The sequence below is a fragment of the Ahaetulla prasina genome, chromosome 1 (assembly GCF_028640845.1).
Source record: "Ahaetulla prasina isolate Xishuangbanna chromosome 1, ASM2864084v1, whole genome shotgun sequence".
NCBI lineage: Eukaryota > Metazoa > Chordata > Lepidosauria > Squamata > Colubridae > Ahaetulla > Ahaetulla prasina.
Genome location: NC_080539.1, coordinates 208,142,409 through 208,286,587, shown reverse-complemented (window position 1 = coordinate 208,286,587; position 144,179 = coordinate 208,142,409). Strand labels below are relative to the sequence as shown.

At 39.1% G+C, this 144,179-nt stretch overlaps 1 long non-coding RNA gene across 3 annotated transcripts; it reads right to left on the bottom strand.

Annotated features, from left to right (window-relative positions):
- Positions 1 to 25,219: 25,219 nt before the first annotated feature.
- On the bottom strand, positions 25,220 to 104,949 carry LOC131201369 (uncharacterized). 3 transcript variants are annotated; one of them, XR_009155826.1, is made up of 4 exons: positions 104,713 to 104,949; positions 83,034 to 83,162; positions 30,626 to 30,689; positions 25,220 to 27,319 (listed from the first exon to the last, which is right to left on the bottom strand). It is a non-coding gene; the product is annotated as an uncharacterized LOC131201369 (long non-coding RNA). The 3 variants fall into 3 exon arrangements; XR_009155827.1 differs by lacking the exons at positions 25,220 to 27,319; positions 30,626 to 30,689 and adding exons at positions 44,476 to 48,424; positions 66,587 to 66,678; XR_009155825.1 differs by lacking the exons at positions 25,220 to 27,319; positions 30,626 to 30,689 and adding an exon at positions 44,476 to 48,424.
- Positions 104,950 to 144,179: the final 39,230 nt, after the last annotated feature.

Genomic DNA, 144,179 nt, shown 5'->3' with positions numbered 1-144,179 from the left:
CAGGTCAATTTAATTTAAAGGAAACACTTCTGTTTCCAGCAGCACTCATGAAATCCAGAGAGCTCCACCAATATTTACTCATCAGCTGGTTTGCGAGGATATTCTGTCATTCCTCTCAAGACTCAAAATTAGCACCAAGGCAAGATAAAACTATGGGAATAGGCAAAGACCACAAAAGTTCAGAAAGAAAGCTTGTCTGGCACTAGGAGTCTTGTATAAATTAGAAAAATATATGAAGTGGAAGAACAAAACACGTCTGGAACTAAGATTAATCAGTGACCGAAGCACCAAATATTTACCCTGAATCTTAGGACAGAGTCAGTTATTAAATTTATGAGAGCCTTACGTCTTCTTTAAAGGCTGCAATACCAGAGATTCCATATTATTCAACTCCATGTTTTCCTATATATATTTATTTATTTAAGAAAAGAGATTAGAGTACAACAAATTCAACTGTTTGGCCTTCTGTTCTTCCTATCCTATTAGCTGGGCCATGAAAAGGCTATTCTGAACTTACCAGTATAGGCAGGTTCCTGGTTGCTCTTTATGGGAGCAATAGGTATCAATAAATAATAATATTTGTAGCTCAGGGTTGAAATGAGAGGTCCTCAATGCCCTCTGAGCTTGGTTGTTTTCTTGCAGATATTTCATTACTGAAATTACCCAGTTTGAGTAATAAAACAAATCAGTGTTGAAATTCAATTTTTTTTACTACCAATTATATGGGCATGACTTGGTGGGCATGGCAGGGGAAGGAGATTGCAAAATCTCCATTCCCACCCCACTCTGGGGCCAGCCAGAGGCGGCGTTTGCTGGTTCTTCAAACTACTCAAAATTTCCACTACCAGTTTTCCAGAATCTTTCAGAACCTGCTAGATTTCACCCCTGAAACAAATGTAGTTTGGGTATGGGGGAAATTACACCATTACCTAAACAAACAATTTCATTACCCAAATGAGCACTGATAATGCTACCTAGTTTGGGTAATGAAACATCTGCAAGAACACAACCAAGCTCAGAGAGCACCAAGGACTCCTCAGCAGTAGGTATTTCTGACATCCCACTGAGATGTGAATGATTACCCCAAGTGAAACACGATAGACACTGCCACACTCGTAAGATCATAGAAATATGATTTAAAAGCCTGTCACTTAGGGAAGGAAAGCCTGTCACTTAGGGAGGGAATGGTGAGGGAAGAACTGCTGGAGCTATTGGCATTTGGAATAGTGGTGAATATCTGTAGCTCGGGTGTAAGATGAGGGTGAAGGTTCATTCTCTGAGCTTGGATTGGATTGGTTTCCAAACATTCCGTTATGAGGCTGGGTAACATCTTCAGTAGAATTTAGGGAATGTCACATCAGGTGAGAGTCTAATAATGGGGTCTTGTAACGGGTCAGGTGTGGGTCACATCAGTGAGGTCTTGTGGTGGATCTTGTGAGGGGTCAGGTGTGGGTCATGTGTGGTGTAAATTATAATAGGGAATGTCAGTGTCAGCATTCTTCTTGTTCTGTCCTCCTTCGCCTCCGTCCGAGTGATGGCTTAATTAGCCAGCACTATCAGCTCTGGCAGCAGAATAGCGAACTTCTGCCAAGTTCTCTGATATCTCCCTCGATGCTGGTGAGTCACTTCAGGTCTCAGTTAATCATTTGATTTGCCAGCTATGAAGAGACACAGCAGTGCTCACTGCCTTTATATCCTGTGGGGTGTGGCTCCATGACCCAGCACTTCCTAGGCCTGCCCCACCCCTGCTTCTGTTGTTCCCTCCTCTTCTGCCTACGAAACCTAGGATCCAACCAAGCCTGATTGCTATCAGCTGGGTCTGAAGGCGTGGCCCGGGGGGGGAAGAGTCAGGGGATGGAGGCCTCATTATCTCTTCCACCTGGCCTGCTTCTGGCTCCTGGAGCTGAGCCAGGGGAGCCAGTGCTCCTGAGGTAAGTCCTGATGGCCCTTCCCCCTCACTTTCCAAGCCACTTTCTGGCAGCAGGCCCGGCTCCAAGTCATTTTCTGGCAGGAGGCCCGGCTTGGGGGGCACAGACACAACACTTCTGTTTATAAGGGCTTCGTGTGGTCAGTAGGTCTTGGGATGGATCAGGTGTGGGTGTGTCAAGTGAGAGTAAGGTGGGAGTCATCAGGGGGAGACAACAGAGGGAGTCTTGTGATGGGTCTTGTAATGGGGTGGTTACATCAAGTGACAATCATTGGGAAGTGAAGTGCTGGTTGGGGGCGGCTTTTGTGGGTGGGTTGAGGATCAGTGCTGTCTCTGGTTAGCTGTGTGGTTGATTTGGATTCTGAGGGTTCATAGGCTGGTTGTAGGCCAATGTGTCTTTTGATGAAATTGTGCCAGGCTTTGATGAACTCACAAGCATGGTGGGTGGTAGCATGGCCGATGATTTTCGTGTTGCTCCAGTTGAACTGGTGCTGTTTAGTGTCAGTGTGGGTAGAGATTAAGGATTTGGGATCATGACATTTGAACTGCCACCCGGTCAGTGCTGTATTTCAAAAAACTTTACTATCGGTTCTGTGGGTGTGGTTGGTGGGCATGGCAGGGGAAGAATACTGCAAAATCCCCATTTCCTCCCGATCAGCTGGGACTTGGGAGGCAGAGAATAGATGGGGGTGGGGCCAGTCAGAATTTTTACTACCGGTTCTCCAAACTACTCAAAATTTCCACTATCGTTTCTCCAGAACTGGTCAGAACCTGCTGAAACCCACCTCTGCTCCCGGTGTTCGTGGATCTTGGTTTTTAATTGACCTGATACTTGTCCCACGTAGAATTGGTTGCAATTGTTACAGCTGATTTTGTAGATTACATTGTTTCTTTCACCCTGCTGAATCTTGTCTTTGGTTCTGGCAGAGTGTAGCAGTGGGTTTGTGGGCTATTGCTATTACTATATGTTGGAGAATTCTGACTGTCATTTCTAAATCTCCGCTGAAGAAATTACCTAGCTTGGTAACAAAACATTCAGAAACCAACCCACAAGCTCAGAGAACAAACCTTTACCCTCTACTGGCATTGGTTAGGATTGCCATGAAGTCCCAGGGTTAAAGTCACCCTTTCCTCATGTTGTGGTCTCAACATTCTTCTTTTCCTTCCTGTCAGAGATCGTGAAAATTCCTCCTTTGGGGTGACACTGACATTAATATTCATGGGCATTTGTACATCTGTCCTCCCCCGTGGTGAAATCTAAATTTCTTTCCTAACAGTTCTGTGGGCGTGGCTTGGGGAATCATGTGACTGGGTGGGCGTGGCTATGTGACTGGGGGATCAAAAGACAGAAACTCACTAACAATGGATTAGATGACCTCCAGGTCCCTTCCAGCCCTGGATTATCCTCTGAAGCTGCGTCTAGTGCCAGGTTTGTAGTCCTTCCTTCCTCTCCTTTTTCCTCCCTCCCTCTTTCTTTCTTTCTTTCTTTCTTTCTTTCTTTCTTTCTTTCTTTCTTTCTTTCTTTCTTCTTTCTTTCTTTCTTTCTGTCTTTCTTTCTTTCTCTCTCTCCCTCCCTGTCTCAAATGAACCCCCCCCACCCCCCATCCCCATTTTTTACCTAACAGGCTTCAGCTTTTTTACCTTTTAAAAATACTTTTAAAAGTAAGAAAAAAAATCCTCTGACGATCAGGCACCTCAGCTGCTTTTAAAAGTAAAAAAAAAAAAAAAGGCTCTAACAATCGTGTGGCTCAGCTGGGCATGGGGTGGGGCAGGGATTTTTGCTACTGGTTCTCTCAACCATCTGCCGCCATTGCTACTGGATCGGCAGATCTGGTCTGAACCGAGAGCATTTCACCCCTGGTCCTCCCTCTAATTCTTTAAGTGTAGAATACACCCACTGATGTCCACAAAAGGTGAACGCCAGCCTCCCCTTCATTGTGAAAATAACAATTGGTTTTTATTCTTAGTTCATTATTAGCAAAATTGTTATACGGTGTAGAGTGCAAGCAGCTCCGTGAAGTTGCACAAGCTGTCTTGCTCAGCAAGCCTTTAATATTCTGGAGTTTTAACATGGAGCATAAATTGGCAACAGAGAAAAATACTACTAAGATCTTCTGGATCTGTTAAATGTCACATATCAGTAGGTACATTATTGATTCTTTGATCATTGAAACTGACATTTTCATAATTTTTCTCACACTCAGTAGGTTTCAAATTGAATTCTAGGGCCACACAACAGTTAAATGGTATCTTCCACACAAACAAGTAGAACTATCATTTTTGGGGGAGGGGGGGCAGCCACAACTAGAACTACCCAATTGGTTTGACACACAACATGACTTTATGCGGCTCCATTCCTCCCAGCTGCATTTCTGCAGATTTTGACAAGTGTATGGCAGAGCACGCAGTTTGTAAAAAATGGCCTTGGCATTAGAATATATTTTAATACTAGCTTTGAGCCCTTTTCTAATAGCACAGCATTCTTTGAAAAAGAGAAGTAAGTTTATCAATAATATGTTCCAAAATAGCAGGAGCTTGCTTGAATGTAAATATCCCAGGCCAATTTCACTTGATTCAATGAAGGCAATATTTGGAGAGAGTGCATCTCACTCACAGAGCGATTCAAATCAGTGATATAGCTAGTCCTCAACTTACGACAGGTCACTTGTGACCATTTGAAGTTACAATGGCACTAAAAAAAAAAGTGAGTTATGACCATTTTTCACACTTATGACCATTGCAACTTCTGCATGGTTATGTGATTTACATTCAGATGCTTGATAACAGACTTACATTTATGACGGGTCGTGTGATCCCCTTTTGCAACTTACTGACAAGCAAAGTCAATGGGGATGCCAGATTCACTTAGCAACCGTGTTACTAATTTAACAACTGCAGTGATTCACTTAACAAACGTGGCAAGGAAAGTTGTAATATGGGGCAAAAATTACTTAACACATTTCTCACTTAGCAACATAAATTGTGGTCATATGCTGAGGACTAACTGTACACATTCAACTGCATCCAAAACACGTTTCCTGTATGCCCATCCATTTCCAGATTAATGCAGATACCATTATTTTCAGCATGGGTAATATTTACATATTTGACTCCCCACTCTCTGAAATAGCTTCATGTGGTATACTGCTGGACACATGCTGTATCCTCAGTGGTTGTGACTTACTCCAACTGATTCATATAATGTGGTTCTGTTTCCCACAACTATGGCAAGAAGTCTCCAATTTAAACCTACAGGGGACCCCAAGAGTAACATGGAATATAATGCTGTTGTATGATGACCCAGAGCATGACACAAAGGCAACACAGCCAGAGAACCGGTATGAGTCCCTTTATTATCACTGTGCCCCCAATGTCCCTTTCAACTCTCCGGCCTGGAGAGAGCTCTTCCACTAACCTGTAATAGTATTTGGCTGACAATACTTGAATGCCAAATGTTGGAAGCAGAAAACTTCCAACTATAAATCCAACAAGGTAAGATAAGGTAATTAGTCCAGGGTCCAGAAGGAGTTCCAGAAGTGAAGTAACACAGCAGTAAATCAAACCAGTTGGGAGGATGCCAGGAACTCAGATAAACAGTGAACACGATGAACTCAGCTTTTGTTCCCGACAACCTCCCCTCCCATTTGCCTCTCCTTTAAACTCCATCAGCAGGCATGTCTTGTGAAGGTAATTGGGGCCCTTTCTTCCCTCGTAGGCCACACAACCCACATTGCTCTCTTCTCAGTTCTTCCCTGCGCTGCCTAGGATGAGGAGGGGGTGGGCCTTGGTCTCCATCTGAATTCCCTCTCCTGTTCTGTCCTCCTTCGCCTCCATCCGAGTGATGGCTTAATTTGCCGGCACCATCAGCTCTGGCAGCAGAATAGCGAACTTCTGCCAAGTTCTCTGATATCTCCCTTGACGCTGGTGAGTCACTTCAGGTCTCAGTTAATCAGTTGATTTGCCAGCTACGAAGAGACACAGCAGTGCTCACTGCTTTTATATCCTGTGGGGTGTGGCTCCATGACTCAGCACTTCCTAGGCCTGCCCCACCCTTGCTTCTGTTGTTCCCTCCTCTCCTGCCTACGAAACCTAGGATCCAACCAAGCCTGATTGCTATCAGCTGGGTCTGCAGGCGTGGCCTGGGGGGGGAAGAGTCAGGGGATGAAGGCCTCATTATCTCTTCCACCTGGCCTGCTTCTGGCTCCTGGAACTGAACCAGGGGAGCCAGTGCTCCTGAGGTAAGTCCTGACGGCCCTTCCCCCTCACTTTCTAAGTCACTTTCTGGCAGCAGGCCTGGCTCCAAGTCAGTTTCTGGCAGGAGGCCCAGCTTGGGGGGCGCAGACACAACATCTCCCTTGTTCTATCCTGTTCCGCCAAGCCTGACTTTGCCCTTCCCCAGTTTCTCCCACAGCCAACAGAGCCACTCTCTCACTCTCTGTCAGCTGTTCGTCTTCCCTTTCAGATTCAGACTCGGACAGGGGCATGACATGTTGGGTGAGATTTCCTATCTATCTGTTGGGGCCAGTGAACACTCAGAATTCACTCTTTCCACACTGGGAAGGCACTGTTAACATATGTAGATCTGCCTGTTTATTACTGTTCTGAGTCATGGTGGCACAGTGGCTAGAATGCCGTATTGCAGGCTAACTCTACTCACTGCCAGCAATTTGATCCTGACTGGCTCAAGGTTGACTCAGCCTTCTATCCTTCCGAGGTCAGTAAAAAGAGGACCCAGATTGTTGGGGGCAACATACTGACTCTGTAAACAGCTTAGAGAGAGCTGTGAAGCGGTATATAAGTCTATGTGCTATTGCTATTCTGTTTTTGAATGTTTAAAAAAATCTCAGCTGTCACCTTCATAGCCACAATAATGTTACAAGCAAATTTAAAAGTTGGGTCTTTTGCATCCAATAACTTACGGAGCTAAAATTCTTCATGGAGATCACAAACATCTCTATCTGTTTCATTAAATTGTACATTTAATAAATGGAAGAGACTGGAGGAATGTTGCAGACCTCACTGATCCTTCTAAAATATTTCTAGTTTTGTTGTCTGTGATGATTTTATTTGTATACTCTATGAATATATACTAATCAGAAAAACATACTGTTGAATACTGAAACCTTTACAAGGATTACAGCTAAGAGATTGACATTGCAGGTCTGAAGTCTTTAATTTGCCTTTATCTCTGTGGTTAGCAGTAATAATAGTACTAGCTAGTCATATAAAAACATGGAGAAAAGACATTGGAGAATGGAGAGGTGAATCAATATTTTAATTAAAATACTATCAGTTAAAATGGATACTTATTGCTGAGTCTCAGCATGTTTACAGGTTGGGATTTGATTATGTTTATTTTTTCAGCTGATGAGATGTTAGTTCTAATATAAAACCGGTACTCTTAATTACTGCTATACAGTCTTTTCCTTCAGATGAAATACTTCCAATTCAAAATTCAAAAAGGTTCTAGTCCCACCAGGCCCAAGGTTGACTCAGCCTTCCATCCTTTATAAGGTAGGTAAAATGAGGACCCAGATTGTTGGGGGGGCAATAAGTTGACTTTGTATATAAATATACAAATAGGATGAGACTATTGCCTTACACAATGTAAGCCGCCCTGAGTCTTCGGAGAAGGGCGGGATATAAATGTAAAAAAAAAAATGCCTTTAAAGTCCTAAAACCTTGGGACCAAATTACCTAAAAGAGTGTCTCCTCCTATATGTACTTACCCAGACCTTACAATGATTAATGAAGGCTTCCTTCAGGTCCTCCACCAAAGTAGATGAGATAATGATCTACAATGGAAGGGCTTTTTTTCCATGGTGGCACTCCATTTATGGAATTCCCTCTTCAGACAAGCTCAAATGATGCCCACTATCAGGGTTCCAGGTAACACCCCCACCCAAGTAAGACAGGCAATTCCTCAAAGATCCATTTTATTAGAGATGTCATATTGGCACATCTGGGAAAGCCCGAGTCTGAAAGTTCCCGGGTTTTCCCCACCCAAAGGAAAGTCAAAGTCCCTTCTGCTGCACCCACATGTCCATCACATGGTCCAATCAATCCACTGTCCCAACTGGAGATGCCTCCCAGTCACGCTTCTCCAGGTGCAGGCTGAATGTCCTTGACTCTCAGAGAAAATAATGTTATGACTAAATAACTCTACCAACTCCATGCAACCCCTCTTCCACTTTCCCACAGCACTAAGTGTGGCAGCCCTGAAGATCCAAAGTAAAAGATGGCCTCCAGGGCTGACATCCACATCATTTTGATGCCAGCTGAAGACCTTTCTATTTTCCCAGGTTTTTTTAACTGTCTTTTAACTGTATTTTAATCCATGTCATTTCAGTCATTGAATGGCCACTTTGAAACTATCTCGTATGTCTGGTGTTTTGTTTTGATTTTACCCTTATATTTTGTGGGTTTTTTTTAATTTCAATTCTATTTTAGGCACCTTACATTATAAATAGAAAGCTTCAGCTATTGGATGGATTAAAATATTTTAAATAAATATAAAAACCATTTTCAATTTAATTTTTATTTAATGGAAAAGACAAGTTGATTCTATGTTATGTCTTTAGCAGCACACTCAAACATGCTACCAATATTTCTGAGTCCAATGAACAGGGGAAGTTAATGATATGACTATGACTATCATTAAGTGTTGTACCTTATGATCAGTGGTAGGTTTCAAAAATTTTACTACTGGTTCTGTGGGCATGGCTTGGTGGGTGTGGCTTGGTGGGCATGGCAGGGGAAGGTTACTGCAAAATCCCCATTTCCTCTTGATCAGCTGGGACTTGGGAGGCAGAGAATAGATGGGGCGGGGCCAGTCAGAGGTTGTTTTTATCAGTTCTCCGAACTACTCAAAATTTCCACTACCAGTTCTCCAGAACTGGTCAGAACATGCTGAAACCCACCTCTGCTTAGGATTCTTGATGAACTTATCTTTTCTTTTATGTACACTGAGAGCATATGCACCAAGACAAATTCCTTGTGTGTCCAATCACTCTTGACCAATAAAAAAATTCTATTCTATTCTATTCTAATGAACAGGGAAGGAAAAAGGGAAAGGGAGATTAAATTCTAATATTAAATGCAGACTCAATACTCATTGTGTAAGCTTACAAGCAAGCAAGAAGTTACAATGAAGAGGTAAAACACCCAACTCCTGCAGTACTGGCATTCCCTCATTCACCCGATAACTTATGAAGATAAAATTCTTCATGGAGACTGCAAACATCTCTATCTGCCAAAGCGTGACCCAAAAAGAGCCCAAATGCACCAGAAACAGAAAACCGTGTAAGGTTAATAACATAGTCTGTAAGACTTCCTCCAACTTTTGAAATTTCTGACACCACGTCTAAAGCGTTCAAGTGATAATGATAGGCTAGAGTTTGGAGAGCTCTGACAGAGCCACTCAATGTCTTGGAACGTGAGCTTCATGGGATCACAAGAGTAGTGAGGGTTTTCAGAAAGCTGTATGACATTGCTGGAAATGGTAACTAGGAATGTGCCTGCCCACTTTTCAGGGAGAATATCATTTGCCGCAAGCCATCATTCAGGTCTCCCTAAATAAGAATCAGACTCTTTAACTATGTCAGAAAATTCTGCCATAGTCAGCCGTAGCCATTGTGGTCATTACTCACTGCTGTGCTGAGAATATCCTTCTGAACAAATGTCCTGCAGCTTTCCACTCTTCTGCTGTGAACTGTACCAAGCTGATGGACAAAAATCCCTGCTTAGTCAATCTTGGAAAAAAGTTTTCGATTCCTGCTAGAAGTCACCCTGAGGTTGGTACTCTGTGTGAGGTGTGATGCTTCAAAATCACCAGTAAGACCGCTCGATGGGAACAACTTAATTGAAAATTGCAGTAACAACAGATTCTGCTAGAAGTCACATTGCTAAATCTGTGCCTGCATCTAAAATGATAGTCGGGAAACCTTGCAGATCTCATGACCTCTAGCAATAAATGAAGAGCTGCTCGTTATCAAACTGACTTCTCAAGCCAGAGTGCGCTATAATAGGTAGTTCTTATTTAATGACCACAGTTGAGACCCACAGTTCTGCCGTTAAGTGAAGCAATGTGGGAAATCATGTGATTGTGCTTTCCTTTTCCCCATTCCTCCCTGGATGGGTGCTGACATATCGTATTATTCAGAGTATATTTATTTATTTATTTATTTGTTTGTTTGTTTGTTTGTTTGTCACAACAGTATATATAAGCATAAGCATGAAATAACTATATGATTTATAAGCATATGTATAAGCATAAGTATGTAATAACTATGCACAAATTACCACACCAAGCAAGAAGAGAACCTTCTACGCACAAATTCCAATCGTGCCTTTTATAATTTTGTCAACAATAAACTTAAAGACTCAAGATCCATCCCACCACTAAAAGATTCTAACAACAAAGAATGCAATGACGAAACAGTCAAAGCAAACCTCTTCAACATTTTCTTTGGCTCAGTTTTTGTAAACTCCGATAACACATATCCGACATTCCACAAACGAACCAGCAATGACTATGATGATTTAACTCATATAGATTTCACAGAAGACAACGTTGGTAAAGCTCTTCACAACTTAAAACCATCACTTTCTATTGGACCCGATGGACTATGTGCATATTTCTTAAAAAAACTTTCCATTAATATAGCTGAACCCCTAAGTATTATCTTTGATAAAGCTTTCACTACCAGTTCTCTTCCCAAACTTTGGTCACTAGCCACAGTCATCCCTATCTTCAAAAAAGGAGACCCCAGCTTAGTCGAAAACTACAGACCGATCTCCCTTTGCTGCGTCACCTGCAAAGTCATGGAATCTATCATCAACCAATCCATTACCTCACACTTAGAAACTAACAACCTACTCTCCAACAAACAATTTGGTTTCAGGAAAAAATTATCATGTAACTTACAACTTCTCCACTGCAAAAACATATGGACTTCAAATCTCGATCAAGGCAAATCAATAGATGCAATCTACATAGACTTCTGCAAAGCTTTTGACTCAGTAGTACACGATAAACTTCTCCTAAAACTAACATCCTATGGCATCTCAGGACCCCTCCACAAATGGATATCTGCTTTTCTGTCTAACAGACAACAAGTGGTCAAAATTGGCAATGCTTTATCAAATCCTGTTCCTGTCAAGAGTGGCGTTCCTCAAGGCAGCGTCCTTGGACCAACACTCTTTATACTATACATTAATGATCTTTGTGACCACATCTCAAGTAATTGTGTTCTCTTTGCTGATGATGTCAAACTATTTAACACCACAGACAATACTTCTATCATTCAAAATGACCTTGATCATCTATCCGCTTGGTCTAAAAATTGGCAGCTCCAAATTTCAACCAGCAAATGCTCAGTCTTACATATAGGAAAAAAGAAACCAAAAACTAAGTACATACTAGATGGACATTACCTTACAGACGACCCCATCCGTTAAAGACCTTGGAGTTTTCATGTCAAATGATCTAAGTGCCAAAGCCCACTGCAACTACATAGCAAAAAGCTCTAAGAGTTGTAAACCTAATTTTATGTAGCTTCTTTTCCAAAACACCACACTACTAACCAGAGCATATAAAACATTTGCTAGACCAATTCTAGAATACAGCTCACCTGTTTGGAACCCTCACCACATCTCTGACATCAATACAATTGAACGTGTCCAGAAATATTTTACAAGAAGAGTTCTCCATTCCTCTGAAAACAACAAAATACCTTATCCCACCAGACTTGAAATCCTAGGCTTAGAAAACTTGGAACTCCGTCGCCTTCGACAAGACCTAAGTTTAACTCACAGAATCATCTATTGTAATGTCCTTCCTGTCAAAGACTACTTCAGCTTTAATTGCAATAATACAAGGGCAACCAATAGATTTAAACTTAATGTTAACCGCTTTAATCTAGATTGCAGAAAATATGACTTCTGTAACAGAATCATCAGTGCTTGGAATACTTTACCTGACTCTGTGGTCTCTTCCCATAATCCTAAAAGCTTTAACCAAAAACTTTCTACTATTGACCTCACCCCATTCCTAAGAGGACCATAAGGGGCGTGCATAAGCGCACAAACGTGCCTACCGTTCCTGTCCTATTGTTTTTCTTTTCTTCTTCCTATATATATATATGCTCATACCTCCTAATATTTACTCATATATATGTTTATATGCTATATAATCTTTTTGTATGATGTTGTGACAAAATAAATAAATAAAATAAAATAAATAAAATATAATGAAAGGGAACATTAGGACAGGAACAGTAGGCACGCTTGTGCTCTTATGCACGTTTTCCCCCAAAAAAAGAGGGTGAAAATCTGGGTGCATCTTATACTCCGAATGTAGCCCCACCCAGCTTCTCAAATGGAGGTTTCAGAAACAAAGCTTCAGAAAAGAAGCCCCCAAAAAGAGCTTCAGAGGCTTTATTTCTGAAGCTGTTTCAGAGGCTTTCAGAGGCATAAAGAAAAGTTTTTTCCTGAAACAGAGTTTCAGAAGTTTCAGACGCAGGAAAAAAGGGAAAAAAAAAAAGCAAGGCACAAAGCTCACACCTAAGGAACCTGTTGCTAAAATTCACCTCTGGGAACAGCTGGTTGGGGGTATTACGGGAGGCCGATCCACCCACCAATCAGCTTTTTTCTTATTTCCCTCCCCAAAAACTAAGGTGCGTCTTATACTCTGAAAAATACGGTAATTATCAAGAAAGGAATTAATGTCTGCTTTTACATTCATTGAAGAGAAAGGGTTCACAAGAGAGTAAGTAGATACACAATGGGCATTGGTTCTAAAGGAGGGTTTTTTTCCAGCACTGTTGTAGTTTTGAACTTCAGCATTGCTGAATGAGGCAGTTCATAAGTATACTCTATCTGTAGATTTTATAACCATAAGAGGAAATTGTTACAATAGTTACAAAAAAACTGGCCATAGTTCTTTTATTGATCACCAAATTCCCCACCTCAATTTCTCATTTAATCCAATTGATTTCATAACCATCCTTATTCAAATCTTTTAGTTCAAGACTGAAAGAGCTAAATGATATGTTCAAGGAACAGTAGCGTATAAAGGGACGAATTCAATGATTATGCAAACTTATCAATTTTAAAAATATTTTCATTACAACTGTACGTTTAGTAAATAGAAGAATGGAAAGTGCAGAAATAAAAATGACACCCCAGCAGGTCCTACAATCTCAGTTCTTTTTTTGTACATTGTTTTTTTATTATTATTTTAAGCACATACATTTGACTTTATTATTTTCAGATAAAATTCCAAGCACATTCGACAGAAATGAACAAAGCAAGGATTGTCATTCTCCATTAATTCTATTGAGATAATAAGAACCACATAATAATTTCTTAGAGTACCTGAAATACCTTGTCTTGTCATACCTTTTAGGACTCTTGTTTCAAAGTGTTGCCAGTGATTTAATCTCTATTGATTAAAAAAACTGAAGAAAGAAATGGTATGGTCTTCCTATAGACCTAATGTTACTTTTAATGAAGAATTTAATTCATATGACATAGCCCCTTCAATCAGGAGATACTAAATCCTTAAAAATCCTTTAAAAATGTCATACTATCTATAATAGATGTTTGGTGGACCTTAAATTACTTTTAATAGAGATTGTATCTAATGAGATCAAGGACCTCCACACAGATAATGGAGATGGGTGATCATTGACTTGAAAAACATGCCTCCATTTTATACTTAATGAAATGATTGAGTGGCACAATATTTTGGGATTGTTGACATGCATTCGGGGACTTGTTTTTGTTTGGTTTCATTTCTGCCTTGAGGTACAGTTTGCATAAGCAGTTGTGGTACTGCATTTGTCTAAGTTATAATAATGTATACTTATAACCACCAGGATACAACCAACAATTGCTCCTCATAGTCCTTACTTTTACTCTGAATATGGAAGCTGTTTTTAATCTCAAAATCTGTAAGTACCTTGTGAAAAAAATTTTGTTGCCTAATTGCGTTTTTAAATATATGCACCGAAATTCATGTTTTACTGTGTACATTTTTATCACAGGACAGGAAGCTATAATAAGTCACTGAAGAAGTAAATGAAATCTGTCTGGCTTGGCTGGGGTTGCTTTATGATTTCGATAGTAGTTCTGGCGTGCCATTCGCTGAATTCATTTATTGTGAATCAAAAGTTTACAGAGTTGGGATCATGTTCGTCTATAGGGGCTTAAAGAAACCCTTTTGAGAAAGACACAGGAGACAGCCCACATAAAATGTTTTATTGAATTTGTCTATTCTGTTTTTAATTAAGAGTTTAACCTTCCCACCTTTAAACAGTTGCAAAAACGTCATCTGTTTGCTAGGAATCTGGAGCATGCTTTTAATGGATAAGGTGGGAAATCGCAAATAGTTCTGTTTTGTTCCTTTTCAAAAATGAAGAACGCATAACAGACATTCCTCCATTTTTTTTCCTTTTCAAAAAGAAAGTATGACATAGGGCTTCTGTGTATATATGAGAGGGGGGTGTATGTACCATATTTTTGGGGGTATAAGATGCACCTTTCCCCCCCCAAAAGGGGGTGAAAATTTAGGTGCGTCTTATACACTGAATGTAGACCCGCCCACCCACTGGCCCCCATCCTTTGGCCTCTGCCTCCCAGCAATTTACCTCCTTGCAGCAAGCAGCAAGAAACAGCCCATTTCAGATTCAGCACAGCCTAATTAACACAAGTTGATTGTTGGATCAGCCTCCCGACTCTCAGCTGTTTTGCAGGGGGCCTCTGTTGCTTGCTTCAAGGAGGTAAATTGCTGGGAGCAGATTTTTTTTCCCTTGTGCTAATCAAGCTATGCTGAAAACAAAAATGAAAGTAAAGCAGGCTATTTGCTGTTTGCTGCAACAAGGCAAAATTGCTGGGAGGCAGAGGCAGATTTCTTTTTCTTGTTTTCCTCACCAAAAAAGGTAGATGCGTCTTATAGTCCGGAGCATCTTATACTCCAAAAAATATGTTATGTTTGAGTCAGTTTTTCCCTTCTTGTGACTTCCTGGAAAAGTCTCTATAGTTTGCATGGCAAGATTTTGGATGTAGTTTGCCATTGCCTACTTCCTAGGGCTGAAAGAGAGTGACTAGTTCAAGATCATCTGCTGATTTTGTGTCCAAGCCAAGGCAAGAATTCATGGTCTCCTAGTTTCTAACTTGGTGCATTAATCATTATACCACACTGATTTCCCTGATCTTTTGAGGGACTGCCTATTTTTTGTAACTGCTGCCTGTCCTGTATGAGCCAGCAGAGTTGGCATGTTCTGTGTCCAATCAATTGAGCAATATCCCCTTACGGACCCAGGAACTATACTGTCTCTATTCTGGCACGTGCCTCTCTGGAATGAGATTCTTCCAGAATCTGTACAGTTCCCACCCTGAGCTTATTCAGATAAACCTTAACATGTGGCTAGTTTCATCAGGATGTTGGGTGAAGCTAAATGGCAGGCCCCTTATGCAGTGGTGAAATTCAAATTATTTTACTACCTGTTCTGTGGGCGTGGCTTGGTAGGCATGATGTGGCTTGGTGGGCATGGCAGGGGAAGGATACAGCAAAATCCCCTTTCCCTCCCCACTCCTGGGGGAAGGATATTGCAAAATCTCCATTCCCATCCCACTCTGGGGCCAGTCAGAGATGGTATTTGCCAGTTCTCCGAACTACTCAAAATTTCTGCTACCGGTTCTCCAGAACTTGTCAGAACCTGCTGGATTTCACTCCTGCCCTTACGATGTGTGAAATTAAAAATAAATAAAATAAAAATAAAATAAAAATAAGACACTGAGCCAGGTAATGACAATTCCTCTTCTACAATTGTCCCTCATCTGTGTTCTCAAAATTTTGTTCCTGTACTTGAAAATTAGACAAAGCTAAACACAAGAAGAAAGAAAAGGAAATTACCTGTGATAAAGATTAATTTTCTGTGAAAACTTATTGTTGACTATTGTGTTGACTAAAAATAAAGGATTCCTCTGTAAATATATGCAAAAATGTATGTGGGGAGGTAAAAAGATGTGTGGCTGAGTGTGTTTCAGGTCAAAGGAAACCTGCATTGAAATACAAAACATGTTATGTATGTACTGGCATCCATAGTTGAGGCACAAGTTCAAAAGTCCATGTCAGGCTTTCAAGTAACACCCCCAACCAAGTAAAACTCCGAGGCAGGCATTTCCTCAAAGTTCCATTTTATTAGAGATGTCATTTTGGCACATTTGGGAACACGCAATTCGGAAGATGGGGATGGTTGGAGGTGTTACTTGGTTGGGGGTGTTACTTGGAACCCTGACATTAACCTGAATCCCAGTTCCCACAGCATGCCCATCCACCAAGTGTGTCAGCCTTGAAGATCCAAAGAAAAAGATGTCCAGTCCAGAGATGTCATTATGATATACATGGAATTTGTACTGGAGAACCATGAAAGCATATCAGTTGGTAATGTTTATTTAACTGAATACAAAATTCAAAATATTTTCAAATCCCCATTAACCGAATCAGCTTTTTTTAAAAAAAAATTGTGATACTGGCAACAATGATGGAATAACCATGGAAATAAAATAGAACTCCAGCAGTTACTCCAGAAGAAGGTTGACTTCGAATTCTCAAAGTCACCTTATTTTATATGAGAACATCAAGGTTGACTCCCTGAATTTAAGAATCCTTATTTTTCTCCTCAGTCATCCATAATTAGAAAATGCTGGAGGTCTAAGTTCAGCAGCATTGACTCTACAGCAGCTCATCACCTTCTGATCACAAGATGGCAGTAGGGTGGTCCAGCAAGGAGCATGTGTTTTTTGACTCTTCTCCTGATAGAAAGCAGCCAGTTAGGTATTAGATTTTGCCAATGCTTGTAATGGCTTTCCTTTAATAAATTTCTTTCTTTTTTTTCTTTTTCTTTTTAATTATAAAACCTACTTCACTGATTTTTGCCCACATTAGATCAATAAGACAATAGAGGTAGTCCTTGTTTAACAACTGCTCCGTTTAGTAACCATTTGAGGATATGATAAGGACAAAAAAAATAACTTTATGACCAATCCTCTCACGTATAACCTTCACAGGTCTTTAAAGCAAAGGAAAACTGAAGTAAAATCATAAAGCATAGTTTTAGTTTCTCTTAGTGACCTCCTCGCTTAATAACCGAGCTGCAGATCACAATTGTGCTCCCTAATGAGGGCTACTTCCTGTAAATGGCTGTGACAAATGTTGCAAGTTCTCTGAAGATGTTACGATGCTAATCTGTGAGGTACCGCAGGCATTAAGGCCAAGAAGGTAAGCGAGCTTTGCTGGCTGATGCTGTTTTACTGTAAGCGGCCATTGCCATTTGCAACCTTGGACATTTATTATTGGATTGTTTAATTGAACTTTGTCTGCCTCCCAAATATACTGCCATGGAAACAGGTGGCCGTATAAATTGTTTAAATAAAAAAAAAAACAGATGATGTGGTGTAAAACAAATTAAACCATTCTCAGAAGAGGAGGCACTTCCTTTAGGAAGCAGATCGATGAGGGCAGAGGTGCTATAGGAAAGACAATCAAGAGATCAATTGGCCTTCCTTCATGACAATCAAGAGAACTCAGGGGTTAGAGGCTCCAATTCTTCTTAATCACAAGGGCCAGCTCACTTTGCAAAAAGGGCATCATTATAACTTCCCTCCAATCTCATGAAGACCAAACTTTACCTCAGGCTAAAGACAGACTTGGGGAGGGGAGGGGAGGGGAGAGAGGAGGGGGAAGAGGAGAGGAGTTTGATCTTGTAGTTAAGGCACCAGACTAGAAAGCAGGAGACCTTTTCTAGTCCCTTCTTGGACATGAAAGCTGACTGGGTGACTTTGGGCCACTCTCTCTCTCTCACTCACTCTCTCAGCCCAACCCACCTCACAGGGGTGAGGAAAAGAGGAGGAGGAGGAGGAGGAGAATGTGTTGGATATGTTTACCACCTTGGGTTATTTATAAAATTAATAAAGGCAGGATATAAATAAAACAAAAATAAAATAAAATCAGTGCTGGGAGAAGTATCTACAGTTCATTTTCCTTCCAAGCCTTCGTGCTGTTGCATCTGCAGCAGTCCATCACCTGACCAGATAAGATGGGTAGCAGCCTGGCCAGGTGGATAGTAGTGGTGAATATGACTGTCATATTACCTTGGGGGTTCACCAGGATATCTGTGCTGGTTCATTCTGACTGCTTTAAAATGATCCTGAATGTTCAAAGCTCATGTAAGGCAAAAAGTTGATGCTTCCCTCAATCTAAATTGTGACAGAGGCCCATGGATTATTTTTAATGTTTTTGTTGTATTTAATGTGTTCTTTACAGTTTTAGACTTTAATGAAAATCGCAGGGATAAATATCATTAAACAAATATTGTAACATGCAGTACTTAAGTAAAAGAGTCATGATGGCGCAGTAGTTAGAATGCAGCATTGCAGGCTAATTCTGCCAACTGCCAGAAGTTCATTCCTGACCAGTTCAAGATGGATTCAGCTTTCCAATATTCCGAGGTCAGTAAAATGAGGACCCAGATTGTTGGGGATAATATGCTGACACCGTAAACCGCTTAGAGAGGGCTGTAAAACACTATAAAGCAGTATATAAGTCTAAGTGCTATTTCTATTAGGTGGCATAGAATCCTTGATATATACCTAAATTGCACTGGAAATGTGGACTGGGTCTTGATCCTGTCTTCAGAAGGGTCAGAAATCTCTAATAGCACTTCTGTGTATCAGCAACACAATTAATTGAGAATATCCAGTAGGAGAAATCTGCCACCAGAAGTTCTGGGCAAACCTTATTCAAATAGAGCAGTGATGGCTAACCTTTTCTGGACCGAGTGCCCAAAGCGCATGTGCAAACGTGCAAATGCACGTGCACGTGCCCAAACCCCCAAAATGCAATGCACGCATGGGCCATGCACATGGGCCCCACCCCCACACATTCACACATGAGCACCTGCATGCATTCTGCCCCACACACATGTACACATGGTCCCCCACATGCGCCCCACACACACACATTCATGCATGGGCCCCCACATGCACCCTGCCCCCACACATGCACGCACAACCTCCCACATACTCCCCGCTCCCCAGGGCAAGGGCCAACAACCAGCTGGCGAGTGAGAGATCTGACAATCAGCTGGCCAGTGGGAGGAGCGCATGCATGGCAGAGCTGAACTGTGGTGATGGCTCACGTGCCCACAGAGAGGGCGCTGTGTGCCACACGTGCTATAGGTTCACCATAACAGAAATAGAGTATTGAGAAGGAGACAAAATTGTTCTTTGGTTCCCCCTCCCCTTCCATTTGGTGCTCTTTCGAATTGCAGATTAAACCCCTTCAGACAGGGAGGATTTATTTGCAGGATGTGGCAACTTATTGTCTTTATTCATCAAATCTTAGGATATCAGCCTCCAAAAAGTTTGGAGATTTATATTTTCCCAGCAAAAGACACAGCCTGTATCAAAGTGGTGGGGGGGTGGAAACCCTTCCAAAAACTAATTTGTGGAATACACTTAGTAAGAGAAGTACTTGAAGATTGCTTGACTAGAAAGACTATCTTTCATGGTTCTTTTAATACAGAGTTTGAGCACACCTATTAGTTGAAGTTGAGATCCCAATAAAGGATTCATGCCTTATAAATTAGCAACAACAACAAGAAGAGCTAAATTCAACCATGCTGCTGTATTCTGCAAACAATAATAAGCTTTTGTGCCGCTGAAGGATAAAGAGAGGCTGCAGTTTTCAAAAAGCAAAATTGGCGCGAGATGGAGACGGCTAGATCAGAGTCAGCTGGCTCATTATTTTTGTACAACTTTTGTCCCTTGTTGTACAGGCTGACCAGGTTTCTGTAAAAAAAAAAAGAAAAACTCTACGCGGCTATAAGAGTGAGTTGGATACATACACATTAGGCAAAGTCACCGCATCCTATCACCTTGAACGTTAACATAAGTACCAGTCTATTTTGGGCTCTTATATAGCTGAGTGCTTTCAGATGCACTTGATTATTTTTAGTGTATCGTGTATTGACCTGAAAAATGAGGATTGCGTTACAGTCATCAAATGTCTCAAACTGGTAGACTTGCTTAATCATTTCAGAATCGTAATACTACAGAGAAAGCACTTGATTGCATCTGACTCAGGTTTCCAGCATTTTATTCCTTGGGCTTCTATAAAAACCTCATTATGATGTGCCCGATGTAAATTAGAAATGCTTTTAATCAGAGATCTGCTAAACTACCCAAACACATTTTCAGTATAAAGGACGGCTGCTGAATTATACTAATAAAATGGGTAGACGATTTGAGTTGTTTACGTGCCTAAGTAAGTGAAAAACCTACTTCAGCCCAATTGATATTTTCTTCGGTCCTTTTACTAAATGACATTTTCCGTCTGAAACTGGATTTAATAATTACAAAAAAAAAAAACTGCAAAAGGAAATGTATGCAAAAGACATCCTTTTTGACTGCAGGTAGCAAAAAATGAATGAAAATAAAGTAGGGCTGGGTATTGAATTAATGTGAGGAAAAATAATTCCTGCCATAATATAATGGCAAAACTCTTAAACAGAATCATGTACTTCTACACAATTAGGCTTCCTAAAGCTATCAGAGTAAAAATCTAAAATACTTTCTAAAATGAAATATACTATGCAGCTAAATTTAGGCACTTGGGATAAAGCTAGAAGAAGGAAATGATAAACATTTGTCCTTCTGAATTTGGCAAAGCTTCCAAGATTTAATCCTTTGGCAGAACTTGACAGTTTCAGCTAAGCCTTTTAAGGCCAACCTGTGTATTATAAAACTGCAGATTGACTTCATTTTCAAATGTACAGGAGCCCAAACATTCCACAAAAGCTTTATGTACAGGTCTGTTTGGATGTCTGCTCTTGACATCTTCTGGTTTTAAGGAATACTAAAAAAACTATTACAGATCATTCTAGCAGTGCTTTCTTTCATTTTCTGAGGGGCAAAAATTAAAGAATTGAAGGAATGAAGGAGTAGATGGCTCTGAAAATGTGGAGCAGCAGCTCACAGAAAAGGATAATGGAAATGGTTTTTGATGGACCTTTTTATTTAAGAGCGGAGATGGGCTCCAAAACTCTTCTGCCAAATTCTAGTTTTTAATATGACAAGGGAAGTGAAAAGCTATTAAGCATGTTCATAGTAATCTTCTTAATTGTGTTTATTTTTAATCTAAATGAAACACAATTTATTTTTCTTCCTGGTTCTGTCCAGTTTCTCAAATGCAGTATATAGTCATGTGCTTAAAAAGCCAGGTACAGCCCAGGGTGCGTTTCAAGTGTTTTTACTACCGGTTCTGTGGGAGTGGCTTGGTGGGTGTGGCTTGGTGGGCATGGCAGGGGAAGGATACTGTAAAATCTCCATTTCCACCCCACTCCAGGGGAAAGTTACTGGAAAAATCCCCATTTCCTCCTTATCAGCAGGGACTTGGAAGGCAGAGAATAGATGGGGGCGGGGTCAGTCAGAATTTTTACTACTGGCTCTCCAAACTACTCAAAATTTCCACTACCAGTTCTCCAGAACTGGTCAGAACCTGCTGAAACCCATCTCTGGTACAGCCCTTTGAGGACTGGGGCCTCAAAGTAATACAGCTTTATATTAGAAGACTATCTAGTGGAAGGAGTGGAAGGATAGTTGTTCCTTCATGCCAGAGAAGTACTTATTACTGTTGCTGTTAGTCCCATGCCCCGACACAAGACATTGAGATCCAATCAAGTCCAACCCTTTTTTCTTTTTTCTTTTTTTTTTTGCATTTACCTAATGGACAGAATCTTACCAAACTAAAGTTACAAACTTTCTAAGCTACTAGATATATCCGGAGAGATTCTAGTGTGTAGTTACTCTGAACTTCAGCATTCCTCCCCCATTCATCTCTGTGTAGTCTCTTGATCCAGATCATTTTCTGGGAAAGCTCTGAGTTGGCCAAATCTTCTCCCTCTGCACATTCCATCCCAGTTGCCATAATCTAAACAAGACAACCAATTTGTGTGACTGGAAACAGCATTTAGGAGTTTGGGCAAACATCATTATTACTTTGCCCCCTTTAGCTGCTTTTTATTATAACTCCCTTCTGTCTATTAATTCTTCTTCTTCTTGTGACATATCTATCATTGGACATTGGCGATCATGTTGGCAATCCTATTTTTGTCAACAGCCACATGAAAAAGTTTTGTCCAAACCAGTCCCTTAGGTTTTATGGAGCCATGATGTTCTTCTTCTGCCTGGACCTCATTTGCCTTCAATCTTTCCCTGGAGGATTAAGTGAAGGATGCCATATTTTTCTGGGTGTCGCATCACATGTCCAAAATATTATTTCGCTTTTTAATATCTTTGATGATTTCCCTTTGCTTTCCCAGGTGGCTTATCACCTCCTCATTTGTGATTTTGTTAACTCAGCTTATATGTAACAGTCGTCTGTAAATCCATATTTCAAATGCTTCTAGTTTCTTCAAGTAGTTTTCTGTCAGAGACCGACTCTCTACTCCATAGAGCAGGATAGAAAAGATGTAACATTTGACAAGCCTGATTTTCAGTCTTAGGCTTTTGTCATGACCTTTTTCATTTTGAAGAATGCTGTTCGAGCTTTCTCTGTCCTTGTCTTTACTTCACTGATCATGTTATTTATTAATTTACTAATTATTTTAGTCTATTAATTGGGAAATCTTATTTGTTGTATCTTTCAGACTTTCCCACAAGAAGTGCAGTATAATAAGTAGTAAGATTTCAGTATAATCCAGGTAATGATGAGCACTTCTAAAACTTTGCTGAGCTGAATGAAAGAGTTTTAAGCACATGCATAACTTTCTTATCAAAATCAAGGGGATTTGAGCCCTTTGAAGTCTGGTTCATTTGGCCAAGAAATTTTTCAATTGTGATGAATGGGACTTCAAAGTGCTTGTTGCTCAGTGTCTTTTGTTGTGAAGATAGGGAAATATAATAATAAATAAATGCGAACGTACAATAATGTGCTTACATTTGCTTCATTCCAGGCTAATTATTGCAGGTAGTTAATGAGAAGTGAATTTTAATTTATTTGAGAGTAGCATATTTTATGTAAACTTTGTAGGATATGTAGTTCAACCAAACTTACTTTTAAGTAGACTTTTACAATATTTGTGCAAGAATAACATGATTCTGGAGCAGCCAATCTTGGCAGGTCAATTTTAATCTTCACTTTGAGAAACATTCTAGCCTTGTTAAATGTCATTGATAGTTCCTTTCATTTACACTTGAAAGCAAAGGTTTTGGCAGGGGTTGGTGTTTTTTTTTTTTTAAACTTAGCTCACGATGATACCGATCATTAGAAAATGGCATAGGAAACAGCACCAACACCTCATCTAAAAACAGAAGGATAGTGAGTGACAGCTGTCATTCAGTGTGAGGAGACAGAAAAAACGAACGTGGTTAATAGAGTAAAACAATCAAAGGCAGGAGATTGGGCCAGATTATCTTCAGCATTTGTCACTTGTGCTGCTGCTTCCTCCTTTTGTTTGAGTCATAGTTCTTGGCTTTAGAACAGCACTGTGAACAGCAGCATCCGCTTCACATCCTTCCACTCTTCCAGCTAATAACACCCTCATTAAGAATGTCCATCTTGAATTTGTCCCAAATATATCACACTCCACTTTAGAAATTTAGCAACCAGAGAAGAAATCCTATGGAAGTGGAAACGAAGCATCATCGAGAGTGCTTTGGTGAACTTACAATTATGTGTTAGCAGTAGAAAAGAAGAAGCATAGAAATCAATCTATGTCTGCTGTGCATACAGTGCTCTCCATATCAATTCAAATACAAATACAAAAAAATTAGAAGGAAGTAATATGCATTACAACAGGATTGATCGATTAGGATTAGGGTTGATTAGTTGTTGGACATACAATATGTTAAGAGCTTCAGTGGGAAAAAAAAACACAGTTTACTTCTTGTACCTTTCCAGTTCATGCAAAATTAAATTCAGTGGAAGAAATATATTTAATATAAGAGCTGTGGTGGCATAGTGCAGTACTGCAGGCTACTTCTGCTGACTGCTGGCTACCTGCAATTTGGCAGTTCGATTCTCACCAGGCTCAAGGTTGACTCAGCTTTCCATCCTTCCGAGGTGGGTAAAATGAGGACCCAGGTTGTTGGGGTCAATATGCTCTGAAAACCTCTTAGAGCTGACTGTAAAGCACTATGAAGTCATATATAAATCTAAGTGCTATTGCTTTTGCTATAATGCATAAATACTTGTTACAAAAAAGGGGAGAAAGGAAATAAGATGAAGAGACTCAGATAATTTCAAATGTCCAGCAATAGACAAAATCTTTTCACTTATGAAGGATACTATTGTAGACATAGGTATATGTCATGTATTTTTAAGTTAATCTAAAATACCTGGATCGCTACTTGAACAGATCGCTACTTGAACAATGCATATTATATGTACTAAAGCAAATAGTATCAAATTGTAGACAATAACAAACATTCCCTTCCATGTTTGTTTTTTCCATTCTGTCTTGGGTGGTAAAAATTTTAAGAAGTGTTGTGTGAAAAAAAATACACAATTGAGATTGGGACAGTAACAAGAAGGGAAAGGAAAAATAAATTAAGAAGAGATAGGCAGTATTATGCAGATATAAACAAAAGTAAGACTTAGAGATGTAAGCAACAGTTAAAATGAGTAGATTTCTATACTATAAAGGTAAGGATGAAATTTAAAGAAATTGGCACTATATAACATAGAAAGCAATCCATTTTCTTTGTACTTTAATTTGTGTTACTATTCAGAATGCTGATATCAAAAGCATTGCCAAGATGCCCATGCTGTTAAGACTCTAGATTTCCAAGGAACCTGAAATAATAGGAAAATAAAATATTGAGGATCTACATCTCACAGTATGCAGCCTTCATCTTGACCAGCTGGTACTTCTTCCTACCACTCCACTTCACCATTTCTGAATACATTTCAAGCATTTAAGTGCATCCCAAAAGAGTTCCACATTGATCCATCGTATTTTTATCACGCTTTTCCTCCCAATGGATCAACTCAGTATATCTACTTTCTTTCTTATTCTCATAATAAGTTACTGAGCAAGAAGGCTTTGCTCCAACTTACCCATAAATCATTATGAGTAACTGGATTTTCATCCCAGTTCTTTTTGATCTATCTCTAATGATCTCTCTATGAACAGAAGATGAACAAAAGAAACAATTTTTACAAGAACAAAATTTGTTATTTTTAAGCTTGAAAATCAAAGTATAAATTATATGGCATCTATTTTTATTAGGTAACAACTCTTTGATGATATATTGTAAAAGATACATTGTACCTACATTATTCTTACATATTAACCTGTTTATTCAAGGTGAATACTACAATAGGTACATTAAAAGTGCAGTAGATTTTTCAAAGCAGGATTTTGAAGAAATGGTACAATAAAAGCTTGACATCAATACCTGTGAAAATTAAAAGATAATCAATTAGTGAATTTGCATGTTGTTAGAAAGTAGTGAGGTGCTTATGAGAACCCAGTATGGGTTATTTTAAAAAGGTCATGTCAAATAAATCTTATTAATTTTTTTAACAAATGATGAGATTAGTAGACCAAGAAATGTTATAGATATGGTCTATTTAGTCTTCAGTAGGGCATAACTATAACCTGCTTCTTGATAAAAGGGAATGAATGATGGATTTGCAATTGGTTGAACAACCATATCCACATGGGGAGAGGTATGCAGTGCTGGTTCCTCAGAGTTTGTCTTGGCCACTGTTCTTATAAACTGCTAAGATGAAGAGACAGAAGGGATGTTTACCAAATTTGATAACATTTCAGAAGACAATTTACAGATTTAAAAAGTCTTGAACATTGGACCTTTCCATCAGAATTCAGTAAAATGAGAAGCAATGTAGGGTTTGTCATGTACTGTAGATAAGAAAAAGCAGATAAATAGATATAAGAAACCTTCTGTGTGGCTCTTCAGTAGTACTGGTGAGAAGGATCTAGCTACCCAAGAGACCAGAGATGAAGGATGAAGCAATAGTATGTTGTAGCTGCCAAAAGAGCCAAGAACCATCTTCGGTAGCATCAACAGAAGTATATTGTTGAGATAATGGGAAGTGATTGTTCTACTCTACAATGCACTAGTCAGATTGCAACTGGAATACTGTGTTCAGCTTTGGTTTCCATAATATAAGAAGAATATTGAGGAATTGAAAAAAAAAATAGAGAAGAGCTACAAAAATGGTGAGGAGCTTGAAAGCTATATGCTTTGAAGCGTGATTACAAACCCAAACACCTTTACACCAAAGGAAAAAAGACAAAGGGGAGACATGAGAGCAGTCTTCTAACTTTTGAAGGGCAATCACAGGGAAGAGAATGTGAATTTATTCTCTGTAATGCCTGAGAGTGGGATAAGAACCAATGGATAGAAGCTATACAAAGACGTATTCAAAATTAAAATGGGGAATTTCCTGACCATGAGAGGAATGGTCTGGGCGATCTCCAAGATCCCTTCCAATGATTTTATAATAAAATTTGCGTAGTGAATATTGGAAAACACAGAAGAAATCCAATATGTTTAAAAAAACCAAAGTAGTAAAGCCCGTAGATTTAAGTATATCACTTACTTATTTAATGAGTTTTTTGTGTATGTGATTTTTGTCAAGAGAATAGTGAAAGAAGGAAAAATGAAATAATAGGCTGCATAAGTTTGAAAGCATGCAAATGCAAATAGATTAATATGTACCACTTCAGTGGGAAGGTAACAATCTTCTTCTTTTGGGGGGGGATTTTTATTTATTTTTAAACATAAAATAAAAAAAACTCATCAAATCAATTCCATTACAACGTGCTGTAAGGGTGTTAACATATCTTCCTGTGCATTCACAAAATTATCATCTCTTCCATACATATATCTTATACTCATTTTTCCTAACGTATCTTTCCATTTAACCAATTATAGAATAAATCCCATATTTTATAATATTGTTTATCTTCTTGTTCTCTAATTTCAAATGTTAATTTACTCATCTCTGCACATTCCAACATTTTTCTAATTATTTCACCTTGCAAAGGTAACTTTTCATTTTTCCAATTTTTTGCAAATACAATCCTAGCTGCTGTAGTAATATTCACAATCAAATATTTTGTATCTCTAGTATATATCTCCGGTATAATTCCCAACAGAAAGATTTCTGGCTTAAAGTCAATATGCTTTTTAATCATTTTTTCCAGCCACATGTGTATTTTAGTCCAATATCTTTTAGCTTCAATGCACGTCAGCTGCATGTGGTAATATGATCCAGGTATCTGATGACATTTCCAACATTTTTCAGATTTGTCCTTAGACATTCTAGCAATTCTTGTTGGGGGTAGATGCCACCTGTAAAACATATTATACAAATTATCTTTAAATGCTGTTGACATCGTCATTTTATAATTATACATCCGCAATTTCTGCCAGTCATCTAGATCTATCCCATGACCAAAATTCCTCCCCCAAGCAATCATTGTCTCTTTAACCTGTTCTTCCTCTAACTTAACCTCTAGTAAGTATCCATACAGTTTCTTTATCAGGTTATCATCTGAACCTGTTAAAATCTCATCAAAAGTTATCTAGGTTATTATAAAAGCCTTCTGTTTTAACACCATTATCATATCTGGATTGTATTTGCAAGTATGCAAACCAATTCATTGGGGAAGATAACAATCTTCTGTGTGCCTCAGCATATAGTCATGCATATAGACAACATTGACTCCCTCGGATAAGAAACAGAGATGAGCGCACACACACCCCAGAGTCGGACGTGACTAAACAGGGCAAACCTTTACCTTTGCCTTATATGTTGGAGGAGCCTACAAATACTTTAAATATTAACACTTGATCTTGATGCTTAATAGGTCCAACACTGCATTTTCTGCTTATATTAAAAATATTATATATGTTGGAGATTAACATGTTCTGAATGTATGTGTTAAGCATCCTGAAGGTGGGAATCTAATCTGAGCAAAGATTAATGCAGCAGACTTTATGCCTACAAAAGAATAGACAATTGTTTACAGAAAATGCATTAAAAGGATAGGTAAAGACTAACATCTATATGGTTATATCCCCTCAGGAGAGACAGCCAGTGAAGTAAACTTGTAGTTCTATTGCCACTTGAGTTCCATACTATATTTTATGAGGTGCTGAAATATCAGTACATATAGATTTACACTTCCACAGTTTCTTAAAAACCAAGATTTCAAACTGATTGGAATTGTCTCTATGCAGAAAAGGCTATATTTAGGTCTGGCTGTGTTCGATTTTAATTAGAATTTCAACAGACTGTCTAAATTTTGAGACACTTTTCAATCTGTATGGGTTCCGTCAATTTGCCTGCTACAAGAAAATAGGTTACTTTGACTGGGATCTGGATTTCAATCCATCAATTTAGCATCATTGACCCAGTGGGTCTACTCTAAGGGTGATTAAGATTGGATTCAGATTACTGCCTTGTATTAGCAAAGCCTCATGTTGCCATTGGTTGAAACATTTGCAAGAATCACATTTACCATTAAGGAAGGATTGATTTATGAAAGGATGCTTTCATTTGTAGATGGTGTCATTCCATATGCAGCAGTAACATTAAATTAAGGATAGGGTTAACTGAAAAAGGAAGGTAGAGACAAAACTTATTCTTTCCTCAGGGAAATAAACTATGTTCAAGATTGGAGTGATAGATGAATACCTGAACAATCTTTTTCTAAAGCTGCTCCACTGCTTCTCTTCCTGGCTCATCCAACACTACCTTTTCACCTTCCTTTCAGCATTTTTTTTCCAAGGCTTCTTTTTTCCATTCATTTTCTTGGTCTATCTATTCAATTCTCTCATTCGTCTCACCCTCCAAATTTCTATATAAAATCATATCCAGAGCAGTATCATCATTGCTAATTTTTCTTAATTCGCCGGGTGGTTAAGGATGAGGTGATAGAACAACCTGTCTCCCACCCTTTTTTTTTTTTTTGAATTTATATCCCGCCCTTCTCCGAAGACTCAGGACGGCTTACATTGTGTTAAGCAATAGTCTTCATCCATTTGTATATTATATACAAAGTCAACTTTTATTGCCCCCAACAATCTGGGTCCTCATTTTACCTACCTTGTAAAGGATGGAAGGCTGAGTCAACCTTGGGCCTGGTGGGACTTGAACTTGCAGTAATTGCAAGCACCTGTTTTAATAACAGACAGACTTAGTCCGTTGAGCCACCAGAGGCCCTTGTACACATGCCTAGCAAAATGCTGAAAGTATAGGTAATCCTTGACTTACGACTACTACTGAGCCCAATATTTCCATTGCTAAGCAAGACAGCTGTTACGTGAGTTTTGCCCCAGTTTACTTTTTTTTTTTTTGGCCACAGTTGCTCAGTATCATTGCAATTGTTAAAATAATCATCCAGGTCACTGAGCAAATCTGGCGTCCCCCACTGACTTTGCTTGCTTGAAGTTGGCTGTGAAGGTTACAAATGATCATCACATGATCCAAGGTCAGTGCAACTGTCATAAATACATGCACGTTTCCAAACACCCCAATTTTGATCACATGACTCTGGGATGCTGTAATGGCCATAAGTGGGAAAACTGGTCATAAGTCAATATTTTCAGTGACATTGTAACTTCAAATAGTCACTAATGTATGGCTGCAAGTTAAGGGCTACCTGTATTATTTTGGGCACAAGGAGTAGCAAAACTCCCACCTGGTAGGGGAAAAATTCCAGCAGAATAATGGCATTAGGCCCAAAACACCCTCCTAGGAGAGCTTTAATCTGAACTGCTTTTTGAACAAAAGTAGACCTAGTTAGATGCTCAAAAGGAGGCCATTCCAAAGAGTGGCCACTTCTGTCACTTGGCCACCATAACGAAAGTAACTTGTGGTGCCTCCTGAAAATGAGGCACCACAACAGTGGTGGGTTTCAAAAATTTTTACTACCGGTTCTGTGAGTGTGGCTTGGTGGGTGTGGCTTGGTGGGCATGGCAGGGGAAGGATACTGTAAAATCTCCATTCCCTCCCCTATCCAAGAGAAGGTTACTGCAAAATCCCCATATCCTCCCGATAAGCTGGGACTTGGGAGGCAGAGAATAGATGGGGGCGGGGCCAGTCAAAATTTTTACTACTGATTCTCCGAACTACTCAAAATTTCCACTACCGGTTCTCCAGAACTGGTCAGAACCTCTGTACCACAAGTTACTTTTCCTAGTCAATTTGATAAGTCGAGGTATTCAAGTAGGTAAACCCATTCCTGAAGGGAGCTTATTAACTCAGCATTTTCACTTGCACCCAGAGGCCCTTAGGAATATATTGAGTAAGCCAATCACATATCAAAAAACATAATTGAACACTAAAATAATGTAACATTTAAAAAGGTATAATAAACAATAACAGCTTAAGTACAGAATAAACTTTGCAATCTTACAAAACTCTACTAAATTCATTTCTAGTGACAACAGTACCATCTATTGGACAATCGCTAGTTGTTACTTCTGAAACATTCCTCTCCGTCAGGCAAAAGGAAGTCTGAATTTCAAATTTATTGAGTTCAGAATTGTATGCATTCATCGATTATTATATGAAAGATTCACACTAATGTAAGCCTTCACATTTTCTTTGCTTATCCTGGAAAAATGTAAAATAGCCTATGAAAATCTGACCTTTATTAAAACAGTATGACCTTCATAATAGAATACCCTTCGATGATTCCAGATTCAGGACAACCTACAATGAATAAAAACATTTAGGTTTCTGTTAGGATCATTCTTAACGTCTGTTTAATAATTTTGATATTGGAATGCCAGCAACAAAATAAATAGACTACTCCAGAAGATGTATCAGAAAGTGAAATGTTAGTCTCCTCCTCTTCCTCTTCCTCTTCCTCCTCCTCCTCCTCCTTCTCCATGAGAAGAAACCAAGAGACCAAGATTGCACTGAAACAATTTTTAGACAGTTTGGTTCACACCAGTGGTGAAATCCAAATTTTTTTAGTATGGATTCTGTGGGCGTGGCTTGGTGGGTGTGGTGTGGTTCGGTGGGTGTGGCAGGGGAAGGATACTGCAAAATCCCCATTCCTTCCCCACTCCTGGGGGAAGGATATTGCAAAATCTCTGTTCCCACCCCACTCTTGGGCCAGTCAGAGGTGGTATTTGCCAGTTTTCTGAAGTACTCAAAATTTCCGCTACCGGTTCTCCATAACCTGTCAGAAACTGCTAGATTTCACCCCTGGTTTGCACCTATATTGTGGTGGGGATTCATTATTTTTACTTATATCCCCACTTTTACATTTCCTCTCTCCACCCCCCCACCCCACCCCCCCAAAGTCTTTTGAACACAAGTATCAGATAGGACTGTAATCAATTTAAAAAGTTTACAACAGCCCAAAATCTAATTACTAATTTTAAAAAATTAGAAAGCTATAATCAGCCTTCAATTTTTCATATGGAAGAATTTGAAAACCAAGCCTTGTACACAAATCACAACTTAAACTCTTTTGTAACAGAGTATCCAGTCTCCTTCTTTGCAGCCGAGCCCATTTTATTTTGTTTTTTGCAGCTGTCAGATTTACTATCAAGTTTCTTTTACACAAGAACCAACTCTAAGAATTTAATAAAAGTAGAAAAATCAATTTTAAAAAGTGCCAAAGAATGTACATTAGTATAAATGTTTTTAAGCAAAATCAGTATAGAGGTAGTAAAAGTATATGGTGACATATTTCATAGGATAAAAAGATATTTGTGGCCTGTTTAAAAGCAGAAAGAATTGCAGGCTTCTCACATTTTTTGGCATTATATAATTTCAAACTAGAAAGGTCCTCCCCTTAGAAATTATGTGCAGATGCTGGGAGAGAAATGGAAGTAGAACCCATTCTTCTACCATCCTAGGAAAGCCAAGTATCCCTAGAGAATGTTTTAATTTAGCTACCTTTTATTGGGACCCATTCTAATTATTCACCCGCACCAAAGGTGGGTTTTAGCAGGTTCTGACCAGTTCTGGAGAACCGGTAGTGGAAATTTTGAGTAGTTTGGAGAACCGGTAGTAAAAATTCTGACTGGCCCCGCCCCCATCTATTCTCTGCCTCCCAAGTCCCAGCTGATTGGAAGGAAATGGGGATTTTGCAGTAACCTTCCCCTGCCACACCCACCAAGCCACACCCACCAAACCATGTCATGCCCACCAAGCCACACCCACAGAACTGGTAATAAAAATTTTTGAACCCACCACTGACCCGCATTATGCCATATGTGGCAGACTTATCTCAGGGTTATCAGCTTTGAACCTTTACAAAAAGAGGCCATTCTTCCAGAGCTGTAGACATTTTGGTATTGTAAGCAAAGTCATATTCTGCCACCCCTATGATTATATTTAAGCCTTGAGCAGGTATGCAGCTAGGAAAGATTATCAGATTTTACACTCATATTGTGGATTGTCAAACTCTTTTCAATTTTAGCCCTCCATAAAAGTTGGTGCCCTAGGCGACTGCATAGGTTGTTTAAGTCTAGACCTGGCCCTGAGTCATTACTAGCTAGTATTTTACAAAAAGAGAGCCAGTTTGGTATGTAATTAATGATAGAAACTAGGAAACTGTGAGTTCTAGTCTTGCCTTAGGCAAGAAGCTAACTGGGGAAATCTTGACCCAGTCCTTATTTCTCAGCCCTAAGGAAAAGGCAAGGGCAAAACATGCCAAGAAAACTTCAGGGACTTGTCACACAAACACACACACACACAAGCTTACCACATTTAGGGGTTCATGTAAACTTTGTTTATTATTTCTCTCTCCTCCCCCAACCACTCCCCACTTCCTTTATCCTAAAGAGAACTAAAAAAATTGCTCTGTAGGGAGACTCGGCAGGCAGTAACTGAGGCAAGACAGATTGCAAGTAACAACAACAACCTTTAATGCTAACAGAGTAAACAGCTAGCAGGCTAAACTTCCATGAAGGCAACAGCAACAAGCGCCATCTGACAGCTGCTTAAATACAGGGCTGTCAGACGGCTGAACCAATGACGGGGCTTCGGTTTTCCCGCTTTGCAGTCTGTAGGTGGCGTCGTAGCCCTGAGGACTTAACAAAAATGTTTTGAGAAGTTTTCTCAACATACATTCCTGCTTTGAATTTGGATTCCTCTCATCTGGCCTTGGTCTTGGCTGTGGATCCTTGTCCTGTTCTTTAAGGTTATTCTGATAGTCCATTACAGTTATTGGCAGACTAGGGCGGAACAGCCAGGAAGGCATCACCAGCTGTTGAAAGTTCAATAAACCATACAAACCATTCTAGTCATGTTCTGAAAGCACTTTTTCTCCTGGTGGTTTTTAAGAAGAGATTGGATAAATGTAGATCTCCACCATGAAGAACTTCCAAGCCACCTCTTTTCTGAACAGAATAGGTGCAGGGCAGTGGTGGGATTCAGCCAGTTCGCACCACTTCGGGAGAACCGGTTGTTAACTTTCTGAGCAGTTTGGCAAACTGGTTGTTGGAAGAAATCATTAGGGCAGAGAACCGGTTGTTAAATTACTTGAATCCCACCACTGGTGCAAGAGATAGGCCCATGTGGCCATTTGACCCTAGTAGCTCTTTCTTTCTACCTCCTGTTGCAGAGGTACATCACAGGCACAGTACTCTAAATTCTGCTTTGTATGTTTTCAAATATAGTGACAAGTGAGGATCATAAACTTTTTTTTTAGAAATAAATATAACTATCTTAGTTTTAGCATGGGTTATTCTCACCCTAGGGGTTTGATTGCTCTCCAGAGATATTTTAAAGCAGACATCTCAGTTTCTACCCAAAACAACATCTTAGAGAATTGGCACTCACTACTCTCGCTTTCCTTCTATTCTAAATTTCCAATGTATCTGGAAAATTGAAGCAATAACATGTTGAGGACCAGGGAGATTCTGAAAGTAGGAGGAGAGAATGAATGAATTGTATATAGATTCAAACATTAATATGTCTAAATGGAAAATATATACAACAGTCCTAGCTTCTATGAGATACCTTTGTTTTCCAATTATCAATCAGCTTTTGCCTTGATTTGCTTGGCTCAAGTTATACATTTATTTTGGAAGTACTGTATATATTAGATATGTTATGTTATAGAATTTACCGCATCTTATTAAACTTTTCTTACTGGTGGCATTGAAATATTATAATCCAGTAAGTGAATGGTGCCGTATCCATGTTCAACTAGATGCCATACGTATTTATTTTGTACTGTTTTAATTGTTTTACACGTGTTCTTGTGTTCTATGATGTATGCCCAGAGTCACTTGTTGATAATAAAGGAAAGGGTGCGCAACTTGGGAGTTCTCCTGGATGAACGGCTGTCGTTTGAAGATCATTTGACGGCCGTCTCCAGGAGGGCCTTTCACCAGGTTCACCTGGTTCGCCAGTTGCGCCCCTTCCTTGATCGGGATGCCTTGTGCACAGTCACTCACACTCTTGTTACCTCGCGCTTGGATTATTGTAATGCTCTCTACATGGGGCTCCCCTTGAGGTGCACCCGGAGGCTTCAGTTAGTCCAGAACGCAGCTGCGTGGGTGATAAAGGGAGCTCCAGGTAGTTCCCATGTAACACCACTCCTGTGCAGACTGCACTGGCTGCCTATGGTCTTTCGGGTGCACTTCAAGGTTCTGGTTACTACCTTTAAAGCGCTCCATGGCTTAGGGCCTGGGTACTTACGGGACCGCCTACTGTTACCTCATGCCTCCCACCGACCCGTATGCTCACACAGAGAGGGACTTCTCAGGGTGCCGTCCGCCAAACAATGTCGGCTGGCGGCCCCCAGGGGAAGATCCTTCTCTGTGGGGGCTCCTACCCTCTGGAACGAACTTCCCCCTGGTTTACGTCAAATACCTGACCTTTGGACCTTCCGCTGCGAATTAAAAAGACATTTATTTATTCGCGTGGGGCTGGCTTAAATTTTTGTGGGTTTTAACTTTATATTATGAATTTTAATGGGTTTTTAGAATTTTAAATGTTTTAAAGTCTTAGGCCAATTGTGTAATAAGTTTTTTAATTCTTGTTTTAATTGTATATTGTATTGTTTGTTTTTATTTTGGCTGTACACCTCTGAGTCCTTTGGGAGAAGGGCGGTATAGAAATCGAATTAATAATAATAATAATAATAATAATAATAATAATAATAATAATAATAATAATAATAATAATAATAATAGTAGTAGTAGTAGTAGTAGTAGTAGTAGTAGTAGTAGTTTAATTTTTATATCGCCCTTCTCCCGAAGGACTCAGGGCGGTGAACAGGCAAAATAAAAACAACAATCAAATACATACAGAATAAAATATAATTTAAAAACTTATTCAAATTAGCCCAATCTAAAAATACTTTTAAAATCCCAAAATCCTAATTTAAAAATTTAAAACCCTAAAACAACTAAAATTCTATGCCAGTCCCACACAGATAAATAAATAGGTCTTAAGCTCGCGGCGAAAGGTCCGAAGGTCCGGAAGTTGGCAAAGTCCAGGGGGAAGCTCGTTCCATAGGTTAGGAGCCCCCACAGAGAAGGCCCTTCCCCTGGGGGCCACCAGCCGACATTGCTTGGCTGACGGTACCCTAAGTAGTCCCTCTCTGTGAGAGCGCACGGGTCGGTGGGAGGTAAACAGTGGCAGTAGGCGGTCCCGTAAGTAACCCGGTCCTAAGCCATGGAGCGCTTTAAAGGTGGTAACCAACACCTTGAAGTGCACCCGGAAGACCACAGGCAGCCAGTGCAGTCTGCGCAGGATTGGTGTTATATGGGAGGTCCAACCAGCTCCCTCTATCACCCGCGCAGCTGCATTCTGAACCAGCTGGAGCCTCCGGGTACTCTTCAAGGGGAGCCCCATGTAGAGAGCATTGCAGTAATCCAATGTTGAGATGTAGCTATAGAAATTAAATATGTAAAGCAAATAAATAAGAGTATTTTTGTATAGCACTACGAGTTCCTCTGTGAGGAAGATGGGCAGTTTCTCAATTTGATAAATAACACATAAAATCCAAAAGAAAGCAAGGCGCCTTGCATCTTGCCTGCTATTGTCCCCCCAAAAAACAGCAAAATAAAACAAATAAAATGGCTGCAAGCTCTCCCAATGAAATAACAAGAGCTGCCACCCTCTGCTTCTTAGCAGGACCACAAACACAGAAAGGAGAACAAGGCTGATGGAAAAGAAAGCACTAAAACCAAACCAAAAACAGGCTATTTCATAGGCAAAAGTAGCAGGAATTAGTACAAGGAAAAGGAAAAGGATAACCATGGAAGAAGCAAGCAGAAACCAAAAGTCAAATCAAACAGAAGGAAAGAAGATACTGAAGGTCTCTGGAAAGGGATGGAAAAGTTCTTCACAGGAAAATGGAAGCTACAGCTCCATACAAAGCAGCTAGTGGAAAAGTTTGGGTTTTCTTTCAACCCTGCAAGCTTGATTGATTTAGGATCAGAGGAAAGGGCAGAAAATAATGTATGCCCTTCGCCATTTCCCATAATATGAGGAAGACCTATCAATTTCTGAAATAACTCCCTCATACACCACAAATAGGCTGGCTACTCATGTGAGGTTAGGAAACCCAGCATCCAGGGACATATGCTCTAGAAATATATATAATATATTAATGTATATCAATAGAATAGAATAGAATAGAATAGAATAGAATAGAATAGAATAGAATAGAATAGAATAGAATAGAATAGAATAGAATAGATTTTTTTATTGGCCAAGTATGATTGGACACACAAGGAATTTGTCTTGGTGCATATGCTCTCAGTGTACATAAAAAGACAAGATACATTCATCAAGAATCATAAGGTACAACACTTAATGATAGTCATAGGGTACAAATAAGCAATCAGGAAACAATCAATATCAATATAAATCATAAGGATACAAGCGACAAAGTTACAGTCATACAGCCATAAGTGGGAGGAGATGGGTGATGGGAACAATGAGAAGATTAACAGTAGTGCAGACTTAGTAACTAGTTTGACAGTGTTGAGGGAATTATTTGTTTAGCAGAGTGATGGCGTTCTGGAAAAAACCGTTCTTGTGTCTAGTTGTTCTAGTGTGCAGTGCTCGATAGCGTTTTGAGGGTAGGGGTTGATTATAGTATTATATAACTATATAATATAGGAGTATATTAACATTATATTAATATATTAATTAGGATGGAATAGAATAGAATAGAATAGAATAGAATAGAATAGAATAGAATAGAATAGAATAGAATAGAATAGAATAGAATAGAATTATGCCCTTTCAGTTTAGGGGACAGAAATAATTCTACGATGCTTGCCCTCGTCTTTTAAAAAACTATATCTTTATGCCAGTGCCACAAGACAGCTTAAATTCTAGTATATTAGGAAATATATGATATCAAAGCAGACTTTCAGAAAGGGTTCATAGATTTGTTTTAATAACTCTCTTTAACAGTTGTAATGTCTTAATAATTTTTCCCTATGGTCAGACACAGCGAGGGCTCTATTGAAAGTATCTATGTGAAGTTTACATACAATGTATTTTTATATATGTACGTTTAATGCTAATCAAAAATGGCATTTTGATTTTTGTAGTCTCTTGGAATATCAATGATAGGAGGGCATAGGAGGACTAGAGGCAAAATATTACACTTTCTATGATCTTTACCAAAACGTCTTTATTTTTTAAGTCCTTAATCTGGATCTTACAGTTGCTTTTCCTTCTAGGAGGGAATAAAATGAATAGATGCCTAGAACTTACTCTGTGTTTGTCAAATACAAAATGTACTATATTAATAGTCTATATCGGCATTTCATAAAAAATCCATTCACCAACATTTTGTCATGGAGGAAAAAAATATCCATGTGCATGAGGGTTCCTGAAAAGAAGAATCGAATCTGAACAATGATTAGTGAAAAACAATATAATTTTCTGTTATAAACCAAAAGGATTTTTATTCACAGGAAATACTTTATAAAGTTAGACAAACATCTACCCAGCTATATCCTACTAGGAGAGAAAAAATATTTCTCTCAAAGCCTTTTCTCAGAGCTGCCATCACATTGTGATCTTTGGTGTGACCCAAAATGGGGAAATATTAAATGTACTCAGCATTTTTAATTATATATTTCTCTGACATTTGTTTTTCTCAAGTCTGTTGGACACCCTAGCACATGCATAATAAACACTAAGCTGCAATATCTGTACGTTGGAAGTGTAATATGTCAGAAGGGATAATGACTCATACGTTTTGTGATTGTTCCATGTTGACACCATTTCAGCTTAATATTCATAAAGCTATAAATAGACCATTAGGAAAAAATAAAAAAATAAAAAGCCAAAGATGTGAATGTGATGTTAAAATATGTCCCTCTATACTTATATCAAGGCATGAAAGACTTCGAAATTATCATGTGTGGGCAGATATTAGGAAGATCATTTTATTCAAGTGAAAAAAAACTCTAATTTAAATCCTGGGTGTAAGATACTTTTTCTGCATATGTACTAGCCTGTACTCCCAACACTGTGGAAAATCAAAAGACTCCCATTTGAAAAGCATTAATTCCGTTGTGTATGTATTTGCTATAACAGATATTCTTTTTTTGTTCGTTTGTTTGTTTGTTTTTGGTGTCTTCTGGTTTTTGAATTATCCTTTAAGTTTGTATTCTGGTTATTGTTTTTCTTTTCGTTATAAATTAAAGGCAATGTAAAATAATAAAAAGAAGAGAAAGAAAATAAGATGGTAAACTAAGATGGTGATCATGTTTCCCATGGCAACAATACATTACTGGAAATGTTTTCTTTCAGTCTTTCACAGTCAAAATGTCCTTGAGACCCCAAGTAGGTTGCAGTTGCACAAAAAGATAGCACAGCCAATGGCCATGTTAAGTAACACATTCCTAACTTCTGATTTCTCTTTCTCAAGCACAAGTTACTGATTCTGTGATCAGCTAAGAAACCAGGTTTAACTCTTTAGATCCATAATAGTGAAAGAGTTGTCAGACATAAATAGATTGGGTAAGTGTTCAACATTATAACGGCTAGAAATCATGAGTGACATATGGTATGTTAATTTTTAAGCAGTTAGCAAATAATCAGAAATAACATGAGACTATTCAAATAATCACATTGTTATGATTCAGAAATAAATGAATATGCCCATATTAATTTTGCCCTGGAACATGAAAAAAGTTCACCTATTCTATGAAGTAGAGTATAATCAAATTACATATTAAATATTTTTACCAGTGATGCGACAGGTTTGAAATAACAAAGCAATTTGCTATAAAATATGATATTTATAGGACTAGAATTCATTTAAAATTTGAAGCATGTTCTCATGTTCAATATCATGGATAGATTAAGCAGTACGGAAAAACTGTTGTTCTCTGTTAAAATCCCAGAAAAAAAAAGAAAGATGCCCATTTATAGCTCTCTAATTGCTTGAGAATTGGAACTTCAGTAATTCTGATAGAGTCAAAGAAGAGCAACAGAAATAGGCCTAAGGAAAACTTTAAAAATATTTTTCATCAGCATTTGGGGAGCCAAATAACAAAACCATAAACGAACTCATCATTATGGCTTTTGACCTGATTCTAGAGACCTATAGATTGGTTTATGCAACCGTAACATTTGCACAAAATTGTGCTGTAAAACAGAAAAATGTATTAAGTACAAACAAAATCCAAACATTAATTATGTACATTGCAAATCATTGGAAACTTTCCATGTTGGCAAATGTACATTTGTTTCAGTTCATGCTACTAGTTAGCCTGATAAGTCATCCTCATACCCTTTACTGTTGGAGCAGGGGTGAAATGCTCCCGGTTCAAACCAGATCTCCCAATCTGGTAGCTATCGTGGCAGGTGGTTTGGAGAACTGGTAGCAAGTCTCCGCCCACCTGCCCGGCTGTCGTTACTTCCTGGTTTTAAACAGGAAGCAATATGTTTTGTACCCTCTGTGCATTTGCAGAAAGGTGCGAGGCACTTCTGAACCAGTAAGGAAGGTAAGTAAATTTCACCCCTGCCTTGGAGTGATTTTATTTATTTTTATTTATTTATTTATTTTGTCACAACAATATATGTAAGTATCATACAAAAAGATTATATAGTATATAAACATATATATGAGTAAATATTAGGAGGTATAAGCATGTATATATATATATATAGGAAGAAGAAAAGAAAAACAATAGGACAGGAACGGTAGGCATGTTTGTGCGCTTATGCACGCCCCTTATGGTCCTCTTAGGAATGGGTTGAGGTCAATAGTAGAAAGTTTAAAATTTTAAAGTAAGAAAATTTTAAATTAAAAAAAGTAAAGAAAGTAGAAAATTTTAGCAGCTACCCCACACAGTATGTGGGCTAACATCATTCTTCTTGCAAAGAAACCTCTTCCAGATTTAATGTCAGGCACCAATCACTGCTCGACCTGCTTAGCACTTTTCCTAACCTTAAATTCCTGCACTGTTTCTCACTTCTGATATGCAACCAGTTGTTTCAAGTCTGCTTATTGAATATCTCTTTAGTTAGATCTCTACTTGAAGCCTTTGGATGCTCAGCTGTGCTGCCTGCTTGAAGCAAGCTTTACTACTTTCTGCTTTCCTAACCCAACGGCTCAAGATCCTGGACTTCTGTCTACAGAGTTCTCTCATACTCGAAGATTTTCTTCCTCCTGGGCTGTGAGCCGTTCCCAACTAAAACTTTCTATTTTTATGTTGTCAGCTTAAAACTCCTTTCCTTAGTGACTGTAATTAAAGCAGGGATAAATTTGAACACTTGAGTTTGTCACTGGAAATTGGAAACAGAATAAGGTTTCTGGCAGAAAGTGGCCTGCCCACTGTCTTCATGTTTGTGTTTAAGGGTATATCTTTGAGTGGGTGAAGCACAAAAGTCAAAATGGCAGCCATGACCACACATTTGAAACCCCACCTCTTTTTATATGTCCACACATGCAATGCCACATAAGAAAAAGGCAGAGCTTCATATAAGTACACCTGCTGTGTGGACTGTTTTGACACTACCATCCATATCCGTGATTACTCTGGCTGTGTTGTTGAATGGGAGCCCCCAAAGTTTGCTAGTCTTTCAGACTCAGTGTTCAGTATCTTTATAGGAGCAGCTTACAAATATATGGCTTTATCCAAGAGATGTGAGTTCTAGTCCCGCAGATTTCTTTAATTTTATTTTGTGAAAACTGGGAAGGACAGAAAGCAAAACAGGCATGTCAAAACTAAACCCATATCTCTTAAGGGATCATCTTCTTCCATATGTTCTTGTTTCGTTATCTCATTTGGTATGTCTCACATTTACCAAATAAAGATCAACGCTGTCAAATGTTTTTCTACCACAGAAAAGTCATCTATTATTTAGAAGATATTATTTAATGGCTTTTGTTGAAACATCTATGGTAATACACTGGAAATCACATAAAGGAACCACACAAATAGAAACTGATCTATCTATGGAGAAAATCTAAATAAGTTATATTAAGAGTATTATTAAGTAACAATCACAGACCATATCAGTCCAGCCTGATTATACACCTCAGCATATCAGGCATAAAACCTTGAATGCATGTGGATTAAGGTTACTCAGATTGTGTTGTTCTTTAAAATGTGTAAAGATCAAATACTATTACAAACAGCTAAAAAAGGGTTTCACTGAGTTTAGCAAAAAGTTTAAATAGCATTTGAAGCCAATGAAGAAAAACCAAACTTCTGTTATGTTTCTGAGTTGTTCCTGACAGAAAAATTAAAAGGGACTTTTTCTACTTTTTTAAGAACAACTTCAGATGCTCTGGTGATGGATTAGACCCAAAAAAAACAGAAAACGATTATTTTAATTTTTTTGTATTTTAATTTTTTTTTTAATTTCCCTCTATTTTTTAATGATACATTTCTAGTTGTTTTATAAGTTTATTTGCTACAAAGTTGATAATACTATTATACTGAATATTGAGGTATTGGAAAGGTGTTATATTTTATTTCTTGAAAGTGTTTAATAGAAAACTTAAGAGGATGAGTGAAGCAGAGTTTTGGAAGGCCCAAAGTATTTTTTTCCTGATTTTATATGATTCCATTTTGCCAGCTGCCAAAAAAAAATAAAAATTCAACTATTATTTTTATTAGAACTGACTCTGTATTGGAGGGGAAATAAAAATATCTACACCATCACCTTTGCCACCTGCAGTAGTTAAAATCAGTTGTAGAAAAGCTAATGCAGAAAGAAAAAGTTATATCTTTATTTTTTTTATAAAAAAAAAGCCTCAGACATCATCATTCTTCCAGTCCCCATTTTCACTATTATGAAAGTTAAAATGAGATTATAATAACATTCTTTTCTTTTAATCTGTTCATCTTCAAGAACAATGTTTAGCAGCGTCTCCTCGTCCTTTCCCTTCCTGTTTCCCCTTGATCGTGATGATGTTCAATCTATCCAATAAATGCTTTTTCCACTAAAAGCCAATCAGGCACACCTGACAGCAGAAGGCCTCTTATTAGCATCCTGGCAGCCAGCTATGAAAGAGTGTCTTTAGGTTAATAATCACTTATAGAAGAGCATCAGGACTTCACAGAGAACACCTGGGAAGCTTCCTCTATCCAAAAGGAAGGCAGGGACAGAAATTAAGGGAGATCACTGACAGATCTTGTTCTTCAAGAAATGAAAATCCATATAAAAGCATCCTGAAATTAAAAAAAAAAAAGTCCTGGTGTTTATTGTTGCAAAGCCTTTGAAATAAAATTCAGGGAAAGCCTACTTAAAATTCATGGCCTGATGGTAAAGCAATTTTAAAGCATTTTTCATGGTTCAATAAAAGAGTCCTCCAGGTCTGTTTCCTAATTGTTGCCTCACCAGGAAAAGCAGATGAGTCTTCTCTGGTGGAATTCTGATAATTGGATAAGAACAAATGACAGCTGGTTGAACCTGTCTATCTCCATGCTACTGAAAAGATCAGGAGGCATAATAATTATTCCAACGGACTTCACTGGAGGTTTGCATGCATCATTTTACTGTGAATTTGACAACATTAAGGCCACCTTTGAAAAACCGAAGAACAACAGTGTTATTTTCACCATGAGCATATTGCAAGATCTCTTTGTAGTATATACAATTAGCAGAAGAGAAATCTCTGGCTTTATTTCCTCCCCTATGGAATAAGATGAGAGCTTCTGTCAAATTCATCTCATCACAAAATTTGGTATCTGACAATTTAGTTTTATGAACTGTAGGAGCTTGAATCAAACAAGTGAATGTTAAGAGATCTATGGCAGCCTTCTCAGAATTAAAGATGATGTCATCAGAAAGAAATGCTCCCCTCTTGAAGCTATTCTCCATCCCACCTTTTTTATGAACTTTTGAAATGAGGAAAAAAAGTCCAACAACTCTTGGTATAGAAACCATTTGGTTCCATGGATCTGTGGCTTGCAAATTCCCTGACTCAGGGTGATCTCCTGAACTCACAACTTCTGTTGGAACAACAAATAAGGTCATGAAAGACTTTGTGGTTTGTCTTTTTGTATCCTTTCCTGGACCAGGAAGCACTGAAAATTCATACCTTTGACACATTTCACGCAAACTATGTAATTCACTTTACACGGGGCTGCCCTTGAAGACTGAATTAATAGAATAACATATTTTTAATGACAGTTGTAGTAGTTGTTAGTCAGATTTCCTGACCTAATTTAAGGATAAGGTAAAGTTTCCCCTCGCACATATGTGCTAGATGTTCCCGACTCCAGGGGGTGTGCTCATCTCCGTTTAAAGCTGAAGAGCCAGTGCTGTCCGAAGACGTCTCCATGGTCATGTGGCCAGCATGCCTAATTGCCAAAGGCACACGGAACGCTGTTACCTTCCCACCAAAGGTGGTCCTTATTTTTCTACTTGCATTATTTACCTGCTTTCGAACTACTAGGTTGGCAGAAGCTGGGATAAGTAATGGGAGCTCACCCCATTATACGGAACTAGGGATTCGAACCGCTGAACTGCCAACCTTTCGATCAACAAGCTCAACATCTTACCCACTGAGCCAACACATCCCTCAATTCAAGGATAGCTACTTATTAAACCTATGTTTTGAGTCTCTATTTGTTCCAGCAAAGAAAGAGTATTATGGATGCTCTCCCTGCAAGAAACTGAAAGGCCAGGACCACGAAAATGACTAGAAAAGCATGTATACAAAGTCATTTGATGTCAGGTTTTAAGAAATTTAATTGTGTGTGCAAGGTAGTTAGTTTTGTGTGCAAGGTAATTGTGTATGCGAGGTGTGTGCATGTAGTTAAATAACAGTATAGAACAGGAATGTTAAACTTGGCTTTATTGAGGACCACATCAGGGCTTTATTTGACCTCATGGGGCCGGAGTGGGTGTAGCCAGGGTGTGGCTAGCTCAGCATAACTCGTGTTGAAGGTGCATGTAGTGTCCCAAGAGCTCTACCAGAGAAAACGGGCTCCCGAGCTCCATTTTCAGCTACGACAGCCTCCTGCAACCCTCTGCCAGTGAAAATGGTGCTCGGGAGGGCCACACATGGAGTTCCATTTTCACTGGCAGAGGCACCATGGACCGGTCCTTCATTGTTTCTAGGCCAGATCTAAGCACCCCATGGGCCTGATCCAGCCCCTAGGCCTTGAGTTTGACACCCATGGTATAGAAGAACAAAATTGAAATTATACTTTACAAAAACTCAGATCAGACATTCTTATTCTAGAACAACATATATGAATTCTGAGCTTCCAAGAATTATAAGAACCAAGACCATCTGTACACACAAGAGACAAATAAATAGATGAGGGTGAACCTGATATGTCAAGAACAAGAAAATTGCCAAACTAAGTATAAAATGAATTCTCAAATTTTACCAAACCATGACCACTTTTCTCCAAGTAATAATTTCATCAGGATAAGATTGGACAAGACATAAGTAAACCATTTACATTTAATAATGAATTGTTATGGGCATACTAAATAAATAGAATGACAGAATTGGTATACAATTTAAAACATTGAACTTCGCTAAGGTGTGTATTTCTACAGACAATCCAAAAAGTACAAATCTATTACTGTATTCCACATTGATGGAGAAACAAAAGTATTTACATAAGATGAACTCAAAAAATGGTGAACAATCTTAATGGTTGGCACTATCAGATAATAGTGTACCATGTGAACAAAGTTGTTTCTTGCTTCAAAAATGAATCTGTCACCCATACAGAACCAGTTTTATGCAATGGTTAAGTGGATGGTTAAAGTATGAGGCTAGAAAGCTGGAAACCATGAGTTCAAATTCTGCCTTAGTCATGAAAACCATCTGGCTAACCTTGGACCAATCATTCTCTCTCTCAGCCCAGCCCACCTCACAGGATTGTTGTTGTGGAAAAAATAAGAGGAAGAGATTCACCACTTGGAGCTATTTGTAAAAATAATAATGGTGGGATACAAATAAATACATTTCTGTATTGAAATCCCAACTCACCAAATACATTACACCGTCATCCAAGCAAATTACAAATACTTTTATCAATATTTTGAAATACCGGTAGATTTTGAACCATAATCATTCATCATTAAACCATAATAAAGAGATATGAAACACTTTTTAAAAGTTCATTTCAAAATAAGTTTCTGTAACATAAAAATAATTCAAAAGATGCAGAATGGTTGGTGGCTTATTAGAGGGGGAAAAAAGGCAAGAGGGAACCAGTTTATAAACTTACTAATATTCAAAAGTCTGAGCAAAATTATCATGCCTGGAGCAATTAAAAGAAATTCAACCTTCTTCATAGTTGCTAATGATGCTTGTGGAGGTGACAATCCACAGCTTAAAAATCTCTCCTATAAAGGATTGAACTCCCGTTGCCTTTGACAATTGCTTTTTAATACCGGTATCTCAAGATGTTCAATCTTTTTGCACTAGTTGCATTTCCATAATTTACTTGCCCTTGTGGTCAATTGGTGCTTTCTGACATATGCTAATAAAATACTTGCTATTTGTTGTACTTTGTGCTGATGAAGGGGTGTTCTAAAAATGGAACAAACAAACAAATAATGAATTCCTGTTTCATTAATTGACAAATGTAATACTTTGGGAAGTAGAAGTTATAGCTGGCCACTTCAGTCTGTAACATAATTGAAAAAGCAAATTTTCCACTTTGTCAACTGGAAAAACTATCTGACAGAAATATTACCATCAAGAATCATTACTCTTTTGATTGCATTTACAATTAAATGAATGGGATGGGAAGAAAGCTGTTTCCTAGGTATAATACTCAATGTAAAGTTTTTATTTTGTTTTGGCCAAAAAGATTGTGCACAGAATGGTCTCCCATCATAACATAGTCTGTATTTTTACAGAGCAGGAAGTCTGGTTATTTGATTCAGCAGGGGAAAATAAGCACACACCTCCACTGGTGATTGCAGAGGACCTGCAATTGGGTAACTAATCTGCAATTTATTGTTCCCCAGTGGCAAAGGCCCCAGAAAAAGTTCAGAGTGATGAAAGAAATTAACCAAATAGCTCTGTAAGAGGAAGGATATACTAGAAGGTTAATGCAAAAGTTTTGCAAAGTTCAGAAAAAGAGCAAATTGGCTTGAGAGAGAGGTTAGTGACTTAAAGGTTAAGGTCATAAAGCTGAGGAATTCTCTTGATTTATTATCAACTGAACATCACAAATGTAAATTCTCAGTAATTACGTGGGGTTATTCTACATTGTAGGACATTGATAAAATATTTTAAAATTCTATTGATTTGAACTGAAGTGGCATCAAATAAGCACATTTTCTAAGGATTTTTGGCACTCTTATATGCCGAAGTAAAGTCTGTATGGGATCCGTGTTCATAAACTTCTCAGTTCCTCACTCTCCAGTTGCTCTAGAAAAATGATCTCTATAGGATATTGAAGGCTGGAATTCACAGAGTACAAACATTTATCACCTACAGCATTGAGCTGTCAGTTGCAGGGGCTTAGTGGTGTCTCAGGATCTGCACTGTCTTCTAAACAAAGCTCAGTATTTTACTGCAATGATAATATAATGCTAGTGTCGTGTCCCACCCCCCACTCTGACGAACGAGTCAAGGAAGTCCGTGGCAAACTTGGCAACGAAGCCTCTGCAGCTTGTGAAGTCCCTTCGAGGTTTATCAGGGCAGGCAGGAGTCCAAGTTGTGACTTCAGCGATAGGGTCCGGTATCAGCAAACTCAATAAGACTTTGCTTGACTCAAGGTTGGAATGCCAAAAGCAGGTCCTTTATATAGGCTGGGGTGTGGCTCCATGACTCAGCATTTATCCAGGCTTGCCCCTCCCTTCCTTCTGCTGGCGTCGCCTCTCAGATCTCCGGAAGCGAGGATCCTCCCACTTTGAATTGTCTTCTGCTGTTTGGGAAAGGGAGGGGTCAGAAGGAGTAGGCCCAAGCAATTCCATACGGCCGTATGGAGTGAGGTTTATCGGGCTTGTTTGTTCACTCCTGGAATCCTCTCCGGGCATGGGGCCAGGGCCGGGGGCTGGAGGCATGACAGGCCGTTCATCTTCATTATCAGACTCAGAGTCTGATAACAGGCCCGGTTGGCGATGGGAGGGGCCCGGCTGAGGAGAGGAGGAAGGACGAGTCACAACAGCTAGCAAGATTGTATTCTGCATATTTAGAACAAGAATGGGCACATGAGTCTCCATGGAATAAACATGGGATAAAATGTACGTGTTGACATCATACCATAATATAATTTGACATATCTACTTGTATCATTCATTACATAATTGCAATTTTTGTGCGGTTAATATCCTTGAATATTGTCGTTGCTATCATTGCAGATACTGCTTATGCGGACGCTGTTGAAAGAGCCCCTTTTTTTTCCATTGAGAGTTTTACAGCCTCTGCAGAGACTATTACCTGGGACATATGCAGACAGAACAGGAATAAAATTTGGCTGTCTTCCTTCTCCTCCACTGTTCTCCCAATTGGACATGATTTTTTTATATGTGTTGTTTTCTTTGAAATGTAAGCCCCCACAGTCGTCAAGAAGTTGGGCAGCCTCAAAATGTGACTAGTAATAGCAAGTGCTATGGGTGTCAACATTAAAAAATGGCTTATGAGGTAGGCAAAATGGTGCCACCGTCCCTAGAAGTAATACATTCCTTTGAAATTTAGTTATTCCCACTAGGCTGCTTGTTGAAAAATGGAGATCTTGTTGATATCAGAAGGTTGGGTAGAGATATGAAGCTTCTTATCTGTTTATCCAACTCTTGATCATCTTTACTGACATCAGCCACTATAAGATTCTCCTCAGGGTTATGGGAAATCATTGGCACCTATAGGCAGGAAGGATTGTTTCCCGACACTAAAAAAGGCTCCAAAATATTTTTTAAAATCACCATAGAATAACTTTAAAATAAATATATAGGCTACTTAACTTTCTCTTCCAAGTTCAGCTATTTCTTCTGCATGTCCCTCTAGATCAGGCCTGCATTTTGGTACTTTGAAAATAATCATGGGGCACAAAGGAATAGTTCTGAGGAGAAACAAATGTTTATTACTAAAAAAAATGAAGAATATGACACTGCTGTTTATTTAAGAACAACAATGTGATATGATGCAACTTTTCTCAACAAGGTTTTGTATAGTGGGGTTAAGTAAGAGGTCAATATTCTTAAAGATGTGTTGCAAATGTTCACTAGTGATGGAAAAACACTGTTCTTGTTCAGGACTGAAAATATTTATTCCTGTATATATGGGCTTACAAAAAAGGTTTCTAAGTACTTTCAATGAGCTTTTTAATTTCTTTTCTTTCTCTATAAATTTGTAAAAGTCAATCAAACTGCTTTCCTTAAATTCTGTTTTATGAGTTTCCAGACATTGCAGTTCAACTATTTCTATTTGGAAATCTAGCAATATTTCTTCTGGATCTGCAGAAAATGAATTTTTAGTTATTTAAATGTCTTCTTTGTCGGTCAAAGGAAATCTTTTGTCAATTTCTTCAGTTTGAAAGCTAATGTGCTCTTCATTTTTTTTCCCTAGCTCAGTCCACTTACATTAAAGAATATGTTGAGAACAAATAGGAAAGTGACCCAGTTCTTTCTTGAATTGTCTCTTACAATTTCATTTTAAATGCTGTTATTGAACTATACATTTTAAAAATTATTTGCTGTTTTGTTGAAGCTGAAGATTCAGCTTATTTAGATGAGTACTGACACTGCAAAAGAAAAGAAGGTCACAGTTCCATCCGTCATCTTTGAACTTTTCGAATGTTCTTGATTCATTTGCAAGAATTTTGTTACTTTTGTCTTTTAACAGAATAACAGTGTTGGAAGGCAGTTTGGAAGTCTTCTAGTCCAATCTCCTTCTCAAGCAGGAAATTATAACATTTCAGACAAATGATTGTCTAATCTCTTCTTAATAATCTCCAGTGTTGGAGCAACCTCTGAAGGCAAGTCATTCCACTGATTAATTGTTCTCACTATCAGGAAGTTTCTCCTTAGTTCTATGTTGGTTTTTCCTTGATCAGTTTCCATCCATTGCTTCTTGTTCTGCCTTCTGGTGCATTGGAAAAGCATGTCCTTGATTCAACATTACTTCTGTGTAATAAATTAACTCATTACATTCAAGGTTTGATTCTTGAAGACATGTGTGGAATGTTTTGTGTGTTAGTCCACTTCTGCAGAAATAATTAACAATGGAGAAAACTACTGGCATCACACAATCAAATTTTATAACTTTACTATAAATTCAGAAATGAATAATGCAATGCTGTTTGTCTATTTCTCATCTGATGTAGTCTCTCCAACCTTTTTGTATTTTACAACTGATGTCCCATCAGTGCCAATAGCCATCAAATTCCTGAGCTCAAGATTCAATGTTTGTTTGCTTATTTGTTTATCTAAGACATTTATGTAATTCATCTCACACTGTGTTCCAATTGTGGGGCCAGTTATAGAATACAATCAAGCTCCTTGGTGATTTCAAAATTTGTAGTACTTCCTCTTACAAAGGTGATTAATTGTAAAGTGACCTTAAAATATGAAAGCATACTTATCAGTTATACATTCATCTACATTCAATGAATAAAACAGATATTATTTAGATTTCTCAGCTATTGATTACTAAGAGTGGAAGAAATGTCAGCAAATCCTTCAATGGTCATTTAAGAAATACTAATATTATCTAATATTTTCTTTTCTGGGCCTATAAAAGACACAATGATCTGAATAAACTTCTTTAAAAATTCCTTTCTGTAAAATATATTTGCCAATAGCAATTTTTCTTGCAATTTTAAAGCTCACTTTAGAAGCTGTTTCATTTTTGCAGCTTATATTCTTAAAAACCTATTGATCTCTAGTGACATTTTTCTGTAAACTAGTAACTTTAATTTTTTTCTCATTATAGTCTAATTTAGCAAGGGCATGATGTTTTGTCTCAAAATGTCACCGAAGATTATATTCTTTGGGACACTTGAGATTTAATGATACACAGGATACATGATTTTATCTTTCAATTGAGAAAAAAAAATGTCTATCCTGCATTAAAAACTCTGTGTTCTGAGTTAGTTTTTTCCCCTCTTATTTTCATTCACGGTATCTATTGGTTTATGATATAAAAAGAAATATTCAGTTAAGATTTCATTTTTAAAGAATAGTTTATCTTTGTGAAGCCCATGGATGTACAATAGTACAAAAAATATAATGTAAAAAACTTAATACATAGCATAATTAATAATCACACATTAAGATAGAAAAAAATACTTTATAATGAACAGATAAGATGTAAAAAGTAAATATCTATCTTTGTGAAAAATCAGTTAAATAATATAAAGCTACACTCACATAGCTAAGTTATTAACTCCTCTGGGTACATTGGGTTTTTCTGGTCCTACCTTATAGTCAATGTTTTAAAGAAAATAAAAATGTTTTAAAGTTTTGAAAATGCTATTCTACCCACCACCAAATAATGCTGGCAATGTTTTTCCCTTTGAGCTAGCTATTGAAATAATATAATTTAATCAACTGAAATAAATGGCACAGCACCTGTTTGAAAAATTATCTTGATGTCTTTCATCTCAATAGAGTTCAACTGTATATTTATCAGATGTGCAACATATGAAAAGGATTAAAGTCCAGATTGAGCCTCGCTTTCTATAAAAATCTAATGTGCTGTTTAAATTCAGAAAAAAGAGGGGGGGAGAGAAAGTTAAAGGAATCATCATGGTTGTTTCTGCCTTAGGCTTGTAGCCAAGGCCATCCTCTCTAAAAGAAAACAGCTTTCTGAACAACATTGAACAGCCTTCTCTCACCCTCTTGAAGTAGAAACTGGGTTTTGCAGGGAAGGTTGAACTAGCAGCCATCCAAGAGTTCTATTCTTCTTTTACTAAACTGTCACCCATTTAACAATGGTTTATTAAATAAACTGTTATGGAATGGATTTGTTCAGCAAACAGAGCCACAGACTATGGTTTATAAACTTTTATTGCCTGGTTGCATAACACTCATCAAACCAAAGTCGAACAAGGCTTATTTATCAGCAGTTCAGCATCTAGCAGCGTGGTGGCAGCGATGGAGCTGGCAGTGCTGGTAAGGCCTGGAGACTCAAGGCAGCTGGCAGTGCTGGTAAGGCCTGGAGACTCAAGGCAGCATATTTTTACAAAAGAACAGGCAACAGCAGTGGATCCTTTGTACTGGAAGGGTGCTTGGACACAGGGTATTCGTTATTTTCAAAAGACACAGGGCAACTACGTAAGGTTGCTTAAAGGGCAGTGTTCAGCCTGTGAGCTGTATGTTGTGCACATCTGATCTATAGGAACATTATCCGATTGACTAAATCTTCTTCCAGCCATTCATAGTTTGATTCCCTGCTGCTGCAGATACCCCCCAACTCTCCAGCAATCTTTTTCCCAACCTAGCCAGAGTGATCCAGGATGGCACTAGATTTCTCTCAGCTCTCTAACCTGGGAGAATCATGAACTCTCCCACCTAGTGCTGACTGAAGTCACAGTACAACAAGGAACAGAATGATGTGTTTTTCGCCTTATGAGGAGCTGGCGATCTGGCGTTAGAAGAATGACTCTGTTGCCATGAACAAATCACCAACATGTCAGTTTTAGACTGATGGCTGAGGTAAAAAAATCTGCAGGGGTGAAGGACCTGTTGTGTCTCACTCGCTTTCCCCGCAGCCGGGCCCCTCTTATCTCCTTCCGAACGCTGAGGAATGTCCTGGCATGCCTCCAGGCCCCAGCCCTGGCACCATGCCCAGACAGGCCTGTTAAGTTTGGGCAATCACGAGGCAGGAGACCAGGGTAGTGACAACAGCTCTTTAATATACAGTGAACCCAGCAACCTGGGCTGGGGCAAACCTCTCTTATATACAATTCGGCCGGTGGCCTCAACCAATCAGCAACGTGCTGATTCCCGCCAAAACTTTCAAAGATACATTACACTCCTTCCCTCCCAGAAAACACTTTACTCATTATTTGCATACATTTAGCATAATATTACTCTACGTAGTCACGCAGGTACGCTGGGCGTTTCCTAACTCTCCCGGACCTGCGCAGTTCATTATCTGGGAGTGAGTCGAGCTGACGGGAGGGACTGCTCGTTCCTCTCAGCTCCTCCTCCGGGCCATCCGGCCTTGGATTACTTGCCGAGTCGTGCCCGCTGTCCTCAGGAAGGACCGGATAGTGTCGCTGGACCTCGTCTGAGCCAGATAAGTCCCCCGTTTTTTCTCGGCTTGCGTCAGCTGCGGGTTCAATCAATGAGTAGTCAGGGCCCGTCACATCTATCTCTGGTCTAGTGTTAATTCTATTTCTTAGCTGATCTATGTGGCGTCTCCACACCCGGCCGTCCTCCATCCCCACGAGGTACGACTTGGGGCCCGTGGTGTCTATGATTGTTCCCTTTAGCCAGTTTGGACCATCACCGTAATTGTGTGCCCACACATAGCTCCCTATGGCCAGTTCTCTTGTTTTGCCTGGTGTTGGTTTGTACCCGTCTGGCGTGTAATTCGGGTTTAACCGGTCTAATGGGCATCTTAGTTTTCGACCCATCAGCAGTTCTGCTGGGCTGCGGCCAGTGGCCACACAAGGGGTTCTGTGTTGTACCGTTAGGAATGCGTCGATTTGTGATTGCCAATCACCTGTGCCACCTCTGGACAGTCCCTCTTTCGCGCTCCGGATGAAACGTTCAGCAAGGCCGTTCGTCGCAGGGTGGAAAGGCGCCGAGAGGGCATGTCGGATGCCCTCCTCGGCCAAGTACCCCTCAAAAAGTGTCGCCGTGAACTGTGGCCCATTGTCTGACACTAGAGTGTCCGGTAACCCGTGCGTTGCGAAAAGGTGCCTTAGTGCTGAAATGACAGCTTCAGCGGTTGTGGATTTCATCAGGATGATCTCCAACCATTTGGAGAATGCATCCACCACTATTAGAAATGTTTGGCCGTGGAAGGGGCCGGCGAAGTCTATATGTATACGGGACCATGGGCCTTGGGGTTTCTCCCACTCCCGGATTGGGGCCGTAGGTGGTAGTGGTCTGGACTCCTGACACACTTGGCATCTGCCAACCTTGTCGCTAATCTCTTTGTCCATTAGGGGCCACCACACATAGCTCCTAGCTAACCCCTTCATTCTCACGATCCCAGGGTGACCTTCGTGCAGAAGTTCCAGAACTTTTCCCCTCAGTTTCTCTGGAACAACCACCCTATCCCCCCAGAGCAGGCAACCCCCTTGCACTGATAATTCCCCGCTTTTCTTGACAAATTCTTTGAATCGCTTGCCGCGGCCACCCTCTTGGACCCAACCAATTACAGTTCTCAAAGTAATGTCCCGGTATGACGCCCGAGCCACCTCCTTAGACGTGACTGGGCCAGAGTCCAGAGAGTCAATTAACAGTATGGGCGTCCCCGGAGTGGGGTCCTCGATCGCCCCTGGCAGTGGGCATCTGCTTAATGCGTCCGCATGCCCCAACTCCTTTCCTGGCCGATGTCGCAGTTTATAGGAGTAGGCGGCTAAAAAGATAGTCCATCGGGTCAATCGGGGCGAGAGTGCCACAGGCGTTGGGCGGTCGCCAGCCAGTAACCCTAACAGTGGTCTGTGGTCTGTAACAATTTCAAAGTCTCTACCAAAAACGTATTCGTGAAACTTTTTTACTCCTGAGACTATAGCTAGGGCTTCCCTATCCAACTGGCTATAGTTCCTCTCTGCAGAGGACATTGTTCTGGAGTAGAAGGCAATTGGGGCTTCTGTGCCATTTGGAAGCCTGTGGCTGAGCACAGCCCCCACCCCGTAGGGGGAAGCATCGCAAACTAATACCAAGGGCATTGTGCTATGATACTGGATCAGTAAACTATCGCTCGAGAGTAGGTTTTTTACTGCCTCGAAAGCCCTAGCTTCCGTCTTTCCCCAGGACCAAACAGCATTCTTTCCCAGTAACTTATGTAGCGGCTCGGCAACGGTTGCCTTATTTTTCAAAAAGACCGCGTAAAAGTTCGCTAGACCCAGGAATGCCTGTAGCTCTGTTTTGTTTTTGGGCGCTGGAGCCTTTCTTATTGCCTTGACCTTGCTCTCAGTGGGGTGAATTCCGTCCTTGTCTATTCTGTAGCCCAAGAACTCTACGGATTCTACCCCTATTTGGCATTTGTTCTCTTTAACTTTTAAACCGGCTGACCGGAAAATGCCCAAAACTTTTCTCAAACGCTCCCCCAATTCGTCTAAATTTTCGGCTGACACCAATACATCATCAAAATAGGGGACCACCCCCGGGAGCCCTTGCAGAAGTCGCTCCATTAAGTTTTGAAATAGACCCGGTGCCACACTCACCCCAAACTGTAACCGGGTACACTTGAAAGCACCTTTGTGAGTCACAATTGTCTGGGCTTCGGCTGTGTTGGCGTCTACGGGCAGTTGTTGATAGGCTTGGGCCAAATCTAATTTGGCAAAAATGTGCCCTTGCCCCAGCGAGTGCAGCAAGTGTTGCACCACTGGAACCGGTAAGCGCTTTTTGCAAGGCTTTGTTTAAGGTCGCCTTGTAGTCAGCGCAAATTCTAACTGACCCATCTGGTTTTACTGGGGTGACGATTGGCGTCTCCCATTTGCATGATCGACTGGCACTAGTATCCCTGACTGACTAGTTTGTCTATTTCCCGGTCAATCTTGGGTTTAAGGGCAAAGGACCCTCCTCGCTTTTAACCGTATGGGGGCTACCTGAGGATCTAAGTTGAAAGAAATAGGGGTCCCCTTGTACTTGCCCAGGCAGTCTTTGAAAACATCTTCGAATTCTTCCATGAGGGCGTCCTTTAGGTTAAAGTCGTTTCTGTAGATGCCAGTCACTCCCATGCCCAATGCTCGAAACCAGTCTAGTCCCAACAAGCTTGGCAGGGTCCCCTCGACTATTGTGATGGGCAGGTTTTTCTTGTGTGGTCCGTACTCGACGCGGACGGATGTTGCCCCTCGAACAGGGATGCGATTCCCTTGGTAGTCTTGAACTTTTAGCCGCTGTGCTCGCAGTTTGCGCTTGGCGATGTTCGGCAAAGCTTTCGCAAAAGTGTCCCAGGACATGATTGTGATCGCTGACCCTGTGTCCACCTCCAGTCTGCACGGCACTCCTTCGATTTTCGGTTTTGTGAAGATTTTCTTCTCTACCCGGGTCGCTGCACGACCCACTATCACGGTCGTTCGATTTGATTTCGCGCCCTTTTTGTTTTGACCAATCACGGGTCGCCTTGCCGATCCCGCGCTCTGATTGGTTGGTTTGAATTTTTGGCGGGAAGGTTGGGGAGCTCGACAGACTTGAACCAGGTGCCCCTTCTTCTCGCACCGCCGACATGTAGCGTCCTTGAACTTGCATTGTTGACGCTGGTGTTGCCCTCCGCAACTTCCGCATTCATCTCGGTCTTCTTTTTTCGGTCTCCCGGTGTGGAAAACTCCGTCCTCATCCTCGCCGTCTGATTCGGTCTGGATTTCTTCGTTGTGGACCGGAGTTGATTTCGCGCTCGCCATTGGTGTGAGCGGCTTTTGTAGGGTTTCCGCTGCTTGGGTGGACATCTCATGAGCTCTAGCTTCGTCCAGAGCGTTTGCCAGCGTTAGGTTGCTCTTAGATAGCAGCCGCCTCCGCAAACGAATGTCCCTGACCCCACGGATGAGTTGCTCCAACAGTTCCTCATCCAAATCTCGGTACCCACAATATTTAGAGGCTTTTCTTAGGGCGGCCATGTAATCGCTGATGGACTCGCCCTCTTGCTGTCTGCGCTCGCCAAATTCAAAACGTTGCACGTATTTGGACGGTGTTGGCGCGAAATGGTTCTTCAGTAGGTTCTGCAGAGTTTGTGAAGCCCATGGATGTACAATAGTACAAAAATATAATGTAAAAACTTAATACATAGCATAATTAATAATCACACATTAAGATAGAAAAAATACTTTATAATGAACAGATAAGATGTAAAAAGTAAATATCTATCTTTGTGAAAATCAGTTAAAATAATATAAAGCTACACTCACATAGCTAAGTTATTAACTCCTCTGGGTACATTGGGTTTTTCTGGTCCTACCTTATAGTCAATGTTTTAAAGAAAATAACTCTAAAATGAACTCTAACTTTGCAAGGAATTAATTATGTGCTAGTCATTCCTGGCCCACAATTAACCTTATCTATAAAAATCCTATTGTTAAAGTTAAAGATAAAGATAAAGGTAAAGGTAAAGGTTCCTCTTGCACATATGTGCTAGTTGTTCCCAACTCTAGCCGGCATGACTAAACGCCAAAGGAACACAGAGTGCTGTTATCTTCCCAGCAAAGGTGGTCCCTATTTTTCTACTTGCATTTTTTATGTGCTTTCGAACTGCTAGGTTGGCAGAAGCTGGGACAAGTAATGGGAGCTCACCCTGTTATGCGGCACTAGGGATTCAAACCGCTGAACTGCCGACTTTCGATCAACAAGCTTAACGTCTTAGCCACTGAGCCACCACATCCCTTATCCTATCATTACATGCCATCAAATCTTTCTTGACCCCTGGTGCTTATCTCTGGCTTGATCTGTCCCTGATGAAAATCTGCAACTATTCTTGGATAGTCCGTCCAGGATGTACTTTGTTGCTGGTAATCCTTATGATTTATATTGATATCGATTGCTTCCTGGTTGCTTATTTGTACCCTATGATTATCATTAAGTGTTATATCATTAAGTGTTAAATTTGTACCCTATGACTATCATTAAGTGTTGTAAGTGTTGTACCTTGATGGAGCTATCTTTTCTTTTATGTACACTGAGAGCATAGGCACCAAGACAAATTCCTTGTGTGTCCAATCACACTTGGCCAATAAAAATTCCATTCTATTCTATTCTATGTCCTTGATCCCATCTGTCTATGTTATATATTGCCTTCTTTTTCTAAATTTAAATAAATAATCATTCTCTCATCCTTGCTAAACACATGTATTTTCCTAGTCAATCAACTTCTTAAATCACATGTTCCAAACTTCATATGTTCTTCCTGGTACTTGGTATCTCTAATGACTCTTTACTTTTATTTTATAAAAATAATGACTCTTTATTTTTATTTTATTTTATTTTTTAAATAAACTGTTATGGAATGGATTTGTTCAGCAAACAGAGCCACAGACTATGGTTTATAAACTCTTATTGCCTGGTTGCATAACACTCATCAAACCAAAGTCGAACAAGGCTTATTTATCAGCAGTTCAGCATCTAGCAGCGTGGTGGCAGCGATGGAGCTGGCAGTGCTGGTAAGGCCTGGAGACTCAAGGCAGCTGGCAGTGCTGGTAAGGCCTGGAGACTCAAGGCAGCATATTTTTACAAAAGAACAGGCAACAGCAGTGGATCCTTTGTACTGGAAGGGTGCTTGGACACAGGGTATTCGTTATTTTCAAAAGACACAGGGCAACTACGTAAGGTTGCTTAAAGGGCAGTGGTCAGCCTGTGAGCTGTATGTTGTGCACATCTGATCTATAGGAACATTATCCGATTGACTAAATCTTTTTCCAGCCATTCATAGTTTGATTCCCTGCTGCTGCAGATACCCCCCAACTCTCCAGCAATCTTTTTCCCAACCTAGCCAGAGTGATCCAGGATGGCACTAGATTTCTCTCAGCTCTCTAACCTGGGAGAATCATGAACTCTCCCACCTAGTGCTGACTGAAGTCACAGTACAACAAGGAACAGAATGATGTGTTTTTCGCCTTATGAGGAGCTGGCGATCTGGCGTTAGAAGAATGACTCTGTTGCCATGAACAAATCACCAACATGTCAGTTTTAGACTGATGTCTGAGGTAAAAAAATCTGCAGGGGTGAAGGACCTGTTGTGTCTCACTCGCTTTCCCCGCAGCCGGGCCCCTCTTATCTCCTTCCGAACGCTGAGGAATGTCCTGGCATGCCTCCAGGCCCCAGCCCTGGCACCATGCCCAGACAGGCCGAACAAGACGAAGGGCCTGAAGTGCCTCCAGCCCCCAGCCCTGGCTCCATGCCCAGGCAAACAGAGCAACTAGACCCCTCCCCCTCCCCCACAGCATGTGAGCCTGAGGAATGTCAATTACCAACAGCTGGAGCCTGGAGAGATCCTCGCTTCAGGAGAATTGATAGGCTGTGTCAGCAGAAAGAAGGGAGGGGCAGGCCTGGATAAGTGCTGAGTCATGGAGCCACACCCCATGGCCTATGGATCTGCTTTCTGGCATTCTCTGAGTCAGGCAAAGTCTACCTTGAATTGCTGAAGTCACTTCCTGGTCTCCTGCCTGCCTTGAAAACTTTGCTAGGACTTTGGCAGAGCTGCAGAGGCACGCCTGATACGGACTTCCCCGACCCGGCCGTTAGCGGAGGAGTGGGACATGACAGGACCAGTTAAAACAGTAACGTAAAGAAAAGCCATCACCTATTTGCTTAACGTCTGTCCATGTCACAGATATATTTTGTGATATTCCAGAAAAAAGCAAGATGATAAATAGGACCATGTTTGACCCTAGCAGGGTTTATTTGTTAGTCAACAGTTACAAAAGTCTTAATCCCATTTTCTGCTCCTATGTTTATCCTATTTCCCAAAGCCTCAGGCTTATTCCTATTAACCTTTTGACTAAAACGCTCTTGTACTTTTCTTTAGCTTTGAGTCCTGAGTCTTAAATGTTTCTTTCTTTTTCCAGGTTCCTGTTTAATCCATATAAAAATTGCTGATAAATCAAGCTGTTAACACAGTCTTTGCCAAAACTGGTGACTGGTCTTTAAGCATGGCTGCATTCTCTCCAGCCATGTTTCAACTTTCATTTCAAGTTAAATGAACTTGTCCCTGTTTCCTGGACTTTTATCCTACCAGCTTTCTACCACTGTTCTTGGCTGGGTGTCTGCTGGACAAGACAGTTGATAGCTACGTTTAGCTCATCAAATAGTGGCTTCTTTCTCATTACTTTTTTATCCAAAGACAGTTTCTTCTTTCCTTCTGGATGTTCACTGTTGCCTCAGCTTGTCTTCATGGTCTCCTTATGATCCAACTTCTCTTTGCTGTCTTCTTCCTCAAACTGGGGTCTTGTTTCTCTTAACAAAAATCTTGAAACTCAGGGACACACCAGCCCCAGCAGCCTCTCCCACTTCCTCTTGCTTGTGTTGAAGCTTTTTTTTCCCCCTTGGCTGGCTAAGTGAGAAAAAAGTGAAGGGGCAGAAACAGATTCCTGTTAATTGAGGCATGGCTGTGATTGCCTGGAAGACAAAGTCTTGCATGTTCTAAAACAGGTCTTCCATGTCTGCTTCTTAAAAAAATAAAATAAAAACCAGAACAGAACTGAGTTCAGAAGAGCTGCTTTTTGTAGCCTTTTACAGTCATGCTGTTCTACAGATATTCATGGCAAGGAAGAGATTGATTTAAGGACTTACTGATTTAAAGACTTGTCCCATGTTAAAGGTAGTGGATCTGTCTTGCCTAAAAACGTACAAAACTTACTGATGAAACCCTAATCCCACTCAGGAAACCTTTGCAATTATGTTTTTTCACAGCCTTTCAGCCTCCCTTACTGGAGGGAGATGATGATGGAGAAGTTATGGACGGTTGTAATTTTCAGGAATACCTGGTGGAATTGGGCCTTGGAATTGTTTTACAGTTACAGTGGTTCTCCTCCTGCCTGTCTATCTGTCCATCTCACATGTATTATGAGGTCACTCACAGAGTTAAAATAACAAAAAAGTAAGGTAAAGGTAAAGGTTCTCCTCGCACATATGTGCTAGTCATTCCTGACTCTAGGGGGCAGTGCTCATCTCCATTTCAAAACCAAAGAGCCAGCACTGTCCAAAAACATGGTCGCCATGGTCATGTGGCCAGCATAACTAAATGCCGAAGGCGTACAGAGCGCTGTTACCTTCCCACCAAAGTGGACCCTATTTTTCTACTTGCATTTTTTACGTGCTTTCAAACTGCTAGGTTGGCAGAAGTTGGGACAAGTTACGCGGCACTAGGGATTCAAATCGCTGAACTGCCGATCTTTCAATCAACAAGGTCAGTGTCTTAGCTATTGAGCCACCACGTCCCTTCAACAAAAAAAAAGTTCATATCAATAAATAACCAAAAACAAGGGCAAGAAAAAATGTTAAAAACCAGTATAAAAACCAATTAAAACAATGATCCAGGGGTGAAATCTAAAATTTTTCCCTACCAGTTCTATGGGCGTGGCTTGGTGGGTGTGGCAGGGAAAGGGTACTACAAAATCTCCATTCCCACCCCGTTCTGGTGCCATCCAGAGGTGGTATTTGCCAGTTCTCCGAACTACTCAAAATTTCCACTATCAGTTCCCCAGAACCTGCTGGATTTCACCCCTGCAGTGAACCAAATCTGGGTCCAGAACCAAACCTGGGCTTTTTAGCAGAAGATTCTGTGTACTGTTTTCGCCATAAGTACCATAGTGAGACTCCACTCTTTTTAAGCAGTAATACATCAAAGATGGACTAAGGGTACTTAAGGGATCACTGTTCATGCTCTGTGAGATTTATCCATAGGTGTTTTAAATCCTGTAATGATTTCCTAAGAGGAGAAATAAAATAAAATGAAACAAAACGCGAGGAAATAAGGGTTCCTGCAATTTACTAGCATTATCTGATTTCTGAAAAAGTGGTGATGAAAAAAAATTGCTTTGCATAGTGGGTCACAAACAGCATCTTAAACTGAGATAAAAGGGAAGTCTGAAAGAATATCTTTTTTCTTCAAAGAAAAAAGATGTACATGATTTCAGGGAATGAGCATGACAAATGGAGGATATTTTATCTGGCAACTGGAAGGCTTTTATTGAAGTGATGTTTGGGGGGGGGGCGTTATTTTTAGCTTAGGTGTTTTTACCTTCCCTTTCTCCTTTCCACCATAATTAGCAAGCAATTAAAAATAAAGTGTTTCATAACAGAAAATAAGTCTTTTAAAGATGGGAGGGATATCAATGATCCATCAAGCGGAAGATAATTATACCATTTGCACTGAGTAAAATGTGCTAAGTGGACTTTTTTCACTGCACTTGCGACCTTTTAAAAGTCCTCTTCACTGGCAAAGAAGGGAGGAGTGCTAACTATCTGTGATGTCCAAGCTGCTGGTGTGTGCCCATAATTGAATCTTGAATGAGCAAAGAGGGTACTATTTAGAGATGATCTATATCCTTCTTATCCATCTGGTTCTGATCAGATGCACTGTCTCTGGACAGACTGGGAAAAGCTATCCTTAAATCCATCACATTTTACATACAATATTATATGCTAATACGATAGGCTCCAACATTATCTATCATCTGAATGGTACTTCTAGGAGCTACCAGATTTAAACAGTTTGCAAGTTGTTTTCCGATCTGAACTTAAGATACTAACCATTGGGTCTAAGTATGGCCAGAGTTGGACACACACACACACACCAAAAATTTTTTGCAAGACTGTTTGCTTCTGTCCAATTTATCGCTTTCTCGAAAGTCATCAATGGGACATCATTTGAAGGTGATATCTAGCAATATTAGCCTGACTATATTAGCTTGACTAGGTGGCTCAGTGGCTAAGACATTGAGCTTGTCAATCAGAAAGGTTGGCAATTCGGCGGTTCGAATCCCTAGTACAAATCTCCTGCGTGAGCAGGGGGTTGGACTAGATGACCTCCAAGGTATCTTCTAACGTTGTTACTGTTAAATATAATCAGCTACCTGTTTTCTTTAGGAGAGGCTAAACTATGGAATAATTTGCCATTAAATTTGAAATTGCCCTCACTTTTATTAGAAGAGAAGTAAAACATGTTTTATTTCTTTTTTTTTTCTTTAATGAGGCTTTGCAACTATTTAAGTTATTTATGCATTTTATAATTACATGTTTTTAGTAGCAGTACGTAGCAGTGGTAAGCTCACTGGAGCCACAAGAAGTGGGCAGCATATAAATCTGAAAAAGAATAAATAAGGAACTTTTCTTTATTATTTCTAATACCTCATTTTGCTGTATGTGTAAATCCATTTTTAGTGTCCTTCATAAATACAATGAGGTAATTATGAGCTATCAGATATAGAGACATAAGTAAAGGAGGCAAACATTCTTTTGCATATTAAATAACCAAAACAAAGAGATTTTATGTCCAAGGAAAATAAATGATGCATTATTTCCTCCCTATTTTATGCCCTACCTATTCTCACAAAACCAGAAAATCGGTAGATTTTTCCACTGAACGATTCAGTTCTCCTAAATTAATAAGCCAGTAACTGCTCTTGATTTATTCTTCTGCATCAACTCAGCAGTGGTGTTGCATTTCTCATTTACTTTCCTTTTGAGTTGACTGGGTCAAATGAAAATTAAACATACAAGCTCAGATATTAAAGCATTGTTCTTTCCAGCTTTTCTCCCCGCTTCTCCTCCCCCAGAATTATGATTCAGGATATTAAATAGTATACTAATGACATTGGCCTGGATTTCAAAAGTGTTTTCTTTTCCAAACCCTTTGATGCCTTCTGCTGCAGGTCCAGCCATTTGAGTACATTTAGCCATTTAAACCAAGCACTTAGCATGCATTTTTCACCATCTGGTAGTACTTAATTGTTCTGTCTTTATTTACTTGCTATCTGTTTCAAGCTGCCTGGGGTATAAAGAAAAGAGCAGATGAAATTAAAAGGAATTCCTGAACCAAATCCGACAGTATTAAAAACAAAACTGAAAAGAAAAAGAAAATAACTCTAAAATGAACTCTAACTTTGCAAGGAATTAATTATGTGCTAGTCATTCCTGGCCCACAATTAACCTTATCTATAAAAATCCTATTGTTAAAGTTAAAGATAAAGATAAAGGTAAAGGTAAAGGTTCCTCTTGCACATATGTGCTAGTTGTTCCCAACTCTAGCCGGCATGACTAAACGCCAAAGGAACACAGAGTACTGTTATCTTCCCAGCAAAGGTGGTCCCTATTTTTCTACTTGCATTTTTTATGTGCTTTCGAACTGCTAGGTTGGCAGAAGCTGGGACAAGTAATGGGAGCTCACCCTGTTATGCGGCACTAGGGATTCAAACCGCTGAACTGCCGACTTTCGATCAACAAGCTTAACGTCTTAGCCACTGAGCCACCACATCCCTTATCCTATCATTACATGCCATCAAATCTTTCTTGACCCCTGGTGCTTATCTCTGGCTTGATCTGTCCCTGATGAAAATCTGCAACTATTCTTGGATAGTCCATCCAGGATGTACTTTGTTGCTGGTAATCCTTATGATTTATATTGATATCGATTGCTTCCTGGTTGCTTATTTGTACCCTATGATTATCATTAAGTGTTATATCATTAAGTGTTAAATTTGTACCCTATGACTATCATTAAGTGTTGTAAGTGTTGTACCTTGATGGAGCTATCTTTTCTTTTATGTACACTGAGAGCATAGGCACCAAGACAAATTCCTTGTGTTTCCAATCACACTTGGCCAATAAAAATTCCATTCTATTCTATTCTATGTCCTTGATCCCATCTGTCTATGTTATATATTGCCTTCTTTTTCTAAATTTAAATAAATAATCATTCTCTCATCCTTGCTAAACACATGTATTTTCCTAGTCAATCAACTTCTTAAATCACATGTTCCAAACTTCATATGTTCTTCCTGGTACTTGGTATCTCTAATGACTCTTTATTTTTATTTTATAAAAATAATGACTCTTTATTTTTATTTTATTTTATTTTTTGAATAAACTGATTGGTGTTGTTGCAGTTCATTGTGCTTTTATAAACTGCCTCCAAATCCATAATCTGAAGTTATCTATCTCCTTTCTCCCTCTGTTTCTCCAATTACACCAGCCAACTCTGTCTCTGGGGAAACCATTGTTTTAACTACTTGGAACTTTGTTGTCATAGATATATATACGATACTTATCATTCATGACAGGGAGAGTTCTCACACATTCAGTGAAATACAACTAACCCTGATAATTAATTCCATCATTTAGCACATTTATTTTGAGATTCTAGATACAGGTCTTTTGTCATAGTTTTGACCACTAAGTAAGTTATGTATCCTGCGAAACAGCTTGCCAACTGCGGAGACAGTGGCCCCTATTATAATGATCTTCATATTATTAGTTACGATTTCTTTAGTCTCTGTGTAATATTGTTCCAGGAAATTTATTTGAAGACTTAAGGTTTCATTATTAATGTAAATTACGCATCTCCTTGAGACATGTGGAGTTCCTCAGTGAGACTTCGTGAAAAGAATTTATACTTGGACTTTTTGTCTAACTAAGAGCAACTTTTGACGACTGTATTAAGCAAGCCACAGCCAATCATGTTATTTGCTATTTATGATGGTAAACGCTATATACAAGCATACACTGTATACTTAATTTTGAACTCTTTGCTTAATGGATGAGCTGGAATGAATTATTGTGACAAATTTAAAGAAGATTAGCTGATGAACTGTGGCCTGAGCTGAATGAATAATACACTCCAGGAACCTTGGAGGAATTATTCCAGTACCACCTGACTATAGACAAATGACTCAAAGAATAATGATATAGAATATACAGGAAAAAGAGATGCCATTACTCTGTGTCTTTCCTCCTTGTCCCTTCATTCAGTAATCAGAATCTTCTAATATCAAGCCCATACACGTTATAGAAAGCTGAGACCTATAGAGCTAGAGTAATGTAGATGCATGCAAGACTTTTGTTTATAATGTGGGGATTCAGGACATTTTGCACTAGTATAACCTGGTCAACTTTACTACCCTGAGCCAACTGAAAAGCATCACCTTTGTACTATGAAAGGTAACTCTGAAAGTAACTGCCCTAAATGTGCAAAGCTTGTCCTATAATAAAATGAACTCAAAAGGCGGGAGGGCATCAGCAATCAATACACTTGATGCTAGCTGATATTTTTATTTCTATTTTTATTTTCATTTCATTTTATTTCCATTTATTTTTATTTTTAAACCCAGGTTGATTCTGGAATCATACACAAATTTCTAGGTTCTCCTATTGTATTTGTCTCCCAAGAATATAGACCCCAGCAATAATGGGAAAAACTATTGATGGAAGATTTTGGCACTCTGGACCAATTTCTACCTATATATCCTCTCTTCAGCTTATGCTTTCTGGTGAACCAGAAATTCTGCAAGCACCTTTAGCTCATTTTTTACATGTTTCAGAATTATGAGTGGATTAGTTCCATAAATACAATCATATCCATTAGAGCAAAGAAGTAATTATATTTGACTCCCAGAAATGCCAGACTCACAATTTGCAGGGCTTAAGGACCTTTCCTATCTTCTCATAAACTGTTAGTACTTTAACTTCTTCTTTTCCTGAAATCTTCATTATTTCATCTCTGCCTGATGCTTAAGAACTTATCAGTTGTTTCTTGCCCCTTATTTTCTTCCATAAGAAGAAAAGGCACTTTATGCTGGATGTTACTGTTACACTGTTTTATTTTCAATCTGGATCTATAATAAATTTTCAAGTCCTGATTATCTGGAGCCCATAGCCAATTTTAGGCAAATAATTCTGGTATAATAAATTCTTTCTCTATGCATTTTGTTCTTGTTCTACTTCTACTTGTATTGGATTTCAGTGTAGTCTTTACGTTTTCTTTTCATCTATTTTCCTTGATTATATATTTTCCCAGAGTACTCTTACTTTAGTTGTAAAATTTCCTGTGATTTGTCTAATCTTCTTATACATTTATCTCATTTTCATTTCCCCCCTGTGTTTGTTGATATTCTTGACTGACATGTCTTTTCTTGTCCTTTGATGTTAAAAGTCTGCATTCAGATGCTGTATATCCTTCCTATTGCTCAAGGCATTCATCCTCCAGTTTTCCCTGGCTGTTATCTTACAAAAATCACTTAAATCTTTTCCTCTTTGAAAATTTAGGAATATTTTTCTATTTCATTGTTCAAATTGTCTCTTGTCTCTTCCTATGGTTCCTCAGATTTTCTTGTACATAATTTAAGTGTACATGAATCCATACCTTACACTGATCTTACATTCTGACAGTATCTCCTGCAGGCACATCTATACTTTTAATTTTCTGAGTTTAAATTGTGTATTTGACATTAATAGGTGTAGAGCTTGCCTTTACATTGCTTGAAGCAAATGCTAACAATGAACAAAGAGTTCTTTTCACAAAGCACTAATAACCTATTTCCTCCATTATTGTATTTAACCAACCACATCTTTCTTTGTTACTTGTTCCTCTATTCGTTTGATTTAGGCATTCCAATCACCTATTAGCAGCAGCCCATCAGGTCCAGATGTTGCATTTATTATCTCTTGCAAGTTGTCATAGATTTTCTCAAAGTCTTTTCCACATTTGCATCTGCAGTAGAAGATTTAATTTATCTTTGATAAATTAATGTTATGGTTGATGTTATCAATGTTAAAATATTAGGGGCATAACATTAATGTTCTCTAGATATCCAATATAACTAATACCATGATTGTATCATTTACTGAATTATAGCTGAGTACACCCTTAGTTATGTCCTTTTTAAATATCATTGCCATCCCATTTCTATCCATATTGCCTTATTATGAGGGTTGCACAGTCAGCCAGATGTTTAGACTGGATTTGGAATTTTTTTCCACCTATTGTCTCATTTCCAGAGACCTAGGATAGGCAGATACAGTTTAATAATAAGGTATCCTTACAACATAGTCTTATGTATAATAATTTATTTTCTATTTCTTTGTTTTGTGGTCCCACCAATTTTTGCTTGTAGGTAAGTGATATTTCTTGCAAATATTCCAATGTTCATTTTTTGCTACTTTGTTGCCATTGTTTACAATGTCTGTGTGATATTATTATTATTATTTTTGTTGTTATTATTATTATTATTACAGAATATTATAAATATACCAACAAGAAAGGTATTGACAGGTCAATGATGGATTTACTAAATATTATATAAACTTAGACAGAGGAATCTTCATCTTGGACTACGATTGTATTCTACAACATTTAAGTTAATCTAACTACCGTGTTTTCCCGAAAATGAGACCCTGTCTTATATTTTTTTGAATCCTGAAATAAGCACTTGGCCTTATTGCCATGTGCTCAAAAGCCTGATTGGGCTTATTATCAGGGGATGTCTTATTTTGGGGGAAGCAGGGTAGTGCAACCTGCTATTTCAATAGAAATGGTAATAATAGGTGTATTATAGAATCAAACACCTAGCAACTAATACTTCATTAATTAATCACTTAGTTACTGTCTGAACAATTTTTTCATTTCTGCAGAGAAGCAATTTCCAGCACTTTTAGTATAATTCTATGTTTATAGTAAACTTAGCAGCTTCTTGAAACTTAACTTTGTCTTATAATATTTATTTATTTATTTATTTATTTATTTGTCACAACAGTATATATAAGCATAAGCATGAAATAACTATACGATAAATAAGCATAAATATAATCATAAGTATCTAATAACTATATGAAATTGGATACAATCAAAGGAAACATTAGGACAGGACCAGTAGGCACGTTGGTGCTCTTATGCACGCACCTTACAGACCTCTTAGGAATGGGATGAGGTCAATAGTAGATAGCTTTTGGTTAAAGCTTGGGGATTTTGGGAAGAGACCACAGAGTCTGGTAGTGCATTCCAGGCATTAACAACTCTGTTACTGAAGTCATATTTTCTGCAATCAAGATTGAAGCGGTTCACATTAAGCTTAAATCTCGTGTATTGTTGTGATTGAAGCTGAAGTAGTCTTCAACAGGAAGGATGTTGTAGCAGATGACTCTATGAGTTAAACTCAGGTCATGTCAAAAGCGGCAGAGTTCTAAATTTTCTAAACCCAGGATTTCAAGTCTGGTGTCATAAGGTATTTTGTTGTAATGATAATGTTGTATTTTGTTCTCCAGATGAGTGGAGAACTCTTCTTGTAAAATATTTCTGAACACGCTCAATTGTATTAATGTCTGAAATGTTGTATGGGTTCCAGACAGGCGAGCTGTATTCAAGAATTGGTCCAGCAAATGTTTTATATGCTCTGGTTAGTAGCGTAAGGTTTCTGGAGAAGAAGCTACACAAGATTAAGTTTACAACTTTTAAAGCCTTTTTTGCAATGTAGTTGCAGTAAGCTTTGGCACTTAGATCATTTGATATGAAAACTCCAAGGTCTTTAACAGGGTGGGGGTCATCTACAAGGTAATGTCCATCGAGCTTGTATTTAGTGTTCAGATTCTTTTTCCAATGTGTAAGACAGAGCATTTGCTGGTTGAGATTTGAAGTTGCCAAGTTTTTGACCATTCCAACACAAAGTCAAGGCCTTTTTGAAGGGTAGCTGTATTGTTGGTAGTGTTAAATAGTTTAACATCATCAGCGAAGAGAACACAATTCCTTATAATATGGTCACAGAGATCATTAATGTATAATATGAAGAGTGTTGGTCCAGAACGCTGCCTTGGGGAATGCCACTATTGACAGGAACAGGATTTGATAGGGCACTGCCTATTTTGACCACTTGTCTGTTTGACAGGAACACTGTTATCCAATTGTGGAGGGATCCGGAGATGCCATAGGATTTTAGTTTAAGGAGAAGTTTGTCATGTACCACAGAGTCAAAAGCTTTACAGAAGTCTATATAAATTGCTTTGCCCTGATCAAGATTTGTAGTCCATATGTTTTTGCAGTGCAGAAATTGTAAATTACAGGATAATTTTTTTCTGAAATCAAATTGTTTATTAGAGAGTAGGTTGGTTGTTTCTAGGTGGAGGATAATGGATTGGTTGATGATTGATTCCATTACTTTGCAGGTGACGCAGCAGGAGGGGGTCTTTCCGGCCGCCTTGAAAGAGGCGGTGGTGAGGCCTCTCCTCAAGAAGCCTTCCCTGGACCCAGCTGTGTTAGGTAACTATCGTCCGGTCTCCAACCTTCGCTTCGTGGCGAAGGTTGTAGAGAGTGTGGTGGCATGTCAGCTACCCCGGTACCTGGAGGAAACCGTCTATCTAGACCCGTCCCAGTCCGATTTCCGGCCCGGTTACAGCACTGAGACGGCTTTGGTCGCGTTGGTGGATGATCTCTGGAGGGCCAGGGATAGGGGTTATTCCTCTGTCTTGGTCCTATTAGACCTCTCAGCGGCTTTTGATACCATCGACCATGGTATCCTGCTGCACCGGTTGGAGGGATTGGGAGTGGGAGGCACCGTTTATCGGTGGTTCTCCTCCTATCTCTCCGATCGGTCGCAGACGGTGTTGACGGGGGGGCAGAGGTCGGCCCCGAGGCGCCTCATTTGTGGGGTGCCTCAGGGGTCGATCCTCTCACCCCTCTTGTTCAACATCTATATGAAGCCGCTGGGTGAGATCATCAGTGGTTTCGGTGTGAGGTACCAGCTGTACGCTGACGACACTCAGCTGTACTTTTCCACACCGGACCACCCCAGCGAAGCTATTGAGGTGTTGTCCCGGTGTCTGGAAGCCGTACGGGTCTGGATGGGGAGAAACAGGCTCAAGCTCAATCCCTCCAAGACGGAGTGGCTGTGGATGCCGGCATCCCGGTACAGTCAGCTGCAGCCTCGGCTGACTGTTGGGGGGAGTCATTGGCCCCAATAGAGAGGGTACGCAACTTGGGCGTTCTCCTGGATGGACGGCTGTCTTTCAAAGATCATTTGACGGCCGTCTCCAGGAGAGCTTTTCACCAGGTTCACCTGGTTCGCCAGTTGCGCCCCTTTCTAGACCGGGATGCCTTATGCACGGTCAGTCATGCTCTCGTGACATCTCGTCTGGACTACTGCAATGCTCTCTACATGGGGCTCCCCTTGAGGAGCACCCGGAGACTCCAGGTAGTTCAGAATGCGGCTGCGCGGGTGATAGAGGGAGCCCCTCGTGGCTCCCATGTAACACCTCTCCTGCGCAGACTGCACTGGCTGCCTGTGGTTTTCTGGGTGCGCTTCAAGGTTTTGGTAATGATCTTTAAAGCGCTCCATGGCATAGGGACGGGTTACTTACGGGACCGTCTGCTGCCTCCGAATGCCTCCCACCGGCCCGTGCGCTCTCACAGGGAGGGACTCCTCAGGGTGCCGTCAGCTAGGCAGTGCCATCTGGCGACACCCAGGGGAAGGGCCTTTTTTGTGGGGGCTCCCACCCTCTGGAACGAGCTTCCCCCAGGACTTCGTCAACTTCCTGGCCTTCGGACCTTCCGCCGCGAGCTTAAGACACATCTATTTATTTGCGCAGGACTGGACTAGATTTTTAAATTTTAATTGTTTAAATTTTAGATTTGGTTTTAAATTGGGTTTTATTATTTATATGTCTATTTTAAATATTTGGCCTATTTAATAAGTTTTTTAGATTAATGTTTTACTTTGTATATTTATGTTGTTTTTATATGGCTGTACACCGCCCTGAGTCCCTAGGGAGATAGGGCGGTATAAAAATATGAATAAATAAATAAATAAATAAATAAATAAAGAGATTGGTCTGTAATTTTCAACTAGGCAGGGGTCTCCTTTTTTGAAGACAGGGATGACTGTGGCTAGTGACCAAAGTTTGGGAAGGGAGCTGGTCATGAAAGCTTTTTCAAAAATTATGCTTAGGGGTTCTGCTATATTAGTGAAAAGCTTTTTTAAGAAGTATGCACATAGGCCATCAGGTCCAATAGATAGAGATGGTTTCAGTTTGCGAAGGGCCTTTTCAACATTATATTCTGTGAAATCTATTTGTGTTAGGTCATTGTACTCATTGCTGGTACGACTGGGGAATGTTGGGTCATGCATCTGTTGATCTGTTTAATTATGAACTCTGGGAATAATTAACATTTATCAGGCACAAGATGACATAGAAATGTATACTATCCCCCAATATGTATACAGTTAGACTGTTAAGAAGAAAGAAGATACTGTACCCAGCCCAATGTAACAACTAGTAAAAGCAAAATGGTATCTACTATCAGATGAGGAAGAGTGATTTAGTTATTAGCGATTCCAAGCCTGCAAATTAAAAATCAAACTGCTTTATATTCTCATAATAAAAATCATAATAATTGAATAGGCTAGGTGCCTTGTACCATTCCCATAATATATCTCTATTTCTCTGACTCATATATTTCGAATGTTTCTGAAGAGCCTTCCAAGTTAGCTTCTAAGCCATCAGAATTGCTATTACATTTCATATACAAAAGCCCCGGTATGCTTCACTTAGCCTGACTGATCACCAGACTCAAATACCTCACACCAGAAATACTTTCTTCATAGAGGGTCTTATTCTCTGTAGCACTTCCTGCATTACAATACAACTACAGTACATGGTGCTATAAGGTAACTTAGCCACTTTAGGAAATGCCACAAAGGAGAATCAGCAGAATCCTGGGCATTTTTGCTGTGGGGAAAAAAAAATACAATAAAGAATCCACATTGCATTTAGTCTACATTTTCAAAACTGAGTTTAATTTTCCCCTACCCCTGGGGAAAAATGATTTCATTCCAGCTAGCATCCTTCTCACCAGGGATTTTCTGGTAGAGAAAAATCAAAGCCTTCTCCCAATGAAAACAGAATTGCAGAATCTATTCAAATTTATACAATTCTAAATCCATTTTTTTTAAAAAAATGCACAAACTCCAGTGTTTTGAGGTGCCAAGGAACACAGCTTTAATCAGGCCATAACCCTATGCAAGTTTCCAAAGGATAATTTAATCAAATTCATCCACAAACCTCTATAAGCTGAAAATATGCGAAATTAATTCCACTTCTTCAGGTCCATGGAAAATAAGAATGGTACAACAAATGTCTGAGCTCGTCAGCTGTTGAACTGGCTGGCTCTGCTCTCTGAATAACTTTATTTTCCTTGTTTCTGATACATTATTTCAATAGCAATAATGCAAACATAATATCCCTGCAAAGAAAGGAGAATTTACTTTGCAATGGTTCCACTTTTTCCTCAATAGGCAGTTGAAATCAACAATGGTGTGAGAGTGAGAGAAATTGGCTCAGGAGCACTCACTTGTGGGCAGTTGCAAGGTTCATTCTGCATTTTAACATTTATGAAACTATTTGAAGGTAATGAAGGGGATAGTATCATCAACAGGCTGAGCAGGTTCATGATTCATGGATGCTACTGGATGAGCAACTGAGAGCCTTGTGTCTATAATTGATGTCCTTACCACTATTTGGACCACTGCATGGGAATGGTCAACAGAATGGTCCTGCCTTTGGTGACTTATGCTCTGGGCCCTGCATTAATTCTCTTTCAAAACTAGTCCAGAATGGTCAACAGGATGGCCCTGTTGTTGATATCCTGTGCTCTGAGCCCTAAATTAATTTTCAATTAACCCGAGTGCAATTTGAAGTGCTGGTTTTAACCTTCAAAGATCTACATGGATTGGATCCAGAATATTTGCCATTCCATCTTCTTCAATTCTGATCCATCTGACTCCTATATCCCAGGAGAAATTTCTGGTGGTTCCCCATTTCATGAGATGAGAAAGGTGGAAGCTTGAAGATGGTTCAACTCCAGAAATTTAGCCACCCCTAGACACTATTTTTAATAGCTGGTAGAAAGTCAAATTATACCGTATTAGAGAATATGAGTTGATGACACTGATTATTGATTGGTTGTCTTGCATGTATTTATTTATTTTATACCTATATCATGGGCATTTTTATAGATGTTTTTAAATCAAGAATATTGTTTTTGGTGGGTCTAAATATAACTGATAAATGAAGCATTCAAATTTAATGAGAAAACAATTAAAAAGAAGTAACAATGACTAGCAAAGGATTTGACTTTTGTATACATGAGTTTTAATTTGTATAACTTCCTCCTTTTCAAAAATTCTCTATTAGTAAAACAAAACAAAAACAAAAACCTGAATACCATGTTTGCTGGTAATAGGTAAATTAATCCATTAATCCTAAATGGCCCCTGAACATAGATAAATAAAACAATTCTAAAGGGGTTTTTTTTCCTTAATGTTTCTGATGAGAGAATTTTTAATGGGTTTATAAATATTAATACAATAAGCCATGTAAAACTATCTAATTAAAAGATGGGAGAGTTTTTATTAGCAGCTTGTAAAAATTGCTAATAAAAGGTTAATATTATTCAACAGAACTGTGTATCTTCAACTACACAGATGTGCGAGCATTTAAAATTCTATCTTGAAGCAACACTTTTCAAAAATAATCCAGCGGTGAAATCCAAATTTTTTTACTACCGGTTCTGTGGGTCTGGTTTGGTGGGCGTGGCAGGAGAAGGATACTGCAAAATCTCCATTCCCACCCCACTCTGGGGCCAGGCAGAGGTGGTATTTGCCGGTTCTCCAAACTACTCAAAATTTCCACTACCCAGTTCTCCGAACTGCTCAAAGTTTCCGCTACCGGTTCTCCGAACTGCTCAAAGTTTCTGTTGTGTCTTGTCCGCTCTCACAGCAGCCGGGGCCTTCTTATCTGCTCCCGAACACAGAGGAATGTATGCCTCCTGGCCCCAGTCCTGGCTCCATGCCCAAACAAGCTGAAGAGGAGGGGGCACCTCCCAGTCCCAGCCCTGGCTCCATGCCCAAGCAGGCTGCAGAGGAGGGAGCATCCCCCGGCCCCAGCCCTGGCTCCATGCCCAGGCAAACGGAGCAGCTAGACCCCTCCCCCTCCTCCACAGCATGTGAGCCTGAGGAAAGTTTATTTCCAACAGCTGCTGATTGGAGTGACCCTTGCATCAGAAGACTGGATAGGCGGAGGCAACAGAAGGAAGGGAGGGGCAGGCCTTAATGAGTGCTGAGTCATGGAGCCACACCCCATGGCCTATATAAAGGATCTGCTTTCTGGCAGTTTCTGAGTCAGGCAAAGTCAAACTTATCTTGCTGAAGTCACTTTCTGGTCTCCTGCCTGCTCTGAGGACTTTGCTAGGACTTTGGGCAGAGCTGCAGAGGCAAGTCTGATTCGGATTTCCCTGACCCGGCCGTCAGCGGAGGAGTGGGACACGACAGTTTCCTCTACCAGTTCTCCAGAACCTGTCAGAACCTGCTGTATTTCACCCCTGAACTAGTCCCTTCCTTATCTGGAGCAGAAGAATGGATGACAGTCACACTCAGCGATTTGACAGGTTGAATAACTGTGCGGTTAGACACTATTAACCCCTTACTGCATTACAGTTGGCACAAAAAATTTGCATAGCCCTCCCCACCCCAAAAAGAAAATATCACATGTGACAGAATTGAGATTTGAATAGATGTTTTCTGGACATCGCTGCGACTCTTTGCCAGTATAGTAAAACACCAGTCATTAGCTTACTGGACAAGCTATTGACCTGGGCAACATTCTACACCTTTGACAGTTAATATATATGTAGCAATTGAGTCCTCTTAGACTGAAGACTTTATGTTTAAATAGATACGTGTTCATTTGATGCCTATTCTAGCATTCGCCGTACAAAATTATCAGAAGGAAGCTTACATAGGTAGTTTCCTAGTTCTGTCTTTTTCGTTTAATAAAGCTGTAGGCTTTTACACTCAATTTATGTTGTATATGTACCTTCCTTTCAGCTGCTCTACCAAAAAGAGAGCTGTAAAACAAGCTTAATGGAACTAGGATCTCTTCTCCAACACATTGTATTCACTGAAACTCCTGGGAGAAATCAGGTATTTTATAGCTCAACTAACGTTAAAATAATGTTTCTTAGCTGCCTAGTGTCTTACCCAATAATCAGTCAGCTCAGATGTGGTAGCATAAACTTTGAAATATAGGCTCTATGCTTCCCAAGAAGTGGAATCAGCCAAGGTGACTTGGCATCACACAGGAAATTTACGTGTAATTTAATCTGGTTTTATTGCGCTGCAATCTGGTTTTATAGCAATGGGTATTATAAAAACAACATATGCACCTTTTTGTTTTGGAACATACAGACTACTGAAATTCAAATATTGTCCCAAAGTTAGTAAAAGGAAAGCACAGGATTTCCTGTTTTCACCTTCATAAAACTCATAGTTCTCCCCACAGGCAAGACAGAAAAAAACCATCTCCTCCTTTAATGTTCAAGCCATACTACATCTAAGCTTAATACACAGGATATACCTCTGCCTTTTGAGGAATTGAAGAATTATGTGTTGTGGGTAGATAAATATGCAGCCCTCATACCAAAGAACCCTGAGCTATAGGAATAAGGGACATCATGTTCTTCTAACAGGAATCATAACCTAGTTGGACAAATGATTTATTTATTTACTTACTTACTTACTTATTTATTTATTTGTTTGTTTGTTTGTCAAGCATGTATAAGAATTACAGGGGTGAAATCTAAAAATTTCTCCACCGGTTCTTTGGGTGTGACTTAATTGATGGGCATGGCTTGGTGGTCAGGTGACTGGGTGGGCATGGCCAATAACAATAAATAATAAAAATAATAAACAAAGTACACAAAACAATAAGGTACCAAAAACCAACTTTCACACTTTACACACACACAACACAACACAACTGACTCACACACAATGTAAAAACAAGCTGCACTTCTCCCAAAATGGCCCTTGCAACAAGCAGGAACCTCACACAGCCACAAAAAGCTCAAAAACCAACTTTCACACTTTACACACACACAACACAACTCACACACACACACACACACACACAATGTCACATACAGCTTTGTGAGATTTTGTGTGTTTGTGTAGTTAGAGTGAAACGCTACAGAAACACACCAAATCTCAGAAAGCTGCACAAATATTTTATTTTATTTTATTTTATTTTTTAGATAAAAGCAGCTAAATTTAAAACTTCCTTAACTTTAAATTGCTATCTAAAAAAAAACTCCTTAAAAAAACCCCAATTAACTATTTTTAAAGCTCCCCTCCCCAATTGGAGCCAGGCAGATTGAGTTGTTCACTGATGAGATGGATTGCAGGCAGGCAGATTCAGCTGCTAGCTGATGCAATTGATTACAGCAGCCGAAGCAAGGCTTAGCGAGCCCGAAAGAAGCAGCAATTAGGCAAGTGGGGACCGGGCAATTGCATGGGCATGGGCGGGGGCTGTTGTAAGAGGTTGTAAAAAAAAGCTTTTAAAAGGCTCTGACGATCAGGCAACTTCACCTGGGATCACCAGAGGGAAAAAAGCTTTTAAAAGGCTCCTCTGACGATCTCAGCTGAAGTTTCCTGATCGCCAGAGCCTTTAAAAGCTTTTTTTTTACAACCTCTTCAGCCAAAGAGGTTGTTTTAAAAAAGCTTTTAAAGGATCCCAGCTGAGCCGCTCGATCATCAAAGCCTTTTTTTTTACTTTTAAAAGCATTTTTTCGGCCAAAGAAAAAAATGCTTTTAAAAGTAAAAAAAAAAAAACTTCTGATGATTGCATGGCTCAGCTGGGGCAGGGGGCAGGGCTAGGGATTTTTGCTACCGGTTCTCTGAACCACCCACGACCATCGCTACCGGATCGCGTGATCCAGTCCGAATCGGGAGCATTTCACCACTGCTATATTGCAATGGGTTCATGATGTGTTGGAGCTGGTGTAGAAGCCAGCAGAGTTTGGGATATACAATGTATGTGCACATTACACCACTGATGTATGACCTGCATTGACCTTCAGGAGGTTTCTGGTTTCAATTCAAGATGCTGGGTTCAATGAGCTGGAAATTAAAATTTCTAACATTTTTTTTTTTTTAAATGACACTCTGATCCCATTGAAAACAAAAGATGGAACTTATCTACATCATCTCCCAGCACTCCGCTGACCTTGATTTCTGTAAAAAGAATTTTAAAAAGAGCCGAGGTGGCGCAGTGGTTAGAGTGCAGTACTGCAGGCTACGTCAGCTGACTGCTAGCTGCAGTTCGGCAGTTCAAATCTCACCGGCTCAAGGTTGACTCAGCCTTCCATCCTTCCGAGGTGGGTAAAATGAGGACCCAGATTGTTGGGGGCCATATGCTGACTCTGTAAACTGCTTAGAGAGGGCTGTAAAAGTACTATGAAGCGGAATATAAGACTAAGTGCTATTGCTATTAAAAGGGTGCCCAGCCTGATTAAAAGTGCTTATATTGAGATTAATATTAGGAGTACACATCTTGGTATGATCTATACTTGTGTCTGCCTTTAGTCATCTTAAGACACTACTGTCCTCCTACAAGATGAAGCCTTTGTTTCCTTGTGATATAGTTCAACAGCTTTTTTTTTTTTTTTGAAAGACTGAGATCTTAACTTTAAAAGGAAACCTCCAAGGCCTTTGGAGTGGTAGTACTAACAAACAATTGCAATGTGCTGGAGACATTATTTCATCCATCAAGTATGGTACAGCCAGGTAGGCATATTACAAAGGTTTAAGAGTCATTACACAAGCCATTCCATTCGAAAGAAAATAAACTTGCTTGCAGTCAAGAGAAAGGATATCTATGCCTCTTGCATAGATATCAATGCCACATTAATATCAATATCTTTCAAAATATTTGTGTGATTTACCCCCCTGAAGGCAGAATCTTTCACCAGTATTGTCCCTTAGAGATACTGCTGCTGAGCAATTTCACAGCAATCTTATTTGCTTCCTAATACATCAAGACAATTATGTAAAGGGATGGGATCTGTGATTTCTACCGATTATATTAAATATTTGGGACTTATCCCAAAGCATTACTATATATGTGAAAATCAATATGTGGAAATCTTTTTTTTAAAAGGTTGAACTGGATGATAATAGATGTTAATAAAATTCCTTTAAGCCTTTAAGGCAAAGTTCATGTTCATGCTACAAAAATTTACGTTCTTATAGGCATTCGTATATTAAAGGTAAAGGTTCCCCTCGCACATACGTGCTAGTCATTGCCGACTCTAGGGGGCAGTGCTCAGCTCCGTTTCAAAGCCGAAGAGCCAGTGCTGTCCGAAGATGTCTCCGTGGTCATGTGGCCGGCATGACTCTACGCCAAAGGCGCACGGAACGCTGTTACCTTCCCAACAAAGGTGGTCCCTATTTTTTCTACTTGCATTTTTACATGCTTTTGAAACTGCTAGGTTGGCAGAAGCTGGGACAAGTAACGGGAGCTCACCCCATTACAGGGCAGCGCTAGGGATTCGAACTGCTGAGCTGCCGATCTTTCGATCAACAGGCTCAATGTCCTAGTCCCTGAGCCACCGCATCCTTCTATTCGTATATTAATACTGAATAAATATTTTCTTTGGGTTATTAAGTGATTTAGGACATTTATTTAAAACAATAGTTATCCAGGTTTCCCTTAACTAAAGTGAGATTATCTTTTGCAGAAGGTGGTTTTATCTGATCTGAAAAAATACTATTGGGACAATATTTTATCAGCCACCGGTTGGTAAAATGAAAATATTATTCTCAGTAATAGAAAGAATTTTATTTTTTAAGGCAGGGGAGTCAACCTCAAGGCCCATGGGATGTATCCAGCCCATGGGGTGCTTAGATCTAGCCCGCAGGTCCAGCCTGGAAAAAGGAAAGGACCAGCCCATGTGGCTCTGCCAGTGAAAATGGGATTTGGGGGGACCCTCATGCAGCCCTCCCATGCTCCGTTTTCACCAGCAGAGGGCTGCAGGAGGTAGTCACAGCCAAAAATGGGGGTATAGGGGGGCCATATGCGACTCCCCTGGGCTCCATTTTTGGCAGACCAAAACAAACTAAAAAGAAAAGAAAAGGTGAAAAGTTTCCCTTTCTGCATTTGAGCATGCAAGAATGTACAAGAAAGGAGAAAGGGAAAGAGGAAAGAGAAAGAAAAAGAAAAATAAGGAAAGAGGGGAAGAGAGCAAGGAAGAAAATATAAGGAAATAGGGGAAGGAAGGAAGGAGAATGAAGAGGCAAGGAAAAAGAAGAAAAGCAAGGGAGGGAGGGAGGGAGGGAGGGAGGGAGGAAGGAAGGAAGGAAGGAAGGAAGGAAGGAAGGAAGGAAGGAAGGAAGGAAGGAAGGAAGGAAGGAAGGAAGGTTATAATGAGAGTGAAGGAGGGTCTCAGGGAAGTCCTACCGTAGCACTGGCCACCACAGGTGCCGCCAACATGAGTGACATTGAGCTGGCCATGCCCACCTTGGCCATGCTTACCCACCCCACCCCTCCAAGGTCAAACACAACCCTGATGCAGCCTTCGATGAAATTGAGTTTGACACTGCTGCTTTAAGGACTAAGATGGAAACTGCAAGTGATTAGAACAACAAATAGCAGAAAATTTGTTAATTTCTAGGAGCGGGAAATCTTTGTGCCATATTGGGACATAAATTCAGCTTTTATAATCATGAATATCTAGCTCCTTGGAAAATAATCTATTTTGAAAATTGTTGATGGATTATTTTACTGGACAGCTTTGGCAGAAGCTGAGATCATGACTTTAAATCAGCCACTATGTAATAATTGTTTAAAGGATTTTTCTTGACTTCAAATTGAATTTGCTCTTCCCAATTCGAAACAATGGAGCTATTTTCTGGTTAAGCCTGTTCTAATGGATTATCACAGACCAGATGCTTTAACTGCCTCAAAGGCACCTTTACTCTCTTGCTTGATGGAATCCATTACAAAAATAAAATCTGTAACATATTTCTACCTAAATCTCAATATTTTTTTAATGGACATATGTGAGATATTTCAAACACAAACTAAATAACTAGAATTTCTGATAAAGCCAAAGCAATGGCTTCAGGTATTTAACAATGTTTAAAGGTATTTATAGTTTTGAGATTAAGGTTGGTTGATTCAACAAAAAATGTATTTAGGATATATCAGACTCCACAAATGATGTATTTGAAAGGATGAATGGATGTAAAGTTTTTTTTATGCTGGAAATCTAAGAAATATGAAGACTCACTGTCCCATATGATATGATCATATGATCATTTAGTATCTTTTGGGGATAGTGTATTAATGTCTTGTGTCGAGGAACAGTTGTTGGAAATGTTGTGATCAGTTTTGGAGAAGGTAATATTTTCTTCTGATCAAAGAATGCAGCAATAGGTATTACTATGGCAGGGATTCTGTGGATAATGTATTGTTGATATTATAGTAGTAAATTCATTGGTAAACCAGTGACTAATGGCTAATGATGAGTATAAAAAGTAAAACACTCCTCCTCCTCCTCCTTTAAAAAAAACTTTTGTTACAAAAACTAAAAATATCAAATAATACAAAGACTATTTTGAGCTGAATTCAACTCCAGAGATTTCATGACTATAACGTTTTCTTGAGAATGTTAGGAAGGGTGTTGCCTTTGTCTTCATGCAGGATCATTTTTTGACAGCCTTGGGATTTTTGGATGGTTTTCTATGGAAATATAAAACATGTGCTTCCATCCACTCACCTCATCCACTCACCAACAACATCACTTCCATCCACTCACCAACAGCATTTTTGCATATTTTCATTCATGCTAAGCAAAATAAGCAATAACTGGTTTATCAGGCAGCTGGCTCACTAATGCATAGTAAATGGCTTCTGTTTTTTTTTTTTAAATAGAGTGAGTCTTGCTCCATCCCCCCACCCCCCTCCCAAAAAAATCTGGCACTAACTTAAGAGTTGGGCAATATGGCAAAAAACTTATGCTTCAAAGCATGTTTATGAATTGTTTTGTTTTATTTTCGGTCTGAAACAAAAAAAATTGGATATGACCTAAATAATGAACAGGAAGGGTTGCTAATGGCTTTTTTCTCAGACCTCATGGCCAGCCACTTTTTCTACCAATTGCATGAGATTAACTGTGCTATTATGAACCTTTTTTTAATGAGTAAACATAATATTTGACCTGAGTATGACCTGAGTATAACTCATAAAATCATCTGCTACAATGTCCTTCCTGTCGAAGACTACTTCAGCTTCAACCACAACAATACACAAGCACACAATAGATTTAAACTTAAAGTGAACAGCTCCAACCTTGACTGCAGAAAATATGACTTCAGTAACAGAGTTGTTAATGCCTGGAATGCACTACCTGACTCTGTGGTCTCATTCCAAAATCCCCAAAGCTTTAACCAAAGACTATCTACTGTTGACCTCACCCCATTTCTAAGAGGTCTGTAAGGGGCGAGCATAAGAGCACCAACGTGCCTACCGTTCCTGTCCTAATGTTCCCTTTGGTTGTATCCAATTCATATGGGTATTTCATGCTTATACTTATATATATTGTTGTGATTGACAAATAAATAAATAAAAATAAATATTATAGAAACAAAAAGCAAGCTAAGGAATAGACATGGGGGGAGGGGTTGTCTGCAAGGGCAATGAGTAAAAATAGGTAATTTTTTTTTAATTTGCATTTATATCCCGCCCTTCTCTGAAGACTCAGGGCGGCTTACACTATGTCAAGCAATAGTCTTAATCCATTTGTATATTATATACAAAGTCAACTTATTGCCCCCAACAATCTGGGTCCTCATTTTACCGACCTTATAAAGGATGGAAGGCTGAGTCATCCTTGGGCCTGAACTTGAACCTGCAGTAATTGCAAGCAGCTGCTGTTAATAACAGACTGTCTTAGCAATCTGAGCCACTCAAGGATCCTTTTATTTTGGCCCATAAGGATCACCTGCAGTTTCTAAATTAAATTAGGGCCAGGCAAATTAGTGCATTTGAAGCTCTTATAGCGCTCTTGGTCTGGATAATGAGGGTGGGAAGCTAAATTCTGGCATAGAGCAATGGTAGTGTAGTGGTTAGAATGCAGTACTGCAGGATCAACTCACAGCTCACTCGGGAGTTTGATTCTGAGCAGCTCAAGGTTCAATCCGCCTTCCATCCTTCTGAGGTCAGTAAAATAAAGAGGCCGATTGTTGGGGGCAATAGGCTGACTCTGTAAACCATTTAAAGAGGGCTGTGAAGCACTTCATTAAATGTCTCCAAATGTGGATCTACAGACGCTCTGCAGATCTGAGCATTAAAAGCCTCTCAATTCTTCTGCAACTCAGATGAATATGTGAACCCGAACACAATTCAAAAGCTGCATTCTCCCCTTCAAGCCCTCATATCAGCCCCCCCAAATCCCCAATATAATTAATTCTTCTTTTTCCTTGTCTTTCCTTTTTCCTTCCCTGAGAATCAAAAATGTCCAGGGAAGTGGCCAAAGGAGACAAAGACCAGGGAAGTTGCTCCTGCTTTTCCAATACTATATCCTCATGATGAATCTGGGATTTGAGACATGTTTATCCTAATGGCTACTGCAATTGCAATAATAAAAAGTAAAAAATATAGAAGAACATTCACCCAACTCCATATCTACCCCCTTGCTTTCTTCTGTACTGTTTAATTCCAGATATACAATAGTGACCAATATACCAAGACCAATATGACCAATATACCAAGGGATGCAGTGGCTCAGTGGCTAAGATGCTGAGTTTGTTGATCGAAAGGTTGGCAGTTCAGCAGTTCGAATCCCTAGTGCTGCATAATGGGGCTCCTGTTACTTGTCCCAGCTTCTGCCAACCTAGCAGTTCGAAAGCACATAAAAATGCAAGTAGAAAAATAGGGGCCACCTTTGGTGGGAATGTAACAGCGTTCCGTGCACCTTTGGCATTTAGTCATGCCAGCCACATGACCACGGAGACATCGTCGGACAGCGCCGGCTCTTCTGCTTTGAAACGGAGATGAGCACCGCCCCATAGAGTCAGGAACGCATAGCACATATGTGCAAGGGGAATCTTTACCTTTACTATACAATAGGGAAATTATCACTTACTCCTAACTTTATTTTGATAAGCACAAACACTCCATTAATATGCCCACTAATAAAAGCGGATGGGAGCTGAAATCCAAAGTATTTGGAAGATATGAGGTTACCTATTTCTCCTGTAATGCAACACCAGCCACTTCTCCTATGCAAAGTGTTCTTCAAAAGTGAGCTTATTAAACATTCATAATTGGAATCACAGAAGGCAGTATGTTTTCCCTCCAACCTTTGCCCAGGTTCTGTAAAAAGAAAAAGAAAAATTCAATATAAAGCAACCATGGCCAATTTGTACATTCTGGCTCATTTCCAAACCTTTCCTAGCGTCCTGTGAGTTAATGGTAATTCATATATTTGCAGCCCATATGCAATTCAGAGCCAAGATATGTTGGGAAGCCAAAGGTTATTTCCTTGCAATATCCCAACCACCTCATTTTTAGATCTCATGGTAAATATTTCATGATTTGCTAGTTTTCTCATATTATCACTTAACAAGAGAGTACCAACCAGAGTTCCAATTGCATTAAAAATGCAATATTGTTACTTACTTCTCCGCTTGTCTTGGTGAGCAAGCATTTCAGGGGAGAGCTATTCAATTTGGTTGATGAGACAGCACAGTAGCCGACGGCACCTTTTTCCCCCTCCAGCTTATTTGGAAACATATAAACAATGATGGTACGTGCAGTGTTTTTGTATGGTTTTTATGTGATTTTTATTGTACTTAGAGTGTTGTTTTGTTTTGCTTTCATGTTGTTGTTTTAATTGTGAGCTGCCCAGAGTCATATATTTGAGTTAGGAAGCTACATAAATTGAATAAATAAGTAAATTGTACTTGCATTAAAGATTGGTTACAGCTTGCATTTGAATCCCAGGCACATATCATGTGTAGCACCCAAGACTGCCTAACTGCCAATTCATCAGCATCAGAAATGAAACCATAGTTTGTGTAATAATGAGGGTGAAAACTTAGTTTAGCTTAGTTTATCCTATCCCAATTTAGCCTAGCCTAGCCTAGCCTAGTTTATCCTATTCTATCTTATCCTACTCTATCCTACACTACACTACACTACACTATATCTAACTTTTGCACTCATTATAGTATGTACGCCAACAGTCAGGAACTAAAGAGAGGGTTGAAGCAGTCTTTTCACACTATGGGGTCAGTCTTTCAAAATCAGAACCAAGAAGCACATTTAAACAGTGAGTGAGATACAGCAGGAAGGTTAGGAAATTATTGGGTTGCATGTGGATTTATAGCAACAATCTTATCACTGGATATTAATATATTATCCAGCAGAATCACTGAATAAGTGGAAGCACCTGTAAGATTGCTTCAGGTGTAACAACCTTTAACTGTATCACTTACCATTCATGTACACACCCACATATTTCAGGGTAGGATGGAGAAGCCCAAACCTTAGCAACCATGAAATCATTGACATGCACTACACTGTGCTGTTTCTGTTGCTGCTACATTATCCTGGAGGAATGAGGACAAAATGGGACCATATTTCCAGACCGCGTGGAAAGAGCCAGAAAACCATAATTTTCTTGGCTGCTTTTTAATACACACTCAAACTGTGATTTGTCCACCAAACCTGAGCAATTGGCAGCTAGAAAATCACACTCCTGCTTTGAGAACACAAATCTATTGTTTATCTTGCATTCTTTGCCAGATATTAATCTCAGAGTGTTCGCTTACCTTGCCTATACTCTAGAATAATTAGATTTTTTTCAGTCTCTGACTTCCATCCTAGAGTCCTATTAAGTCAAACAATAGCAATAAATTTCTGTGTTGCAAATCTTGAATAATGCTCCTGAAAAATGAGAGAAAGCAACCAATGGAGAAAAAGAAGAAAAAGTACCAAAAAAAATTAGGTTCTGGAATGGATGGAAAGAGCAGAGCAGAGCAGAGCAGAGCAGAGCACAGAACAGAACAGAACAGAACAGAACAGAACAGAATTCTTTATTGGCCAAGTGTGATTGGCACACAAGGAACTTGTCTCTGGTGCATGAGCTTTCAATGTACATACAACAATGAAAGATAGATCATAGATCATAGATCATAGCTACAATCATTAATCATAAGATACAATGTGATAAATCATACATACCAATAGGAGAAAGTAGTAGGAAAGATGAGAAGATGAGAAAAAAGGAAGGAAGGAAGGAAGGAAGGAAGGAAGGAAGGAAGGAAGGAAGGAAGGAAGGAAGGAAGGAAGGAAGGAAGGAAGGAAGGCCTTTTAAAACATATAGTTCACCATTTCTCACAAAAAAGATACTATTTACAACAAACCAATAATATAGTTGCAGCTTTTAAAACAAATTAAAACATATTTTTAATAAAAGTTCCTAAAACAAGCTATTGGAGGAGCTGCAAGAGCTGCCTGGATTTGTTATCATCAGTGAGAGTAAGCGACTTTGTCCTGACTTCAACAGAACTTGACCTCATTCAATCTCTATTGGCTTCCCTTACACTGCACAGTACCTAAAAGCATTTCAGACCTCAGGTTCATTCAGCTTGTAAGTGAGGCAGAAAAACACAATAGTAGTCAAGTTTGTATTGCCTCAAAGAATAAAATGTTTTGATGCAATTTGTCAAAAGGCAGAAGGATGCTTTAATGGTCAATTTACTTTAAATGGTTGCAGTTATTGCCACGCACAAAGCTTAGTACAGAAACCATTTTTCACAAGAATGTACTCAGATGGATTTAATTTGCTAATATAAACAATATCTGTATTTTCTCTGCTTCCCTATTTTATCTAGATGTTATAAAACAGTATCAGCCTTTTCATGTTATAGGGATCTATTTGCAGTTCAATGTGTCCAGTACCATTCACATGCAGTGGTAAAATAAAAAACGAAAACCATATTTTAAAACCACAGAAAATGTTATCTCAAGCTGCCTCAATCTCTACAATGCCAAGAAATTGAAAGATAACTTCCTGAGTAAGAGAATCCTCTGGGAATCATATATTTCTTGCCTTATTTTCTCACTAAAATATGGAATTTTTCTCCACTTCATGCAGTTGAAAATGTTATCCAAATCAGCAATCACATAACTAGCAGGAGAACACTAAATACTAGGTAGACAATTGGTTCCGCAACCCAACAAGACAGACACAGACTTCAGAGGATAATTAGAACTGCAGAAAAAACAATTGCTACCAACCTGCCTTCCATTGAGGACCTGTATACTGCACGAATCAAAAAGAGGGCTGTGAAAATATTTACAGACCCCTCACATCCGGGACATAAACTGTTTCAACTTCTACCCTCAAAACTACACTACAGAGCACTGCACACCAGAACTAGACACAATAACAGTTTTTTCCCAAAAACCATCACTCTGCTAAACAAATAATTCCCTCAACACTGTCAAACTATTTACTAAATCTGAACTACTATAAATCTTCTCATCGTTCCCTTCACCCATCTCCTTCCACTTATGATTGTATGACTGTAACTTTGTTGCTTGTATCCATACGATTTATATTGATATGATTGTTTCCTGATTGCTTATTTGTACCCTATGACTATTATTAAGTGTTGTACCTTAGAATTGTTGATGAAGGTATCTTTTCTTTTATGTACGCTGAGAGCGTATGCACCAAGACAAATTTCTTGTGTGTCCAATTACACTTGGTCAATAAAAAATTCTATTCAATTCAATTCCCATTATATTTAAAGTGAGGGCAAAATGAATGAGCAAAGGCAAGTCTTTATGAACGATGATGTTGCAAACTTAAAAAATAAGCTACTGGCAATTTTGATACAGCTGGTTAATATTTGCCAAAATAGAAATAGAATCTGGCTCTAAATTTTAGGAAATCTAGAGCTGGCATGACTCAGCTCTATCAGAAATCTTTTCCAGGAGTGCTTTATAAAAAATTGTAAAAGGATGAAAGAGAACTGCCATTATAAATATGATAAATAATTGCTTCAAAAACACTATGGTAAAAGTTACATGAGGGTTATAACTATTTCCACTAACAGCTCAACTCACCTAATTAAAATTTATATTGTATTTTGAACAACACTCTAACAAAAGCTTATTCCCCAAATAGATCCAAATTTCTTGATTTATATTGATGATCAGAATATTAATGCTTCTAAAGTGGTATTTGTTTAATTGACTCATTAAGGCCCATTGTGAACATGAAGCATTAAAATAAGAACTTCCCAGAAAATAAAGCAAGTGCTGGAAAGGGTGAAGGGAGTTTGCAACACAGTTTGAAAATAGCAAAATAGGTCTGATGGCCCAAGATAAAAGACCCTCACAGAAAAATTGGGGTCAAAGCCTTTCCTGCGTAGCAGATAAATCCAGAAGCAATTTAAGATGCTCTGTAGGCTCAGGGTAAAAAATAATTGATATTTGATCAATGCTGGTGTTGGAAGCAGCCTGGTTTTTGAGAGCAGTTACTGTAGAAAATCAATAACCAGCAACTTTTTAAACATATCTAGCATAATAAATGACAGCAAATGAAACCAATCCCATATAACAAAGGCTAAACTGTAAAGCACAATAAAAATTGTGTCCGAAAAAAGCCATACATGGCAGTTAATGCAAAGGATGATTATTTATTTCCAGAAGATAATGAATATAAAAGCTAGCCTACTTGAGTGAAGATCCTTATTTAGCTCATCTCCTGAATGAGCTTGTATCTGGAAAAAAATATCCCCTTGCTCAGGAGAAGTCATCAAGGGGAACACACTAATAGATGGGATTCACTCAATCATAATTTTATTAAAATTATTATTATGGAGCTATTTGCCAGGACAGTGTGAGGAGATTTGGAAACTACCTGCAACCCCATGTTAACTGAATGTAGAGGCAAACAGATTATTGTCAATAGATTAGTGTTTTATAAGCAGAAAACAGCCTTTATTCCATATTTCAAATTTTTATTCTTCACATATTTCTTAATGGTTGAAAGACAGGTTTTTATTGTCTTGTTTTTAATCTCTTAAATCATTAGGCATAAGCCACTCAGAGTTGCTAGGAATCAGACAACATATAATTTAATGATTAAATAAATAATAAAACAAGAGATAACAACTGGGGGCAGCCCAGTTCCTATTAGAAACTTTTATTACTCCTCCAATTGCTGGAAACTTCCCTCCGTGGTCATTCTGTTCAACTGGGGCAATCAGGCACAAGGCATCTGATATGAGGACTACTGAGGCTTTACAAATCCAGTAAGATCTCCAGACTGTGGACCTTCTTCCAGGGGAGTGAAGCCCACTAATGGTCAAAGATGGAACTACATTCAAGCACATGCCTCAACAAGAGCTTCATCTTATAGGGGTTTGTTCCAAATGAAGCCAGGGAGGAGTGAGAGGAGTGGGGGGGTCAAAACAAGCAGAGTAGTCCTTGGAGCAGCATGAGCAAAGCCTTTGTACCAGGGGTGTTATTCAGCAGGTTCTGAGAGCGTCTGGAGAACCGGTAGCGGAAAATTTGAGTAGTTCGGAGAACCAGCAAATACCACCTCTGGCTGGCCCCAGAGTGGGTAGGAATGGATATTTTGCAATATCCTTCCCCTGCCATGCCACCAAGCCACACCATGCCCACCAAGCCATGCCCACAGAACCAGTAGTAAAAAAATTTTTTAATTCCACCACTGCTTTGTACGTGTAACATTGGCAGCACAAAAAAAAGGTTTAGGGCTTGGATTTGCTGTGTCAACCACCATCTTCCCTGTTTCTTGAATGTTTCCTCAGAATACTTATTTTTAGATATTTAAGAACGTTAAAACATTAAGTAAAACTGCAATTTTATATAAATTTCCATAGATAAATTGGAACCCATGGGAAATAATGAAGCTTTCTCTACTTAACAGACTAGCTTGATATTTTACCATATATTGTACCATATCTTTAAATCTTGGTAGATGTGGGAAATGGAATGTCTTATTGTCTGCAAGATGTAATGGATCATCAAACATATAATACAAGTTGTTTACAATTCCAGCAGATTTTATGCTTGAAATGTCCTTGAAGACAGATCAGGGCTTCAAGTATCAAGCTAAATATTGTATTCAAAAGTGGTTAAACTTCGTTTTCCATTTGTTTTATTTATATTTTTTGATTCTTCATCCCTGAAGCATATGCAATTATAAGAACATGAATATGCTTTAAGTGCATCTGAAATCATTGTCACATTCACAGATTGTCAATTTGGTACTTTAAAAATGCCCCCAAATATTATTTCTTCTGTTTTCTAAAAATAAAATGATGCATTTAATTGCCACTGCAGAAAAAAATAGAACTTACTGAAACATGGAAAGATATATATTTATTTTATTTTATTTATAATTTAATTTCTATACCGCCCTTCTCCCGAAGGACTCAGGGCAATTTATAGCCATATTTAAAAACACAAAATACAAACAACAAATTTAAAAACAGAATTAAAACCAAATATTTAATAGGCCGAATCAAACTAAAACGGTCATAGACCGACGTAAAACCCATTTAAAAATTTCAATTTGAAATTACGCTTAGGCCAGTCCCACATGATGAAATAATAAAGTCTTAAGTTCATGTTTGAAGGTCCAGAGGTCGGGGAGTTTGCGCAACCCCAGAGGCAGCTCATTCCAAAGGGCCAGTGCCGCCACAGAGAAGGCTCTCCCCCTGGGGGCCGCCAACTGACATTGTTTGGTCGACGGCACCCTGAGAAGGCCCACCCTGTGGGAGTGCACAGGTCATTGGGAGGCTATCAGTGGCAGAAGGTGGTCTCGTAAGTAACCCAGTCCTAAGCCATGGAGCGCTTTAAAGGTGATAGCCAGCACCTTGAATTGTACCCGGAAGGCTACCGGCAGCCAGTGCAGGCCGCGCAGGATAGGTGTTATATGGGAGCAACAAGGTGCTCCCTCTATCACTCGCGCAGTTGCATTCTGGACTAGCTGGAGCCTCCTGGTGCTTTTCAAGGGGAGCCCCATGTAGAGATCATTGCAATAGTCCAGGCGGGAAGTAACGAGGGTGTGAGTGACCGTGCATAAGGAGTCCCAGTCTAGGAAGGGGCGCAACTGGCGAATCAGGCGAACCTGATAAAATGCTCCCCTGGCGACGGCCGTCAGATGTTCCTCTAAGGACAGCCGATCATCCAGGAGAACGCCCAAGTTGCTCCCCCTCCCCCTGGGGGCCAGTACTTCACCCCCAACAGTCAGCGATGGCATAAGCTGACTGTACCGGGACGCCAGAACCCACAGCCACTCTGTCTTGGTGGGGTTGAGCTGGAGCCTGTTCCTCCCCATCCAGACCCGCACGGCTTCAAGACACTGGGCCATCACCTCGACGGCTTCGTTGGGATATTGCAACTGGACCAGTATAACTTTTTTCCTCTTTGTTCAACTGAAGATTGAAATACTAAAATATTACCATATCATCCTGGGAAGAAATCTGAAGTAAAACTGGAGAAAAAATAATTGCCATATATACCTGCTAAATTAATTCTAACATATATGCTTTTTGCAAACAGGAATTAAAATTAACTCAGTATTATATAATGAAACTAAAATTCATTATATAATGAATTTTGAATGAAATTCAAAATAACGAAAATTCCAGCCATCATTAACTGACTCACAGCATATATATATATATATATTTAAAAGAACATCAATCCATAAATTGTTATCTTCAGTAGGAACGTAACGATTAATAAATGAAATACAAAGACTAATATTGAAAACATCCTTCTAGATCATTTATTTCTTTTTCTGCTATAAATTTTGAGGATCTATTAATTAATTACTAGACTTTCAGCAGATTTTGTATTTTTTATTAATGAAATACTGTAGGTGCGTAGGTAGATGGAATCTTTAAGTTCTCCTTATTACAAACAGAGATTTTATTATTGTAGTTTTTACATTATATTTTAAATTTTCATTAATTACTTTCCTTGTTTTGCCACTTTATCTATCAACTCCAAATCTCACAATGTAGTGTCACGCTAATTGTTTAACCTGAATTTTGGGATGGATCATATTTCCTTATGGTTTCATCACATCGATGGAAGATATAGACCAGGGGTGTCAAACTTGTGGTGTCACATTGTCATCACATGATGAATTGAGACTTTTTCTCCCTTCCCTAAATCGGGAGTGGGCCTGGCCAGCACATGATGTATCCAGGCTGTGGACTGCAAGTTTGACACCCCTGATGTAGACTGTCCAGAAGATCTGGACAAATATATCTGGATCCACATAGAAAGAAAAAATAATAGTATTTTCAGGAGACTTGTAACTTTTATTCATTATTGAAACAACAAATATTATTGTTTGGGATACAGAAAAAGGATAAGTCTAGATTTTTCCTCTCGTCATGTTATTAAATGTCTATTTTTATGATGACGAAGGTACTAAAAAATTTGTTCATCATAGAATGTGTTCAGATTACAAAATTTTATTATTAATTGGACAAAATTAAGACCTCTACACAGTGTAGTCCTTTCCTACACAGTGCTCTATCATACTTAATTAGTTTCAGAACCTTCAAATAAACAGCACAACAATAAAAGAATTACACAATCAAGGGAAAATATTGTGAATCTCGAAATAATTTTAAAATCTCATAATTCATAATTCTGAATATTTGTTAAGCACAATTTACAATCAACTAATGAAATATATCTCAGTCTGAACAATCAAAAGATCGTATGAATAAATGAATGCAAATTTGAATTAAGTTACAGAGCTGAAATAGAGAGAAATCCAGTGGAATATTTGAAGAATTTACTTCAAATATTATACTTAAAGATAATTGATGCAAGATGTTTTGCTGTTGGTAAATTAATTCAGCCCAAATTGCTAAAATTAAAATCTCTTTTTCCCTGAAATGCTGGTAATGCAATGCAATGAAGATATTGGATCCTTCTTCCATATGCAGTGGTAATATTGCAAAACCCAACAATCTTGAGAAATTTGCCAGAGTGGAATGCAAGAAGTTTTTTTAATGGTAAAAACATTCCACCCTGATATATTTTTATTACATTTTACTAAGCCATATATTGCAAAATAAGCTGAACTGGTATTATATATATATATATTAATACCTGCAAGGATTATATTTGCTTTTCATTGGAAAGACCTTTGATCCCCTCTATGAAGAATTCTCTATAGGAAAACTGTGTATTAAAAAAAATAGATCTGATGTACAATTAAAGCTTTTCTGAAACCATTTTAGACTATAATTTTATATATGGAATTGTGCCACATCTAAAGTTTGGGATTCAGAGTCTTATCCTTTCTTTATACAGACAACAAAATAATCTAGCACTAATAAATAATGCTGATGGATCTTCCAACAGAGCTCTGGCAGTGTACAAGTCACAATTTATTTAATTGGCTATAATTAATCAAGGTCAGAAAATAAATTAAGCCAAAAGGCTTAAAATCACATAATGCAGCAAATTAGAATCAGATCTCATCATTTAATGTTATGCAAAGCAACCTGGGACTTCAAGACTGATAATACAATGCAGTCATGATTAAAGAAGACAGATGCATTAAAATCTGAACAGAAACAGTATATCGATCATAGAGTTGTTAAATTATAGTAACTATACAATATTATTTTTAAAAAATTAATTGAGATTAACTTTGCCTAGATCTTTCAGAAGGAGCATAGTTTTTTTCCCCACTTATAGCAGTTCCCTCAATCATGACAACTCTTCTTTTTCATCCAACAATAAAGAATAATCCACTCAGCTATGTTATACTGTTCAAAACACAGTATTTAAAATTTAAGTAATTACAGGACAAACACTTAAGTATTTGAAATTGTCATCATTTCATAGAAGATAAACAAGTAATTAGGTCTTAAAACCACAGTATAAAATATTGATTAAAATCTTCCAAATGGCTTGCTGTCAAAATTAGACAACCATTTCTCCTTTCTCCACACAATTATGAAGATTCTTACTTTGATGTGACATATATGTATCAATTTCCATAGCAACTTAAAGGCGGATGGAGGGGGGAAACACCAAGACAAGAAAACTTTCCTGTTCAAGTTGTGGTGATCAACTACCACAAAACTATCTTTGCTAAAAGGCAGCGGAACTTATTGCATGATTTGGGGGAATGAAGCTTCCAAAACATTTCAAGAATGGGGCTTGAAGGATGGTTTGAGGTAGCCCTGATAAGAAAGGCTGGCACAACCTGCAGCTGCCTCACAGAATCTGGGGACAGCTGTCGTCAGCTGGAGAAAAAATGGCAAAGGGAAACGGGGCACAGCATATGCTGTTTTGTGCAAAATAGTGGCGGGATTTGGGGCTTTGCAAAATGGAGCTGGCATGATGGGGCATGGTGTGGGTCTTGAGGCAACATTTCACTGTAGCAGCGGTACCCTGAGAAGGAAGCAGAGATCTAATCAAGGAGAGGAGCAACCTGAAATTAAGGAGAAATTTCCTAACAGTGAGGAAAATTAACCAGTGGAACAGCTTGCTTTCAGAAGTTGTGGGTGCTTCATCACTTTTTTTAAGAAGAGACTGGACAGCCACCTGTCTGAAATGGTATAAGGTCTCCTGCTTGAGCAGGGGGTTGGACGAGAAGACCTCCAAGGTCCCTTCCAGCTCTATTCTGATTGAGTTTGAGATCTAAGGGTGGTAGCGAGTAACTCGACTTCAAGCCCAGCCCCAACCTCAGCACTGCTGCTGCTGATTAATGCCACTGTGCAGGGCATACAATGGTGGGAAGTGGGAAATAGTGTGGGGGAAAATTCAGTGCCCCTGCAGTCATTAGGGCAGGTAGACTGCCAAGCACCAATATGATATTGATCATATTACTGCAGAGCTACTGCAACAATAGTAATAGTAAACAATAGGTCAAAATAGGCAGTGCCCTATCAAATCCTGCTCTTGTCAATAGCGGTGTCCCCCAAGGCAGCGTTCTAGGACCAACCCTCTTCATATTATACATAAATGACCTCTGTGACCATATTATAAGTAACGGTGTTCTCTTCACCGATGATGTTAAACTATTTAACACTACCAACAATGCTGCTACCCTTCAAAAAGACCTTGACTTTGTGTCGGAATGGTCAAAAATTTGGCAACTCCAAATTTCAACCAACAAATGCTCTGTCTTACATTGGAAAAAAGAATCAGAACACTAAATACAAGCTTGATGGACATGACCTTGTAGATGACCCTCACTCTGTCAAAGACCTTAGAGTTCTCATATCAAATGATCTAAGTGCCAAAGCCCTCTGCAACTACATTGCCAAAAAGGCATTAAGAGTTGTAAACCTAATTTTGCATAGCTTCTTCTCCGGAAACATTACACTACTAACCAGAGCATACAAAACATTTGATAGACCAATTCTCGATTCCAACTCATCTGTCTGGAACCCACACTGATTTTGGACATTAATACAATTGAGCGTGTCCAGAAATATTTTACAAGAAGAGTCCTCCACTCCTCTGATCACAACAATGCCACCAGACTTGAAATTCTGGATTTAGAAAATTTAGAACTACGCTGCCTTTGGCATGACCTGAGCATAACTCATAAAATCATCTGCTACAATGTCCTTCCTGTGGAAGACTACTTCAGCTTCAACCACAACAATATACGAGCACACAATAGATTCAAACTTAAAGTGAACCGCTCCAATCTTGATTGTAGAAAATATGACTTCAGTAACAGAGTTGTTAATGCCTGGAATGCACTACCTGACTCCGTGGTCTCATCCCAAAATCCCCAAAACTTTAACCTAAGACTGTCTACTGTTGACCTCAGTCCATTCCTAAGAGATCTGTAAGGGGCCAGCATAAGAGCACCAGCGTGCCTACCATTCCTGTCCTACTGTTCCCTTTGGTTGTATTCATTTTGTGTGGTTATTTCATGCTTATATTTATATATATTGTTGTGTTTGACAAAATAAATAAATAAAAAGAAATAAAGAAATAAAGAAATAGTAACTCCAGGCACAGGTCTTGATTCCATTTTTTTAGCACCAGCATAATTTCAAACACTCACTGAATGAATGTTTATAAGTTGAGGACTAACTATATTTTCTTGACCAGAAAAAGAATCACGAAGTAAGAATTCATCTCAACTTCCTCTTCTGTCCAATATAGCAAACTATGGCTAATGGAGCCAAACAAGCCAAATATAGTGTCATAATTATAGCTAGCTGCATTTTAATCCTAAAAAAGCTATTAAACAAGTTTTTCCAATTAAATGTAAACAAGATTTTCCAATTCGATGGTTAAGTACAGCTCCTTGATGCTACCAGTTCATTCATCCAGAGAGAAAAGTTCAAGCAATTGCTATAGCTCATGAAAATCTCAATTTAAGAAATTAAGGTATGATTGTCCATGTATATATGAATGTGGCCAGTAAAAGCTTGAGATGCTAAGGAATGTTTTCAATGAAAAAGCAAATACTGACTATATATTCTTTCCTATGGTAGACATTTGCTTATGGAGCCACATCCAAAGCCGTAGAAGGTAGAATATGTTCCTTCAGCTTATAATAATTAATTTGAAAATATAATTTTGTCAATCCCTCTGCAACTACATTGCCAAAAAGGCATTAAGAGTTGTAAACCTAATTTTGCATAGCTTCTTCTCCGGAAACATTACACTACTAACCAGAGCATACAAAACATTTGATAGACCAATTCTCGATTCCAACTCATCTGTCTGGAACCCACACTGATTTTGGACATTAATACAATTGAGCGTGTCCAGAAATATTTTACAAGAAGAGTCCTCCACTCCTCTGATCACAACAATGCCACCAGACTTGAAATTCTGGATTTAGAAAATTTAGAACTACGCTGCCTTTGCCATGACCTGAGCATAACTCATAAAATCATCTGCTACAATGTCCTTCCTGTGGAAGACTACTTCAGCTTCAACCACAACAATATACGAGCACACAATAGATTCAAACTTAAAGTGAACCGCTCCAATCTTGATTGTAGAAAATATGACTTCAGTAACAGAGTTGTTAATGCCTGGAATGCACTACCTGACTCCGTGGTCTCATCCCAAAATCCCCAAAACTTTAACCTAAGACTGTCTACTGTTGACCTCAGTCCATTCCTAAGAGATCTGTAAGGGGCCAGCATAAGAGCACCAGCGTGCCTACCATTCCTGTCCTACTGTTCCCTTTGGTTGTATTCATTTTGTGTGGTTATTTCATGCTTATACTTATATATATTGTTGTGTTTGACAAAATAAATAAATAAAAAGAAATAAAGAAATAAAGAAATAGTAACTCCAGGCACAGGTCTTGATTCCATTTTTTTAGTACCAGCATAATTTCAAACACTCACTGAATGAATGTTTATAAGTTGAGGACTAACTATATTTTCTTGACCAGAAAAAGAATCATGAAGTAAGAATTCATCTCAACTTCCTCTTCTGTCCAATATAGCAAACTATGGCTAATGGAGCCAAACAAGCCAAATATAGTGTCATAATTATAGCTAGCTGCATTTTAATCCTAAAAAAGCTATTAAACAAGTTTTTCCAATTAAATGTAAACAAGATTTTCCAATTCGATGGTTAAGTACAGCTCCTTGATGCTACCAGTTCATTCATCCAGAGAGAAAAGTTCAAGCAACTGCTATAGCTCATGAAAATCTCAATTTAAGAAATTACGGTATGATTGTCCATGTATATATGAATGTGGCCAGTAAAAGCTTGAGATGCTAAGGAATGTTTTCAATGAAAAAGCAAATACTGACTATATATTCTTTCCTATGGTAGACATTTGCTTATGGAGCCACATCCAAAGCCGTAGAAGGTAGAATATGTTCCTTCAGCTTATAATAATTAATTTGAAAATATAATTTTGTCAATCCCTCTTCACTAGTTAATAGCATCTGCTTGGCAAAAGCTTAGCTTCAAGCTTTGAGAGATACTTTAAGATATATACTTGAAATTATATTGTTTTTTTCTGTCAGTCAAACAAAAAATTGAATTAGATACAGGAGTGGCTTTTTTATTGCTTGCTTTACTGGAATTTCTGGAAGCATTAATTTCAGTAAATCTGCAAGAATTACAAAATGTATGGGTGGGACAAGATAACTGATTTAATCAATCAATCAGTATACATATAAAACTGTATAAACAACTCACAACTTTCAGGTCTTCTTGAGCTCCTAAATTCAGGTTAACCATTCCCAAACCATGTTCTCCAGATAGCCCCAGGATGAATAGCTATTGCAACCAAGCGAAACTGGGAAAAACTGCCTAAATTCTGGCAACATTGATACGTATGTAAATGTACTGAATGTATTTACCAGACTGGACAACAAAATCTTGCAAATTTATTTGACATTGAGGATTAACTGGGCCTTAAAGGAAGTTCTGGAAACTAATGTTTCAGGTGCTAAAAGTTTATTTTATGATGTAATGAAGTTCATCCCCATGTGGATCAGGAATGTCCTTGATTATTTTTATATGTCCTAATGTTTCCTCTATTCATATCTATTTTATGTATTTAATTCATGCTTATACTTACATATAATACCTAATACATTCTTGATGAATAAATATATACACATACACACACACACACAAACATATGTATACTTTCATTTCAAAGTTCATTTCTTGGTAATCTTAATCTGTTTTTATTAATCTGATTGTCATTTGGAAGTCACAAAATCAGTGATCTGAGAATGGAAAGCTAAATATAGATTTTCATATCAGACAGAAATTTTTAGCCAATTGTTTTCTTTGTCCTTTAGAAATTTCCAACCCTTCAGTTGTAGTCTACAAGCTAAGCTTCATTATTTTTGAGCTTGTTCTGAACTTCAGCAGGCAGCTGCCTGTTAAGTCATTTAAAATATTTATTTTCAGTGCTGGAGAAACTCATAAAATCTGTTGTCAGGAAAGAAGAGCATAAACTTTATATATTTTTCTTTTTAAAAAACCAGTGATGACCAGTTGTAGACTAGCTCACCTTCAGAGGCAAACTTAAAGCTTTGTACACCATAAAAATATTAAAAGTCAAAGAAATAAAATCACTCAGCCACACAGGTTAAAGGCAGTCAACTAGCATATTGCTAAAATGCTGGCTGCGATGACCTGACTAAAACCATCATGATAACAACATGAAAGGAAGAAAACAATAAAAAATAATCAGTTGGCTATGGAACTAATAAGACTCAACTTGCCACAAGCTACGCTATTATAATAAGCAAGGGATGCTTATATTGCATTTATTATGTTGAATACTTTTCAGTGGCTCTTAAGGTACTGTATTTTTGGAAAGTGGGGTGTGTGTCTTGAGATGTATTTTTACAAATTATTTTTCTTAAAAAAAAACATTTTGAAAAACAAAGGCACAAGAAAGCCACAGCAGATTTTCTATATTTTGTTGTTGACTGTTGACTGAACCTGAACCACAAGTAAAAAGGTTTTAGGGTTGAGTAGGGCTTTTGAACTATCCACTCCAGTTTCTTCAATAGCATCACCTACTGTTACATTTTCCAAATGTACTCCATAAAATTGTGGCTTGTTTTCAGAAGCATTTCAAGTATTCTTTCATGACAAGAACAAAAAGACTAATCAAAGATTCTAAAGGTAGCTTTCAACTAACCAGATTTTTTTTCCGACAAAGCGAAGTCTTCCACTGAGCATTATCACTCTATGAAGAGGATCAGAGCAGCATTACTTCTTGACTTTAAAATCTGCTCTAGCAGCTTTCCAGCATATAATCTGCGCTAGGTCAAAATCAAACAAATGCTATTTAAATCGGATAGGGTTTTGTTCGGTTTTATTTTTAATAACATAAACAGCCTTCGCCCAAATGATCTGGGGCATGACATATAATCACTTCCAAAGAGAAGGCATGCTAGGTCAAAAAATTAAATTTGATTTCATGTAACTATAATTATATTATTTTACTCTAGGTAATAATATCTCTGTGTATTCACCATTTCTCCCTTTAATCATATTAATTATACTGCGTCTAATCTAGAACCCAACATTTATAGGACTCATTGTTTCCTGCAGGACAAATTTTCTTCTGCCTCTTTCAAAGCTAGTAAGCAAACTGTGCAAGAAATCTGGGAAGAGTTCACAATACCTTTTTAGACACCAGATAGTCAACTTAATTATTTTAAGTGGCAAAACAAAAAATAAATTTATGAATACTCAAAGCAGCATAATTTTGCTTTCCATGTTCTTCTGCTAAAGATTGTGTGATTGCTTTGGTGTGACTGAAATGAATTTCTGGAGAAAACCAGCTGTTTATTGGTATTCATATTGAATAATATTTTTTTAAAAAAAAATCCAGCCAAACTATTCAGATCTTAGAATTACAAGTTAAATTAAGCAGTAGTCTAAGACAGTGTTTCTTAATTTTGGCAGTTTTAAGACATCTGGACTTCAACTCCCAGAATTCATGCTGGCTGGGGAGTTCTGGAAGTTGAAATCCAGACATTTTTAAATTGCCACTGCTCTAAGGACTGTGGTTCATAAATATGTCAATGCCTAACTGAGGTATTAAAAATAGATGAAGAAACGGAAGTCTCTTAACTTCAGCTCTGTTTATTCTGATCTGAACTTGCAAAGCCTCTGGTTTTTCTTCAGAATTTGAGATTTCTATGTGTCTGGAAACTGCAGAAATAATGTAAGAGGAATCTCACTCTCAGAAGATTATCAAGAACACAGTCTAAGGCTAGGAAGAATAAAGGGTGCAGGTTCTAAAGACTCCCTCTGAAATCAGGGCAACTCAGAATTAATCACCCTCTGAATTGTTGGGTTGGTATGTGGGAAAGAAACCTTGGGAGACTAGGCCAAGAGTTGCAGCCAAGGGAACAGTCAGCTAAGAGACAGTATAACTCACAGCTGGGTAGTTGGCAGGGCAAGACGCTCAAAAGGGACTCTTCCTAGTTTCTTGGGTTGTAAAGTGTTGGAAGAAATATCCATCTGGGTTCAGTTCCAAGTGGGGACAAAGACACTGGAAACATGGAGGCTGCTTGGAAAGATGGTTTAATGGTGGTCAGGATCACATGGCTTGAGATCCTGAACAGAAAAAAGCTGAGATCCTGTGTGCTCCCTGGTTTTATGCTTTTTCTGAGCTTTGAACTTTCTGGGGCACAGGAAGAGTACCCTGATTGGCTGTCAAGACTCCCAGGGGGTGGGAGTCTTAGCTAGCCTTGTAGGTTGTCTCTCAAGCTTGTCTGAGCCTTGCCATGTGGTAAGATTCTGTGGCTAGATGGGTAGGGGCTAATCCTATCTTTGTCGTGTAGACAATGGACTGGCTCAGGCCTTAATGGCTCATTGACAAAGGTGGGGAGAATGAGTGAGCTTAGCTGAGGCTTTTAATGGCCCATTAACAAAGGTGGGGGGGAGTCAGGAAGCAGCTTTGTCTTTAAAACATGTTTCTCCATTTCTCATCCAGGGAAATATATTCTGCCTTTTTAAATATTTTCTAAAATATTTCATTCTTCTAGGAGGGGGGTGGGTGCTTAATTCCTACAAAAGGAAACAGGAGAAAGAAGTAGCCAGATCCTGTCAAAACAGTTTTACAAAAATGTAGAACTTATTTGGTTGTGATTCCTATCCTGCAAGGCTGAAAATTGTCTTTGGAGCTCGTTTAGGCTTTTCAGTCCCAACAATATGAGTCCACAGTCCTGCCGTGCTGTGTCTTCACCTGACCATTATGCAGTCAAATGATCCTTAGAAGCATTTTTTTTAAAATGAAGACAATGAACTCTCCTGCTGCTTTAAATGTTGTGAAGGTCTTATTTTTTTAAGTAAAGAAAAAAAAAACACCCAAGGTCTCTTTCTCTCCCCAGTGGGTGTATCTTTTTTATTTTGAAAAAGTTCCTGCGTGTAATTGGAGCAGCAGGAAGGCTTATTGCCTCTATCGTTTCTTCTTTTCTTTTTTACAGTCATGATATGTATGACCAGATCGCCTTGTTTGGTACCTGACTTTTGCCAAGTTAAATAATTATTATAAGAAAGGAAGAAGAAGAAAAAATATGGGGACAGGAAACCCCCTTGCTGTTCTGAACTTGTGTGAAGGCTTTAAAATAAGAACATTGGTGACTGGAAAGATGAGGTCTTCTCTCTTTCCCTTCTTCTTGAATTCCAAACAGGATTTGAATGCTCCTCTTTCTGCAGCCGCTAAGCTTAGAGATCAATCCACACAAACAGAGAGGGAGGGGAGGGAACTGCTGTAGTAGAATTATTGTTTGGCACAGCATTTTTTATAATAGCAGTGTTTACTAGAGCTTGAGGCTCCCCATCCGTGGCTCCATTTCTATGGCCCCTAAGTCACAATGCTGCAATTAACAATGCAGGTTTTGTTATGTAAGCAGGAGCTGCAGCTGCCATATAACAGAGGGGAGGGGAGTTTCCTTTGAAAAGCCAAGTACAACTTCAGGGACTTTTTCCCCCCTTCTCTTTGAAGATCATGGGAGAGGTACGAAGATTTTAACATTATATTAACTGTAATACAACCATTTAAATGACATCAAATTTGGCTTTTTGTGAGTGTGCTGACAAAAACTAAGTACCCTCTTCCCATCAAGAGGGTGGCTATTTATGATAGGCTGCCACTAATCCAATCACTCCTGACTGTACTCTGATAATTTGACTCTCCAACCTGTCCTCCCAAGGAAAATTGTTAATTTTTTTTCTGTCTCAAACTTTCCCCTTCAGTCCATCTCTAGAAAACAGAGAGGAATCTTGAGTGGTAATTATTCATTAGGGAGGAATAGAAGACCAATCATCATTGCAAGAGAAGGGAAGGAAATTAGGCCTTTAAGAACTATTTTTCCCGTTTCCCTCGTTCTTTTCTAGCTTATAAAGCTGTTCAGCATATAAGGAGGAGATATTTCTATTCCTAAACTGCTTGTCTCTCATGTCTAAAATGGCTGGAAATGATGACAGACTAAGAAATCCCTTTGCTTACTTTGACTATGATGATGGCCAGATGTCATTTCCAGGTATTCAACACAAGCTCCTGTAGGAATTTAGCACCTACCCCCCTCCTAGAAGAATGAAATATTTTAGAAAATATTTAAAAAGGCAGAATATATTTCCCTGGATGAGAAATGGAGAAACATGTTTTAAAGACAAAGCAGCTCCCTGACTCCCCCCCACCTTTGTCAATGGGCCATTAAAAGCCTCAGCTAAGCTCACTCATTCTCCCCACCTTTCTCAATGGGCCATCATCATCTGCAACATAATAGAACCCATCTAGAACAGAAACTCACCACATGGCACCTGGGAAGATTACATCAGCCAGCAAGGCTAGCTAAGACCCCCACCCACTGGGAGTCTGACAACCAATCAGGATACTCTTCCTGTGCCCCAGAAAGTTCAAAGCTCAGAAAAAGCATAAAGCCAGGGAGCACACAGGATCTCAGCCCTTTTCTGTTCAGGATCTCAAGCCATGTGATCCTGGCCACCATTAAACCATCTTTCCAAGCAGCCTCTATGTTTCCAGTGTCTTTGTCCCCACTTGGAACTGAACCCAGATGGATATTTCTTCCAACACTCCGATGAGTGGATTGCCCCTTTTATGTGGCTCTCCCATGTGTCTAAGGGCTATGTCAGTATCTTTCTTGTCCTTTGAAGTCCCTGGTAAAATCACGGATCCAATATTGGTGGTTTCTATTGACTACCTGGCCCCTTCTTTGCTGACTCCCCCAACAACATGTCCACTGATAGGTCAAAAAATCTTTCTTGTCATTTGGACTAGAAGGGGAAACTGGCAGAAGACTTGTCAATTTTACTGGTAAAAAAAAAAAGAAAAGAATGGTGGAGGGTTCACCTTTCCATTGTTGAACCTGTCAAATATAAATACATATTTCCAGTCACTTAAGCCTCTGTTCCCAAACTTATTTTGCATGACTTTGCTGCTCATGAATTTTACTCAAATAGTTCTAGTGCTGCACACAGGACCAGGGGCTACAATGAAATGAAGTGATGAGCAGCACTGCCTGTGCCAAGTTAGGACCGAAAACACTTTTATCTGTAGTAGGAAAAGATGCACAGTGATTGTCTTCTTGGGGGCAGATAGGGGAGGAATTTTCTCCCCTATGAAACCATTAGTCCATGCTATGCTGATAGCACAGATAAGCCCCAAGTCTATCATTCAACTAAGTATGGGGCTTAATGTATGCGTAGTTTTTAAAAAGCAATAACAGTATGAATCCAATAAGCTTAAACATTCTTTTTTTTCCTGAAATTGTGTTTTTTCTCCAAGCTTATTATTTTTATCACTTACACTGTCAAGATTTTTGAGGACAAAAGGGCAAAAAATATACATACCCACAAAACACAGAAAGACAAGGCTAAAAATAAAGGATTTAGAATTGCTGGAACACAAAGGCTTGTCATTTGCATGAGGAAAGAAGATTGAGAAGAAAGTGTTTTAGAAGCCATGGTATTCAGTGTCTAATAGTATTGTAAAGAAGCTAACACAAAGCTTCTCATTACTCCATGAATTTTAATCTTGCTCAGAATGGCTTTTCTTTGAGTGTGAATCCATATCCAATCAAACCGCACTGCTTTGTCTGAGTCATCACCCCTGACAGAAGCATATAGTAATTAGAGCAATAAAACATGTCATTTTGTGCCCGTTCTTCAGTACCCTTCCATCGTAGCAACTTGAGTGTCGCTGCTGCACTTTCAAAATAAAGCAAGGACTGGGATAAAGAAATATGAGGGAAGGGAATAAAATACGGAATCTTGACTTTAAGTGGTATCTAAAATTGCATAGGACAGATGACCCCCAGAAAGAGTAGTAGAAGAGTTTAAAGGAAGTGTTGTTTGGATGAAGATCCTCAGTCTGGAACTGAATGAAGTTATTTAGAAATGAGCACCCTCTGCAGTTAATCTTGGAAACTCCGTCGCCTTCGACAAGACCTAAGTTTAACTCATAGAATCATCTATTGTAATGTCCTTCCTGTTAAAGACTAAAAGGTAAAGGTTCCCCTCGCACATACGTGCTAGTCGTTGCCGACTCTAGGAGGCGGTGCTCATCTCCGTTTCAAAGCCGAAGAGCCAGCCGTGGTCATGTGGCCGGCATGACTCTATGCCAAAGGCGCACGGAACTCTGTTACCTTCCCACCAGAGATGGTCCCTATTTTTTTTACTTGCATTTTTACGTGCTTTCGAACTGCTAGGTTGGCAGAAGCTGGGACAAGTAATGGGAGCTCACCCCATTACATGGCAGCCCTAGGGATTCGAACCGCTGAGCTGCCGACCTTTCGATCAAGACTACTTGTTAGTCTTACCTTTCGATCAAGACTACTGTTAAAGACTACTTCAGCTTTAATTGCAATAATACAAGAGCAACCAATAGATTTAAACTTAATGTCAACCGCTTTAATCTAGATTTCAAAAAATATGACTTCTGTAACAGAATCATCAGTGCTTGGAATACTTTACCTGACTCTGTGGTCTCTTCCTATAATCCTAAAAGCTTTAACCAAAAACTTTCTACTATTGACCTCACCCCATTCCTAAGAGGACCATAAGGGGCATGCATAAGCGCACAAACGTGCGTACGTTCCTGTTTTATTGTTTTTCTTTTCTTCTTCCTATATATATATAATCTCTGAGACATGTAAACTGCTTCACTTTTCCCAATACCTATGGTGTTACTTTTGTATACTTCTATATCAAGGAATCACCTACAGTTGAACTTGAGCTCTTCTATTTAAAAGAAACAACCCATTTCTTTATTTAAGAATTTCTTCTTTATTTAAGAAGACATTATTTATACAGCGGCCTTAATTAATTCATGACTGCTGAAAACATCTCCTTCTACTTAAAGCAACTAGGAATGTTCCATACTCACAATCGAAGAGAACCATTAAGCTTTTCCATAGGTTTTTCTTTCCAATGCAGTTGGAAATGCCTTCATTTCTGCTTTTATCTTTCCCTCCTGATTTGCAAATCTTTCTCATCTGAGCCCCTGTGGCCAGCTCAGACTTTGAAAATAATCAAATAGAACAGGGTGCAGTTTAAGGTCCTGACAAGTACAGAAATGTTTTCACGCTGGAGGGATTGGTGCGTGGACCATCTGCTGCCTTGGTGATTCTCATGATGCGCGTCAAAAGAGAATATGCATAATGGGGGTGGTGGTGTTGTCTGTTGTTTTCTGCAGCAACCAATGACCAATGAGAACTTCTGTTCCTGCTGGACATGTTTTAGATTATAATTATTTCCATGTGGAATATGACAGGGTGACCTACTTCACTTCAACCCCATGAGAATGTCCCTGTAGAGAATTTTCATTATTGGCATGCTGCTAGGTAATATGTGCCATGTAATTAAGAAAACATCACATCGTAAACAAACATGCTGGGGAAGCTAGAAATTAGGAACAGAAAAACCATTCTTGGCTGCATTTCTGTACATCCAGAAACTCTGAGGAAAAAAGGCCTTCAGAAAAGGGGATTTGAGGTTGGTCTTCACTTTTGCAGTTTGGGAATTTATTTATTCATTACAAATTCTTTTATGCTGCGTCAATCATTCCGACTCCAAGCAGACAATAAGCAGCAGAATATAAGTACACAATTATAAAGTGATCAAAAGTCATCCATATATCAATAAAAATAATAGAATAGAATAGAATAGAATAGAATAGAATAGAATAGAATAGAATAGAATAGAATAGAATAGAATTTTTATTGGCCAAGTGTGATTGGACATACAAGGAATTTGTCTTGGTGCATATGCTCTCAGTGTACATAAAAGAAAAGATACCTTCATCAAGGTACAACACCTACAACACTTAATGATAGTCATAGGGTACAAATTTAACACTTAATGATACAACACTTAATGATAATCATAGGGTACAAATAAGCAATCAGGAAACAATCAATACCAATATAAATCATAAGGATACCAGCAACAAAGTTATATAAAGTTTATATAAAAAATATAATCTGCAATCATCTTATATACCATCACTCAGAAAGAAAATTCAGCACATGTTCAAATACTCCAGTATTATTTCCCAAATGCATGTTGGATGAGCTACGTTTTAAAAAGTTTATTAAATATTAAAACTATGGGAACACACACTTTGATCTGATGGGAGAACAGTGCACAGGAGGGAAGCTTCTGGAGAGAATGCTCACCTTCAGGTTCCCGCTCATCCTCTCTCATCAAGATTGAAGATTCTCAGCAAGCATTCTCTACAGGCATACAGAAATATCTCTGAAGACGGAAAGATGGGGGGGTAGCCTTCTGCTATGATGCTCCCCCCAATGTTCCTGCACAGTCATTGATCAACATTGTTGATAACAATGAGTATCAATACCAAGTAATTTCAACATGGGTCTTGTTCTTGAGATTTTTGTTCTCAGAGGATAGGATAAAATAAACCTTGAGTAGCATCTTTCATCCTTCCCCAGAAAAAAAAAGTCTGGTTTGTTTTTGAAAAGTCTACAAAGTGGCATTGAGTTTTCCTTCCTGTTTACACATGAGCATATCTACATAAACCCATAGAATGAAACAGGCCCTTAATATACACATTCTCTGCAGCACTTCCAAGACTGATCCTGCAAACATGTAATGTCATCTAGTTATACGGTTATTCGAGGAAGCACTGCAAAGGAAAACCAGTGTTTGCAGAAAGTTTGGGCCACCAGGAGCTTGTAGGGTGGGGCGGGTTTCTTTAAAGAAAAGAAAGAAAAATCTGTAGCTCAAAGATATAAGTTGGAGATGTAACTTTAGCATTATTTGGTTAACTAAAAGTGAGAGATATAACTGGAATTTTATTGCTAAAAAAAGTAACTGGTTAGGGATTTAGAAAATGCTTATTAACTTAAATGTTGGAATTATATATGTCGAGATTGTTTAGAAAATGTTTAGAATTCAATGTTAATATTGGAGTTAAATGTTAGATTTAAATAAATTAAAAGGATGATGTTTATTTGATGGATATACAAATATGGACTATAAGGTATATTTCCTAATTGAATTTTGATCGCTAAAAGCAGCCAGACTATTGGTAGCGCAGAACTGGAAGAAGGAACATTTGCCTACGATTGATGAATGGATATTAAAATGCTAACCTGGCGGAAATGGCAAGAATTTCAGCATATCTGAAGGACTGTTCATAAGAGAAATACATAGTGAAACGGAGAAGATGGAATGACTATATCTAAAATAAATATCAGATTAAGAAATATCAAATAGCTTTTGAATGAATAAAGCGTAAAGGAAATTAAAGTTTTATGGAGGGATGAGAGTTTCAGGATTGTTAGCATAAGTTTAATTTATGATTGTTAGAAGTTTACTATACCCTGTATTTTGCTCTGGGAAGTCTTGGGGGTTGGGGGTGGGGGGAGGGGGGAGGTAGGGGGAGGGGGAGGTAGGGAGAGGGGGGGAAGGAGGGGGGATATTTGTTAAAACTTTGTAAAACTTTTTCAATAAAAAAAAAAGAAAAGAAAAGATACCTTCATCAAGGTACAACATTTACAACACAAATGATGGTCATAGGGTACAATTTAACACTTAATGATACAACACTTAATGATAATCATAGGGTACAAATAAGCAATCAGGAACAATCAATATCAATATAAATCATAAGGATTACCAGCAACAAAGTTACAGTCATACACTCATACAGGGAAGAGATTGGTGATGGGAATGATGAGAAGATTAATAGTAGTGCAGATTTAGTAAACAGTTTGACAGTGTTGAGGGAATTAGTTGTTTAGCAGAGTGATGGCCTTCAGGAAAAAACTGTTCTTGTGTCTAGTTGTTCTGGTGTGCAGTGCTCTATAGCGTCGTTTTGAGGGTAGGAGTTGAAACAGTTTATGTCCTGGATGTGAGGGATCTGTAAATATTTTCACGGCTCTCTTCTTGATTCGTGCAGTATACAGGTCTTCAATGGAAGGCAGGTTGGTAGCAATTATTTTTTCTGCAGTTCTAATTATCCTCTGAAGTCTGTGTCTTTCTTGTTGGGTTGCAGAACCGAACCAGACAGTTATAGAGGTGCAAACGACAGACTCAATAATTCCTCTGTAGAACTGGATCAGCAGCTCCTTGGGCAGTTTGAGCTTACTGAGTTGGCACAGAAAGAACATTCTTTTTTGTCCTTTTTGATGATGTTTTTGATGTTAGCTGTCCATTTTAGATCTTGCAATATGATAGAACCTAGAAATTTAAAGGTTTCTACTGTTGATACTGTGTTGTCTAGTATTGTGAGAGGTGGAAGTATGGAAGGGTTTCTTCTAAAGTCCACCACCATTTCTACGGTTTTGAGTGTGTTCAGTTTCAGATTGTTTCTATCGCACCACAAGGCTAATCGTTTGACCTCTTGTCTATATGCGGATTCGTCATTGTCTCAAATGAGACAAATCACTGTTGTGTCATCTGCGAACTTCAATAGTTTAACAGATGGATCGTTGGAGATGCAGTCATTGGTATACAGAGAGAAGAGAAGTGGGAAGAGCACACAGCCTTGTGCTAATTGTACAGGTATCTGATTGTACAGGTATCTGATATGATCTTGTTTAGCTTCACCTGCTGCTTCCTGTTTGTTAAGAAGCTTGTGATCCACTTACAGGTCTGTTCAGGTACCTGTAGCTGGTTTAGCTTAGTTAGAAGAGTGTCTGGAATGATGGTATTGAAAGCTGAACTAAAGTCTACAAAGAGGACCATTGCATAGGTCTTTGGAGGCTCAAGATGTTGTAGGATGTAGTGCAGAGCTATATTGACAGCATCATCTGTTGATCTATTTGCTCGGTATGCAAATTGCAAGGGGTCTAACAGCGGATCTATGATGGTTTTCAAGTAGAAAAGCACTAGCCTTTCAAAGGTTTTCATGACTATAGATGTTAAAGCAACTGGTCTGTAGTCATTCAGTTCCTTGATGGTGGGCTTCTTCGGCACTGGGATGATGGTAGAGCATTTGAAGCAAGAAGGAACATAGCACATCTCTAGTGATTTATTGAAAATATGGGTGGAGATGGGGGCCAATTAGTCAGCACAGACTTTTAAGCAAGAAGGAGTTATCTTGTCTGGGCCTGGAGCTTTTCCTGGCTTTTGTCTGTGAAAAAGGTCCTGCACTTCCTTTTCTGTGATCACTAGGGGTTGTGAACCCAATGGGATGAGGTCAGTTGTAGGAGGCTTGGCTGTTCTTGGTGTGTCTGAGATGGGGGTTGTGGAGATAGGTGGGTGTAGTTTCCTTTCAAACCTGCAGTAAAACTCATTCAGGTCATCTGCCAGTTGTTGATTACCTTCAGCCTGAGAAGGAGGTTTGCCATAGCCGGTGATATTTTTAAGAGTTTTCCACATGTTTGCTGGTTTATTTGCTGAAAAATGATTCTTTAGCTTTTCAGAGTAGCTTCTTTTTGCTGCTCTGATCTCCCTTCTTAGTGTATTTCTGGCCCGATTGTACAGCATTTTATCACCTTTTCTGTAGGCTTCCTCTTTGGAATGACATAGCTGCTTAAGTTTAGGTGTGAACCAAGATTTGTTGTTACTGTATATTCACAAGTTCCTTGTAGGTACACATAGGTCTTCACAGAAGCTGATATATGATGTTACAGTATCTGTGAGTTCATCCAGGTCTGCAGAGGTATCTTCAAAAATATTCTAATCAGTGCAGTCAAAGCATGCCTGTAGCTTTAATTTTGCCTCCTCTGTCCTGGTCTTCACTGATTTAATTGTTGGTTTTGTGGTTTTAAGTCTTTGCCTGTAAGCAGGTACAAGGTGAATCATGCAATGATCAGAGTGTCCTACAGCTGCTCATTGTAAAGACCGATAAGCATCTTTTAGTGTTGTGTAGCAATGGTCTATAGTATTCTTGCTTCTGGTGGGACAATTGACATGCTGAAAGTATTTTGGTAGCTCTTTCCTTAAGTTTGCCTTCTTTTAGATCTCCCAAAATAATGGTCAGTGAATCAGGGTGTTTGGCTTCAGCCTCCATGATTTGGTCAGCTAGAGTTCGTAATGCCTTGTTTACACAGGTTTGTGATGGTACATAAATAGCAATTAGAAGAAATGAGGAAAATTCATAAAGTACAGATAAAGCTGTACTTTATCTGAATGAGACAGTAACAACCAGTGATCCTCCCTCCCTCCCCACTTCTCTTTCTTTCTCCCCTCAGTGGCCAATTTGCTCAATGACCTGGTTGTTGGAATGGAATTTGGTTGCTAAACAAGGAGTTGGTGTATATATACAAACAGCTTGTTTATTCTAACACTTGTATTAGCCCTTTTAAATTAGGTTTTTGCAGCTGATAGCCGTAAACTAAAGGCCTGTCAGAACTGGGTCTGAGACAGGGAAAAACATCCAATATAAAATCCTCTATCTTTTCCTTTTTGTATTATCCCTTAGTCTGTATGCTGATTGTTCAGGTATTCCCTGAAGTACCAAGGAACGTTTTTTTTTTCCTAGTGTAATAAATCATTTCTATGGCAGGCCGCCATTCAATTTTCTTTCCTTCTTTCACAAACTATAGACAGCTCTATCACTTTGTGTCATTCAAATATATGTTCTGCAGCAAAATGAATCTGAAAATCTAGACAAAACCACTTCCTATAAACCAATGCCTCCCGGATTTGTGTAGCAGGCTGATTGTGTTTGGTAGCCAGGCTGATGTTTAATTCTCCAAACAGGAGGAGCAACAGATACTGAACGGTTGCTTTTAAATTCTTTTAGAAAATTGCCTTAAAATATATGGCTGCAACCAGTAACATTTTATAGCATTTTTTAAGTATTTCTTAGGTTAATTTGGGAGGCTGTATTTATCTGTCATATCCATATTTCCTGCTATTTGGCTTGTTTGAATGATAACACTCTGAGACCAGAGGTGAAATCCAAATTTTTTTAATATCGGTTCTGTGGGCATGGCTTCGTGGGCATGGCGGGGAAGGATACGGCAAAATCCCCATTCCCTCCCCACTCTGGGGCCAGCCAGAGGTGGTATTTGCCGGTTCTCTGAACTGTTCAAAATTTCCACTACTGGTTCTCCAGAACCTGTCAGAACCTGCTGGATTTCACCCCTGCCTGAGACAGACAAATGCATTTCAAGATTTTAAAAAAAGGTAAAGAACACATTATTATATTCCTACTGCATAAATTGATAAATAAGGAATGCATGTAAATATGCCCCTAATTCTCATTCTCTCTCCCTCCCTCCTCCCACTTCTCTTTCTTTCTCCCTCAGTGGCCAATTTGCTCAATGACCTGGTTGTTGGAATGGAATTTGGTTGCTAAACAAGGAGTTGGTGTATATATACAAACAGCTTGTTTATTCTAACACTTGTATTAGCCCTTTTAAATTAGGTTTTTGCAGCTGATAGCCGTAAACTAAAGGCCTGTCAGAACTGGGTCTGAGACAGGGAAAAACATCCAATATAAAATCCTCTATCTTTTCCTTTTTGTATTATCCCTTAGTCTGTATGCTGATTGTTCAGGTATTCCCTGAAGTACCAAGGAACGTTTTTTTTTTCCTAGTGTAATAAATCATTTCTATGGCAGGCCGCCATTCAATTTTCTTTCCTTCTTTCACAAACTATAGACAGCTCTATCACTTTGTGTCATTCAAATATATGTTCTGCAGCAAAATGAATCTGAAAATCTAGACAAAACCACTTCCTATAAACCAATGCCTCCCGGATTTGTGTAGCAGGCTGATTGTGTTTGGTAGCCAGGCTGATGTTTAATTCTCCAAACAGGAGGAGCAACAGATACTGAACGGTTGCTTTTAAATTCTTTTAGAAAATTGCCTTAAAATATATGGCTGCAACCAGTAACATTTTATAGCATTTTTTAAGTATTTCTTAGGTTAATTTGGGAGGCTGTATTTATCTGTCATATCCATATTTCCTGCTATTTGGCTTGTTTGAATGATAACACTCTGAGACCAGAGGTGAAATCCAAATTTTTTTAATATCGGTTCTGTGGGCATGGCTTCGTGGGCATGGCGGGGAAGGATACGGCAAAATCCCCATTCCCTCCCCACTCTGGGGCCAGCCAGAGGTGGTATTTGCCGGTTCTCTGAACTGTTCAAAATTTCCACTACTGGTTCTCCAGAACCTGTCAGAACCTGCTGGATTTCACCCCTGCCTGAGACAGACAAATGCATTTCAAGATTTTAAAAAAAGGTAAAGAACACATTATTATATTCCTACTGCATAAATTGATAAATAAGGAATGCATGTAAATATGCCCCTAATTCTCATTCTCTCTCCCTCCCTCCCTCCCTATATGTTTGTGTGTGTGTGTCTAGGACAGTGGCAATCATAGTTCTGTTTAAGTTTTTTTACTGATACCCTATAACCACTGTTGTAGTTAGTGCAGATTCAGGAGACAAGAAGAAAAGATTGAGTTAAGGTGACAATCATCTCAGAGAATTCTTCTGTCTGCAGATTGTCCTAGATAAAATGCAATTTATATAGAAAACTTGAGGACCTGTAGTTTTGAGCCACTGGCTGAAACATATGACTTCCAAAGTTGCAACCCAATTAGTTGAATGCAGAAGAGAGGGAGGGAGAGGGAGGGAGGGAGGGAGAGGGAGGGAGGGAGGGAGAGAGAGAGAGAAAAAGAGAATCTTTGAATAGAGCATAGAGACACAATATCTACAAGATTCTTTTTTAGATGTCCTTACTGTACATAAATTATTAGTATCCAATATAAAAAAGAAAATACAGAATATCTAAAATTTACAGACTTCTCATAGTGTACCGAAAGAGAAAGAATGTTTTTTTTAGATTTTATCATAGTAGATATTTGAATGTAGAATAAAAACTTTCTAATATTTATAAAGAAAAAAAGGGAGAAAAGAAAGAAGATCAAAGACAAAAATGCAGAAATCATTTTGTTGAAGCCCAATTATATGGGGTTAAGACTATCCTTAAATTAAATTTGTTGATGCTTCACTGCCCATACAAAGTCTGCTCATCTGAAATGCTCTTCCTTTCAAAATGCAGCAGTTTCCATATGTACTTTATTGTTCTTGTGATACTGTCCAAATGCATTGTTACTAATCTAATCTAATGTAATCTAATCTAATCTAATCATCTATATTTTTCCTGTAGATGGTATAAATGATAATATTCTTATCAATACCACTTTATAATGCATTGGTAAGACCACATTTGGAATACTGCATCCAGTTACGGTCACCATGGTATAAAAAAGATGTTGAGACTCTAGAAAGAGTACAGAGAAGAGCAACAAAAATGATGAGGGGGGACAGGAGGCTAAAACATATAAGGAATGGTTTGCTGAAATTGGGTATGTCTGGTTTAATGAAAAGAAGGACTTGGGGTAACAGGATAGCAGTTTTCCAACATCTAAGGAGTTGCCACAAAAAAGAGATAGTCAACCTATTCTCCAAAACACCTGAAGACAGGACAAGAAGCAGTGGATGGAAACTTATCAAGGAGAGAAGCAACCTAGAACTAAGGAGAAATTTCCTGAGTGTTAGAACAATTACCCAGTGGAACAACTTGCCTCTAGAAATTGTGGGTGCTCCCACACTGGAAGTTTTTAAGAAGAGATTGGACAACCATTTGTCTGAAATGATATAGGGTGATAATGGTGAACCTATGGCACAAAGAGTCCTCTCTGTGGGAACACGCGCTGTTGCCCCAGCTCAGCCAGCTGGTCATCGGGTTTCTGCTGCTATGGAGTGCACGCACGCACGCGCGCCTTCCAATTTGGCGACTCTGTGCCTAAAAGGTTTGCCATCACTGATATAGGGTTCCCTGCCCGAGCAGAGGGTTGGACTACAAGATCTCCAAGGTCTCTTCCAACTCTGTTATTCTGTTATATCTACACAGGTCCTTTTGGAAGTTTTGTTATATCTACACAGGTCCTTTTGGAAGTTTTGCACTACAAATTATGCATAGATTCATTGCAAATGTGACAAAGTAAGAGGCAGAAGTGTTCGGTTTTAGAATAGAATAGAATAGAATAGAATAGAATAGAATAGAATAGAATAGAATAGAATAGAATAGAATAGAATTTTTTATTGGCCAAGTGTGATTGGACACACAAGGAAATTGCCCTGGTGCATATGCTCTCAGTGTACATAAAAGAAAAGATACCTTCATCAAGGTACAACACTTACAGCACTTAATGATAGTCATAGGGTACAAATTTAACACTTAATGTTACAACACTTAATGATAGTCACTGGCTACAATTAAGCAATCAGGAAACAATCAATTACAGTATAAATTGTAAGGATATAAGCAACAAAGTTACAGTAATAAGTGGAAGGAGATGGGTGATGAGAACGATGAGAAGATTAATAGTAGTGCAGATTTAGTAAACAGTTTGACAGTGTTGAGGGAATTATTTGTTTAGCAGAGTGATGGCATTTGGGAAAAAACTGTTCTTGTGTCTAGTTGTTCTGGTGTGCAGTGCTCTATAGCGTCGTTTTGAGGGTAGGAGTTGAAACAGTTTATGTCCAGGATCTATAAATATTTTCACAGCCCTCTTTTTGACCCATGCAGTATACAGGTCCTCAATAGAAGGCAGGTTGGTAGCAATTGTTTTTTTCTGCTATTCTAATTATCCTCTGAAGTCTGTGTCTGTTTTGTTGGGTTGCAGAACCAAACCAGACAGTTATAGAGGTGCAGATGACAGACTCAATAATTCCTATGTAGAACTAGATTAGCAGCTCCTTGGACAGTTTGAGTTGGCACAGAAAGAACATTCTTTGTTGTCCTTTTTTGATGACGTTTTTGATGTTAGCTGTCCATTTTAGATCTTGCAATATGAAGGTCTCTATTGTTGATACGGTGTTGTCTAGTATTGTGAGAGGTGGAAGTATGGAAGGGTTTCTCCTAAAGTCTATCACCATTTCTACGGTTTTGAGTGTATTCAGTTCCAGATTATTCCAGTCCCACCACGAGGCTAGTTGTTCAACCTCCCGTCTGTATGTGGAGTCATCATTGTATCGAATGAGACCGATCACTGTTGTGTCATCTGCAAACTTCAGTAGTTTAACAGATGGATCTGAAAGATGTATAATGAAAGCAGATAATGGCTTGGGGCTTTCTTCTAGTAACTGAGTTAAAGTTTCGCCAGACCACTGCATCACGTCTTGTTACTGCTACTGTTGAAAACTTGAGTGGTAATTTGTTTTTGGTTGGACTTCTTTTTTTTCCGCAGAGAGAAAGGCATCCCATTTTGCTCTCCAGAATGACAGAAATCAAATAGAGTTGTCCAGATGTAGACAGTTTGAAGGATATGGCATAATCCATGGATAATTTCAGCACATTAAAGTGGCAATTAAAAAGCCTGCTTGACAACTCAAATGGGACAAATTGCAATGGTCTGGTTGATTCCACCCCTACCGCTTTTTATGAACAGCAGACAGCAGTCTCTCATTAGCAGGTGGCATGATGTCTGATATAGCCAGGCGGATCCGTAAGAAGGCTTTCATTTCTTCCTTGGAAAATAAATAAAAAAAAACAACTTTGATTTTTGCACAACAGAAGAAATGTTATGCTCCATGTGAACTTCAGGGCTTACCTTTATAGCCCATCTAAAGAAAACCTTACATTGCGCACCATGTTTTGCCTGAGATTTACCTAAAGTAACATTTTTCTAATAATAATTTAATTATAGAATAGAATAGAATAGAATAGAATAGAATAGAATAGAATAGAATAGAATAGAATAGAATTTTACTGGCCAAGTGTGATTGGACACACAAGGAATTTGTCTTGGTGCATATGCTCTCAGTGTACATAAAAGAAAAGATACGTTCATCAAGGTACAACATTTACAACACAATTGATGGTCAATATATCAATATAAATCATAAGGATTGCCAGCAACAAGTTATAGTCATACAGTCATAAGTGGAAAGAGATTGGTGATGGGAACTATGAAACGATTAATAGTAGTGCAGATTCAGTAAATAGTTTGACAGTGTTGAGGGAATTATTTGTTTAGCAGAGTGATGGCCTTCGGGAAAAAACTGTTCTTGTGTCTAGTTGTTCTGGTGTGCAGTGCTCTATAGCGTCGTTTTGAGGGTAGGAGTTGAAACAGTTTATGTCCAGGATGCGAGGGATCTGCAAATAATTAAAATAATAATAATTTGCAGGTGACTTATTTATTTTATTATTAATTTATTTTATTTATTTGTTGAGTATGTACTAGATAATATATATATATATATATATATATATATATATATTAGTATAAGCATGAATTGAATGCATAAAAAGGAATACAATGAAAGGGAACATTAGGACAGGGACAGTAGGCATGCTGGTGCTCTTATGCACGCTCTTCATGGCCAAATGCTCTCATATAAACCAACCTTCATTGTGTAACCATTTGCTTGAAAAGCCTACATTTAAACTGTGACCACTTCTGTATTTAGAGTTTGTGGACTTTAAATCTGCTTTCGGTTCAGTCTTGAGCCTGCTGTGAAATAGCCTGCACTACCATTGTTACATAAACTTCCAAAGAACTGCATCAAAGTTTGATATGATGTAGAAGATCACTACATGAAGGAAATGCTGGCTGAGACAGGTGTTAGACAGAGCTGTGTCTTAGCACCATTATTGTTTACTTAATTTATAAACAACCCAGCCTTGTCTCTGGGTAAGCTGACTCACCATCCTCCATGTAAGCACATCATATCCTTATGTGCATGATGTGATTACATTGCCATAAACTCGAGGATTGGAAATATGTTTTATGCTCTCTTGTCATGTTTTGCAAAAATAAAGATTTAAAAATAAATCTAAAAAGTATGCCAGTATCTCTATGGGCATGAATTTTATCAGGCAGCTGGGGAACACATTCAGACTATCTATTCCAGAATATTGAAAAGTCAACGCTGGTGATTCAAACCTTTTAGTGATCCAGAAAAAAGTACTGGTGGCAATTAAATTATTTATAGCCAAAGCTTAAATGCAAATACTTAATGGAGCTTGGATAGGGCTTCTTACTAACATGGAATTCTTGCAATCAAGATTTTGGAGGAGCATACAATATGCATATAGTATATCCCAAATGTAGTTCTCTTTCAAGAAGCAAGTGTAATCGAAGTAGAACTATTTTAAACTATTGATTTAAATTACTTTTTTTCCTACTGGTTTGTTTTTCTTAACTGTAACAAATTAATTTCTTTATTAAATGTAATGTTCAATTCTGCAAAAGCTGGACCGATAAAATACTCACAAGTCGCTTTGTTATCTGTGGCTGTGATCAGACCAAATTAAAGCTAAGGCAGAGAGCTTTATAGTGAAGAGGGACACGAAGTACTGGTAGATCTCCTAGGACGAATTTATTTCAGTGGTCAGCCTGCTAGCTTTATTGCAACTAGATATTTAAGTCAAATTGAATTTTCAAAATTCAGGAAAGCTGTGTCATTAATATGTTTTAAAGCGTTACCAACAGCTACTGAATAGAGATATAAGTCTCATATGAAGAATTGGCTTACCAGTGTGAGTTGAGGCCTATGAACTATGAACCACAGCCCATTTTTTCTTATACTGTATTTTTAAGGCATCTATGTATGATATATATCTCAATTAATGGCTAAGTTTCCAAGGTATTCAGATTTTTTTCAATTTTTAATATCTACAGCCCAATCAAGATAATGAAATCTGCTTAAGTTTTTCTAAATATTGTTATATTGCCTATAGCATCAGAACTGAGATAACTGCTTAGTATTAATATTTTTACTGTGCCTTATAATTTTAGAAATTTAACCACTTATGCATCGTTATACTCTTCATCTATGACCACAGTGATAAACTAGAAGAAATCTAAAGACATTTTAATGAAAAAAGGCCTCCTATGTCACAAATATGTAGCATGAAATGAGTCTTTCAGTTTGATCTCAACATTTTAAAAATGTAACTTAACTTCTTAGTACTGAGCCAATTGGTCATCATTAGATATGTTCACTGACTTGAGTAACTTATAAAAAAAAATGCGGGAGATGGATGGATGGATAAAGATGATAGATAGATAGATAGATAGATAGATAGATAGATAGATAGATAGATAGATAGATAGATAGATAGACAGACAGACAGACAGACAGACAGACAGACAGACAGACAGACAGAAGACAGATAGATGGTATATAGAAGCTGATCATCCCCTCACCAATTTGATAATTTGATCATTCTAAATAATTGCGGCACACTAGTAATCTTATTTGCCATTACCTCCTCCAAGAAGGTTATCATATATCTCATCTGCACCACTTAAAATATGTGAGATGCATCTTGACATTTGTGGGATAAAACTGGAAAGGCTCTTAAAGTAAATATATAGGGAATATAAGAATTACTTATTTTAACCATCATTACCATTTTAAAAAAATCATAGCTTGCTTTTTACTGTTACTTTTTTTTTTTAACAGAATGTATCTCATAGTACAAGTTAAAATTAAAAGAATGCTAGCCATTAGTTTTACATGTGAAAATCATACTTATACTGAAAACAGTTTCCTGTTTGTCTGGTGAACATTAATTTTATCCATGTGAGTCCTTGGGCGTAGCCAAAAGGGCACAAATTAACTCTGTCCTCACAGTGTCTAAACAAGCAGAGTGAATACATTATTTTTTTTCTTCTGGCTTTATTGCAAATGTCTAAGAGGGAACAAAGCTTGCAGGCACAGTTCTAGGGTGAGGTGGATAGTTTCCATTGCCTTGAGAATTCCCTCAACTTTGGTTTTGCTGCAGAAATAATGGAAACCGATTGAAAGAGATTTTTCAGGAATTCCCAGGGTTCTAGAATTGTCAAGACCAAAGGTATTGATTGTGCTTCCTCCCATGTTTAAAACCTCCAAAAGGCCAAAAAAAAAAAGAAAAAGTGAGAGGTAAAAATTTGGGCCACCCACCATTCTAATGGTTCCAAAAGATCTGCAAGTGCATGTCATACTGTAAGTTGGGTTACAGTTTTTAACCCCTTTGCTCTAAATAATTAGAAGCATTCAGGAATCTCTGTGCAAGTAGAGTTTAGATTGTGTAAAACAGGGTTCACCAACCTTTTGGACCTCAGAGACCACTAAATTCATAATTTTAAATCCCGTGGACCACTAATATGATCTGCCTAATGACCAGCTGGGTGGGTGTGGCTAGGTGGTCATGTGACTGGGTGGGTATGGCCAACTCAATGTCACTCATCTTGAGGAGTGTCTCGCGGCCTCTACTCACCCCTCCCCTCCCAGCCCCTCCTTACCTGCCCGCCTGGGCTCCTTAGGGCCCCAATAGGAAGCTGTTGTTGGAGCTAAGCAGCCACCATGAGAAAGAATTGGCAAAACAGCTGCTCAGTTCAAATTGATCTGACCAAGAAGGAGGCTCAGCAGAAGTATCTCACTGAGGACTACGAGCATAGGATTTCCAAGCAGAGGGAAGACCTGGGGGAGTGCAAGGCCAGGTACTGGCCCCAGAGGCTCAGCGGGCTGAGATGGTCAGCCAGTTCCAGGCTATGATGCAGTCTCACTTGAACAAGGCCCTCTGGCTCTTCGCCACCAGCAGCGGCCCTTCCCTCCAGCCTTCATCCAAAGCCTTGCACCAGGAGGCTGAAGCAGACCCCAAGTCAGAATTTCTGACTCCCTCTGACCCACAAAAAAAGACCCTGAAGGGGGAGACTCTCTGCATTAATACAAGCGTTCACTGCATGTACCCAGCCCAGGGGCCATAGATTGAGGACCCCTGATTTTGTGCAATATAAAAAAATGCAAATTTTTCTGTGGACCACCAAAATTTTCTCGCAGACCACCAGTGGTCCACGGACCATCTGTTGGTGACCACTGGTGTAAAAGATCCAGTGCAAATCCAAATCTGCGTATCCAAATCTGCGTATCTGCAAATCCAGATCTGCATATCTGTGGAAGTCCCATTTGCACTTTCCTTTGAACAACAGCGACAGAATCATGATCAAAGAGCTTAGTACTATGCCAAGAAATAGACCAGATAGTTATTTGTGTGTTCTGACATAGGTGCAACTTACTTGTGGTGAATGGTAACATATTCACCACAAGCTGAGAAGCCCATATGCTGGACTGGGTTGATAACAATGAATGTGACAGCACCCTTTCCCTCAGGCTCAACAACTGGAATATAAATAGGTGCTGCCTCTGCAGAAATGCCACATGTCTACGATGACCATTAGCCAATCAGAAATCAATTTGTAAAATCCACTGTTAACAATCCTCTACTTTGATGGTCTCAATTATTGAGTCTGTCATTTGCACCTCTATAACTGTCTGGTTCGGTTCTGCAACCCAACAAGAAAAATGCAGACTTCAGAGGATAATTAGAACTGCAGAAAAAATAATTGCTACCAACCTGCCTTCCATTGAGGACCTGTATACTGCACGAATCAAGAAGAGGGCCGTGAAAATATTTACAGATCCCTCGCATCCTGGACATAAACTGTTTCAACTCCTACCCTCAAAACGACGCTATAGAGCACTGCACACCAGAACAACTAGACACAAGAACAGTTTTTTCCCGAAGGCCATCACTCTGCTAAACAAATAATTCCATCAACACTGTCAAACTATGTACTGAATCTGCACTACTATTAATCGTCTCATAGTTCCCATCACCAATCTCTTTCCACTTATGACTGTATGACTATAACTTGTTGCTGGCAATCCTTATGATTTATATTGATATATTGACCATCAATTGTGTTGTAAATGTCGTACCTTGATGAAGGTATCTTTTCTTTTATGTACACTGAGAGCATATGCACCAAGACAAATTCCTTGTGTGTCCAATCACACTTGGCCAATAAAAAATTGTATTCTATTCTATTCTATTCTCAAGGAGATAAGTATCTTATAATTGTCTGTCATGTTACTCTCTGCCAAATATCTCTTCCCTTTTTGTGTTCAAGAGACAGTTCCCTCTATCTCAAATTATCCCTTCCTTGGGCTTCCATTATTCTACCTATGAACTTATTCTATAGGTCCCCTAATGCCTCCTGGATGATACCTCACCTTTCCTTAAGCACATATCCTTACCATAAGGCTTTAATCTTATTCCCAACACAGAGTTTACCCCACCTAATTTCATATTTAGCTAATCCAGTTTTAAAGTGATGTTTCCCATTTTTTTCCTGACATGAGCCTTTCTATGTACCGTATTTTTTGGAGTATAAGACACTCTGGACTATAAGACACACCTACTTTTTTTGGTGAGGAAAACAAGAAAAAGAAATCTGCTTCTGCCTCCCAGCAATTTTGCCTCCTTGCAGCAAACAGCAAATACCTGGCTTTACTTTCATTTTCGTTTTCAGCATAGCTTGATTAACACAAGAAAAAAAAAATCTGCTCCCAGCAATTTACTTCCGCAGCAAGCAGCAGAGCCCCTCCCACACACAAAACAGCTGAGAGTTGGGAGGCCGATCCAAGGGATAATGAACGTGTTAATTAGGCTGTGCTGAAGCTGAAATGGGCTGTTTCTTCTTGCTGCTTGCTGCAAGGAGGTAAATTGCTAGGAAGCAGAGGCCAAAGGGTGCAGGGCAGTGGGTGGGCAGGGCTACATTTGGTATATAAGACACATCTAAATTTTCAACCCCTTTTAGGGGGGAAAAAGGTGCGTCTTATACTCTGAAAAATATGGTATATGATTTCTTGTACTCCAGGAACAAAGAGGTGATCATACAGTGAGGAACTGGGATCTATTGGCCACTTCCTACTGCAGTGTCTGCACTTCTTTCTCTCTAGTTGTGAGGCACTGCCCTTCATAATAGTTTTGCTCTGTGCTGCTGAAGTGACATTACACCTGCAGGCATGAGTCCGGTGCTTTCTTAACCCATGTTCCCCATTCTTGTGAAAAACACCAAGCCTATCTTTAATAATAGGAATGGAGAAGCAACACCATCAAGATCACGATGAAGATTGACAACAAGACAACTTGCAAAGTGGCACAGGACATCTATTCAGCTTTAAATATGTGTTAAACTGTCAGTAAGGCTATAATAACTTCTGGAGGAAGGAGAGTGCCAGGTGCCTGATTTGCAGACTTCTGTCATCAAATCCTGCAATACTACAGGGCTAAGGAGAATGACTGGAGATTATAGTTCCAGCCTAGTAGGCAGGATTGGGAATGAAATGGACAGGTAGAGACAACCACCAATTTCTTCCCGTGTCACATTGTTTATCGGTCTGCGCCACTTCGGAGTCTGGAGACCGAACATTCAAGCAGCTGAATGGATGAGTTTTGAATGTTTTCTAATTATTCTAATCCTCCGTTTTAGCTCAGAGGTATTTTAGCACTGCTACAGCAGAGGATCTTCTCCCTATATGTTTGCATATGCATCTTCTGCTGCAACATTTCATACTGTCTGATTTGCCCATTTGAACTATCCCCATGCCTCTGCCAACATTTTCTGCATCCTTGAAATTACAGAATTACATTCCCTCCATTTTTACCTCTTCCAATAAGATTTAAGCAACCCGTCAAAACTTGGCCAGTCTCATCTGGAGGATTTTCTCACATGTCTCCCTTGGATGACTCTTCCGACTCTTCCTCGGAGGCCAGCTCGAGGGAGAATGGGCTCATTCCTGGCACATCAGGAATGGAGTTAATTACTGACCCTGAATAGCCAGCAGAAAGAGAATTGCAGGCTTTGGCTGGGAACAGCTTGCAGGCCAGTGAAGAGGAGGTGGAGGAGCTGCCTTCTATGGTGGATCTCAGAGCACACAGGGCAGAGAAACGGAAGTCTGCCAGATTGCTTGGGAGAAGGCCCCGCCCCTCTTGATGGGCTGCACCGGGAAGCTATTTAGCATGGCAGGCAAAGGGAGGAGTTGCTGGGAACAACGTGAATGGCTTGTGGCCATCTGTTTGTTTGTGTTTCCTGCTTGACTTTTTTTATTTTTTTATTTATTTATCAAACTTCTATACCGCCCTTCTCCCAAAGGACTCAGGGCGGTGTACAGCCTCCATTTAAAACAATTAATATACATATTAAAATAACAATTAAAAAACTTATTCAATAAAAGGCCAAATTAAAACCGTCGATTGACCATAAAAATACCCAATAAAATTACCATTAAAAGTTTAAAATTTAAATTTAAAATTTAAAAATCAGGCCAGTCCCGCTTGTATAAATAAATAAGTTTTCAGTTCCCGGCGGAAGGTCCGAAGGTCAGGCAATTGGCGTAAACTGGGGAGAAGTTCGTTCCAGAGAGTAGGTGCTCCCACAGAGAAGGACCTTCCCCTGGGGGCCGCCAGCCGACATTGCTTGGCGGACGGCACCCTGAGAAGACCCTCTCTGTGAGAGCGTACGGGTCGGTGGGAGGCATGTGGAAACAGCAGGCGGTCCCGTAAGTACCCGGGCCCTAAGCCATGGAGCGCTTTGAAGGTGGTAACCAAAACCTTGAAGCGCACCCGGAAGACCACAGGTAGCCAGTGCAGACTGCGCAGGAGTGGTGTTACCCGGGAGCAACGCGGTGCTCCCTCAATCACCCGCGCAGCTGCATTCTGGACTAACTGCAGTCTCCGGGTACACTTCAGGGGTAGCCCCATGTAGAGAGCATTGCAATAATCCAGTCGAGAAGTGACGAGAGCGTGAGTGACCGTGCATAAGGCATCCCGGTCAAGAAAGGGGCGCAACTGTGACTCTGAGACTCTGAACTTCTGAGACTCTGAGACTCTGAGACTCTGAACTTCTATAACCAGTGAGCATTAGCTTTCAGAGGTTGTGCTTTCAGTTTTTGCCTGGGAGCTTTATGTTTGTTTTATTGGACTTGCTTGTTTGGACAGCTTGCTATTTGTTTTATGGACTAATTGGCCCATGCCTGGGGGATTAATCTGGTTTTCATGTGGCTGGCTTTATTTGGGATAGTTCTAAAGCCGGGTGAAGAGAACTGTTGGGGAATTCCAACAAAACTCTCCACAAACCACACTTACATGTATGTTGTATGTGTGAGTGAGTATGGCAGCACATTTTGGAAAGTACTCTTTATTATGAAAACCATACCTTTGTATTCATTTTTGAAGTCTTCATTTTTTCCTGCCTTCAGGGCCTGCTTTGTGGGCCTCATGCTCTCAATCAATCATAATAGAGCTGGAAGAGACCTTGGAGGTCTTCTAGTCCAACCTCCTGCTCAAGTAAGAAACCCTATACCATTTCTGACAAATGGCTGTCCATTCTCTTCTTAAATCATCCAGTGATGAAGCACCCACAACTTTCGGAGGCAAGCTGTCCCACTGGTTGATTGTTCTCACTGTTAGGAAGTTTCTCCTTAATTCCAGGTTGCTTCCCTCCTTGGTTAGTTTCCATCTTTCACACATGTCCATTTTCACAACTAACTGGAGCTACAACAAACTGGTTCTCATACTGACAATTTATTGGCTTTCATATACCAATTCATTTATATCTTTATACATGGTTAGCATAGTCTAACAACTGAAACACCACCCTCGACTCAGTTCTTTTCTATTTCCTAAATGTCTTGTACTGTGAAGCTCTTCACCATCTGAAAGTAAACATCTCCAACACCTCCTTTCATTATGAGCATTCCTCACAAATAAGCTACGGTTCATGTGTCCTCTCTCTCTCTCTCTCCCTCCCTCCCTCCCTCCCTCTCCCTCTCTTCCTCCCTCCCTTTCTCTCTCTCTACTTCTCACCAATGTTGGAACCTACTTCTTTTTCTGAATTTCCTTTCTATCATAATGGCATTTCCATTTTCCTCTTCCATCTCTTTTTTTTTCCTTCCCTCACTAATAAATTCAATTCTTTCAAACACTATCTCTGTGGTAAGTTGCTCAGCTCTCATTTTTATGGTGTCACGACACTTCTTTCTGATTCCTTCTTTTTTTAGCTGAAAAACTTTCTTCTACCATGCCTTCAAAGTGGTCTCAACTTTTCAATTATCTCCCTTTGGTTTGCCAATTAATTCTAGAAAATGTCTTCACAGCTCTTTTCACAGAACCTTTACAGGCAGAATGTCTTTTGCTGGATCACTAAATTTTTGATACACCAGAGCTTCCTCTGCATGTGGAGCAGTGTTTTTTTCTTAAGAATTGTCATCTTTCATATTTTTGGCTCTTCGGGGGAAAAACGGGACAACAACATTGAATTCTTTGCAGTTCAGCCTTTTTCTCTTCCTCCCTTCCACCTTCTGCCCACGTCTCCACTGATCATGTTTTATGTCCATTTTCCCAGTTCTGGACAGAATTGCAGCATCAGAATTTGTATGGCCCGACTTCATGCTATTGATTAGGCTGCAATTTCATTCCATCTGCTTTCCACCTGATGAGATTTGCAGTCTGCATAATTTCCTCACTGAATGGAAAGTGCATCATCGTCATCATCAATAGATCCAGGCAAATATTTATGGCTCTGAGGAAATCTGAACTGGCAAAGGGAACGGAAATTACCGATTTTGCAAAAAAAAAAAAAAAAGACCACATCCTGAATGCATTTAACGTTATCTATTATAAACACCTTTGCACAGCAATGAAGGCATTTTTTAGCATGATTGCAAAAGCTAGAAATGCAGGAACATCTCTCAAATATCAGCACAAACAAGAGTGATTACGTTCCTTTTCCTCCAGTTGTACCTATGGATTGGGGACAATAAATGAAGAAAAGTTTTTTTAAAAATGCTTAGTCAGGAAGGCTGAGACAAGAATGCTGAGGAGTCAGAACTAAAAAAATAGTAATGGTAATCACTGTCCCAACTTGCTTCCTTAAAACAACAACAAAAATAATTTCCTATTCACTTTCTTTTATAGGGCTTCAACTTTCAGTTGTATGGGTGGCTCAGTTGATTGAAGGAAGAATAAAAAATAAAATTAAAAATTGTGTGATTCAGATAGAAATGTGTCATATGCTAGCTAGCACTATGAGGCGTGGTTGGAAGTGATTTGTGGCTGACGTCCTTCATCTAAATCTAAATAATAAATAATAATAATAAATAATAATAAATAATAATAAAATCTAAATAATAAAAATCTAAATAATAGATAGATAGATAGATAGATAGATAGATAGAAGATAGATAGATAGATAGATATAAATAGCTATAATATCTCTGTCTGTCTGTCTGCCTGTCTATCTATCTCTCAAACGTGTATGCTGTACATCCCATCAAAGGTGATTCTAGGCAGCTTACAGAGATGGAATAAAATACAGAATAAAACATTAAAACAATAAAAAAAGATCTTAAATTTAAAAATCCAGTTAAAATAAAAATAATCAGGAGGGAATGGGAGCGAGCAAAGTGCACATAGAGAGGAGGTGGGGTGTTCTATACTCCATTAGCCATTTCCAGTGTAGCAACCCACCCACCCTTATTAGGGCACCAGTTAGTTGGCATAGCTATGCATTTAAGGCCTTTCAGAAATCCAGAAGGATGGGAGCAGATCTTAACTGGACTCATCTGGAACATTATCATGATCGCTCATTCTGGAGAAAGCTAATTTCAGAAGAGTATAACTCTACATTTTTTTTAATTTAATCCTGCTTGCAATACTTTCTGTATCTCCAGGGTTTACAAAAAGAACATTTATGAAATATTTTCTTAAAACATAATGCCCAGGATTTCTACTTGCACAGACATACACAACAGATTCTATAGCCTCACTGGAAATCGCAGTCCCATTGACTATGTTACCGTATTTTCAGCTATTGATGAGCATAAGGGTTCATTTTAAAATATCTGATTATATAAGATATCTTAAATATCTTATCAAATGTGAAACTGCCTGAGAACATTCCAGAGCAAAAGAAAAGTAAATGTAACTAGTTCTGCAAGCAATGGGCTCCCCATGGACATTGGTAAGAATAATAAAAACATTTTATTAATATTAAATTAAATTCATTCCAGTTTGGTCTAGTGTTATAGTGCTGGCTTAAAAACCAGGAGACTATGAGTTGTATATTAAATCAAGCCCTCTCCCTCTCCTCCTGATAAATTTCATCCCACATACAAAAATGATTCCTTGGGACCTGAATAATGTCACCAAAATATACTAAACTCCTAACATGTTACAGGGTCAGCTACTATTAGTATAGTTAAGTTATGTTATGATCTAAATGCCAGAGCCCACTCTAATAACATTACTAAAAAGGCATTAAGAATTGTTAACCTAATCTTGCGTAGCTTCTTCTCTGGTAATATTATACTGCTAACTAGAACATACAAAACATTTGCTAGACCAATTCTCGAATACAGCTCCTCTGTCTGGAACCCACACTGTATATCAGACATAAATACAATCAAGAAAGTCCAGAGATATTTTACGAGAAGAGTCCTCCACTCCTCTGCTTGTAACAGAATACCTTATTCCACCAGACCTGAAATTGTGGGCTTAGACAATTTAGAACTATGCCGCCTTCGGTCTGACCTAAGCATAGTACATAAAATTATCTGCTACAATGTCCTACCTGTCAATGACTATTTCAGCTTCAACCATAACAATACACAAGCACACAGTAGATACAAACTTAAGGTAAACCACTCCAAACTCGAATGCAGAAAATACAACTTCAGCAACAGAGTGGTCAATGCCTGGAATGCACTACCTAACTCTGTGGTTTCTTCCCCAAACCTTTAACCTTAGACTGTCTACTACTGACCTCGCTCCATTCCTAAGAGGTCTATAAGGGGCATGCATAAGCGCACCAATGTGCCTAACATCCCTGTCCTAATGTCCCCTTTTATTTGTATCCATTTCATGTATTCATAATCATGTTTATACTTATATCTGTTATCTAATCATGCTTGACAAAATAAATAAATAAATAAAAATAAAATGTTGATAGCACTGAAAGCTTCTGGATTGAAATGATTGAATGGTGACATCATTATTGCATGGGGGGATTCCCATTTGGGGGCTCCTTTCATGCCCCATTAAGTTGCCATCGAAGTATGCCCATTTATCTATTCACAATTGCCAACTTTCGAAGTCCTGGTCAGCAAGAGCTGAAGCTTGTGATGGGAATTCACCCTGTCCTAAGTAGCAACCGGGTCTCAAACCCGCCAACTGTCAGCCCAGCATCCTAACCTCATGAGCTACCACACCACAGGGAGCTCAGCAAAAAACATCAACATCATCACAGATTCTGGCTCATTCTCTGTTCTATCCCTTACATTCTTTTCCTGTGCTTTATACAAAGCTCTCAAATTTTCAGCATATCAGCTCACACTTTCAAATAAGATCCCTCAAATGAGAGAAATGTCACAAGGTATAGTAGTAACGAATATTTCTTTTAATTACCAACCATTTTATTGCACCATACATTTTTTTGCACCCCGCTGCAAATTATCTCATTTGCCAATTAATTCCATCAAATGGCCATACAATTCTTTTCTCATCACTTTTCTAGGCAGAGCTTCTTTCTGGATTGTCCTGGATTTCTGCCATGCTGAAAACAGTGATCAGTGAGAGTTTACACCTTGGTGGCTAAGACACCGAGCTTGTCAATCATAAAGGTCAGCAGTTCTTTGGTTCAAATCCCTACTACAGGTCTCCTGCATGAGCAGGGGGTTGGACTAGATGGCCTCCAAGGTCCCTTCCAACTCTGTTACTGTTATACAAAATGCAGGAATGTCCTGATCTCCAAGCCTCCTGCATTTCACAGCCAAAATGTCATAGTGAATTTTAAATTATGCCACCACAATAGTGAGTTCAGTAAATGCCTGTTAAAAATAAAAAGGCAAAACAATGAGTACTCTATTGAGGATGTTACATGCTGTATTAATTCCACTGATGAAAACTCTTTCTGGAATTACAATTTTAACTTAACTAGTGCCAGGACAAAGCTGAATAAGCAGGCTATGAAAGAGAAGTTGCTTTACTTCCTTTAAATTTGATTGCTCCCTAATTCTGTTTTAAATATTTAAAACAGCATAAAGCAACAAAAATGAAACCAAACCATGATAAATGACTTCTCTGCAAATGTTAAATTTTTATGCATCACATCCGCTTTTCTAAACTTTCTACAATTGGACTTCAATTGGGCAAGATAAGATGGGTTTTGGTCCCATCTTATCTCCATGACAATCCAAAACAAATTAAATTAAAAGCATGAAATAGTGACAGGAACTTGGAGTAACGATAAAGTGTCTGCATAATGAGTAAGAATGGGGATTAAAAATATAATTCTTCTATTACCTTTTTCACTTTCCTCTTCTTTTTTTCCCCAGAATTCATAATCGTGGGAGGAAGCAGCTTTTCTAGTCAGCTCAATTGAACTCAAAATGTTTTCACCAAATGAATGTTGAGATTAGAGGTGGGATTTTTTGAATATTCTTAATCCTGGTCTGTGACTAGAATAAAAGATTGGTTTATTGAATATTCTTAATTTTTAATCAAACAGACAAATCCTTAACACAGGACTGCTTCTTTAGACGGTTCCAATTTGACAAATTGGGATACCTGAGGGTAGAACAAGAAGCAATGGGTGGAAACTATTCAAAAAGAGAAGCAACCTAGTACTAAGGAGAAATTTCCTGACAGTTAGAACAATTAATCAGTGGAACAACTTGCCTCCAGAAGTTGTGAATGCTCCAACACTGGAAGTTTTTAAGAAAATGTTGGATAGCCATTTGTCTGAAGTTGTGTAAGTTTTCCTGCCTGGGCAGGGGTTGGACTAGATGGCCTCCAAGGTCCCTTCCAACTCTGTTACTGTTATACAAAATGCAGGAATGTCCTGATCTCCAAGCCTCCTGCATTTCACAGCCAAAATGTCATAGTGAATTTTAAATTATGCCACCACAATAGTGAGTTCAGTAAATGCCTGTTAAAAATAAAAAGGCAAAACAATGAGTACTCTATTGAGGATGTTACATGCTGTATTAATTCCACTGATGAAAACTCTTTCTGGAATTACAATTTTAACTTAACTAGTGCCAGGACAAAGCTGAATAAGCAGGCTATGAAAGAGAAGTTGCTTTACTTCCTTTAAATTTGATTGCTCCCTAATTCTGTTTTAAATATTTAAAACAGCATAAAGCAACAAAAATGAAACCAAACCATGATAAATGACTTCTCTGCAAATGTTAAATTTTTATGCATCACATCCGCTTTTCTAAACTTTCTACAATTGGACTTCAATTGGGCAAGATAAGATGGGTTTTGGTCCCATCTTATCTCCATGACAATCCAAAACAAATTAAATTAAAAGCATGAAATAGTGACAGGAACTTGGAGTAACGATAAAGTGTCTGCATAATGAGTAAGAATGGGGATTAAAAATATAATTCTTCTATTACCTTTTTCACTTTCCTCTTCTTTTTTTCCCCAGAATTCATAATCGTGGGAGGAAGCAGCTTTTCTAGTCAGCTCAATTGAACTCAAAATGTTTTCACCAAATGAATGTTGAGATTAGAGGTGGGATTTTTTGAATATTCTTAATCCTGGTCTGTGACTATAATAAAAGATTGGTTTATTGAATATTCTTAATTTTTAATCAAACAGACAAATCCTTAACACAGGACTGCTTCTTTAGACGGTTCCAATTTGACAAATTGGGATACCTGAGGGTAGAACAAGAAGCAATGGGTGGAAACTATTCAAAAAGAGAAGCAACCTAGTACTAAGGAGAAATTTCCTGACAGTTAGAACAATTAATCAGTGGAACAACTTGCCTCCAGAAGTTGTGAATGCTCCAACACTGGAAGTTTTTAAGAAAATGTTGGATAGCCATTTGTCTGAAGTTGTGTAAGTTTTCCTGCCTGGGCAGGGGGTTGGACTAGAAGGCCTCCAAGGTCCCTTCCAACTCTGTTGTTATTATTAAATCATCTCTGCTGGTTCCTTCTGTCCTTTCAGGTTTATCTTGCCATCCAAAATAATTTCAATAGTTCAACATAAAATTCATGCCAAAATACTTTTAGCTGAACACATCACTGCTTTAGCTTGAGGTAGGTCTGGGTTATGCTCAATAGCTAATAAAAAGTTTCAAGGATGGCCTATCATAGAGACCCAGGCATAAGTAAATGAAGTTGAAAATGTCGGGATTGCTCACGTGAAATTAATAATCTAACAATTTTCAGCGCTTTATCATTTCTGAGCATTGTCAGAGATTGATACTGTAGGCCGATGTGATGACGAACCTATGGCACGAATAGGAATAGCACCAGCTGCTCTTCTGGTTTCCGGTGCGCACCTGCACACCGCCAGCTGGTCTTCCTAGGTGCCAGAGCGCTAGAAAATGGCCTGGAAAATGGTCTGGGAATTGGCCAAAAAACAGCCTGAAAACAGCCCGAAGAATGGCTTGAAAAATGGCCAAAACTGGCCAAAAAACAGGCATGTGCATGCCAGCCAGCTGGTCTTTGGATTTCCGGTGCTCCAGCGTGTGCATGCGCATGCATGTACATTCCAGTTTGGGCACTCAGTGCCGAAAAGATTTGACATCACTGCCGTAGGCTGTGCCGGAAAAAAACAAAAACCAAACAAACAAACAAACTTAATGGAACCAAAATTAAAGCCGCAGCAACTGTTGGGGTTTTTTGTTTGTTGGTTTTTAGGGGTGATTAACTTCCTAATATAAAAGAATAGAAATAAATGGAGACAAAATATGCCAAGTGAAGAGGGAAAGAAAGCTACTCTTCCCCTTCCTCATTCCCAAGGTTACCCGAAGGAGCGGGATAGGAAGGGAAGCAAATGTTAAGTGATTTTTTTATAGCTTAAGTGGATTTTGAGAATCAATCTTTTAGATTGCTTCAGGTTGGGGCAGGGGGAATAAGTCATGTCAAAAGCATTTACATTCAAGAGAAAAATATGGAGAATTCTCCATTGTTTTAATAGTACCTTTCATTGTTCTTTCCATTTCTCCCCCCAGATAGAAGGGAAGAATAACATGTGCCATGATTGCTCAGTTGCAGACAGTAAAACTGTTATTAAGTGTAGGCACCACAGGGTAACTTGCCAAGGACTTCTGCTTTTACATTTTTTTTCATTTATTTTTACAAGCTACATTTGAAGAGCCAAGGTGGCGCAGTGGTTAGAGTGCAGTACTGCAGGGTACTTAAGCTGACTGCTAGCTGCAGTTCGGCACTTCAAGTCTCACCAGGCTCAAGGTTGACTCAGCCTTCCATCCTTCCAAGGTGAGTAAAATGAGGACCCAGATTGTTGGGGACAATATGCTGACTCTGTAAACTGTTTAGAGAGGACTGTAAAAACACTATGAAGTGGTATATAAGTCTAAGTGCTATTGCTATTGCTACATATTATAACTTAATAAAGTTTAAAAGAAGATTTTAAAATACTGCTAATACAAGTTTAAAAGAATTTTAAAATAAATGATATAGATATTTTTTTTAAAACCAGTATTTTAATGCTTCGAGCATTTAACTAATCTTCTATCATTCCTTGTTTTGTTTTGTTTTTGCATTTTCTGAGCGTAGAAGTTGACGCAGATTGTTCTCCTTCTTGACAAACTTATATATAGGTTAAGTTTCAGATGGGGAGCAGGAAGTCAGGTGAGTTGGCACCAGAGACAAAATAAGGAGAAAGGGGTCCCATTAAGAAAAGGAATCATGCCTATTTCTTTCTCCTAGTCCCAAATCATAGTCCTAGTCCCAAATCTGGATTACTGCAATGCTCTCTACATGGGGCTCCCCTTGAAGGGCATCCGGAGGCTGCAGTTAGTCCAGAATGCGGCTGCACGGGTGATAGAGGGAGCCACTCGTGGCTCCCGTGTGACACCTATCCTGCGCAGACTGCACTGGCTACCTGTGGCCTTCCGGGTGCGCTTCAAGGTTTTGGTAACCACCTTTAAAGCGCTCCATGGCATAGGGCCGGGTTACTTACGGGACCGCCTACTGCTACCGAATACCTCTCACCGACCCGTGCGCTCTCACAGAGAGGGACTCCTCAGGGTGCCGTCAGCTAGGCAGTGTCGTCTGGCAACACCCAGGGGAAGGGCCTTCTCTGTGGGGGCTCCCACCCTCTGGAACGAACTACCCCCAGGACTTCGTCAACTTCTGGACCTCCGAACCTTCCGTCGCGAGCTTAAAACACATTTATTCATTCGCGCAGGACTGGATTAGATTTTAAATTTATATTGGTTTTTAATGGGTTTTATTATTTATACTGCTTTTTAATAATTCGGCCTTTTAGAATAAGTTTTTTAATTGTTATTTTAATTTGTATTTATATGTTTTTACTTGCCTGTGAACCGCCCTGAGTCCTTCGGGAGATAGGGCAGTATATAAATGTGATTAATAAATAAATAAGTAAATAAATAGTACTGTAGGTTGTCAATTCATATAGAACCATTATAAGCTATTTGAACAACAAACTCACAAGAAAAAATAAGATTGTACTTCTTCTTATGGCCTCATTGAAAAGGTGATAAAATATGCTGGCACCGAAAGACAGAATACATATGCATCTTCTCAGGAAAGAGGAAGTACAAAATACTTAGAATTTTTCTCACATTCTAAATTCTCAAAGGCTCAAACGCATTGACTGAGTTTCCTTCCAATAGAATAGAATAGAATAGAATAGAATAGAATAGAATAGAATAGAATAGAATAGAATAGAATAGAATAGAATAGAATAGAATTTTATTGGCCAAGTGTGATTGGACACACAAGGAATTTGTCTTGGTGCATATGCTCTCAGTGTACATAAAAGAAAAGATACGTTCATCAAGGTACAACATTTACAACACAATTGATGATCAATATATCAATATAAATCATAAGGATTGCCAGCAACAAGTTATAGTCATACAGTCATAAGTGGAAAGAGATTGGTGATGGGAACTATGAAACGATTAATAGTAGTGCAGATTCAGTAAATAGTCTGACAGTGTTGAGGGAATTATTTGTTTAGCAGAGTGATGGCCTTCGGGAAAAAACTGTTCTTGTGTCTAGTTGTTCTGGTGTGCAGTGCTCTATAGCGTCGTTTTGAGGGTAGGAGTTGAAACAGTTTATGTCCAGGATGCGAGGGATCTGCAAATATTTTCACGGCCCTCTTCTTGATTCGTGCTTGATTCGTGCAGTATACAGGTCCTCAATGGAAGGCAATAGAAGAGATTGTATAGCTATTGTGTAGCTCAAGGCTGAATTGTTGAATCCTGAGTGTTCTCTGAGCTTGATCATTTGCTTGCAGATATTTCATTATCAGATTAGGTAATGCCAGAATATATTGTGTTCAACAACCTACATTTAGATCAGCAGGAGTTCACACCAGACAAACAACCAAGCAGAAAATAATGCCTTAATCAAGAAACTGCCAAGGGGAAACACACATTCTGCACCAACACTGGCAGCTACTATATATAAACAGGTATAATGGAATGTTGAGAATATTTCTATGTACGGAGGGATAGAAATGGACACCTGCAGGGGATACCTACATTAATAAGCAAATAGGTCACTGTGGTGTCAACTGGCATGTGGTTTAGGAATTTGAGAATGATGCAAATGTTGACTGTTTCTGTTGTGACCCAGGCTCCCGGACTTGGACTCCTGGAGGAGGAAGATTCAGAGAGTGAGGAGGAGGATCTGGAAAGGCCTGCTTCCCCTGGGCCCTCTTCCTCCCTGGCACCGACCCAGGAGGAGGAGGAGGGGCTGGCAAGGCCTGATTCCCCCGGGCCTTCTTCTGATTTGGCAATGCCCCAAGACCAATCTTGGCTCGATGTGAGACTGCGAAGACGTGACCGGCGCGCGCAGCAGATGAAACATTGGGGCAGGCCCAGGGAATGATGAGTCACGGAGTGACACCCACAGGGGATAAAAGCAGGAGGAGGAGCTTCTTGGCTTTTTGTGTTGGACAAAGTTGTGAATTTGTGTGGACAATTTGTTTCATGGATGAAAGAATCTCTTTGTGAGTGACTCTTGCTTTATCTGTAATTTTCTAGTTATCTCGATAACAGACCATTTCAGATATTTTGGCAGGTGCATGGGGAGACGTGGCCAGAACATTTCTGTGCCAAAAGGAATCCAGCCAAGTATAAATAAACTGTTGGCAGAAGGCCTTTGACTGACTTTTTGTTGGGAGTGTTGGTGGTGGTGGTGGTGGGGAAACAGAACAGTTTTAGGGAAAGGATTTAGCATACAAGAGCCTGGATACTTCAGGGTTAATGTAATACCAGTAGTAGAAAGGAAGCTCTGGTCAGGATTTTTTCAGCAAGATAAATGGGGACAGTAGGACAGGGACAGTAGGCACGCTGGTGCACTTATGCACGTCCCTTACAGACCTATTAGGAATGGGGTGAGGTCCACAGTAGACAGTTACAGACCTCTTAGGAATGGTGTGAGGTCCACAGTAGACAGTTTAAGGTTAAAGTTATGAGGATGTAACAACAGAATCAGGTAGTGCATTCCAGGCATTGATCACTCTGTTGCTGAAGTCTTATTTTCTGCAATTGAGTTTGGAGAGGTTTACCTTGATTTTGTATCTATTGTTTGCTCGAGTATTATTGCAGTTGAAGCTGAAGTAGTCATTGACAGGTAGGACGTTCTATCAGATAATTTTGTGTACTATGCTTAGGTCAGACTGAAGGCAATGTAGTTCTAAGTTGTCCAAGCCCAGAATTTCAAGCCTGGTGGCATAAGGTATTCTATTGTGAGCAGAGGAGTGGAGTACTCTTCTTGGACTCACTCAATTGTATTAATGTCCGATATACAGTGAGGATTCCAGGCAGATGAGCTGTATTCGAGGATTGGTCTGGCAAAGGTTTTGTATGCCGTAGTTTGCAGTACAATGTTACCGGAGAAGAAGCTTCTCAAGATTAAGTTAACAACTCTTAATGCCTTTTTAGTGATGCTATTGCAGTGAGCTCTGGCACTTAGATCATTTGAGATGAGTACTCCAAGGTCCTTAACAGAGTGAGGGTCATCTACGAGGTTGTATCCGCCAAGTGATACAGTTCACTCAGTGAAAAAGATAAAGAGGCACTGAAAGTGTGCTGTTATCAAGAATGAAATCACTTCTGAAAAAATGGACAATTTGTGGATGTCCATTTCCATCCCTAAGAGTGTCTGTCCCTAATGGGTAAATCTAATTATGAAGAAGCTATGGCATCATTATCCTTTCTACAGTGCCATCTAGAATACAACACAGATTAAGCACACAAATATCATTTTGGGTTTGCGAAGAAAGATGTTTCAGAATCTTTGCAAATATAGTCACAGAAAGGTCAAAGACCTGAAATGAAAAACTGAAATTGGTCCCTTGGTGATCCGCTAAAGGAACTATGTAAATTTCAGTATATCCACCAAAATATTTTAAAATGCTAAGAAAAAAACTAACAACACTTGCATATTTTTCTTGTAGGCTATGGGGTATGGCAAGAAAATAAAAGTATTAAATTTAGATCCAGGGTTGTTGGGTTTTTTTAGTGATTTTGTGAAAAAGGAAGGGTGGGAAAGAGACAGGAAGGAAGGAAGGAAGGAAGGAAGGAAGGAAGGAAGGAAGGAAGGAGGGAGGGAGGGAGGGAGGGAGGGAGGGAGGGAGGGAGGAAGGAAGGAAGGAAGGAAGGAAGGAAGGAAGGAAGGAAGGAAGGAAGGAAGGAAGGAAGGAAGGGGATATAAAAACATCCCTAATCATTGTCAACTCTTCAGTTAATAAATTGATTCAAGATTAATTATGCAAACTTTGGTATGGTTTTTCAGGATGATTTGCTTTAGATGTGATGACAACCTGAGACTTCAAACTTCTAAAAAAAATGCCATATTTAATCAGAAATATTGTGAAGGGTGAGATTTTCTCTTCCACCCACCTTTAAAGCATCTCAGAAGCATTCCTCTGACCTAGAAGGCATCAGTACCTCTAATGTCTCCTCCTCCTTAGAGGGAGGCCACTTCTGCTAAAGAAATGGATGTACATGATTACAGCAACAAATGAAACATAGGAGCCCATATTTTCCTGCAGAATTAAAATACATGAAAGAGCAAGCAAAGAAGACAGCATCCTTACTGCAACAATTTGTATTCATGTATCCGCTTAGGTCAGTTTCCATTTTCTTCTCGTGACCAGATTCTGTCAGAAATTCCCCTGCTGACAAATACTTAGTTTGGTTGAATAATGCAGGACACATTAAAGTTCCTCTTCAATGGGAACATTGAACATTTTCATCTGTTCCAATTTGCATTGCCTTTCCTTCTAATACGGCAATTCTCCTTTAACTCCGAATACACAAACTTTAGATTATCTAATGTATCATCCAGACATTTTAATATGGATCTTGATTTTCCATGCTGTGCAATATTGGCATAAGTTTCCATCAAGCTCTTCTTGGTACAAGTGAATGCCAATCATTAAACACATCTATTCTCTTTCCTGCTCTCCCCAGCATCACCTCTGCTTATATTTCCATTTGATATCTTGTAATGGCTAAGAAAATCATAAACATAAACCTCTCCGGAATTCTATTTCTCCTCCAAAACAGGCATCACTTATTGCTTACATCCATTTTGCTTTGTCCTAAATTAACTGCTTCAGAGATGATACATTATTAGCTGTGTAAAATAAAATGGCAAGGGATGGTCAGGTAAAGAAGGAAAATTACAGGAATAAAATATCTGATGCCATGCTCTCATGTATACCTTGCAATAAACCCAGGAAGCCTTGTAAAAGTTGCTGATAAAAGATGATGCAGATGGTTGTGGTATTTCCGTGTGTGTGTGTGTGTGTATATATATATATAGAGAGAGAGAGATACACACATACACACACACACAAACACATACATATACACACACTTATATATAATAAAGAAGGCAAAGAAAAGAACAACTAGATTCACACATTATCCTAAGCCTGTGATGGCGAACCTATAGCACATGTGCCCAAAGTGGCACCTGGAGCCATGTTGCCTGGCATGTGCAGCATCACCCATTCCTCTTCCGAGTTTCTGGCATGCATGTGTGCAACGATCAGCTGGCCTTTGTGTTTGCGTCAGTGCCGGAAACAGGAAGAACTGGTCTTCTATTTTCTGGCATAAGCATGTGCTGACCAGCTGATTGGCACATGCGTATGTGCCAATCAGCTGGCCAGCGCACATGCTTATGCCCAGTTCTTCTATTTTCTATATGAAAACTTGCCGGCCAATGCGCGTGCATATGCCGGAAACTGGAAGTACATTTTCTGGCACACGCATGCCCCCTAGGCAACTTCTATTCCTGGTCTCGACCCAGGCTAGCATGAAGTGCTCCCTTTTCAGCACTTGGTGCCCCACGTGTGCACACATGCTCGCTCCCTTCCTCTTCCGAGTTTCTGGCGTGCATGCGTGTGACAATCAGCTGGCCTTTGTGTTCGCATCAGTGCCAGAAACCTCGGAAAGATAAAAGGATGAATCAACCTAGTCACGGCTTGGGAACGAGCCGCGGTCGGGGCTTTAGACCGTGTCGTGCCTTTGCGGCCTCTGACCTGGCGCAGGTCTCAACCAGCTCCTTGGTTCTCTGAGGAGCTGAGGGAGATGAAACGCCGGAGAAGACGCCTAGAGAGTGTTTGGAGATCCAGCCGTTCGGAGGTTGATCGGATACTAGTTAGATCCTATAGTAGAACCTACCTAGTGGCACTGAGGGAAGCGAGGCGTTGCTACGCCTCCTCCCTCATTGCGTCGGCAGATAACCGCCCAGCCGCCCTGTTTCGGGTGACCCGTTCCCTCCTTCACCAGGGAGAGCGGGATGACCCGTTGCAGGGACGTGCTGAGGAGTTTAACGGTTATCTATACGATAAAATCGTTCAGCTTCGGGACGGTCTGGATCAAAATTGCGGCGATTCAGATGGGGCATCTGAGGGCGGTCTTGTTGACATTGTTTGGGATGAGTTTGACCCTGTGGCTCCCGAGGATATGGACAGGTTGTTGGGTAGATTGAATGCCACCACGTGTTTACTGGACCCGTGCCCCTCCTGGCTGGTACTGGCCACTCAGGAGGTGACACGAGGCTGGCTCCAGGCGATTACGAGCGCTTCATTGTTGGAGGGAGTCTTTCCGGCCGCCTTGAAAGAGGCGGTGGTGAGGCCCCTCCTCAAGAAGCCTTCCCTGGACCCGGCTGTTTTAGGTAATTACCGTCCGGTCTCCAACCTTCGCTTTGCGGCGAAGGTTGTAGAGAGTATGGTGGCACATCAGTTTCCCCTTCACCTGGATGAAACTGTCTATCTAGACCTGTTCCAGTCCGGTTTCCGGCCCGGTTACAGCACTGAGACGGCTTTGGTCGCGTTGGTGGATGATCTCTGGAGGGCCAGCATCGAATGTAAAATTATATAAAAATAATTATGAGGTATTGTGGGGAAAAGTAATTAAAGAAATGGAGAAATGGAAGAAGTTACAATTATCATTGTTGGGAAGAGTGGCAGCTATAAAAATGAATGTTTTGCCTAGATTTTTATTTTTGTTTCAAATGATTCCAATATTGAAGAAAGATGCAAATTTACAAGAATGGCAAAAAGGGATTAATAATTTTGTATGGAAGGGTAAAAAACCGAGGATAAAGTTAAAAATAATGCAAGATGTTAGGGAAAGAGGGGGTTTAAAAATGCCTAACTTGAAATTGTACTATGATGCAGTTGTTTTAGCTTTAATTTCTGATTGGATTAATTTAACAGAGGAAAGGATTTTGAATATAGAAGGTTATGGTTTGTTATATGGATGGCATGCATATGTAATATATGACAAGAAAATTGATAAGACATTTAAGAATAATATGGTCAGAAGTGCTTTGTTGAGGATTTGGAAAAAATATCAATATAAGTTAGATGGAAAGATACCAATATGGACCATCCCCAGACATATGATAGAGAATATAAATATATTACAAAAAATGGAGGTTATCACTTACAAAGAGCTTTTGACTATGGAAAAGAATTACAGTTAAAATCTAGGGAGAAATTGAGGATGAAGGAGAAATTATACATGGTTCTAGTATGGACAATTGCAATCTAGATGGAAAATAGATCAGAAAATTGGTATAAGGCAAAGTGATGATAATTTGGTAAAACAAATAAAAGATCAAGGTCAACAGCATATAAAGAGATTATATAATGTATTGGTTGAAATTGATTCAGAAATGGAGTTGGTTAAAGATTGTATGGTAAAATGGGCACAAAATTTTCAACAACCTATAATGTTAGAAACATGGGAAAAAATTTGGGTGAGGAATGTTAAATTCACGCAAGCACAAAATTTAAGAGAAAATTTTTATAAAATGTTTTATAGATGGCATTTAGATCCTAAAAAACTGTCATGTATGTATCATAATGTGAAAGCAAAATGTTGGAGATGTGATTGTGAGGATGCTACCTATTATCATATATAGTGGACTTGCAAAAAAGTTAAAGCCTTTTGGATTAAAATATGGTGGATTATGCAGAACATTTTGAAAAAGAAGATCAAGTTTGTTCCACAGTTCTTTTTATTAGGAATAATTCCAGATTGCACTGTTATAGAGGCAAAACTGATTTCGAATTTAATAACTGCTGCAAGACTATTGATTGCACAATATTGGAAGAAAGAAGACTTACCTACAATTGGAGAATGGATTAGTAAAGTATCAAATTTAGCAGAAATGGCAAAATTTCTGCCTATTTGAAAGACTGTACACAAGAAAAATATATTTTGGAATGGAGGAAGTGGATTGATTATATTCAAAATAAGTATCAGATTAAAAATATCAATTAGTTTTGAGTGAAGTTAGGAATTGCTATGTATTAGTTTAAGAAAGAAGGAATTGATAGTGGAGCCCCTCGTGGCTCCCATGTGACACCTCTCCTGCGCAGACTGCAGTGGCTGCCTGTGGCCTTCCGGGTGCGCTTCAAGGTTCTGGTAACCACCTTTAAAGCGCTCCATGGCATAGGGACGGGTTATTTACGGGACCGCCTGCTGCGACCGAATACCTCTCACCGACCCGTGCGCTCTCACAGAGAGGGACTCCTCAGGGTGCCGTCAGCTAGGCAGTGCCGTCTGGCAACACCCAGGGGAAGGGCCTTCTCTGTGGGGGCTCCCACCCTCTGGAACGAACTCCCCCCAGGACTTCGTCAACTTCCGGACCTCCGAACCTTCCACCGTGAGCTTAAAACACATCTATTTATTTGTGCAGGACTGGAGTAGATTTTAAATTTTATATTGGTTTTAATAGGTTTTATTATTTATATGGTTTTTTAAAAAATTGGGCCACATAGAATAAGCTTTTTAACTGTTATTTTATTCTGTATTTATATGTATTTTTATTTGCCTGTGAACCGCCCTGAGTCCCTAGGGAGATAGGGCGGTATATAAATAAATAAATAAATAAAAATAAATAAACCTTGAGCAGGTCAGGATCAAACAAATGATAATAGGCAGAGTTAGCCTGCAATACTGCATCCTGTGCCACCACAGCTCAAGATAGCTCTTGAGGTACCAAGTGCCTCACTTGTTCTAGACTGTAGTTAATTTACCCTGTTTCTCCTGAAATAAGACATCCCCTGTTAATAAGACCAATCGAGCTTTTGAGCGCATGGCGATAAGGCCAATCGCTTGTTTCAGGTTCAAAGAAATATAAGACAAGGTCTTATTTTTGAGGAAACAGGGTATTGACCTAGTGATAGGGGAAATTGTTCCATAGTTACTTACTGGCTCAAACCAACATATGAGGAAAGGTTGGTGCAGGATATGAGATCCTGTTTTAGATTAACAGTGAGGTCCATTTTCAACACTTCCTGTGAGGATCTGTCATGGAAGACTATGAAAGGCAACAGCATAAGTGGGGCACATAGATCCATGGGATATACATGTATAACAAGGACATGCAGGCCACCTGACTAATCTCAAAGTTCCACAAAACTTATCTCCACAAACCAGGGGGGAGGGATGGAGTCCAGGCACTATGGACAAATGACCATGACTATATATATATATATAGTTATATATATATATATATATATATATATATATATATATATATATATATATATATATATATATATATATATATGTCTTTGGTTGTTCGGGTTTTCTCCCGTGTAAGATTGGAAGTGTCTTGGCGACGTTTCGACGAAGTCTCATTCGTCATCTGGGAGCAATGTGTGATCGCAGCTGTTTCTTCCTTTTAACTGCTGGTGGGGGTTTGAACTGATTGGGTGGGAGCTTGGCTGTGCTCTGATTGGATGGGGGGTTTTCTGTGCTCTGATTGGCTGGGGTGTGTCCTGTGTTGGTGGGGGCTTGGTTGTGCTCAGTCTAGTCTGTGCTGCAGGGGGATTTGAGCTGGTGAGCTGCATAGCTGTTGTTTGGCTTTGTGGTCGTGCTACATCTTCATAGTGGGTGTCAGTCTGCTGCATGAATGGATTGGAGGGGTTTGAAATGGCTAATGTTGCAGCTGCGGTCTGTCTTCTGGTCCTTGGTCGTGCTTCATGATCAGTGTGGGTTTGGGTCTGCTTTCTGGGTGGATGTGCGGTGGTGACATCCTGTGTGAACCTTGTGAGTGTGGGTCTGGTGTCATTCCTCGTGTTAGGGACTCGTTTGTCAACAAGCCCCTAACACGAGGAATGAGTGAGCACAACCAAGCCCCCACCAACACAGGACACACCCCCAGCCAATCAGAGCACAGAAAACCCCCCATCCAATCAGAGCACAGCCAAGCTCCCACCCAATCAGTTCAAACCCCCACCAGCAGTTAAAAGGAAGAAACAGCTGCGATCACACATTGCTCCCAGAAGCACGAAGCTGAAGCCTGAAGATGACGAATGAGACTTTCAAACGTCGCCAAGACACTTCCAATCTTACACGGAGAAAACCCAACAACTAAAGACCTATATATATATATATATATATATATAGATCTATATATATATATATATATATATATATATATATATTTGGTTATTCAGGTTTTCCTCGTAAAATTGCTCCCAGAAGCACGGCTGAAGCCTGAAGATGACGATGAGACTTAAATGTCGCCAAGACATTTCAATTTTACACGGAGAAAACCCAAATAACCATATATATATATATATATATATATATATATATATATATATATATATATATATATATATATATATATATATATATATATATATATATATATATATATATATATATATATATATATATATATATATATATATATATATATATATATATATATATATATATATATATATATATATATATATATATATAGAGAGAGAGAGAGATAGATAGATAATAGATAGATAAATAATAGATGATATAGAAGATAGATAGATAGATAGATAGATAGATAATAGATAGATAAATAATAGATGATATAGAAGATAGATAGATAATAGATAGATAGATAATAGATAGATAGATAGATAGATAATAGATAGATAGATAATAGATAGATATTTACAGGACCACGGTATCTTAGAAATTACAGTAGATCAAAGGAAGAGTTGAATCAATTAATTTCTTCAGAGGAAATAGTGTTTGCAATTAAGCAGCTTAAAGCGAATAAAACACCAGGTACAGATGGCTTGACAACTACTTATTATAAAATTTACAAAATGAGATGATTGTACCACTTAAGGAGTTATTTAACAGAATACAAAGGGGAGGAGAAGCTCCTCCTTCATGGAGGACAGCTTTTATCTCATTAATACCTAAAGAAGATCGAGATGGTGTTAAACCAGAGAATTATAGGCCAATATCGCTTTTAAATACTGATTATAAGATATTTGCTAAGATATTAGCGAATAGATTGATGCCACTGATGAATCAATTAATTCATAATGATCAATCAGGATTTATTAAGGGGAGACAGATGAGATATAATATGAGACAAATTGTAAATCTACTTGAATACTTGGAAAGAAACAGCCAGGTCTCAGCAGCATTCTTTTTTTTGGATGCGGAAAAAGCTTTTGATAGATTGGATTGGCAGTTTTGTTTAAAGTAATAGAAAAAATGCAATTTGGGGATTATTTTATTCAAGCAATTAAGGCTATATATCAAAAGCAAACAGCTCAAATAATAGTAAATGGTGGATTAACAGAATCTTTCAAGATTGAGAAAGGGACTAGACAAGGATGTCCCTTGTCACCATTATTATTCATTCTAACTTTGGAAATATTATTGAGTAAGATACGTGGTTTAGATCGAATAAAAGGAATTAGAATTAAAAATCAAGATTATAAATTAAGAGCGTTTGCAGATGATCTGGTTGTTTCTTTATCTCAACCAATACATTCAGCTGTATATTTGATGGAGACAATTGATCAGTATAGTAAGGTATCTGGGTTTAAAGTGAATCAACAGAAGACAAAAATGATAATTAAAATATGAATACACATCAGAGGGAAGAATTAGAAAGAATAACTGGATATGAAGTAGTTAAAAAGGTTAAATACTTAGGAGTATACATTACAGCATCGAATGTAAAATTATATAAAAATAATTATGAGGTATTGTGGGGAAAAGTAATTAAAGAAATGGAG